This window comes from Saccopteryx bilineata, chromosome 3 (assembly GCF_036850765.1).
Source record: "Saccopteryx bilineata isolate mSacBil1 chromosome 3, mSacBil1_pri_phased_curated, whole genome shotgun sequence".
Taxonomy (NCBI): Eukaryota; Metazoa; Chordata; class Mammalia; order Chiroptera; family Emballonuridae; genus Saccopteryx; species Saccopteryx bilineata.
Genome location: NC_089492.1, coordinates 163,820,136 through 163,943,385, shown reverse-complemented (window position 1 = coordinate 163,943,385; position 123,250 = coordinate 163,820,136). Strand labels below are relative to the sequence as shown.

At 46.9% G+C, this 123,250-nt stretch overlaps 3 protein-coding genes, 2 long non-coding RNA genes and 2 other non-coding genes across 11 annotated transcripts; 4 read left to right on the top strand and 3 right to left on the bottom strand.

Annotated features, from left to right (window-relative positions):
- Positions 1–7,199: 7,199 nt before the first annotated feature.
- On the top strand, positions 7,200–26,175 carry REG4 (regenerating family member 4). 4 transcript variants are annotated; one of them, XM_066268134.1, is made up of 6 exons: positions 7,200–7,306; positions 9,658–9,832; positions 14,953–15,050; positions 19,081–19,218; positions 21,237–21,342; positions 25,769–26,175. In XM_066268134.1, the coding sequence occupies exons 2-6, from the start codon at positions 9,766–9,768 to the stop codon at positions 25,834–25,836; spliced, it is 477 nt and encodes a 158-aa protein (XP_066124231.1). In that variant the 5' UTR covers positions 7,200–7,306; positions 9,658–9,765; the 3' UTR covers positions 25,837–26,175. The 4 variants fall into 4 exon arrangements, with proteins under 4 accessions (XP_066124231.1, XP_066124230.1, XP_066124232.1 ...); XM_066268133.1 differs by having other exon boundaries at positions 7,219–7,322; XM_066268135.1 differs by having other exon boundaries at positions 7,248–7,306; positions 9,754–9,832.
- A 6,002-nt stretch (positions 26,176–32,177) lies between these two features.
- LOC136330785 (uncharacterized) lies at positions 32,178–44,371 on the bottom strand. 2 transcript variants are annotated; one of them, XR_010730376.1, is made up of 5 exons: positions 43,922–44,371; positions 42,286–42,381; positions 38,108–38,196; positions 34,908–34,994; positions 32,178–32,996 (listed from the first exon to the last, which is right to left on the bottom strand). It is a non-coding gene; the product is annotated as an uncharacterized lncRNA (long non-coding RNA). The 2 variants fall into 2 exon arrangements; XR_010730377.1 differs by having other exon boundaries at positions 38,108–38,193.
- LOC136330786 (uncharacterized) lies at positions 35,186–40,142 on the top strand. Its single transcript, XR_010730378.1, has 3 exons — positions 35,186–35,295; positions 35,688–35,760; positions 40,026–40,142. It is a non-coding gene; the product is annotated as an uncharacterized lncRNA (long non-coding RNA).
- HMGCS2 (3-hydroxy-3-methylglutaryl-CoA synthase 2) lies at positions 43,541–70,581 on the top strand. Its single transcript, XM_066268131.1, has 10 exons — positions 43,541–43,722; positions 49,265–49,719; positions 57,655–57,780; positions 58,756–58,920; positions 60,224–60,389; positions 62,827–62,997; positions 63,999–64,105; positions 65,359–65,484; positions 67,130–67,241; positions 70,118–70,581. Exons 1-9 carry the CDS (start codon positions 43,619–43,621, stop codon positions 67,234–67,236), a joined length of 1,527 nt encoding a protein of 508 aa, XP_066124228.1. The 5' UTR covers positions 43,541–43,618; the 3' UTR covers positions 67,237–67,241; positions 70,118–70,581.
- A 4,959-nt stretch (positions 70,582–75,540) lies between these two features.
- On the bottom strand, positions 75,541–112,958 carry PHGDH (phosphoglycerate dehydrogenase). Its single transcript, XM_066268130.1, has 12 exons — positions 112,709–112,958; positions 100,997–101,148; positions 98,091–98,156; positions 94,091–94,145; positions 93,902–94,000; positions 84,818–84,950; positions 84,204–84,352; positions 82,909–83,061; positions 78,904–79,036; positions 77,720–77,850; positions 76,562–76,799; positions 75,541–75,814 (listed from the first exon to the last, which is right to left on the bottom strand). The coding sequence occupies exons 1-12, from the start codon at positions 112,844–112,846 to the stop codon at positions 75,660–75,662; spliced, it is 1,602 nt and encodes a 533-aa protein (XP_066124227.1). The 5' UTR covers positions 112,847–112,958; the 3' UTR covers positions 75,541–75,659.
- On the top strand, positions 96,927–97,012 carry LOC136332801 (small nucleolar RNA SNORD62). The gene has a single exon (XR_010730938.1). It is a non-coding gene; the product is annotated as a small nucleolar RNA SNORD62 (small nucleolar RNA).
- On the bottom strand, positions 98,645–98,720 carry TRNAN-GUU (transfer RNA asparagine (anticodon GUU)). Its single transcript has one exon. It is a non-coding gene; the product is annotated as a tRNA-Asn (tRNA).
- Positions 112,959–123,250: the final 10,292 nt, after the last annotated feature.

Here is a 123,250-nt window from a genome sequence, read left to right as displayed (position 1 = left end):
GTGAGAGGAGGATAGGCATAGAGATAGATTCCTGCATGCACCCTGACTAAGATCCACCTAGCAAACCCACTAGGGCAGGGGTCTCAAACTTGAACAATTTCGTGCAGCCAGCAGACTAATCCACGAAGTTCAAAATATTTTGGATAAAATTAAGTAAGCCTAGGGGCCTACTTGTATTTTTCACTTCTCTAGCATCCTAGCTAGATATTAGCTTAGTTAACAGCAGTTGTGATGCGAACTACAGTTTCTGGTCGTTTTGTGACACTGAGTAAACTGCATGTACGATTGTGCTTGTTGTACTGATTTTTTTTTGTTTTCAACTGCAGTGAGAAAAGTGTTGCATAACAGTTGCCTTTTGTAGACCTAGTGTGGCCCGCCAAACGGCTGTGATCTTGCTCTGCGGCCCACATGCTGAGTTGAGTTTGAGACCCCTGCACTAGGGGGTGATGCTCTGCCATCTGGGGTCATTGCTTCACTGCTTAGCAATGGGGCCATTTTTTTTAGTGCGTGAGGCAGAGGCCACAGGACCATCCTCAGCACCTGAGGCCAACTTGCTCAAACCAATCAAACCATGGCTGTGGGAGGAGAAAAAGAGAGAGAGAGAAGTGGGAGGGGTGAAAAAGCAGATGGTTGCTTCTCCTGTGTTCCCTGACCAAGAATCGAACCCAAGACATCCACACGCCTGCCAGACACTCTACCACTGAGCCAACTGGCCAGAGCCAAGTTATTTATTTATTTATTTTTAAAATGTCTACTCAGATCCCTGGTCCATTTTTTTTTTAATTTTATTTATTTTTTACAGAGACAGAGAGTGAGTCAGAGAGAAGGATAGACAGGGACAGACAGACAGGAATGGAGAGAGATGAGAAGCATCAATCATTAGTTTTTCATCGCGCGTTGCAACACCTTAGTTGTTCATTGATTGCTTTCTCATATGTGCCTTGACTGCGGGCCTTCAGCAGACTGAAGTAACCCCTTGCTGGACCCAGCGACCTTGAGTTCAAGCTGGTGGGCTTTTTGCTCAAACCAGATGAGCCCGCGCTCAAGCTGGTGAGCTTGGGGTCTCGAACCTGGGTCCTCTGCATCCCAGTCCGATGCTCTATCCACTGCGCCACTGGCTGGTCAGGCAGAGTCAAGTTATTATTAATCTTAATCCATACATCATTATAATTACTTCTTACAGGCAACACATATTTCTTTATTATATCACATTCTTTTCTTCAGGAATCATTTTAATTTTTGCCAAAGGCTATGTTTGAGCTGTAATTTCAGTAAGAGTCTATGGACAATAACCTTTCTGAGTTTTTACAATTTTAACATGTTTTTATTTTATGCTTACCCTTAATGATTTGTTGTCTGGGTATAGAATTTAATGTTGAAAGCTGTTTACTTTCATAGTGCCTAAAAATATATACAAAACATCAATAAACATGAACAAAAGTGTGGCGGTTGGGGGGAGTTGGAAGGAGAGGGGAGGGGGGGGGCACAAAGAAAACCAGATAGAAGGTGACAGAAGACAATATGACACTGGGTGAAGGGAATGCAACATAATCAAATGTCAAAATAACCTGGAGATGTTTTCTCTGAACATATGTACTCTGATTTATCAATGTCACCCCACTAAAATTAATAATAATAAAAACAAAAAAAATCAAACAAAAAGCAATTTTTTTAAGATAAGCAAAATTGATAAATCTTTAACTAGACTTGTCAAGAAAAAAGAAGACCTAAATACATAAAATCAGAAATGAAAGAGGAGATATGACAACTGACACCACAGAAATAACAAAGGATTGTAAGAAAATACTTCAAACAATTATATACCAACAAATTGGACAACCTGGAAGAAATGAATAAATTTCTAGAAATATACAATCTCTCAAGACTGACTCAAGAAGAAACAAAATTGCAGCATTATTTACAGTGGTCAAGACATGGAAACAACCAAAGTGTCCCTCATTAGAGGATAGGATAAAGAAGATGTGGTACATATATACTATGGAATACTACTCAGCCATAAAAAATGATGATATATTGCCATTATGACAACATGGATGGACCTTGAGACCATTATGCTAAGTGAAATAAGTATAACAGAAAAAGCTAAGTGGCGATGGTCAGAGGCTCGGTGGATAGAGTGCCAGCCCAACATATGGATGCCCCAGGTTTGATTGCAGTTAGGGCACACAAGAGAAGTGACCATCTGCATCTCCCCTTTTTCTCTCCCCCTTCTCTCCCTCTTGCCCTCCTGCAGACAGTGACTCAATTGGTTTGAACGTGGCTCTGGGCACTGAGGATAGCTTCTTTGGAGCCATCAGTCTCAGGACCTAAAAATAGCACAGTACTCAAGCATCAGCCCCAGATGGGGTTGCTGGGTGGATCCCAGTCAGGGTGCATGCGGGAGTCTGCCTATGTTCCCTCCTCTCACCTAAAAAAAGAAAAAAAGAGTAAAGAACTATATTATTTCTATATATAAGTGGGATATAAAACTGAGACTCATGGATATGGCCAAAAGTGAAGTGGTTACCAGGGAAAGACAAATTGGGGGAGGGAAGTAGAGAAGGACAAATATACAGTGACAAAAAATTATTTGACTTTGGGTAATGAGCACACAACACAATCAACAGTTCAAATGCTATAGAGATGTTTACCTGAAATCTTTGTGTTCTTATGGATCAATGTCACCCCACTAAATTTAATTTCTAAAAATAAATAATTAAACAATGAGAACAAAACATCTGAACAGACCAATAACTGCTAACAAAATCAAATCAGTAATCAAAAAACTCCTAACAGAAGTCCTGAAAATAAAAGTTCTTTCTCTTTACATTTTAAAGATAATTTAAGGTTGCTTGATTTCCATTTTTATTTCTCCAGTGCGGTGCCATTCTGATCCTTGTTGTTTTGTAGGTAATTGTTGTTGATTTTTGATTTTAGGATTCTCTCTTTCTAAATTTCATGGATGGCATGTCTACAGGTAGAAAATATTTTAATAATTCTACTCAGTCTTCAGTGAGCCCTTTCAATCTAGATAGTTCCCTAGTTACCTACTGTTGGGCAAACCAGTTTGTACCAAGTGGTTTAAGGTTTGCTCCCTCGTATTGGGGCAGCGCCATGTGTGCATAGTTTATGGAAGGCTGTGGTGCTTGCCCTCAGGGCGGTAGATTGCAAATTGAGGATTGCCTTCCTGCTTGGGAGGGGCCATTGTTTGCTGGAGAAGGGTTTTTTCCCTCCCAGCAGGTTTTGAGTGGAGAGTGGAGGTGGGGGGAGAGAGAGATGGAGAGAGAGTGCTGAGGCTGGTGGAGGTCTATGAGTCTAGTAAATCTGGAGAATGAGTCCGGTGAGCCCAGAGGTCCAGAGTGCTGAGGGGCTTGGGAGCCCTGAGTGAGAGCGAAGCGGTCTTCCCTGCCTGTTTGCTCATCTGCCCTTAGGAGACTAATAAACAGAATGACTCACTGTTTCCTGGCTCCACAGTTCCTTTACCATCTGCCCAAATCCTGTGGGAACCTGCATGGCCATGGCAGTGGCCGCTGGCCTTACACCTATGGTCTTGAATCCCAAACTTTTATGGGGGTTCTATCAGCGCCCACCTTTGGACATAAGTAGTGGAGAGTCAGTGAAGAACACTTTAAAGCAGAGGTCCCCAAACTACGGCCCGTGGGCCCGCGGGTTGCATGCAGCCCCCTGAGGCCATTTATCTGGCCCCCTCTGCACTTCCGGAAGGGGCACCTCTTTCATTGGTGGTTAGTGAGAGGAGCACTATATGTGGCAGTGCCACAAAGCGCGGTGTTGCTCACGTACAGTACTACTTCTGGTGACGCCGGATGGATGCGTCAAGGCTCCGGAAGCACATCATATCACTTGTTACGGCTAGCAGTGACAAATATGGAACCGGACATTGACCATCTCGAATTAGCCAAAAGCAGGCCCATAGTTCTCATTGAAATACGGGTCAGTTTGTTGATTGAAATTTACTTGTTTTTTATTTTCAATATTGTATTTGTTCCCGTTTTATTTTTTTACTTTAAAATAAGATATGTGCAGTGTGCATAGGGATTTGTTCATAGTTTCTTTTATAGTCCGGCCCTCCAACAGTCTGAGGGACAGTGAACTGGCCCCCTGTGTAAAAAGTTTGGGGACCCCTGCTTTAAAGTCTCATGAGAACCTGCTTCTCTCATCTTCTCTTTCCTCTCTCATCTCAAGACTTAAAACCTTTAGATAGTGGCATGGAGATAGCAGGGTTAGAGGATGGGGAGGTTTATACATATTTTGTCAAACTTTTCTCTCTCTTATCTGGACCAGTGCTTTTGCACTGAAAAGACTTGGAGTTAATATCTTTGTTCTCTGCTGTGCCGTGGAGCAATGACCATTCCCATTCATTTCCCCAAAGGGGAAGGGGCTGTGTGTTAATAGATAGTGATAAAAATAAAACTCATCTGATAATATCAAACACACACAGCTAGGAAACTGAGGCTCAAAGAGGTTCAGGAACATCCCCAGTGTTGCACAGCGAGTGAGTAATAGAATTAGTACCCAAACTAAGATCCATTGGAAGCCAACCCTTGAGATCTGTCTGCAGAGTGTCATCAGAATGGCAGGTTCTCTCAACTATCCTTGTAAACCATGGAAATGTTCCTTTCTCCTGCTCTGCCATGAGTTTATATACAGTCTGGAAAGACCCAGTGACAAAGGCTGAGTAGTAAGGAAGCCCAGCTTCGGAAACCAGCTTCTAACTAGCTGTGTATTGAACCAGCCATGGTGCTTCTATGGGCTCAGGTTCCTTATCAGTATGGCAGGTGGGACTTGGTAAACAACACCATTATCCTTTCCAGACTTCAAGTTCTAGTCTGTTGAGGTTCTAGTCTAGATGAGGTTTGAATGGTCTCTGACACATACACAAAGTGAATTCTTGGCTATTTACATTAGAGAAGGAAATCTTATTACTTTTTACAAACAGGCTTAAAAAAATGAAAAACTAAAAAAGCAAACCAAAAAACCCGAAGGTTATGATTCTTCAAGAAGTAGAGCTAGGGTTAGAGTCCAGCTCCACTGCTGACCAGCATCATGATCCTGGGCAGGCTTCCTAACTCTCTTAACTTCAGGTTTCTTAGATGTTAAAGGGAGTGTATGCTCCACATCACTCCCAGGGTTTCCATTAAGTCTCATTTGATGACATAGGTGGAAACACTTTATTGTAAAATATTGTGTGGTCAAGTAAGACATTGCAGACATAATTACCCTGTGTTAGGATGAGATTCAGTGCCTTGTTCCTCAGGATCAAGGAGGAGGAACTCAACTAGAGATTTGAGGAACCAGATGAAGGCTGAGGGTGTGGGGTTGTCTTTAGAGAGAAAGTCTATACATATCCCTCAAGTTCACCACAGGTACATAGCCTATGTCCTGCCCCAATGGCACATCCTTCCTGCAAGGGTACAAATATCATGAGTCTCCAGAGTTGAAGCGGGGCACCTTTATAGAAAGGAAGGTGTAAAGCCAGGAGCCATGGCCAGGGCAACTATCACAGCAGCCCGGCCCATGCAGATTCGCATTGGATTCGGACAGTCGGTAAAGAAACAATGGAGCCAAAAACTGGTGGGCCATAGTCTTTAATCCTAGCTTGCACCCGGCGGGCAAGTAAAAACATACACTGGGCTCCAAAACCCAGTCACATTCAGTGCTCACAAAGCCACTGACTTATCCAAGTTTCCTAGAATCATAAAGGTTTCTAGCTCACCAGCCTTATTCTCCTCAGTTCCCCATCTCCTTCCTTATCCCAGATACAAACTCTGCACAAACTGGTTTCTCACTCAACACTCCGTGTAGAGCCAGAAGCCACGGCCACTATCACAGCTGCCCACCCCATGCAGGTTCGCATTGGATTCGGACAGTAGGTAAAGAAACAGCGGAGCCAAAAACTGGTGGGCCATAGTCTTTAATTCTAGCTTGCACCCGGCGGGCAAGTAAAAAACTACACACACTGGGCTCCAAAACCCAGTCACATTCAGTGCTCACAAAGCTACTGACTTATCCGAGTTTCCTAGAATCAAAGGTTTCTAGCTCACCAGACTTATTCACCTCTGTTCCCCATCTCCTTCCTTATCCCAAACACAAACTCTACACAAACTGACATCTCACTCAGCACTCCACCATCTTGGCTGCTTCTCCTGGCCTCCTCCACGTGGCCTTTCTCTGCTCTCCTCTGCTCTCTCTTCTAATGATAATCTCAGGAACCAAGAGGGCAAACTCTCGTTCTTCCCCCATTTTATATTGTAGCTTCACAACCTCTAATCCAATATACAAAATAGGGAAGTCTCTAATACAAAGTTACTTCTCTGAGGCATGATTGGATTGTACCACCCCACATCAAAAAGGGTAGGAAAGGCTTAATCCCAAAACCAAGCCCCAGCTACAAGGATTCTGCCTGCCTTTAGCCCACCCCAACACACATTAATATCACCTGGGCGACGGCCTCCTCGTGGGCAGTGTAATCTTTAACAAAGTGAGCATAATACATTTTATCTGCACAACACTCCGCCATCTTGGCTGCTTCTCCTGGCCACATGGCCTCTTTCTGCTCTCTGCTCTGCTCTTTCTGCTCTCTCATGCTAATCATCCCAGGAATCAAGAGAGCAAGCTCCTGTTCTGCCCCCATTTTATAGTGTAGATTCAAAACCTTTAATCCAATATACAAAATAGGGAAGTCTCTAATACAAAGTCACTTCTCTGAGGCATGATTGAATTGTACCGCCCCACATCAAAAAGGGTGGGACAGGCTTAATCCCAAAACCAAGCCCCAGGCTACAATGATCCTGCCTGCCCACAGAGACACACATTAATATCACCTGGGCAACGGCCTCCACGTGGGCAGCGCCACTTTAACAAAGTGAGCATAATATATTTTATCTGCCCAACAGAAGGAGAAATAAAGAAAATCAGCAAAGCAAAGGGATAAAAAGGAGACCAAAGAATAAGTGGAGAGGAAGATGAGGCCATAAGCGATTACAAGATAATGCCAGCTTTGCCAACCCGGTCTATAAAGAAGGTTGTGTGCAAACAGGGAGAGGCTCTCCTGCCCACTGAAAACATAATTTACATCCATTGTCAAGCCATCTCTCATACGGTCTGCTCTGACTGTAGATAAGACTTTTATGGATGGATTATTATTTGTAAACAATGTTATTGCTTTATGATTAAAACAGAAGTTGTATCATTCCTGAGGGAAGAAGATATAAGAAGTCCAGTAATTGCCTGTGGTCTCTCAGGAGGCTGAAGAAGGCAGGTCTTCTGAGCCTTGAATGCCAACCAGGTAATCCTCCCTGCAGGTGAGGGCAAAGGACTTTCTCTGAACATCTGCTTTTCTCTGCCAGCTAGTATGTGCCAGAAATGAACAATTTCAGCTCTAATGATGTTAGGGATGCTATTTGTTGCTGTTTTGTTTGATTTTAATGACTTGTTTTCTTTTTTCCCTGATTATAAAGAGCATTCATTGGCTTTGATGTCAAATGGTTCTGGGTGAAATCATGGCTCTGCCATCCATCCAGCAGCTGTGAAACTTTAGGAAAGTTACTTAATCTTAACAAAAGTCAGTGTCTTCATGTGTAAAATAAGTTAATGATACCTGCAATGCAGCCTAGTTATGAGAATTATACTGAGATGTGAGCATTTGGTGAATGTCAGTTCGTTTACATTCATACATAGATAACTCAAAAAGGTGCTGTCCCTCCCTCCCCGCAGGCAGTTGGCTTGACTGAGAGGTTCTTACTGTTTGTGTTTTAAAGGGGTTTCAGGATATTAAAAATACGACTGTGACTTTTGGAAGGGAAGTTTGTCAGAGGAGTGTGGAGTTAATGCAGTGATTCTAGGGGGGACTGGTCATCACTGCTCCCCACTCTTTTTTTTTTTTTTTTCTTTTTCATTTTTCTTAAGCTGGAAACAGGGAGAGACAGTCAGACAGACTCCCGCATGCGCCCGACCGGGATCCACCCGGCACGCCCACCATGGGGCGACGCTCTGCCCACCAGGGGGTGATGCTCTGCCCATCCTGGGCGTCGCCATGTTGCGACCAGAGCCACTCTAGCGCCTGAGGCAGAGGCCACAGAGCCATCCCCAGCGCCCGGGCCATCTTTGCTCCAATGGAGCCTCGGCTGTGGGAGGGGAAGAGAGAGACAGAGAGGAAAGCGCGGCGGAGGGGTGGAGAAGCAAATAGGTGCTTCTCCTGTGTGCCCTGGCCGGGAATCAAACCCGGGTCCTCCGCACGCTAGGCTGACGCTCCACCGCTGAGCCAACCGGCCAGGGCCCTGCTCCCCACTCTTCATCCTTCAGTTTCCTCTTCATAAACACCGTGTCCGAGTATTCACATGGACCCTCGTATGGAGCTCTTCTTTAGATTTTCCAGGAAAGTTTCCATTTCAAATATTAGGTTCTTAAGCAATCTATTATTTGGGAGTTAGAACATGTATCCTGATTTTTGGATCTTAAAACATGCTTAAATGAGAATTCAATGAATTGCCCATCTTACTAATTATTTGGAGAACAAATCTTGGGCCCAATCCCAGGCTTACACTCAAATAAATTCCAGATGGATGAAAATAGAGGAGAACATGGATGGATATGTGGATGGTGGTGGCCAGTTTTATTGGTATAAATTTCAAATGTTATAAAGGATAGATGTGACAATTTTTGAAATTTTCAGAATTGCAAAAAAAGAGAAAATACAAACTGGGAAAAATACTTAGTAACATACAAAAGACAATAACTGTTCAAAGAAAGGCTTCAAGGATTCCTGAGAAAAAAAAGGTAAACAATCAAAAAATGTGCAAAAAGTTGGCTCAGTGGTAGAGCGTCGGCCTGGCGTGCAGGTGTCCTGGGTTCGATTTTCGGCCAAGGCACACAGGAGAGGCACCCATCTGCTTCTCCACCCTTCCCCCTCTCCTTCCTCTCTGTCTCTCTCTTCCCCTCCCGCAGCTGAGGCTCCATTGGAGCAAAGATTGCCCGAGCGCTGAGGATGGCTCCGTGCCTCTGCCTCAGGCACTAGAATGGCTCTGGTTGCAACAGAGCGACACCCTAGATGGGCGCATGCAGGAGTCTGTCTGACTGCCTCCCAGTTTCCAACTTCAGAAAAATATAACAAAAAAAATGTGGTATCACCTAAATTAAAAGAGTTGAGCTGGGTCAGAAAATCTGGTTGTGGCTGTGCGACAATGAGCAAATGACTTCAAACCCATCAACCTCAGGTTTTCTCAGTTCACTTTTAAATCTAACATCAAACAGTTCACAGCTGGGACCAACTTGATTTTATTGACTTGGCTGTTGGAAGCCCATTACTGCCTCATCTGTGAAAAAGGGCTTGCCTGTGATGCCTTCTGCTGGCCCTTCTGAAAATAGCAGGGGCAGGCTCTTCACAATCTACCAAATGCCTCCATTTGGACTTGTAAATCATTCCTTCCAGTGTAGTTAGATGCCTGGTACTAGCCCAGAGAGAACTTGCAGGTGAGAACAACACCTCGTAACTTAACTTTTCCTAATCCCCTAAACATTTAGTTTGAGATTCTCTTCATTGTATCTTGGTTTAGCCAGAAAAAGAAATATATTTTTTGCTCAATATGTGATTTGGCATCTAAGTTGCTGGGTCAGTCTCCCCAATGCAAATGTGTTCAGATCACAGATCAAGGTGAACCCAAGAGCTTCAAGGAAACACTGGCGAGGGCTCTGAGATCCATACGGTAAAGGTTACCAGAGCACGTCTGTCTCCAGGGGAAGAGGAAGATGGTTTCGAAAAGCGTGTGGCTGCTCATACTGGTCAGCTGTGCAGCCAGCCCTGGAGTCCTGGGAGGTAAGTGTCCTTTTCAGCTGGAACTGAGCCCACAGCCCATGTTCCTGCAACTCACGTGGCACAGCCAGATGCACTCGCCCCCAAAAGTATTTAGGCACTTCAGAAAGTAGATGTGAACGACAAGAATGAAAGATAATGTGATGTAGTTAAAAAATTAATAACTAAATAAAAATAAAGTGCCAGGAATTTAGAATCAAACAAATCCTAACCTGTGTGATTGCGAGCCAGAGTTAAATCACCGACTCTCTGTAGATTATAATTATTTTACAGGTTTATTGTGAAGGGTAGAGATCATGCGTATAAAGGACCTGATACCTTGCCATCAATAAATGAGAGATATAATCAGAACTACCAATGTTCATGCATTGTTTTCCTACTTGAACTTACGGGGAATTTGGGTTAGAAAGATGGCTCCTACACAGGTGTGGACCCAGCATCAAGTATAAAGTGACATGCCACAAAGTGAGAAGCAGTGCCTTAGAATCACCCAGTGTGGAACACAGGAAGAAAACTGTGTGAGTGAGCTAAAAATAAGTACCACCGCATATCTGAGATGGAAGAAAATTAAATGCAGGCTTGTTTGGTGTAACATCAGTTGATGAGGAAAATGAGGCCCCAAGAAGGGTAGAGACATGCTCAAGTTCACTCAGTAAGATTATGGTGTTACTGGACAGGGACCTGGCCCTTCGGGTCTGCCTAGGGCCAGCCGGTAGTGCAGGGGTTCATGATTTCATGCAGGGAAGAATTCAAAGCACAAGTCCAGGTGATTCTTAGAGTAAGTTTATTAAAGCTGGGGACAGTGAAAAAATGAATGGTCTAGGATAGAAGAAGCAACAGGAGAAAGCCCAGGCGGGGCTGCCCTGGCTCTCCAAAAATGTCACAGGAAAGAAATGAGCCCAGGTGGGGCTGGTCTGGCTCACTGGGAAGTCAAAGCAAAGGGCCCTTGGAGACAGGGTTGGGGCTGTTAGCTGGGGACCAGCTGCCACTGCCCGCTGCTCCCCTGGGTGCAAGTCCTGTGGGGATCCTTGGAGTTTAGGAGCTGCTGCTGGAGAGGAAATAAGGGAGAGGGCCAGGTGCTGGTGTGCTCCCAGGAAGATGAGTGCACTGTAGCTGGGCCTTTGTTTTTTTTTTTTTTTTTTTTTTTTTTTTTTTTTTTTTTTTTTTTTTTTTTTTTTTTTTTTAAATTTTATTTATTTATTTATTCATTTTAGAGAGGAAAGGGAGAGACAGAGGGAGAGAGAGAGGAGAGATAGAGAGAAGGGGGGGAGGAGCTGGAAGCATCAACTCCCATATGTGCCTTGACCAGGCAAGCCCAGGGTTTCGAACCGGCGACCTCAGCATTTCCAGGTCGACGCTTTTATCCACTGTACCACCACAGGTCAGGCCTGGGCCTTTGTTTTGAGGGTCCTAACAGGCTGGGAGTTTAGGGGCGGTCTTAGGGGAGATCTCAATAGAATATCCACTTTTCCAGGTGTGCCCTTTTAGGGTGTGGCCTCCATTGATTGGTCAGCGCCAGGACAGGGAGTCATTAGTCATTGCAGCTGGTCTTGGTGTCACCCACCGGTTTTGCTGCTTTTCTGGGCCAGAAGCTGAAATGGAAGTGAGGCCTAGATGTTATATCTAAGGAGGTGACCTTCTGTATCTGGCTGTAAATTGCTCAGCCAGTTTGTTCAGCTGCCCCATTCCACTTGCCAAGGAATTTTCCTAGCTTCTTACTGTCCTGGCTCAAGGGGATGCCCTGGCCCCTGTCCTGGGTGCTTCTAAGGTCCCTGGCAGCCTTGCTGGGCATTGTACAAAGAGGGGTAAGTGAGGAAACCATGTCCAGGCAGTCTTCTGTTGAGAAGAGGGCCTCCCGAGGGCACCCAGTGCTGTATATTCCCTGGCACTTCTCCCAGAGGGCAATGCCGTGGCTGGGGAGGACCAATCAGAAGGAAATACAAAGAGAAGAGGCAGGGTTCTTCGGGCATCATGTTGGTGGCCATGGCTGAAGTCTGTGGTCCAGCCACCATCGTCTCAACCATCTGTGGCTGCTCAGGACCTTGGCAATCAGATACCTTCCCTGAACCGGTGCAAGAGTATGAAGGGCTCTGAGAGGCCCCTCCCAACAGGGCCGCCTCCTTGGCCGTCTCTAATCAACTAATTAGGTGCTTCCTGCTACTCTGGCTCTGGCTTCCCTAAGGCAGCCTGAAATTTGCCCAAGCTCTGTCCTGGGACAAACACTAGCCCCTTTCCCCGCTCTGGGGTGCTACTGAACTGCCGGCTTCAAAGCCAGAACACTCACTGCTGGTCCACCCATTACTTTTTTACAGATCTTCCAACTGTACAAAGACTTTTACTTATTCTTACTGTCTTGGGGAAACCTATCACGACACATTTTATGTATTATTATTTTTTTATTTTTTTAGTGAGAGGAGGGGAGGCAGACAGACTCCCGCATGCACCCTGATGGGGATCCACCCAGCAAGCCCACCAGGGGGCGATGCTCTGCCCATCTGGGGCCCATTGCTCTGTTGCTTGGCAACCAGAGCCATTCTTTAGCGCCTAAGGTGGAGGCTATGGAGCCATCCTCAGCCCCCGAGGCCAACTCATTTGAACTAATTGAGCCATGGCTGTGGGACAGGAAGAGAGAGAGAAGTGGGAGGAGTAGAGAAGCAGATAGTCACTTCTCCTGTGAGCCCTGACCAAGAATTGAACTGGGGATATCCACATACTGCTCTACCACTGAGGCAACCTGGCAGGGCCACATTTTATGTATTTTTGCATTATGGTTTATGGAAAAAGTCTAACCTTGCATTAAGGGGAGTGTGGGGAACTGAGAAGTGCATTTTCTCTCTCAGTGAGACTTGATGGTCAAGATCATCACCCTGTTGCCTCAGCAGTGATTTCTTTGTCCTGGTCCTTAGCTGTCCTGCACCCACCTGAAACAATTCACTGAGCGCATGGGGAGAGAAAAAGCAGCATGATTTGTGGACAGTGAAAGACTTCATCCACTGACTATTTTCAAAAATATTATTGTACATTGATTGTAATGATAATATGATTATTTTAATAGCTGCAATTGGTTAAGTAGTTACTTTTTTTTTTTTTTTTAACAGAGTCAGAGAGAGGGATAGATAGGGACACACAGACAGGAACAGAGAGAGATGAGAAGCATCAATCATCAGTTTTTCATGGTGACACCTTAGTTGTTCATTGATTGCTTTCTCATATGTGCCTTGACTGGGGGGGCTACAGCAGACCAAAGAACCCCTTGCTCAAGCCTGCAACCTTGGGTCCAAGCTGGTGAGCTTTTTGCTCAAACCAGATGAGCCTGCGCTCAAGCTGGCGACCTCGGGGTCTCGAACTTGGATCCTTCCGCATCCTAGTCTGAGGCTTTATCCACTGTGCCACCGCCTGGTCAGGCAAGTAGCTACTATTTATTGAACAATTACTGCACACCAGTTCTATGCTACTCAGTGTCCACACATTATCCCTTTAATCCAATGAGCCAGGTATACATATTGTCAGTCCATTGTGCAAATAGGAGAACTAAAGCTAAAAGAGGTTAAATAATGTTCCAAGGCTATGTCTAGAAGTGGTGGAGTAAACAGACTGTTAGCAGTTCAGGCAATATGCTGGCAGCTGAAGGCTCTTGACTCACACATGGTGGCAGGTGAGGGCAGGGTCCCGGGGCTGTCAGAGGAACATTAGCTCTCTCCCAGGTCTCACCTCACTCTCCAGCTAAGTGGAGAGTTAACAGGTTATTTCACCTCTTTGAGGAGCTCTTCTTATTTGTCCGATGGGGATGTACATCTCTATCTCTTGGGAAGGCTCTGGTAGTTAAGGCAAGCAGAATGAGTGGGTGGCATGGCCCATTCACCAGTCGCCAATCAGGAAGAGCCTCTTTGGCTCCTGCCTCCTCGGCTCCGGGCCCTGACTCTCCTTCGCTTTCCAATACACTTGCTGGACAAACGCCCGACATGTCAGGCAAACCAGCGCTGATTCTCTCTGGGCCCACCTTGCACGTTATTGCCTCTGTTCCTCCGCCCACTCACCCCCTGTACCCAGCGTGTGTCCCCCCCCCCCCCCCTTGCTACTGATTCACAGCCCACCTATTGTCAAGTTTCAACCAAGTTGCCATTTAACCTATCAGCTGTCTTCCTGGACAGAAAAGCCCTCCCTTCTTGTAAAGTCTGAAACTACTGTATGCCCCTCACCCACTGCTGAGATGCTCTGAGTTCTAGCTATTTGATCTCAGTGCCAGTGTGGGGTTCTGCCTGTTGCTGAAGATGTCTATTTGCTTATGCATTCAGTAACTGGGGGAATAAGAACAGGAGGGGTGTGGGGACCCACGGGGACCACTGTGAGATGAACCGAAGCCCAAACTCCACTGATCGCTTGACCTCCGTCCACCCCTCCTCTGACTGGTGGGCCACAATGACGTTCTGGTTCTCCTGGAATTAGTGTCCATTCAGAGCCAGCATCCAGTAACCCTCAAAGGGTCTGATATCGCCTCCCCCCAGCACACGGCCATGGGAAAGGCAGAGGTCCTTTGGGAGAGGCTGGGAGAAAGGCTCACGGCCATCTTTTTTTTTTTTTTTTTTTTCTTTTCTGAAGCTGGAAACAGGGAGATACAGACAGACTCCCGCATGCGCCCGACCGGGATCCACCCGGCACGCCCACCATGGGGCGACGCTCTGCCCACCAGGGGGCGATGCTCTGCCCATCCTGGGCGTCGCAGTGTTGTGACCAGAGCCACTCTAGCGCCTGGGGCAGAGGCCACAGAGCCATCCCCAGCGCCCGGGTCACGGCCATCTTTTCACAGAGGCACCCAGCTTCCCGCTTCCTCAGGGATTCCAGGTCTATAAACTGGAGCCTGTGTGGAAATGCATTGTTTCTGCCACCGTAACTTGTCATTGCCTTTTTTTTTTTTTAAACTTTTAAAGACTTTATTTATTCATTTTAGAGAAGGGAGAGAGAGGGAGAGAGAGAAGGGGGAGGAGCAGGAAGCATCAACTCCCATATGTGTCTTGACCAGGCAAGCCCAGGGTTTTGAACCGGCGACCTCAGCATTCCAGGTTGATACTTTATCCACTGCGCCACCACAGGTCAGGCTGTCATTGCCTTTTGTTTATGTGCAGACATAATCCTGAGGCCTAGCTGTGCTACTGGATGGTTTTACCACAAGTCCAATTGCTATGGATACTTCCGGAAGCTGAGGACCTGGTCTGATGCTGAGGTAAGAAGTGGAGCCACACTCGGACTGGCTTCTCTAGAGCAAGGGGCCCCCTGTGTTCCAGGTCTCATTCGAGAATCAAGGGGCCTTGCTTAGCACCTGGAGAGGTCACCTGGCTGGTGAAATGGCAGGAAGAGGGTTGGGTGTTCCACTCATTGAACACTGACAGAGCAGGTGCTCCGTCAGACCCTAGGTGGGCTGCAAAGACCTAAGAATGAACAAGAAACAGCCTCTACCCTCCAGGAGTTCATTGTCAGTAAGAAAGATAGAAGTACGCAGATCCAAGGAGGCTGAGACGCTGAGGAACTCACAGAAAGAATAAATGAATTGCAGTAGATTTACTGAGGGAGAGCCAGTGTGGGGCCAGGCCTGGGGCCCCAACAGAATGTGGGACAGAAAGATGGAGCATTTTGTTGCCTGCACAGCCCCACAAATGCATCAGTTTTTATCTCACTGAGTTTTGTCTGAGAGATGCCCAAAGAGCCAGTCAGTCTCAGTCATGTCCATGGGACATGGGGGTCCATGCCTCTGTCTCTCTGAACTGTGGTTGTTTAGTTGAAGTGACTGTGGGGGAGCCTCCCAGGGAAACTTGGGTGATTTGGGCCCAGGATTGTCTCAGAACCCCTGAGATAAGCAAGACAGCGCCTGAGACACAAGTCTTCTTTGGCCTTAAAAAATGCAGAATGAATACACAATTGTGACATTAACCAGGAAATTCCAGTGCAGTCAGTGTGGGCATAAGTGACTGTCTAAGATCCCCACGAGAGTAAGTAGCAAACCCAGGAAAGCCAGTCCTGAGGTAACACATTCCTGAGCTGATGCAAACGACAGTTTAAAAATAAAAAATAAAAAAGAACTAAACAAACAAGGGTCCCCAGACTATCACTGAAAGAAAAAGAACCCATGGAGAGTGAGGGACTCTCTCCTCAGTTCATGGGAAGCAGCTGGAGGAAAGCCCAGGAGGGCATTTGTGCGCCTGTCCTGGGGGAGTCCAGCACGAATTCTGCCAGAACAAGAAGTAAGCTGGCCAGGGACCTGGGGTACCACAGACCTGAGCTTAAGTCAGGACGCCGACGCTCATTACTCACAGATGGGCCTTACTTTATTGATTATCTTGCTGTTAAACAGGGATATCACTTTTACCCCCAGGGGTTGTCAGAAGGATTTATTAAAATAACCTGCCAAAAGCCTGTGGCACAAGGCAGATGCTCAATTCAGGTTTTCAAGGCAAAAAAAAAAGGTCCATAGGATTGGCACTGACAAAGTCAACCATGCAGAGCTGGAGGACACAGAAGGTTCTGGACACCATGGTCACTGCTGCTGCTTGACTCCTGGTCAGTGTTGGTGGCCAGTCTTAGTTCTCAAGACTCCTGGAAGCCAATCAAAGGAACAGGGAGGGCGATAGGTAGCTCCGATCTCAGACTTAAAAGGTGGAGGTCTGAGTTCTGTTCCAGCTTCGTCACTACCAGCTGTGTGAACTTTGAGGGAAACTATCATTTAAACAGTCTGAGCCCATTTCAGTTTCTGTTCTGGGAATTTCAGTGGCTGGCACACTCACTAAATGTTGACTGCTAATCTGGCTTCCAAGCCTCACATGTTTGAAAGTCCATTAAAATACCCAGTATAAAAGCATTTTGGAATTGTAAAGTGGGTGGCAAGTGTGAGAACTAAATTATTATTAAACAGTAACCACATCTATCTAAGGCCATACCACCCTGAATGCGCCTGATCTCGTTTATGTTGTATTGGAACAGCAAGATAAGATGTCCTGCCACACAATCAATCAGCCAAATGAAGAAATTAGGAGTCTTTAATTAGCCCACTACGCGGACCACATGGAGGCTGAAGCCCTTCAAATCAATGCAGCCCTGACTGCATTTTGGAGTCAGGTTTCATAGGGAGAATTACATACCAATTGAGGAATGGGGAGGAGAGAAAGCATAGCAGTAAAACAAAGCAGTGAAACAAGCTTTCTTACAGTGTTTATCTGTAGGGTTAATTCAGGGAGAAACACTCTGAGAATATCTGCTACTTCGTAAAGCTAGTCCAAGGCCACAGTCTGGGAGACCAGCCTCAAGGCCAATAGGGAGTAACTTACTTTCAGAAAAAGTAAGTTCTGCTAAAAGTCTTTTTGTTTTAGAGAAAGTAAGTTTGCCAAAAATTATTTATGTTCACAAGCCTTTCTTTTCTACACTTCAGTTTGATCTCGGGTCTGGTCAGTGCTTGGCTAGGAGACTGCCTGGAAATACCAGGTGCTGCAGGCTTGCCCTGGCTTGTTGGCTCCGTCAGTTACAGTGTTGTCCCAAAATGCCAAGATGTGGGTTCAATCTCTGGTCAGGGCACATGCGTGAAGCAACCAGTGAGTGCACAACTAAAGTGGAACAACAAATGATGATCCCTTCTTTCTCCCCCCCCCCCAATTCCTCTCTCTGTCTCTCTAAAATCAATCAATAGCCTGACCGATTGTGGCACAGTGCATAGAGCATTGACCCAGGATGCTGAGGGCCCTGGTTTGAAACCCAAAGGTTGCCAGTGTGAGATCATCGACATAATCCCGTGGTCACTGGCTTGAGCCCAAAGGTCGCTGGCTTGAGCAAGGGGTCACTGGCCCACCTAGAGCCCCTGCCCCCAGCCATGGCATATATGAAAAGCAATCAATAAAAAGCAACTAAAATGAAGCAGCTACAAGTTGATGCTTCTCGTCTCTCTCCTTCTCCCCTCTCTCTTTCTTCCTCTCTCTCTCTCTCTAAAAGTATAAACAAAATAAAATAAATCAATAAAAAAAATTTTTTAAAAATCACCAGTAACCACATCTAATTCCAAACAAGATCCTAAAAGCAAACATTGGAGTAACAACCACAGCCAACCCATGTTTTTATTAAAGTTTTGTTGCATAAGCAGTTTCTGTAATACAACCTTAAAGAGCATAAATATATACCTCTATCTATGAAATGCATATATATAAAATGTTTGCTCTGTTTCATTGGATAGTAAGTTTCACATTAGAGGATAGCACATGTCACAATCAGTGGTTTCTTTTTTTTTTTAATTTTTTATTCATTTTATTTTTATTTTTTTTTTTATTTTTTATTTTTTTATTTATTTTTATTCATTTTAGAAAGGGGGGGGTAGAGAGAGAGAGAGGAGAGAGAGAAGGGGGGAGGAGCAGGAAGCATCAACTCCCACATGTGCCTTGACCAGGCAAGCCCAGGGTTTCAAACCGGCGACTTCAGCATTTCCAGGTCGACGCTTTATCCACTGCGCCACCACAGGTCAGGCCTATTTATTCATTTTAGAGAGGAGAGGGAGAGACAGAGAGAGATAGAGAGAGAGAGAGAGGAGAGACAGAGAGAGAGAAGGGGGGGAGGACTCCCATATGTGCCTTGACCAGGCAAGCCCAGGGTTTCGAACCGGCGACCTCAGCATTTCCAGGTTGACGCTTTATCCACTGCGCCACCACAGGTCAGGCACAATCAGTGGTTTCTTAGATTTGTTTGAAATGCAGTATTATAATACATAACTATAACAAATGTACCTTCCTGACAACTCCCTGCGTGGCGGTGATTATTTTCTGCATTTACATATAATGAAACTGGCCTGAGAGGTGAAGTGACCTGTCAAGGTCACACACACACACTAATGAGAGGCAAGACCAGGACTCCAGGCACATCCATTGACTCTAAATCTCATGCCCTTGCCTGGAATTTCCTCTCCTCTGAGAGGTGAAGTGACCTGTCAAGGTCACACATACACACTAATGAGAGGCAAGACCAGGACTCCAGGCATATCCATTGACCTTAAATCTCATGCCCTTGCCTGGAATTGCCTCTTCCTCTGAGATCTGACACTTGTAACAGTATATTCTCTCCCTTGGGGACAGGAAGGACAGGAAGTCTTCTGTAGGGTTTAGATTACAACTCACTGAGGAGGTGGGCTCTGTGAGTCCATGCTGCCTGGCACTCTGGGGTTCTGAGATGAGGGCTGTGCTTTTAAACCTCAAGGCATCATTACTGCAACTTCTCCTTGCCCACAGCTCGAGTGTCAGTCCTTTGGAAATGGAGCCCACCTGGCGTCTGTACTGAATTCAAAGGAAGCCAGCGTCATAGCAGAGTACATAAGTGGCTATCAAAAAAATCTGCCCGTGTGGATCGGTCTGCATGACCCACAGAAGGTACTCAGACGTGGCCCACAGATGCCCTTTGGGAAGACCAGATAAGTAGCCTCTCTCTGGGAACTGGCTGCCAGGTCTCCTGACAAGGGGCACACATAGTGGTCTTCTTCAGTTGTATGCTTCTAACAGGCCAAGGCCTCAAGGTCAGAGTCCAGTGCTGACTCTCAGTGGAGAATACAATATCTGTGGCATCATTTTATAGACCATTTATCTAATTAAAGTCCTCTCGAATTTTAGAACACCAAATTACCACCTTTTCAGAGCCTTCAAAATAAATGTTTGTGTAGGTATATATGAGTACATACATATATAAACACACACACAGACCTGTAATGGGACCTGGTGTAATTAAATCTCCATTTGATTTTGGCTTAAAGTTGGAAACTTAGAGCTAAGTTTTTTCCTAGATGCTATTGTGTTTTTGATGTTACTGTTAACTTTTTGCACTAGACCTTCATTTTCCTCTCTGTCAATCCCTCATTGTGGGGAACGGCCGGGAGGTCTGTGGGCTGGTTGCTGGAGTCTCTGTGGGGTCTTCAGGGCACAGATTCTCTGTGGGGCTGCTATGGTAACCCACACAAACATCAGGAACACAGGAGGGAATCCCAGACTGTTTCTTGATAACACTTTGCCATGGATGTCACAAATATACTACTCACATATATGAGGGAGATTTCAAAATGAATATGAAGCAATAAAAGCATTTTATTTTTTTTTATTAAACAAGAAAATCAGAAAAGCAAAAAACAAGTCAGAGAAAGTTGTTCGATTATGCAAATGAGATGCAAATCACCTTTTATTTCATTGGTGAAAATGCACTATACAAAAGGCTGAAAGTACTGAAGTATCTGCACATTCCCTAATTCCCTAATTTTTATGAGCAGTGTTTTTTACAATTAATTTTCCATTTTGTATGTATTCACACTGCTATCAGCCAGAGTTCTCTCATTCAGAGAAAAATAAATACTTATATTTATTTCCTCTAGATAGTTTTTGTAATTTACTTTTTTTACATTTATGACTGAGCAAAATAAGTGGTAAATAAGTGTTCTAAAAAGTTTGTGATGTCTCTAGTTATCAAAGAAATGCAAATTAAAGTGACATTACTTCATTTATCATGTTATCAAACTTTTACTTTTTCTTTTTTAAAAATTATTCTTTTTCTTCTTTTCCAAGTGAAAGGAGGGGAGAAAGAGAGACAGACTCCCACATATGCCCTGACCGGGATCCACCTCACCTGGCAACCCCCATCTGAGGCTGATGCTCTGCTCATCTTGGGCTGATGCTCGCAACTGAACTATTTTTAGCGCCTGAGGTGGAGGCTCCATGGAGCCATCCTCAGCACCTGGGCCAATGTGCTTGAACCAACTGAGCCATGGCTGCAGAAGAAGGAAAGAGAGAGAGGGAGAGAGAGAGAGAGAGAGAGAGAGAGAGAGAGAGAAAGGGGAGGGGGAGGGTGGAAAAGCAGATGGTCACTTCTCCTGTGTGCCCTGACCAGGAATTGAACCTGGGACTTCCACACACCAGACTGACACTCTACCACTGAGCCAACCAGCCAGGGACTTACTTTGTCTTAATAAATAATATTTTGGGCCCTGGCCGGTTAGCTCAGTTGGTTAGAGCATTGTCCCAAAATACCAAGATTGCAGGTTTGACCCCCAGTCAGGGCACACATAGGAAGCTACCCTCTGCTTCTCTTCCCCACCTCTCCCCCTTCTCTCTTTCTTTCCCTCTCTGAGCCAGTGGCTTGCTTGGTTTCAGTGTCAGCCTCAGGTGCTAAAGATAGCTTGGTTGGTTCGAGCATCGGCCCCAGACAGGGTTTCTGAGTGGATGTGGGTTGGGGTGCATGTGGGAGTTTATCTCTCTATCTCTCCTCTTGTTTAAAACATACAAACAAACAAACAAACAAACAAATAGAAAAAAAACCACTACATTTTAAAGGGCCTGTGGGGAAGCACCTAGGCTGTGAGAGGGTGTGCAGCTGACTCCAGCTTGTCCTCTTCTCCTGTCATGCACAGAGGCAGCAGTGGCGGTGGATCGACGGGGCCATGTATATTTTCAAAATCTGGTCTGGCAGGTCCGTGGCTGCAAACAAGCACTGTGCAGAGATGAGCACCAACAACAGTAAGTTCTAAGGCATCACCCTTGCCTCTTCCCTGTACCAATTCAGAGCAGAGATGGACATCCCCCCATTTCACACCAGCGGCTCCCTCGTTCCACAGGACAGTGGCTTTGTCACAAACATTGTGTACCAACCTCCAGTCTTCGCTGAACATTTTACAATCTGCCATATCAATGTACCAACTGTTCAGTTATTAACATTTTCTTTCTATCTGCTCACTTTTTTCTAAAATGCATTTATTTTTAAATCCTATTTTGTACCATGAGGGGAGAATATGTCACATTTTGGGAAACCCAGACTACAGGCAGCACACGCGTGTGACTCTTTTTTGGCTTCTTTATGGTAAGGGTTCCCAGGAGCCCGGAAACCTCGTCTTTGCCTGCTTTCCCTCTTGCTTGTGCCCCGGGGCTCCCTCTTCCAGGCACAGTGCCCAGAACCACATCTGCAGCTGCACACTTCATTTGAGACCTTCATTTCCCTTGCCTGCCTTAGTTCTTTGCTTTTTATGTTAATGTCTTAGAGTTTTGGGGCTTTCTTTTTTTTGTTGTTGTTGTATATATTTTTTTTCTGAAGCTGGAAACGGGGAGAGACAGTCAGACAGACTCCCGCATGCGCCTGACCGGGATCCACCCGGCACACCCACCAGGGGCGAAGCTCTGCCCACCATGGGGCTATGCTCTACCCCTCCAGGGTGTCGCTCTGCCGCGACCAGAGCCACCTTAGCGCCTGGGGCAGAGGCCAAGGAGCCATCCCCAGTACCCGGGCCATCTTTGCTCCAATGGAGCCTTGGCTGCGGGAGGGGAAGAGAGAGACAGAGAGGAAGGAGGGGGGGGGTGGAGAAGCAAATGGGCACTTCTCCTATGTGCCCTGGCCGGGAATCGAACCTGGATCCCTCGCACGCCAGGCCGATGCTCTACCGCTGAGCCAACCGGCCAGGACCTGGGGTTTTCTTTTAACCTTGGTATTAATGACAGGTGGGTGCTAATAATATTTGCCTTATACATTGTAGACAGACCCTGAACTCTATTCAGTAGATGCCAGTAGCACCTCCACCCCCCCCCCACAGGTTGTTACAACCAAAAATGTCTCTAGACATTGCTAAATAATCCCCTATTTTGCAGAGCAAAATCACTCCCATTTGAGAATCACAGCTAATAAGTGATGTTGAACATCTCAGGTGCAAAACAAAACAGAGTAGCAAAGATGAAAACGACACTTGATGCCAGAGAGAACAGCCCAGTGGGTTCTGAGGCCACTGTGGTCTCAGCGGGGCTACCCTCCAAGGGGAGAAGCAGGCCTGGGACGCCTGGACTGAGGACGCTGGAACCAGGCTCTGGTGGACAGGGATGCAGAGCAGAAGTTACTGTTGGCTGAAGATCACAACTTATATGCACGGAAAAGAGCGGGGATGCTTTCTAACAGCAAAGGATGAATGGTGGACGTGCGGAGGCCCACGCTGAAGTGCAGTCCAGGGAGACCCTCAGACATAGAACACTTTGTCACAGAAGAAGGAAGAATTATCAGGCTCACAAAGACCACACAACTGCTGTTAAAGTCAGAAGAAAGGAACACAAAGCAAGACCAATAGGAGAAGCTACCAAAATGTGGGTTTTTTATCCAAACTAAGAAAAACAATTTTGAAAAATGAGCATTATTCAAAAATACAACGGGCTAACCCAGCACAAGTGAGCATTGTAGCTGGTCTTGTAGTCGCAGCCTCAGAAGTGTTAGCAGAGAGGCGTGATGGCATGTGAGACTCTAACTGGGGAACATTTAAAAAATACGAATTCCAGGGATCACCTTGTTGTTACAACATCAGAATCTGTAGGGCTGGAGGCCAGACCAGCTTGAGGGAAGCCACAGACCAGATGTCCCTGAAATCCCTCCCAGGAATCTGAGATTTCAACTGGACAAAGTTCTTGAACAAAATCTTTCCCATCAGTCCATGTTCATATTAGCTAAGTGCCTATGTGGGAACCAGAAGCCTAATGTCGTGCAGAGGACACCAAGTCTTCCCATCTAGATCCCTGCAGCTCAGCGCCTGGCTGTCGGATCACAGGCTCTGGAGACAGAAAAACACAAGGGATGAAACTAGCGTTAAAGAGAAACAAGGATTAGAAGGTAGAATTTCAAAAGACCTTACCCTCAGCCTCATCAATGTCCTTGTAAATTTGTATAACAGCCCCACCAACTCAGTGGCTAAATTGTTTCTTTAAGATTCAAAAGTATATATTAATCTCCCAAAACCCAGCCACACACACACCCTGACTAGTTCCTTTTTTATATCTATTGAGAAAGACCCTAAAAGGACATTTGATCCATTTGTCTTCCTCTCACGCTACCTGAGTCCACTTTTACATCACAATGTAACTTTTGTGACTCTGGAGAGTTGCCTTTCCCAGCACATCCTGACTCACCTACTGGTTCTGTTTGAGACATTTAATGATGATAACTAGGATTCTACAGTTTAAAAATAAGTTTCATATTCAATGTGGTTTCAGTCAAGACCATGGGCTCTGTATTCTGAATGACTGGGTGGGATTTCAGCTCCCCCACTTAGCTGTGTGACCTTGAGTATATTTCTTTCTTCTCTGTGCCTTAGACGCCTCTCTATAAAAAGGAAAAAATAGGCCCTGGCTGGTTTGCTCAGTGGATAGAGTGTCAGCCTGGCATGCAGATGTCCCAGGTTCAATTCCTGGTGAGGGCACACACGAGTAGCAACCATCTGCTTCTCTTCCCCTTCCTCTCCCCTTCTCACGCTTCTCCTCTAGTAGCCAGTGGCTCATTTGGTTTAAATGTCAGCCCCAGGTACTGAGAATAGTTTGGTTGGTCCAAGTGTTGGCCTCAGGTGCTCAAAATAGCTCAGTTGATTTCAAGTAATCAGCCCCAGACAGGGGTTGCTGGGTGAATCCTGGTCAGGGCACATGCAGGAGTCTGTCTCTCTATTTTCCCTCCTCTCACTTAAAAAGAAGAAGAAGAAGGAGGAGGAGAAGGAGAAGAAGAGGAAGAGGAAGAGGGAAAAAAATAATATTGATCTTCACAATATATGTGAAGTGCTTATTGCGCAACAGGCTCTGTTTGTGGCTCTGTGACTGGGAGAGGGTGGGAAATGGTCTCTCTCACACACTGCCTCTTGCACACATCCCTCTGGGGTTGGGGATGGGAGGAGGAGAGTGAAACAGACACCTCCCTAAGTTAGTGCCCATGGGAAGCTGACTGGGTGTTTGAAGCCTCGTGCCATGTTCTCTTTGTCCCAACCTGTGTCAGTGCCCAGAAACCTTGCAGTATCTATTTCAATTACACTCTGTGGTCCCAGTGCTGAGTGCCATGAATGTGGGCATGAGCAGGACCCATCCTCCATCACTCCTCAGAACTAGGGACAGGAGGGGCATGTCTCACTCCCTTGGCCTGGCTGTGCCACCATGCCCTCTCTCCTAGGGCTTTCATCTACCTACCCAACACATCCAGGCGCCCGGCTGAGACCTGCGCCTTAGAGCCCAGGCAGACATCTAACAACTCTGTGGCAGTCACCCCAGATGACAAGTGATTCTGGAAGGGAAATACTTGGACCTCTCAATAATACTTTAGTCCTTCAAAAGACCACTTTTCCAGGCTTTCAGTTCTTCGTATAAATAAGTGGCCTGTTGAGACATGGCTGGCTTCAACAACTTCCAATTATTGGAACTTCAAACAGGAGTTTCTTAGAGCCTCAGCGGTGGACCTTGGAGAAGATCACCCTCTGTTCCACACAACATCCTGTTTCAAACACGAAAGAGCACCCGTTTCTGGTGATTTATGTCAAGCTCTGTCTTCCCTCCAAAGCAGCACTGCCGTGGAGCCTGGTGCTGCCGCAAAGCTTTGGCACTTGTGGATGATGTTTAAATTATGTTCCTTTCTGTTGGCAAAGTTCATACCTGTCTGAATCAGAGAAGCAGAAGTAATAGAATGCATAGGGAATGAGATAGTGATTTATCCTATGGAATTGGCTTATACGAGTGTTAGGGCTGACAGATCTGAAATCCACAGGGCCAGTCAGCAGGCTGGAAGTCCCTGCCAGTGTTGATGTGCAGGCTTGAGTCCAAGGGCAGCCTGGGGGCAGAACTTCTTCCTTTTCCAGGGACCCTTAGTCTTTTCCTTTATGGCCTTTTCTGATTGGATCGTTACCTACATTAGGGCTGATTATCTGTTTTACTTAAAGTCTACTGATTTAAATGCTAAGCAAATTTTAAAAAAAACAAAAACCTTCACAGCAACATCTAGACTGGTATTTGAACAAATCACAGACACCATGTCCTAGCCAAGTGGACACACAAAATTCACCATCACTGTACCTTATCTATGGTTCCAAGCAAAACACCCAGGAAACACTGCTAAGCTCAATACCCTGTACCACCAGGTGCTTTTAAATGTCTGTTTATTCTCTTACAGATTTTTTAACTTGGAACAGCAATGATTGCAACAAGCGACAACACTTCCTGTGCAAGTACCGACCGTAGAACAAGAATCAAGATTTCTGCCAGCCCTTGCAGGAGCCTCTCCTTTTCTCGGCCATGCTGGCTACATATATGATCATTGTCTCTGAAAGTAAACATAGTAGCTATGGCTGGTGAGGTTCTTATTAGGCTTAGAGGCAGAGACATCAACATTGATAGAATAATGGCATCTAGCTCTAAATGTTCACCCCGATAGCTGTCCATTGTACTTTTTTTCTCCCTCCCACCTCCATTTGTCCAGGGCTAGGAGTACACATCTCCCACTGATTAAAGACCTGGGTGTTTGGACATCTGGGATACAGGTTTGAAGATGGGAAGAATAAACCAGGCATGAGCCTCTAACCTCTGGCTTCTGCACCCCTCCGCCCTCTCTCTCTTGTCCACATCCTCCTCTTCAGTTGCCTGCTCATTTGTCCATTGACCACGGGACCATCCACCAATATAGTCCCTGCCAGGCTGATGGGACCATAAAATTCCAGGGCCATCTTTTAACAGATAATTGCATGCATAGAAGGGTGCTTCGGTCCCACTCAGTTGTGATGGAAGAGAAAGGTGAAATGAGACTCAGAAACCACACCCAGGTTTTCTCACCTCCTTCCTCCTAGTCCTGCCTCTCATCTCTTCAGAACAGTGCCTGCCCCGGTGCAGCCCTGGTGTGATAGAGGAGAGAGTGAGGTGGCATGCCTGCCCGACCTCTGAGCAGGGCTGAGTGAGTGGGGGTGCTTAACTGTGTAGACTGAAGCCCCCGAGGGGAGATGACCCAGGCTTGGGTGCTTGTCTCTTCCCTGCTACTAACAACCTGGCTACTAACAACCTGTGTGGCCTTGCTCAAGTCTGTCTGCTGTGAGCTTTAAGATTCCTTATCAGAGGCGGTTGCAACAAGACTATGGAGGTAATGTTGCCTCATGAAGATCGTGACTCCCTAGGTCAGGGGTCTACTTGGCAATGTATGAAGAAAAATATGGACTTGAAGATTACAGAAAGTGTAGCTTTGGTATGATCACGTTTGCATTTCTTAGAGGGAAACACCAGCAGGGAAGAGAGGACATGTGACCGGGCCACATGTGAGTGGCCGCTTCACCCATATAGCACTGCCGACCAGCAAACACACACAGCCTCAAACCCTGACCCGAGATCATCCTGCTCACCTTAACAAGTGCTGGATGGGAGGAGGGTACAGTGCAGAGGGGAAAGGAAACAGACAGAGCTTTGGCCCTGCCCACACCCCCTCCTCTTCTCCTTTCCTGTCTTCTTCCTTCCTCCTGTCACACCCTGGTCACTCTTTGATTGTCCAAGAGGAATATATCAGAAATAATGTATTTCTCCTCACCAGCACTGAAAAGCTAGTTAACCCAAAGGAAACACTGTTCCTCCTGAGAGTTCAGACAAGGTGTCAGGCAGGTGGAAAGGGGTCAACCTTGTGAAGCGTCTGGGGTTACCTCAGCAGAAGCCATTGCTGGCTCCTAGGAGGTGCTGGGCAAGTAACTGTCAAGAGAAACCCACTGAAGTATCAGATTCCATGACAGAAATGGTAGATAAATGGTGAATACTAGGCTGCTATGAGCCAAAAAAAGACTCCTGTTGGATTAGTGCCAGATTCCGTGGTATTACCTGTAAGAACTAAAAAAAAAAGGTAAGGAAACTTGGATGAGAATATCCCCCAAGGGTAGAAATTCTCAAATTTTTTTCTGACTGTGATACATAAGAGAGAGAAAAGACATCTTGACCCACCTAATACATATACAATATCCAGAGGAAAAAAACCCTCATTATAACAAAGAAAGAGATGAATAAAATAAAAGTACAGCAAGTAACAAATAGCAGATATACCAAACACAAAGAAAATCAGTTGTTCTATAACTATATAAAAAATAATTAGAATATTTCTAACTTCAGAAAATACAAAAAAAATATATTTAAAACCAGTTCCAACTGAAAAGAATCACCAACTTAAAACAATGTTGGTGACATTACAGTGACTGAGCGCCCTCTGGAGACAATGTTGGTGACGTTACAGTGACTGAGCACCCTCCCCAGAGCCGCTGGAAGACCACGATCTGCATGTGGGCGCGCGAGTGAGCTTTGTGACACTCCTAAACAGGCACATGCTGATCGCAGTCCTCTAGAACAGCACTGATTTTTATCCACATGTATAAAATAATTTTTTTCTAAATTGATTATAATAATTCTTTTTTTCTAAGTTGATTTTTAGAGAGTAAAGGAGAGACAGATGGACACACAGAGAGAAGCATTTATTTATTGTTCCACTTAGTTGTATATTCATTGGTTGATTCATGTGTGTGCCCTGACTGGGGATCAAACCTGCAACCTTGCCCTTTCAGGACGATGCTCTGACTGAGCTAATCAGCCAGAGCCATTTTAGTAATTCGTAATAATCCACTGAAGAGGTATAGCATTCAACAAAATTATTGACTCCCTGCCTTGTGCTCAGAACTCATTTCAGGGACTAGGAATCCATCAATGAACAAAACATAAAATTCCTGGACATTAGAGAATATACACTTTAGCAAGGGTGAGGAAGGAAATTAGAAAAACAATGAAATAAGTGAAAAATGTAGTATGAAGAGGTGACAGGTTATAAGGAAAATATAAAGCCGGGAAGGGGGATGTATAGAATATTAGTGTGCTTTTGGTCACAACTGGCAGCCAGACTCTTTCAAGCAAAACAGAAAATTTATTGGTTTATGTTACCCTACAGTCCACAAGTAGATTTGGAGTTCAGGCATAATTTGACTAAGGGCTCAACAAAGTCCCCAGGATAGAGCTTTCTCTCTGTATTTTTTGTACCTTTTCTGCTGGGAATTAATTTTGTTATCCAGCCCCATCAGGTGGCAAGGTTGGCTCCAGCGGCTCTAGCGGCTCCAGCCTTACCTTGTTGGGAAAGGGAGCCACTCATTGGCCAATAGTCTCAAGTTGCATACTCACTCTAACCAATCTCTATGGCCAGGAGGACGGAATGTGATGGTTAACTTAGTTCAATTATATCACCTGTAACTCCCCTGGAGCCCAAAGAGTCTAGTTAGTTTCACTTAGAGGACAAGGCATCTGCTGCAGGTATGGCGCCTTTGTAGGAAGGTGCCTGTTGGTCAAATAAGTTTGTAAATATGATGTATATGTTTGCTCGCTTATAGTTTGCATTGGGTGTGGAAGAAGGCTGTAAGCTGGCAAAGTCGTTCTAGCCTAAGGCTTAGTTTTAAGACTAAGCTTTTCCCCACACCCTTGACTATTGCATGATGTGGGCTGGTGCACTCTTATGAGGAATCCCATTATGCCTCAGATAAGTGACTTTGTATCAGAGACTTTCTTGTTTGTATATTGGATTAAAGGTTTTGATTTCTACACTATAAAATGGGGCAGAGGAGCCCATGCTGGAAGAGAACAGAGAAAGGCCACGTGGAGGAGAGGAGAGTCAGCCAAGATGGTGGAGTACTGAAGGAGAAGCCAGCTTGTGCAGAGTTAGTGCAAAGAGAAGGAGATGGGGAACAGAGGTGAATAAGGCTGGTGAGGTAGAAAACTTTGATTCTAGGAAACTCAGATAAGACAGTGGCTTTCGGAACTCTGAATGGCAAGGAAAGTGTTTCCCACTGTGTGTATTTCTTGCCCGCCAGGTACAAGCTAGGATTAAAATTGATGGCCCACCAGTTCTTGGCTCTACTGTTTCATTACCGTCCATCCGAATCAAATGCAAACCTGCACGGGCCAGGCGGCTCTGATGGTGGCCATGGCTACTGGCTTTACAGTGCCCCTCTGGGAAGACACAGCCCCAGGAACCCACAGGACCAAAGCCTGCAGGACTTTGACCCAGCCCTGCCCCCTGAGCTGTGTACTTTTGGGCAGTGACATACTGCCCAGCCCTCCTCTGTGGCCCTGCTGACGCACATGGCTGGGGGTGGCTGAGGCGGTTCTCTTCCTGGGGCCAAGGGCCATCCTTTGGGGACTGGTTCCTAAGGCCCCACTGCAGGCAGGACTTTAGAATCAAGTGTCTGAACTCAGACTGGAGAATCATCTGATGCCAAAAAAGAGACAAATCAGGTAGATTTTGTTTCCCAAGATGTGCTCACGTATATAAAACTTCAGCCACAGCCTAAGGCGGTTTATGATGTTGGGCAGAGCAAAGGGGTTGGAATGAGGCCCTAAGGACTAAGTGCCTATGTGACATGGAGCCTAAGGGCTCTAAGCCTCCTTTGTCTTCTTTCTCAGGGATCTGTTTTCAGTTACTTAAAATAGGTAAAGAGGCCCTGGCCGGTTGGCTCAGCGGTAGAGCGTCGGCCTGGCGTGCGGGGGACCCGGGTTCGATTCCCGGCCAGGGCACATAGGAGAAGCGCCCATTTGCTTCTCCACCCCGCCCCCCTCCTTCCTCCCTGTCTCTCTCTTCCCCTTCCGCAGCCAAGGCTCCATTGGAGCAAAGATGGCCCGGGCGCTGGGGATGGCTCCTTGGCCTCTGCCCCAGGCGCTGGAGTGGCTCTGGTTGCGGCAGAGTGACGCCCCGGAGGGGCAGAGCATCGCCCCCTGGTGGGCAGAGCCTCGCCCCTGGTGGGCGTGCCGGGGGATCCCGGTCGGGCGCATGCGGGAGTCTGTCTGACTGTCTCTCCCCATCTCCAGCTTCAGAAAAATACAAAAAAAAAAAAAAAAGGATAGGTAAAGAGTTTGGAATGGGGCCTGGCATTAAGTGCCTAACAAATGTAGTTGTCCTCTATGAAGGTCACGTGGTGTAAAGCCAGTGTCCCCGGCCACCGTCACAGCCGCCTGGCCCGTGCAGGTTCACATTTGATTCAGATGGACGGTAATGAAACAATGGAGCCAGGGACTGGTGAGCCATTAGCTTTAATCCTAGTTCACACCCGGCGGGCAAGAAATACACACAGTGGGAAAACACTTCTCTTTTCATTCAGGGCTCCCAAAGCCACTGACTTATCTGAGTTTTCTAGAATCAAAGGTTTCTACTTCACCAGTCTCATTCACCTCTGTTCCTCATTTCCTTCTCTCTGCACAAACTGGCTTCTCCTTCAGCACTCCACCATCTTGGCTGCTTCTTCTCTCTTCCACGTGGCCTTTCTCTGCTCTCCCTCCATGGGCTCTTCCTAGAATGTAATCACTCTTCCCTAGAATAACGTGATCTCTCCTTTTAAAACCTTTTGGCGTGAAAGCCCTCCCCCAACACACATTAATATAATCACGCCCATTCCAAGCAAGAAAGACAACTAATATTATCACCTGGGCAACAGGCCTCCATGTGGGCAGCGCCATCTTTAACAAAGTGAGCATAATATTGTAAAGCCAGTATCCACGGCCACCATCACAGCCGCCTGGCCCATGCAGGTTCACACTGGATTCGGACATACGGTAATGAAACAACGGAGCCAAAAACTGGTGGGCCATCATCTTTAATCCTAGCTTACACCCAGTGGGCAAGTAAAAACACACACTGGGCTCCAAAACCCACTCACATTCAGTGCTCACAAAGCTACTGACTTATCCGAGTTTCCTAGAATCAAAGGTTTCTAGTTCACCAGACTTATTCACCTCTGTTCCCCATCTCCTTCCTTCTCCCTGCACAAACCCTGCATAAACTGGCTTTTCCTTCAGCACTCCACCATCTCGGCTGCTTCTCCTGGCCTCCTCCACATGGCCTTTCTCTGCTCTCCTCTCTAATGCTAATCTCAGAAATCGAGAGAGCAAGCTCCCGGCCTGCCCCACTTTATAGTGTAGAAATCAAAACCTTTAATCCGATATACAAACAAGAAAGCCTCTGATGCAAAGTCACTTATCTGAGACATAATGGGATTCCTCATAAGAGTGCACCACCCCACATCATGCAATCAGTCAAGGGTGTGGGAAAAAGCTTAGTCTTAAAACTAAACCCCAGGTATAACAACTCGGCTCGTTTACAGCCTGTCCCCCACACACAATGCAAACTATAAGTGTGAAAACATATATATCAATTTACAAATTTATTTGACCAATAAATATATTTTATCTGCCCAACACGTGGGCTGTCATAATTAGCTGCTTACATCTGTGACACAAGCTGACACTCTCTGCCAGGCCTCAAGGACAGCATCAAAGGAGACAACCTGGATTCCAGAAAACTTTATGTGTCTATCTGGCCTGTGCACGAGCACATCGGAAGTTGACACTTTATCCACTGAACCACCCTGCCAGGGCCCAAAAAGTTCTTTTCTAGTCCTAGTTTGCTAACTTTTCATCAAAGATAGGAGGTGAATTTTGTCAAAAATTTTTTTCTACAAAAAGACCTTTCTTTTGTCTTTAGCTGAAGATGGTATTTAAAGTTGTGGCTTGGGCCATTTTAGAGAGTTTTACTCAGTTTTCCTGGGATCTCCCATGTATTCAGAAGTTTATTAAACTTACTGATTTTCTCTTGGAGGCCTCAGGCTGTAAGGAATCACCCATCTAACCTTGATCCCTCGATGACTTAGATTGGAGAACTTTAGTTAAAAGCCCTGAGCACTGTAAATGTCTCTTGGTCAAACACCAAGAAGCTGTGTGAGTGACCTTTGTGCAGACACAAAGGAATGCATGTGAACAGCTTTTAGAAAATTAGACTAGAGATTCTAGATTGCCCCTCCCTTTGTGCTTGTTAATTAGCAAAATAAATAAATAAGTAAATAAGTAAATAAATAAATAAATATTGTACTGACCCAAATTAGCCCTTTCTCCATGTCAGCAAAATGACCATTAATCATTCCTTCCCCATATCACCTGGCCTCCCTCCCCTGTAATCCTGTTACCTGTTCTGCTTCTGATCAATAAAAGCTGAGGGAGAAAGAAATCCAGGTCTTCTCTGCCTCTCTTGGCAGGCCTCCCCCTCTTCCTCTTTTTTTTTTTTAATTTTTATTTTATTTTATTTATTCATTTTTAGAGAGGAGAGAGACAGAGAGGGAGAGAGAGGAGAGAGAGAAGGGGGGAGGAGCTGGAAGCATCAACTCCCATATGTGCCTTGACCAGGCAAGCCCAGAGTTTTGAACCGGCGACCTCAGCATTTCCAGGTCGACGCTTTATCCACTGCACCACCACAGGTCAGGCCCCCTCTTCCTCTTGACATCAGTTTGTGTCTTGAATAGGTTTTTTCCATGTGACACTGGTAGTTCCCAGTGGGCTGGAGTACTACATCATCCAAGAACCTAGAGGGGTAAAAGGAAAATCATTTTTCCTCTCCTACAGTTTCTACAGTCTTACAGTACGGAATTTTTTTTTTTTCAGCAAAAGAGAGACAGAGAGAAAGAGAGCGAGAGACAGAGATCAGGAAGGGAGGGAGATGAGAAGCATCAACTTGTAGTTGCCACACTTTAGTTGTTTATTGATTGCTTCTCATAAGTGCCTTAATCAGGGGGCTCCAGTCAAACCAGTGACTCCTTGCTCAAACTAGTGACCTTGGGGTTCAAGCCAGCCAGCATACTTTGGGCTCAAGCCAGTGACCATGGGATCATGGCGATGATCCCACACTCATCTAGAGACCCTGCACTCAAGCTGGTGAACCTGCACTCAAGCCAGCAACCTCGGGGTTTTGAACCTGGGACCTCAGCATCTCAGGTTAACGCTCTATACACTGTACCACCACCAGTCAGGCACTTCCTTTCCTTTTTTTTTTTTTTTTTCTTTTTAGGTGAGAGGAGGGGAAATAGCGAGGCAGTCTCCTACATGCGCCCTGACGCCCTAGTAACCTCGTCTGGTGCCGATGCTCAAATAAAACAAGCTATCTTCAGTGCCCAGCACCACACTTGAACCTATCGCACTGGTGGCTGAGGAAGGGAAAGAGGGAGAAAGGGGGGGAGGGAGGAGAGGAAGAAGCAGATGGTTCTTCTCCTGTGTGCCCTGACCGGGAATCAAACCCAGCACGTCCATAAGTCAGGCTGATGCTCTATCCACTGATCAACTGGCTAGGGCCTTCTGTTCCTTTCTTACGCACACAGATGGTTATTTTAAATGCTTGGTCTATTTCCAAATATTTTGTTTCAGATGGTATGTGTTATTCAGAGTACTTTTTCTTTTATAGTCTTCAGAGTATTGTTATTTTGGTGTGTGCATTCATGTACCCTGAGTGTACTGGCTACTCTCTGGTGCTGTGTTTTGGGGAAGCACTGAAGGCCTGGCCCTACTATGTGTATATTTCAAGTGAGGGTTGGGGACAAGTCCTCAGGGGAGAGCCCCAGAAATTGCATAACGCTGTTGACCATTCCTCTTTGCTTCCACTCACAAGGAGACACCCCTGACCAAGTTCACAATTAACTTCTAGGGAACAATGATATCAGGAGAAAATATCGCTGGGCTGTCTGTTTCGGGTTTGAGAATGGGGTTTGTTACAGGTATCATCAGTATGATTGGTTAATCCGCAAGTCTTTGTATGACCTGATAGCAGGATAGATTTTACAATGTTCCTCCTTCGACCGCCCCCCTCCAGCCATCCTCTACTCCAGGCTCCAGCCCCCTTTCCAACCTTGTCTCTCCCTGTGCCCTCACCCCCATCTAAGAGATCCTTCAGACTCCTCAGGGATTTCTCACAGCTTTTTTAAAAAGTTGTTCCTCCAATTCATGCTTTATTCATTTTTCTTGTGTGTTCTGGGTTGATTTGGAAAGAAGCATTCTATAGCTATATTGCCAAGTAGAAATAGTTTTGACATGATAATATACAGTATGCAAATATACAGTATACTGTTAGGGTTAAATTAGCCCCTATAGGCCTGACCAGGCGGTGGCGCAGTGGATAGAGCATCAAACTGGGATGCGGAAGACTGAGGTTCGAGACCCTGAGGTCTCCAGCTTGAGCCCAGCTCATCTGGTTTGAGCAAAAGCTCACCAGCTTGGACCCAAGGTCGCTGGCTCAAGCAAGGGGTCACTCGGTCTGCTGAAGGCCCGCGGTCAAGGCACTTATGAGAAAGCAATCAATGAACAACTAAGGTGTTGCAATGAAAAACTGATGATTGATGCTTCTCATCTCTCTCTATCTGTCTGTCCCTCTCTATCCCTCTCTCTCACTCTATCTCTGTCCCTGTATAAAGCAAAACAAAACAAAACAAAAATGTAAATGAACTCACATTTTTATATTTCTTAGGTGAAAACAGACATTTTTAGTTTTGCTTTGAAGTCTCAGGGCCTTCAACTCCTGGGTTGCAGCTCTTCAGCTGAATGTTGATGAAAGAGTATTGATTAATTAAAAAATGTGTGTCAGGTGCTGGATAAACATTAAGAATCAGAGAAATTGATTATCAGGGGATAAAATGTTTAGACAACCAGAATGAAGTCTTACAAAAACAGTGTTTGATTTTTAAGCAATTCTGTCAAGAGAGCTGGTTGAGGAGAGTCAAGTTATAAACAAGGTCCCAGGCACAGGGTTTACCTTGTGTAGCCACGTCTGCCTGTCTCCCATCTCAGAGACTCACAGTCCTTGTTTCAACAAACACCCTGAAAATGCGTTTCTCCCAGGTAGGTGCCCAGGACCGACGACAGCCCCTCCCGGGCAGATCTATGCTTTATATTGCAGCCTTAAGCTTTCAGAACTCCAGGTGTTGAGAAGTGGGCGGAAAGTTATTTTTCTGCAGTCCAGACCCAAGGACTGGTCTTTATGTTTTTGATTATGAGCCCTGTTTATTTCACAATACAAATATGATACAGCACACCTGGTGCTTTATCCGTTTTGAAGTGGCTTCACACACATGTCAATATTGGTTTAACCCACTCTTGGTCTAGCTGTGCCTGTATCTGAGCAGCTAGCCCTCTAAACCTCTCACTACATTCACACATGCATTCTGCTGTGGAGGGGAAGAGCGCTGCTCCTGTGATTTGGCTACTCAGTTAACCTATGTCTTCCTTGGCAGGTCTTGCTGTCTGTAGTTGCCTGGGACAATACTCAGATCTGAGTTTTATGAGGAAGAATACTGAGGCTTATAGGTAATGTGAATAGATTTTTATCTAATTAGGTGAGAGGTCCTGAGAAAGGTAGGGGAAAGGGTGTGGAGTCTGATGGAATTTCTCAGAAGAAAAACATTGAGCAACTGGTATTTTGTTGTTTCTGTTTTTTTTTTGTTTGTTTGTTTGTTTTGTATTTTTCTGAAGCTGGAAATGGGGAGAGACAGTCAGACAGACTCCCGCATGCGCCCGACCGGGATCCACCCGGCACGCCCACCAGGGGCGATGCTCTGCCCACCAAGGGGCGATGCTCTGCCCCTCCGGGGCATCGCTCTGCCACGACCAGAGCCACTCTAGCGCCTGGGGCAGAGGCCAAGGAGCCATCCCCAGCGCCCGGGCCATCTTTGCTCCAATGGAGCCTCGGCTGCAGGAGGGGAAGAGAGAGACAGAGAGAAAGGAGAGGGGGAGGGGTGGAGAAGCAGATGGGCGCTTCTCCTGTGTGCCCTGGCCGGGAGTCGAACCCGGGACCTCTGCACGCCAGGCCAACACTCTACCACTGAGCCAGCCGGCCAGGGCCGATTTTGTTGTTTCTGAATTTTCACCACCCAGGTATGCTGTTATGTCTATGATACACCCAGGGAGCAAAGCTAGCAAGGTGCCGTGTGACTCAGTGCAAAGATCCAATATCAACACAGCATAGTAGTGCTCCAGTTGCCCAGGATGCTCTGTGAGTGGACTCTGGGATCATCTGTCCTCTCTTCCCTGGCTTTTATCATCAACTTTCACCTTCACAGACATTTAAGCAGTTTGAAAAAAATTACATGCTCACAGGCATTTTATGTCCATAATAAGTAATATGTCACAAAGTAACCAATTTACCTAAGTGATCTCCTTTGCTTTTTTTTTAAGTCTCAGAATTTTGTTGATACATAATTTTCAAATATTTGTCTTAATTGGTATATGAAAGGTAGAAACCCCCAGATGAACCAAAAACAGGAGGCTGGTATGTTCCAAAAGGAAAGTTTATTTTAAAATTGCTTGGGGGCAAGTGGACTAAGACCAAAGGGTGTTAGCCCCAAGCTGCGAGAGCAAGCCTTAGATATAGAGGTTGTTGCAAGCATTTGCTGGCATGGGTTGAGTGCACCTGGGTAAGCTCAGAATAGCATATTGGGAGTTTGAGGCCTTGATCACTGGCTTGACAATGAGCAGGAGGAGGGGAAATCCTGCTGCTGAGACAAGTTCTTTGATGTAGCACTAGCTAGGTGTCCTTGGTAAATTCTAAAGACAGCCAAGAGGTCAGTCTCCCAGGAATAGCTGGGGGCCAGAGTCTGTTACTTTGCTTAGTCCATATGCCAGGCTGATGCTCTCTCTAAGTCTGTGACTTAGGATTTTACCAACAATTATTGTGATTTAGACTCCCTTAAAATGGTCAGGTCCCTCCCCAAGGCAAGCTTTCCTAGATATTCCCACTGAAGGTAAAATTTTGCTACATTTCGAAGTGAAGGCCATGCAGCTATCAGGAGGGAGAATAGCAAGCAATTTAACTCTAACCTTATAGAATATTTGGGTGGGGGGAATATGAGTTTTACAGGGGCTAATATTTTTTTTTTATAGAGACAGAGTCAGAGAGAGGGATAGACAGGGACAGATAGACAGGAACGGAGAGATGAGAAGCATCAATCATTAGTTTTTCATTGCGCATTGCAACACCTTAGTTGTTCATTGATTGCTTTCTCATATGTGCCTTGACTGCGGGCCTTCAGCAGACCAAGTGACCCCTTGCTTGAGCCAGCGACCTTGGGTCTAAGCTGGTGAGCTTTTGCTCAAACCAGATGAGCCCACGCTCAAGCTAGTGACCTTGGGATCTCAAACCTGGGTCCTTCCGCATCCCAGTCCGACACTTTATCCACTGTGCCACCGCCTGGTCAGGCCATTTTACAAGTTTGAGAGGCACCTTCTTTAAACATAACAACCAGATATTTAATCTATTTCCTTCAACACCTTGGGCAATTAATAGAAAAACTAATTACTTGATTGTAGTTGAGTACTACAGTACTTGACTAAGTCAACTAAATGCCATTTGCTATGCAAAGCTCCCAAATGATGGTGTTTTGCTATTGTTTCCCCCATTTATACTTTATATTCCTGGTACAGCCACAATCCACAAGTTATTCCAAAGGGACAACTTAACATTAGGTTGAACCACATGGAATTGCCACTTTTTCAGGTCAAAGATGGCTAAAGATTATCTCAGATGATATGTAGAGCCAGAGAGTACAGATTCAAAGTTCATTTCAGCCTTTACATGATCTAAAACCACTGAAAGTTATATGATTTTCCTAAACCTCAGTTTTCTCATCTGTAAAACAGATTTATTAATATTACTTACCTCAGATAGTTGTGAAAATTAAATGAGATAATGCACCAAGAGTACTCAGCACAGTACCTGGCCACCAGAAACCACTTAGCGCATGGCTGCTTAAAAGAGAGAAAGGAACAGTCAATCCTCTGTCTGTATTCCTTGTACTTATAGCATGGTGCCTAATTTGTTATATGTACTAAATAAAGTTTATATTAGATTGATTTTGGTCTTCAATTTTATCAAAATGAACTGTTATGTGTCTATAGTCCTGTGGAATATTTGTATATTTTGGTCTAAGAGCCTAATAATCTTATTCAGTGGCATCTGTTTTCCTAGTGGAATAGGGACCTCTCCGGAGCACTCTGACAGTTGGAGGGCAGACAGGGAAGGGGCAGCAGTGAGGAGCGGCCAGCGGTGTGAGGAGAACCGGGGTATTGTCTGGGAGCTAAATGAAAAAGTGGGGGGACTTTAAGAAGAGAAGGTGGAAACCCTCGCCGTGTGCACCTGAGGGTCTAGGAGCAGAAAGCTCAGGGCCAGCCTTCGGATTTGGCAATAAGGAGTCACAGACAACCTTAACAAAAGAATTTCAATGGGATTCTAGAAACAAAAGCCTAAATGGATCCATTAAAGATGGAATGAGGTAAGGATGCGAACCACTGAGAACAGACAGTGGTTTTTTTTGTTGTTGTTGTTTTTTGTATTTTTCTGAAGCTGGAAACGGGGATGCAGTCAGACAGACTCCTGCATGCACCCGACTTGGATCCACCCGGCACGCCCACCAGGGGGCGATGCTCTGCCCATTCGGGGCGTCGCTCTGTCGAGACCAGAGACACTCTAGCACCTGGGGCAGAGGCCAAGGAGCCATCCTCAGCGCCCAGGCCATCTTTTGCTCCAATGGAGCCTCAGCTGCAGGAGGGGAAGAGAGAGACAGAGAGGAAGGAGAAGGGGAGGGGTGGAGAAGCAGATGGGCGCCTCTCCTGTGTGCCCTGGCCGGGAATCGAACCCAGGACTCCCGCACGCCAGACCGATGCTCTACCACTAAGTCAACTGGCCAGGGCCCAGACAGTGTTTTTAATGGCTCTTTCTACAAAGGGGAGCACAGACCTGGTGGCACACGTAGTAGAACAGGTCAAGAGAGAGGTTTTGTTGTTTTTTTAAAGAGAGAGAGAGAAAGAATCATCAACTTGTTGCTCCACTTAGTTGTGCATTGATTGCTTCTTATATGTGCCTTGACCAGAGATCAAACTGGTGATCTCAGGCTCAAGACAGTGACCTTGGGGTTGTGTCAGTGACCTTGGGGTCATGTTGGCGACTCCAGGGTCAAGCAGCAATCTTGTGCTCAAGCTGGCAACCTGTGTTCAAGCAGGTGACCTTGGGTTTTGAACCTTTGACCTTGACATTCTGGGTCAATGCTCTCTACTGAGCCACCACCTGTCAGGTCCAGAAAGACTTTTTTTTTGTCTGTTTTTTAAAGATTTTATCTAGTGATTAGAGAGAGAGAGAGTGTGTGTGTGTGAGATTGTATTTGCTTCACTTTAAGTTGTTCATTTATTGCTTCTCGTATGTGCCTTGACCAGGTAAGCTAGGGTTTCGAACTGGCAACCTCAGCATTCCAGGCTGATGGTCTATCTACTGCACCACCACAGATCAGGCAAGTCTAGAGGGAGTTTTATAGATAGATTGGACATTGATAAGAACAACCTAGTAGAAAGGAAAATTGATCATAAAAAAGAGAGAGAAAACTGCAGTACCACAGCTTCTCTGTGAGCAGAGGCAATAACAATCTGCATCCATGTGACATTGGTCTTAAAGTCGAGCAGGACTCTCCTTTAGAGAAGAACAGTGGGGGTGGGAAGGCAGAGTGTGGAGTGTAAAGGCAGGGAATTTGCTGACTTTGCTAATGAAAGCTGTAGTAATTCTCTTCTGATTGTTTCTATGTTCTCAGTGAAACCAGAATCAAAGAACCTGACCTGTGGTGGTACAGTGGATAAAGCGTCCACCTGGAATGCTGAGGTCACTGGCTCAAAACCCTGGGCTTGCCTGGTCAGGGCACATGCAAGAAGTAAGTTGATGCCTCCTCGCTCCTCCCCCACCCCGTTTCTCTCCTCTCTCTAAAAAAAAAATAATAATAATAAAAAATCAATAAATAAAATCTTTAAGCCTGACCAGGCAGTGGCACAGTGGACTGGGATGCGGAAGGACCCAGGTTCAAGACCCTGAGGTCGCTAGCTTGAGTGCGGGCTCATCTGGTTTGAGCAAAAGCTCACCAGCTTAGACCCAAGGTGGCTGGCTCAAGCAAGGGGTCACTCGATCTGCTGAAGGCCCGCAGTCAAGGCACATATGAGAAAGCAATCAATGAACAACTAAGGTGTCGCAATGAAAAACTAATGATTGATGCTTCTCATCTCTCCGTCCCTATCTATCCCTCTCTCTGACTCTCTCTGTCCCTGTAAAAAAAAAAAAAAAGTTAAAAAAAAAATCTTTAAAAACAAAGTCAAAGTGCTTGTTTCCGCAGCACATATACTAAAAACAAAGTCAAAGAAATCAGCTGAGAATGAGCCGAGAAGAGGACCTGAAGGCAGAAGAGAAGGTGTGACGAGCTCTCTTGGGACTGGGAGAAGAATAGACTAGGAAAATGCAGGGAATAGAAAGGCTGTGCTAAGGGTCCACTTGAGGTGTGTGGTTGTAAAGTAAAGTGAGTCAGTCAGCACAGTGGTGTGTTTTCCTTCAGCCATGTTTGGCTGCTCAGACACAAGCAGAGTGTAGGGTGGGTTTAGCCAACACTGAAGGCTTGTTTGGCTAGTCCGGCAGAGTTCCTGGCCAGGTGTGTGTGAAAGATTTTCGATGGTAATGCACTAGGAGTAATCTGAACTAAGTAAAGAATGATGTCCTGGGTATGAGAAATGGTAAACAAGTGGCAAAGTCACTGGAGTCCTAGTGGGAGAAAAAGGTGGGGCATTTTGAAAGTGAGCTGGGAATATAGAGGTTGTTAGAAAACGGACTGATATTAAAATTTTGGAGGTGGTAAAGATACTGTAATGATAAGGTTGAGAGAACAACTGTGGAGTGGGAGGCTGAGATCATGCGGACAGATCATGGAAGTAGGGACATAAGTGAGGGGCCGGGGGTGGGGAGTGAATTACCTAGGTGGAAACTCACACCTCCAAGAATGTTGAGAGGGTTGATGGTGGAGAGGAAGGCAGCGGTCCATATGCTTCAACCTTAGGAACGAGGGGAGTGGAGCAAGAGTGTTGGTTGACTGATAGAGCGAGGGGCATAGGATGGCCCAAACTGAATTGTTGCATGAGCTTGAAAAGAGGGGGCTTTTGAGAAGAGGGAGACAAAAAATACAGAAGTATTTTTGTACAATGCAAAGCAAGTATCCATGCAGAGCAGAGGACCTATGCCTTGTGCTGAGCTGAAGAACTTGGGTGCCCAGCGGGTGAATACTGTGGGGGAGGTGAAGAGCCCAACCACTATCTGAAGGCTACAGTTTGAGACAGAGCATTTTTATTTTTTATTTTTTATTTATTTATTTATCTTTTTTTTCTGAAGTTGGAAACGGGAAGGCAGTCAGACAGACTCCCATATGTGCCCGACTGGGATCTACCCGGCACGCCCACCAGGGGGCGATGCTCTGCCCATCTGGGGTGTCACTCTGCCGCAATCAAAACCATTCTAGCGCCTGAGGCAGAGGCCACAGAGCCATCCTCAGCGCCCGGGCCAACTTTGCTCCAATGGAGCCTTGGCTGCGGGAGAGGAAGAGAGAGACAGAGAGGAAGGAGAAGGGGAGGGGTGGAGAAGCAGATGGGTGCCTCTCCTGTGTGCCCTGGCCGGGAATCGAACCCGGGACGCTGCACACCAGGCCAACGCTCTACCATGGAGCCAACTGGCCAGGGCCCATCTTTATTTTTTTAGAGAAGGGATTGGAAATAAAGAAATAAAGTTTGGGATAGCAAAATTTTGCAAAAGGCTCAGTGAAAGAGCATGGGGTAACAGCATGGTGGGAGACTGGGTAGGAGCAGTGAGGCATAGGATGGATGGAAGGGAGACTCAAAAGACGGTGGCGACCCTAGGAGACTTGGACTTCTGGGGGCACCTAGTTTTCTGTCTTAAGGAAAACATAGTCACTGCTGTCTCCCCTTCGACAAGAATTGCTCGGACTCTTCTCCCTGCCCTCTACGGGTTATATTAGATGAGCTTACCTGAGAGACTTTTATGAGTACAAGACCCTCATAAAAGACAGAAGTGCCGTGCAAGAGGCTGGAGAGAGAATCACTGGAAACTCAGATGACGGGAACCTTTTTATTGAGAAAAGTGGAAAGATTGGAAACTGGAGTCAAAAGACACAGCTACATCCCCAGCCTCCACTCACGGTACAGGTTTCAGGTGCACAGTTTTACAGCCATCTCCTTACTCCGTATGGTGGCTCACACCTCCAAGGCAAGTCTCCATCCATCAACGTTATACCCCTCCCCCACCCCACCCCTCTCCTACTTCCCTGAAATCAATTGTATTGTCGCAATTACTGTGTTCCACTTGGAAATTGTGTAGAGCTAGACAACCATAAAGGTTGTCAAGACAGGAGAAATACAGCAGGCTCCATACCCTTTCTGATCTGCCTCTGCCAATTACCACTCCCAACTACTTAAAGGGCTACTATTAAAAGATTCATTCCTTTGGGTTTTGAAATATTTTTCTTATTATGCTTAATACATTAAAATAATAACAGCCAGGCCCTGGCCGGTTGGCTCAGCGGTAGAGCGTCGGCCTGGTGTGCAGGAGTCCCGGGTTCGATTCCCGGCCAGGGCACACAGGAGAGGCGCCCATTTGCTTCTCCACCCCTCCCCCTCTCCTTCCTCTCTGTCTCTCTCTTCCCCTCCCGCAGCCGAGGCTCCATTGGAGCAAGGATGGCCCGGGCGCTGAGGATGGCTCTGTGGCCTCTGCCTCAGGCGCTAGAATGGCTCTGGACGCAACAGAGCGACGCCCCAGAGGGGCAAAGCATTGCCCCCTGGTGGGCATGACGGGTGGATCCCGGTCGGGCGCATGCGGGAGTCTGTCTGACTGCCACCCCATTTCCAGCGTCGGAAAATTTTTTAAAAAAATAAAAAAAAAATAATAATAACAGCCAGCTCCACAGAGAGCACTCTGGACCACCAAGTGAGAGTAGCTCAGAGGAGGGGCTGGGGTCCGAGACAGGCCAGGCAATCATCATAGGATGTGTTACCAGGAACATCGCAGCCTCCTGAGGTAGTCTGGCGTGCACAGGCTGCCACAGGGGCCCGAGAAGGAGGAGTCAGAGCCACCCATTCTTGCACATGCCCAGGAGCAGGACGACTATGTACATGTTGGAGAGATGTTTTTTCTTTGACTCGCCTATGTTCTGAGCAAAACCTTTGCCCCAGTTTAAGCCTTAGTAAGCAGGGGCGTGGCCTCCTGGGGCAGGAATCTGGGGGCTGTATAAAGCCCGACTGGGCGCTGCAGGGCCTCTCCCAAGGACTGCCTATAAGCTTCTGGCTTTCTACTTGTCCTCAGAAAATGCAGCGTCTGCTGACCCTTGCAAAACAGGCCCTGCAAGTGAGGAGAGTGATGGAGGAAGTGCTTGTCACACCTGCTCGCCTTCCATCAGCAGCCCACCAAAGGTGAGTCACTTTGCTCCCAGGGACTGCGCAGGCCACTCTTAGAGAAGTGCCACAGAATCAGGAAAGGACAGGCAGAGGGCCTGCCACCCAAGTTAGCAGTTGGCAAGGCTTCGTTAAGCGAGCTCACCTCTCGGGGTCTGAGTTATGTCATCTCTAAGTGGACTGCCCCTCCCAACTCCAGAGCCCCAGGGTCTCAAACCTCTGACACTTGCTGTTTGGAAATGAGGACACCTTTTTCTCCCTGAGCTGCACGAAGCAGAGGAAACATCTCCTTTCCACCAGCAGCCTTGCCTTTGCTCCCAACCTCCACCAGGACCTTCTGGGTTCTGCGGTAAAACCGGCTGATTCAGGTCCCTGCAGCAAGATTCAAAAAGGACTAGGTAGGGATAAGCAGTGCCTCTCTCTGTCCTCTGATTTCATGAAAAGGTAAAACAAGATGCAAAGAAGTGTGTGTGTGCTCTCCTTGTCTTTGTAAACGCTTCCCCAGTCCGCCCCTCCCCTGTCCTTGCAGTCGCCCCACACGGATGGTAACAGCCTCAGGGGGTCCCTCAGGACCCTCAGCCATCACTGTGCTCTAGAACTAGCCCCTTCCTCCTGTCGTTTCTACCCTGCATTCCATGAATGCTTAGAAAAATGAATTTGATCTCGTGTCTTCCCTTGCCTGGGACCCGAGGAACCTGGTTGTATGGATGTGTGGGATAGGTGACACTCTTCAGCCTTCTTATTTTCTTTATGACTTTTCTCCCTCATTCACACTCTCCCCAACCCGCAGTACACAGATCAAATGTTCCAGCTTAGAATTTCACCTGCTTTTGTGTTTGTGAGGAAGGGACTGATGTGGGTTTGCTTGTTTCAATAAACAATAGTTGGCTGCTCGCCAGAAAACAAACTTCAGTCCTTACCAAACCGCCCTCCTTCTGATGCTCTTGGTTCAAGCTCTTGAAATCTTCATCCCCACTTCCCTTGTTGGTGTATTCACAGCTAATCCCACTTCCTGGGGCCTAAATAACTATGGAGAATCTTCTTTCTGGGTCTCTTTTTCTCTATTTGTCCCCCTCTAATCCACCCCACATCAGCTCTAAAGCCAACTGAAGAGCTTTTCCCATCTCAGAACGGGTTTCACTGCCTTTAACATGAAGAACCGTGCCCTCCATGTTGTGGTCCCCGCCTGCTTTTCTCATGCGTCGCCTCCTCCTCCCTTCGTCTCCAGTCCAGCTGGCCTCATCTGTTCAGTGGCTACTGCCTCTTCAAGCCCCCTCTGATTCTTCATCAGCAGAAGCTCCACTTCTCCGCCAAGGTCGATCTCAAGTGTAACCTCTTCCATGAAGCCTCTCCTGAGCCCCCCAGCCCCAAGGAACCTGCTTCCCATGAGCTCACGCGGTGTTTTGCCCATATCCCTCTTGTGGCCCTTATCACGTTCTGACTCGGGGTAGGTTATGTGTGTATGTGCCTAGCCCTGGCTCTGTCTGTCAAGAGGGTCCATAGAACCCTGGCCCCCTCTTTTCCTTGCCCACCCCCTTCACCCCACAGTCTCTCTAGCATAGTGCCTGGCATCTAATAACTAACTTTGAAACATAAGGGAAGGAGATGAGATAAAGTAGAGACACAAAAGCTTGTGGCATGTTCTTGACCCTAGTAATGTCAAAACCAAACTAGTTCTATTGCGGACTCACTCTGCGGCAGAGGCATTCCAGGGAGCTGTGAGTAACTGGCCCCGTGGGGTGATGCACATGACTGGGACACAACGCAAAAAAAAAAAAAAAAAGATTTTAAGATAAAATGATTGTGCCATAGAGCAAGTACAAGATGTGAAGGATGCTCTGAGCTGCAGCGGTCTGAGATTTCCAGAAATCTCTACACATTGTCTTTTCTTCAAGGCTCTGGAATCCACCTCCAGAAGTAGGCACCTACCCAGAGAGTTACAAAAGTTACCAGGTGACTGATTCGATGCACCTCTCAGGCTTAGATTTCTAACCGGGAAGCAGAAGGGAGGGAGCTCAGAGAAGGCAGCGTGAAAAGGAGGCTGAGGGAAGAGCCAGCCATATTCAGTACCAATGCTGGCTGACCATTAGCTCCTAGGTCCAGGGGGAGCTACCCCACAAATTTTTGGGAGTACAAGCTCCAACTGTTGGGGGCTACCAAGTAAGTAGGGGGGATAACTAAACTGCAAACCCTCCTGTCAGATATGGGTGAACATCTATCACTTTGCCCACTATCTTGTGATCAGAGGATCCACCTTGCTTCACAGTTGCCTTAAAATAACCCTACTGGTGGAGAAGTGGGGTCACCAGAGCCCAGAATCCTCAGGAAGATTGACAGACTCATTCAATCAGAGCTGCAGTTCTTGTGGCACAGAGCTAAATGTGTAAGTCTGTAGAGACTCACTGTTCCTCTTCCATGGGCAGAAAGGCTGCGGACAACCTGACCAGTGGTGGCGCACTGGGTCAAGTGATAACCTGGAACGCCGACATCACCAGGGCGAAACCCCACGGTTGCTGGCTCTGAGCATGAGCTTGTCAGTGCAGGATTGCTGGCTTCCGTGGTGGATTGTCCACACAATCCCAAATTCACCTGCTTAAACACAAAGGTCACTAGCATGAAAAGCTCAAGGTTGCTGTTTTGAGCAAGGGGACATGAACTCGCCCAGGTCAAGGCATGTATGAAAAACAATCAATGCACAACTATACTGAAAGCAACAGTGAGTTAATGCTTTGCACCCTCTCTCTCCCTTCCTGTCTCTCTCTCTCTCTCTCTCTCTCTCTCTCTCTCTCACACACACACACACACACACACTCTCTCGAAAAAAAAATAAAATAAAGTCTGTAGCTAGATACAAGTCAAAGGAACTTGGTGTCACTCATGAGTAAAGCACACACTGGTCAGTGAAAGGACAGAAGACTTCTAACACATGACAAACTGTGAAGTTACCTGAGCTCATCATTTCACCAGTGTGTGCCTTGATGTCATCATCTGTAAAATGAAGGATATCACTAGAGTGACCAGAGTTCAGGTACTCTTCATGTGGGAGCAGGTAGGAGGTGGACTTGGTGAGCTCTGGACTTGTAGATGGAAAAAGAAACTCCAGCCCCGGCTGCTGGCACAGTGGATAGAGTGCCATTCGGGAACACCAAGGTCACTGATCCCAGGGTTGCTGATCCCTGGAACGACAGCTGGTTCCTGAGGTCACTGGTTCCAGTCCTGGTCAGGGCACATATGAGAAGCAATCAATGGGAACACAACTAAGTGAAGCACAAGTTGTTCTCTCTCTCGCTTCCTCCTTTAAAATCAATTATAATAAAAAAAAAGATTGTCTCTTTCTTCTTCCACTAACACTTTCCCCATTTTCTCCCTGCTGCCACTTAGAACTGCCCTCTGCCCTCTGTGCGATCACAGCTTTTGCTTGTTTCACCATGTGTTTAGCTGTGAAAATATCTGCCTCTTCCATTACACTGTGCCCTCTTGGTGGCACAAAGACTGTCTTATTCACTACTGTACCTCGGGAACCAGCACTGTGTTGAGTGTGTGCAGTAAATACTGGGAGGCCCAATCAAGAAAAGCAGAGAGGATGAAGTCAAGCAGAACATTTCCTTTAAAAATCAGAAAACCAGTAGGTATGTTCCTTTTTTTCTTATTTTTTGTGACCAACAGAGAGAAGGACCGACAGACCAGAAAGGAGAGAAATGAGAAGCATCAGTTCTTCGTTGCGGCACCTTAGTTGTTCATTGATTGCTTTCTCATATGTGCCTTTGTCCCAGCAGACCGAGTGACCCCTTGCTCGAGCCAGCGACCTTGGGCTCAAGCTGGTGAGCTTTGCTCAAACCAGATGAACCCGCTCAAGCTGGCGACCTTGGGGTTTTGAACCTAAGTCCTCTGCATCCCAGTCCAATGCTCTATCCATTGTGCCACTGCCTGTTCAGGCTATATGTTCTTGTGTAGAAAAAAAGAAAGGAAAGGAAAAAGGGGATTAATAAGAGCAGTACTTTAAACACTGGATGAAAGGAGGTGAAGGGATTAGCCAAAAACCATATATTCATAACATATAGACACAGACAACAGGGTGGTGACAGCTGAGGGAAAAGGGGATGGGGGCAAAGAAGGGTGGAAATGGGGATAAAAGAAACTTTGAGGCAGAGGGCACAAGATAAGGTGTGCAGATGGTGCTACATCGAAACCTGTATGGTTCTGCAAACCAATGTCATCCTAATAAATTTAGGAAAAAAATGAATGAATTTTTAAAAATTATGTCCTATGAGGTTTATAACGTGTAACAGTAAACTATATGACAATAATGGCTCAAAGGATGGAAAGATCAAATAAAGTTAAATTAAAGTAAGTTTTTGCACTGTTCAGAAAGTGGTAGAAGTATTTACGTTATATTATAAGCCATGTATGTACATTGTGATCACTAAGATTATTACTAAAAGAAAAAGAGATAACATGAAGTAATAAATACTTATTCAATCCAAAAGAATATAGAAAAAGAGAAATATAGAACATATGAGGCAAATAGAAACAAACAGTGATATGGTAACTTTAATCCCAATTGTATCAGTAATTATAATAAATATAATTGGATTAATTACTCCAATTAAAGCACCAATACTGTAAGACTTGTCAAAAAAAAATTATTTATTTTTTTTTGAGAGAGGCAGGAAGAGAGAGAGAGACAGGAACATGGAGCTGCTCATGTATGTGCCTGACTAGGGAATCCAATCAGCAACCTCTGGCTCCAGGTGGACACTCCAACTGACAGAGCTAGCTGGCCAGGGCTTAATTTATGTTTTATTTTCAGAGGCAGAGAGAAGAAGGGAGAGGAAAGGAGGGGAAGGGAAGCATTCATGTGTTGTTCCACTCAGTCGTGCATTCATTGGCTGCTTCCCACGCATTCCCTGACTGGGCATTGAACCCATAACCTTGTTGTTTCAGGATGACGCTCTTAACCAACTGAGCTAAACAGCCAGGGATGACTTGTTAAAATTTTAAAAAGACCCAACAATATGTTGTTTAGAATAGATTCATGTGAAATATAAAGACCCTAAGAGGTTAAAATTATAAAAGGACAGAAAAAAGGAGGGGGAGGGGAAGGGGGAAGGGCACAAAGAAAACTAGATAGAAGGTGACAGAGGACAATCTGACTTTGGGTGATGGGTATGCAACATAATTGAATGACAAGATAACCTGGACATATTTTCTTTGAACATATGTACCCTGATTTATTGATGTCACCCCATTAAAATTAATAAAAAATTTTAAAAAAGGACAGAAAAAGATATACGAGGCAAACAAAAATAAAAATACTAATACAGCTTTATTAACATCAGGAAAAGTAGACATTATGGCAAGATTACCACACAAAGAAGAACATTTAATAAAGAATAGTCAATGCAAAAGAAATATACAACAATCCCAAATTTGTGTTCTTCTGATAACATAGCTTCAAAATATATTTTAAAAATGGATGAAATTATTGCTCGTTTTTTTGTTTTTGGAGGAAACTGGCTAGAGTCCATTAGTGGGGTTCTGATTGTTATTTCCACTACAGGTTTTCTACAGCCTCTGCTGTCCCCTTGGCCAAAACAGATCCTTGGCCAAAGGATGTGGGCATCCTTGACCTGGAGGTCTACTTCCCAGCCCAATATGTGGACCAAACAGACCTAGAGAAGTACTACCACGTGGAAGCAGGGAAGTTCACCACGGGGTTGGGTCAAACCCACATGGGCTTCTGCTCAGTCAAGGAGGACATCAACTCCCTGTGCCTGACAGTAGTACAGAAGCTGATGGAGCGCACAAAGCTCCCGTGGGACTCTGTGGGCCGGCTGGAAGTGGGCACTGAGACCATCATCGACAAGTCTAAGGCTGTCAAAACTGTGCTGATGGAGCTCTTCCAGGATTCCGGCAACACTGACATTGAGGGCATAGACACCACCAATGCCTGCTACGGAGGCACAGCCTCCCTCTTCAATGCTGCCAACTGGATGGAGTCCAGCTCCTGGGACGGTATGTGCAGCCAGAGGGCTTAGATATGAAAGGAGCTGGGGCTGGAGACTGGACCTCAGCTTTGCTTCTCTGTTCCCCAGGTGGTTTTACCCAGGGAGGGAAGGACAGCTTATTCACACAACTACTCCATCACACAGTTATCATCCAACAACCACCATGATAATAACTGCTCAGACTTGTATAGCTTTACACAGTTAATTGAGTAGCATGCTCACATAGTCACTCGTCTATCCTTACCCCATCCTGCTTCTGAGATGAGAAAATGGAAGCTCTGACATCTTACATATTGTGTGTGGCAAGAGCAATACCCAACCAAACCCAATATATTTCCCATTTCACTGTGCCTGTTTCTCTAAAGCTTCTCTTAAGTGTCGGAGTGCTAAGAGATTGGTGACGTTGAAAGATTTAAACAAATTAGGTGCTAAGAGGAAAACACCTTGGTAAGAATAGGTCCAAAGAATCATAGGACAGACTATTACAGAATATTTCTACTCTTTCTCCCTTGCCTGGTTCCTTCAAATTTGTTTTTGCACATTAACATGACCCTGTATCTTACTGTCTTCCTTCAATTGCAAGGAAGAATCCCCCGTTTGACAGCATGAAAAGGGAAATAGTACAAGTTGAAAGTTAAAAACCTAGCTCCATCAACAATTGCTGACAAGTTCCCTAACCTCCTTGACCTCATAGTTTTGTTTTGTTTTTGTTTTGAGGAGAGAGAAATAGACAGGAAGGGAGGGAAGTGAGAAGCATCAACTTGTAGTTGTGACACTTTAGTGGTTCATTGATAATTTTGCATCCATGCCTTGCTTGGGTGGGGTGGGGGGGCTCCAGCTGAGCCAGTGATTCCTTGCTCAAGCCAACAGCCTTGGGCTTTAAGTCAGAGACAGCTCAAGCCAGCAACCATGGGATCATGTCTATGATCTCACACTCAAGAGCTGGCAACCTCATGCTCAAGCTGGTGAGCCTGCGCTCAAGCCAGCAACCTTGGCGTTTTGAACCGGGAACCTCAGGATCCCAGGTTGACACTCTATCCATTGCGCCACCACCAGTCAGGCAAACCTCATAGTTCTTAATTGCCTACCAAGATATCCATGGAGGTGAAAGAACAGTACCTTGGGCAGTCAAGGCAATCCATATTTACTAAATTAGAAACTAGAATTGAAACCTTAGAAATCACAATGAACATTAATTATAAAATTAATTATGAAATCTCAACCCTGGCCAGTTTGCTCAGTGGATAGAGTGTCAGCCCGGTGTGCAGACATCCCAGGTTGGATCCCTGGTCAGGGCACACATGAGAAGTGACCATTTGCTTCTCTTCCCCTCCCTCTCCTCTTTCTCTCTCTCTTTCCCTCCTGCGACCAGTTCCCTTACTGGTCCGAGCATTGATCTCAGGTGCTGAGGATAGCTCTGTTGGGGTGTCAGCCTCAGGTGTTGAGAGTAGCTCTGTTGATTCGAGCATCAGCCCCAGATGGGGGTTGCTGGGTGTATCCTGGTCTAGGCACATACAAAGTCTGTCTCTCTATCTCCTCCTCTCCTCTCACTTAAAAAAAAAAGTTAATTATGAAGTCATAATGTTGGCAGGAACCTTAGAGATCATCTAACCTAACCAATAGTCTTTATTTTAAAAAGAGGCCAAGAAGAGTTGAATGGTTTGTTTATGTTCACACAGCAAGCAGTGCAGTTCCACACAGCCATTCGGTGTTCTTTCAATTGTCCTGCATAGCCCCGCCATCAGCGCTTTCATTGATTTGGTATGCTCCAGTCTCTACTTCATCAAATCTGTTCTTACAGTGCTTTTCCTACTTGGCATTTGTATTATTACCTCTCCAGCACTCCCTGTTACCTTCACCGCCAATACTATGTGCAACCAAGCATTTATTTGGAGAGTAGAAATAAAAGGCAAGGGACACTTACCAGCCTTTAAGCAAAAGTCAGCCTGACCAGGCAGTGGTGCAGTGGATAGAGCATCAGACTGGGATGCGGAAGACCCAGGTTCGAGACCCCAAGGACGCCAGCTTGAGCGTGGGCTGATCTGGTTTGAGCAAAAATTCACCAGCTTGGCTCAAGCAAGGGGTTACTTGGTCTGCTGAAGGCCCATGGTCAAGGCACATATGAGAAAGCAATCAATGAACAACTAAGGTGTCACAATGTACAACAAAAAACTAATGATTGATGCTTCTCATCTCTCTGTTCCTGTCTGTCCCTGTCTATCCTTCACTCTGACTCTCTCTCTGTCTCTGTAAAAAAATTAAAAAAAAAAAGTCAGAGCCTAGATTTAGGAACATTATCAGCTTTAAGCATGTCATTTCAAGTAAGTAGATTCTGCTGAGTGCCTGGGTATTTCACAAGAGAAGGCTGCAAATGAGTCCTTCTTGGTGGGGGAAAAAATTAAAGACAACTTTTGAGATATGAATTGTTTGTATATAAACAAAAAAGAATATATAAGCTTGAGCTTAATGGCAACTGCCAAGATTAGAGCAGACCAATGTGGATGGGAGAGATCTCTGTTTCTGACCTTGTCAGCCATCCAGGGGCCTTCGGGTGGGAAGAGGTGGTTCTGGAACTCACCAGGAAGTTCTGAATTGCTCCTGAGAAACAGCAGGATACAAGTAGTTCTGGTTCAGATGGCCTAGGAGACCTCCTGTTTCCTTGTCGTGTGTGTGTGTGTGTTTGTGTGTGTGTGACAGAAACAGAGAGAGGGACAGAAAGGGACAGACAGACAGGAAGGGAGAGAGATGAGAAGCATTAATTCTTCATTGTGACACCTTAGTTGTTCATTGACTGCTTTCTCATATGTGCCATGACTGGGGGCTACAGCAGAGTGAGTGACCCCTTGCTCAAGCCAGTGACCTTGGGCTCAAGTCAGTGTCCTTTGGGCTTCAAGCCAGTGACCTTTGGGCTCAAGCCAGCCACTTTGGGGTCATGTCTATGATCCCACACTCAAACCGACAACACAGCGTTCAAGCTGGCAAACTTGGAGGTTTCAAACCTGGGTCCTCTGTGTCCCAGTCTGATGCTCTGTCCACTGTGCCACTGCCTGGTCAGGCTCCTTGTCTTTTTTTATATGAAGTAAGTGAAATTCATACTTAAAAAAATGTACACATATACATACACAAAAGGGTGTAAAGTGAAGAAAAATCCCCCCCCCTTTTTTTTGTATCTTTCTGAAGCTAGAAACGGGGAGAGACAGTCAGACAGACTCCCGCATGCGCCCGACCGGGATCCACCCGGCACGCCCACCAGGGGCGACGCTCTGCCCACCAGGGGGCGATGCTCTGCCCCTCCGGGGCATCGCTTTGCCGTGACCAGAGCCACTCTAGCGCCTGGGGCAGAGGCCAAGGAGCCATCCCCAGCGCCCGGGCCATCTTTGCTCCAATGGAGCCTTGGCTGCGGGAGGGGAAGAGAGAGACAGAGAGGAAGGAGGAGGTGGGGATGGAGAAGCAAATGGGCGCTTCTCCTATGTGCCCTGGCCGGGAATCGAACCCGGGACTTCTGCACGCCAGGCCGACGCTCTACCGCTGAGCCAACCAGCCAGGGCAAAATTTCCCTTTTGACAACTTATTACCACTTTCCAGAATTTAACACTAACAGTTTCTATGTATTCTTCCAGATGTTTTTCATGTGCCTGCAAACATACACATATCTGTCCAAGTTTAGTTTTTAATACTGTACATATTATTCCTCATCTCTGTTATGTCTTAGAGGTAATTCTATATCAATATTCACAAGGTCTACTTTGTTGTTTTAAAAACTACATAATACTCTATTCATTGATATGTCAGACTTTACTTAATCAGCCCCATATTGATGAATTTAGATTGTTGTAAGTTTTTTTGCAATTATAAATAATGTTTTAATGAACATTGTACAAGCTTTGCATGCTTGTGATAAAGTATTGTATAAACAGATTTCTAGAAGTGGAATTGCAGGGTATGTTGTGTTGGTTTAAAAGTTTGATAAAATGTCCCCAATTTTTCAAAATATTCCACTAAAAGTATATTTCTACAATACATATTATCAAACTTTCTACTCTTTATCAACTTTATAAGTAAAATAATAGTCACTAATTTACCTTTTTTTCATTATAAGAGAACTTCAATATTTTATTGGCCATTTTTCTATTACACACTTTGTCTTTTCATGAGACTTTTATAAAAGAAGGAAAATAGCTTTTTATTGGTTATAAGTATTGCAAATAGTCCTTCAGTTTGTCTTTTGAGATTCATTCAGATAGGTTTTAATTAATTAATTTTTTTAATCAAGTGAGAGTCAGGAAGGTGAAGAGACAGACTCAGGATCCACTCAGCAACCCTTGTCTGGGGCTAATGTTCTGCCCATCTGAGGCCACTGCTCCATTGCTTGGCAACCGAGCTATTTTAGTGCCTGAGGTGAGGCCATGGAGCCATCCTCAGTGCTAGGGCCAACTTTGCCCCAATGGAGCCTTGGCTCTGGGAGGGGAAGAGAGAGAGAGAGAGAGAGAGAGAAAAGAAAGAGGGAAGGGTGGAGAAGCAGATGGGTGCTTCTCCTGCACTTCTCCTGTGTGTCCTGGCCAGGAATCGAACTCAGGACTTCCACAGGCCACGCTGACACTCTACTGCTGAGCCAACTGGCCAGGGCCTAGGTTTTAATTTTTAAGTAGTCAACTTTACTGATTTTTTTCCTGCATAGCTTCTAAATACATACATACATACATACATACATATAAATAGATACATGGACATAAACAAAGATATATATATATATGAAAAAATACATTTTTGTTGGAGTTGGAGTTGGTGTTGTTATACTTCTTAGAGACGGCTCTTGGGTCTCAGTGAAAGTGGGTTGGCACCTAATTGAACCCTTATTGTACCAGCTATTAGCTGTGTGGCTCTGGACAAGTGACTTAAGTTCTTCGGGCCTCAATTTCTTTGTCTATAAAAAGGGGAAAATTATGGCTCTGGCTGGTTGGCTCAGTGGTAGAGCATCGGCCTGGAGTGCAGGGGTCCTGGGTTTGATTCCTGACCAGAGCACACAGGAGAAACGCCCATCTGCTTCTCCACCCCTCCCCCTCTCCTTCCTCTCTGTCTCTCTCTTCCCCTCCCGCAGCCAGGGCTCCATTGGAGCAAAGTTGGCCCGGGTGCTGAGGATGGCTCCGTGGCCTCTGCCTCAGGCGCTAGAATGGCTCTGGTTGCAACAGAGCAACGCCCCAGATGGGCAGAGCATCACCCCCTGGTGGGCATACCGGGTGGATCCCAGTCGGGTGCATGTGGGAGTCTGACTGCCTCCCCGTTTCCAACTTCAGAAAAGTACAAAAAAAGGGGGGTATAATTATATCTGATATATAAGCTTATCATGAGGATAAATTATATACAAATATGGCTCCCAACATAGCACTGGAATAAATCCTAAGGGCTTCCTACAGGTCAGACAGAATACTAAACTCACTGTCATGTCTCTCCCAGAAGCTCAAGTGCGGGGATTTTTTGGGGGGTGGGAGGGCAGTTTTATCAGATGAAAGTGAAACAAATAATAGTCAAGACAGCAATTATTTATTGAATAATAGTGTGACTATTACAGAGGTAATAACTGCAAATCATCTACATTAAATGTGATGACTCAACATAAACCCTTTTCTCAGTGAAAATACTGTGAAGTTGTTCGAAGCACATAGTTTAGGATTCAGTCAGAACTGGGTTTGTATATTAAATTCCACATTCACTACGTTACTTAATCTCTCTGAAAGACAGTGTCTCCCTCTGTAAATGTGGATGCTATCTGCCGCATTGGATGAGGATAACTAGGGTCTAGTCTAGCTAGTTTTTCAAATGTTAGTTTCCCTCTTTAGCTTTTGGCCTTCTATGAGAAGGACTTTGAGCCACAGAGTGCTAAAGGTGATGGGTACAAACCTAAATTACTTCCAAAAGTGCCAATTGATAAATTGTTCATTGAATTCAGGTACGAAATTCTGAATAAATGTGTATTTTACATCTAGAGTATAACAGAATTCTGAGTTTTGTGTTTGTTTGTTTGTTTGTTTTAAGTAAAAGAAGGGAGATAATGAGACAGACTCCCGCATGTACCATGATCAGAATCCACCCACCAACCCCTGTCTGAGGCCAATGCTCGAATTAACCAAGCTATTTGTAGCACCTGAGGCTGATATGCTCAGACTAACCATGCTATACTCAGTGCCTGGGGCCAACGCTCTAACCCAGTGGTTCTCAAACTTTTTGAAGTCGGGGAGCATTTAAAATCCTACAAATAATTGTAGGTGCACTATATACAAATTTCTGAGAAATATGTTATAATAATTAAGTCAAATATTAAAGAAAAAATACATAAAGTCCAAGCATGCTTTTATGGAAATTAAATGAAATAAATACAAAATTAAATTTATTCTGACATTAAAAAACATTTTTATGTTACATTTTTTCAGTTATGCTTTTTAGAGTTTGTAAAAAAGAGGGGTTAAAAAATAAGAAAATGACAAAAAAGTTATCTTTTTTTATATATAGATACAGTCTTAGTAAGATTTTGTAAATTCGGCAGGTCCCAGTGCGAATGTGTCTAGTTTTTTCATTCTTGTGTTAATGAGAAACATGAGCCAGATGTGTCCTAGCAATTTCTTCAATCTTTGGGCATATATTTGAAAGGCAAACTCTCATTTCCTCATCAATAGATTGAATAATTCCTCTCTTTTTACTCTTAATTGTGTTGAGGGTAGAAAATCCTAATTCATTTAAATAGGATGTTGAAAATTGTAGTAAAATGCTCAAAGCTTTTTTAGATATTGCCACATATTTTTCTTTTATAGACATCCAAAAGGCTTCAAGAGACAATTCTTTTTTTTTTTTTTTTGTATTTTTCTGAAGTTGGAAACGGGAAGGCAGTCAGACAGACTCCCCCATGCGCTGACCAGGGTCTACCTGGCACGCCCACCAGGGGGCGTCACTCTGTTGCAACCAGAGCCATTCTAGCACCTGAGGCAGAGGCCACAGAGCCATCCTCAGCGCCCGGGCCAACTTTTTGCTCCAGTGGAGCCTTGGCTGTGGGAGGGGAAGAGAGAGACAGAGAGGAAGGAGAGGGGGAGGGGTGGAGAAGCAGATGGGCACTTCTCCTGTGTGCCCTGGCTGGAAATTGAACCTGGGACTCCTGCACGCCAGGCCGATGCTCTATTCACTGAGCTAACTGGCCAGGGCCCCAAGAGACAATTCTTTATGTTTAATCATCAATCCAAAACCCCCACCATACATATCATCTTAACTTTACACTAAACAAAGGATAGAAGAAACTTGCCCCCAGTCTTTTCCGGGAACATGGGGGGTAGTGTAAACAATCCAGCACCACAGCTTAACAGCCTTTTGCAACCTAATCAGGCAAGTGAGGTGGGGGGTTGGGCAGACTGTCAGCTTACAGCCAATTCCCCATCCTCTGTCCCCCCAAAATCTAAACTCCAAAAACCCTGTTGGTTTTTTGGTCCCCAACAGGCACATATTTCTCTGGAATACCATAGGGTGCACCTGGAAATCTTCTAGGGTACTCCAGTGCGTCCTGGTGCACACTATGAGAATCACTGCTCTAACCAATCAAGCCACCACTGACTATAGGAGGGGAAGAGGGAGAAAAGGGAGAGAAGGAAGGAAATAGAAGTAGGTGGTCGTTTCTCTTCTGTGCCCTGACCAGGAATAGAACCCAGGACACCCATATGCCAGGCCAACCCTTTATCCACTGAGCCAACCAGCCAGGGCTAGGACACTGAGTTTTGAGTTTGTATTTCAAATGTGCCATGATGAGATTCACTGGAATGTGAGCTCCATGGGACAGGGATTTTACCTGTCTATCTTTTACCAGTCTATCTTTTACACCTAAAATTGTGCCTGGCACAGAGGAGGCACTCAGTCTACTTGAGATTTGATAAGGGTGATAATTACTTCTTGTCTTCTGTTATAGGTCGATATGCAATGGTGGTCTGTGGAGACATCGCTGTGTATGCCAGTGGTAATGCTCGCCCCACAGGGGGCGCTGGAGCTGTGGCAATGCTGATTGGACCCAAGGCTCCTCTGGTCCTTGAGAGAGGTTTGTAGTAACCTGCAGACACACAGTACCAGGAGACTGTTCATGGCATGGCCAAATGCATAGCTCCTGATCCCAAATTGACATATCCACTATGTAGGGCTGAAGAAGGGATTTCAGGATATCATTTGCTTTCAAAAGGTGGGACTGGGGAGCAGAGGGCAGAGAAAAAGGGAAGAGAGAGATTGGAGAGGTTCCCTCTTCTGCAGCATCACATGATAATGATGCATAGAATAAATGTTGTTGATGCTGCTAACAAGGACCTTAAGGAGCTGAACTGGCAATTGAAAATGAAAGATGGGCCCTGGCTGGTTGGCTCAGTGGTAGAGCATCGGTCTGGCGTGCGGGAGTCCCGGGTTCGATTCCCAGCCAGGGCACACAGGAGAAGTAACCATCTGCTTCTCCACCCCTCCCCCTCTCCTTCCTCTCTGTCTCTCTCTTCCCCTCCCGCAGCCAAGGCTCCATTGGAGCAAAGTTTGCCCGGGCACTGAGGATGGCTCTGTGGCCTCTGCCTCAGGCACTAGGATGGCTCTGGATGCAACAGAGCGATGCCCCGGATGGGCAGAGCATCGCCCCCTGGTGGGCATGCCGAGTGGATCCTGGTCGGGTGCATGCGGGAGTCTGTCTGACTGCCTCCCCGTTTCCAGCTTCAGAAAAATGCAAAAAAAAAAAAAAAAAAAAAAAAGAAAGAAAGAAAATGAAAGATGATAATTGGGTATAAAGAAAAAGCCTTTTCTTTGAGAATTTTGGCATCCATTCTAGATTTTGTTGAGCCCATATAGGTGTGGAAAGGGATATATAAATCTTATTTATGCGAGAGCAGCAATCTGTTCAACTGCTTTTGAACATATGAGGATGGTGTGTGGGCTCAGGCTTGGACACGAGAGAAAGACCAGGAAGCTGTGCCTAGTTCTCCCTCCTCTCTGCTCTACGTGGCTGCTCTGTGCAGTCCCTGAATCCCAATGTGTGCCTTGCCAGGACTTCGGGGAACCCACATGGAGAACGTATATGATTTCTACAAGCCAGACGGGACAACAGAATACCCAATTGTGGATGGCAAGCTCTCCATCCAGTGCTACTTACGGGCCCTGGACAGATGTTACGCAGTATACCGTCAAAAAATCCAGACCCAGTGGAAGCAAGGTACGGGGCTCAGAGGCAGGACTCTGTGTACATGGGGCCACACATTTGTCCTAAAAGCTTAAGGACAAGGTCTCTCCTCCCTTCTGAAAATGATCTCGTTTCCTTCTTACACCCTTCCCTGGGTCTGTACCCACGTCCATTTGGAAGTCACCTAAAATCAAGTATGAAATTGCCTCTAACTCGAGCTAAATCAAGTCATCAATCTAGGTCAAAGCCATCAGTATGAAACCCGTGGGTGTCAGCTACCTGGGAGGTACCACAGGGAGTCAGAGTACCCCCATCTGACTGGGCCTAGCATTTGTTTCTGCTGAAGTCAGGAATGGCTTGATTCTTGGTTTGTAGTTTGCCTGGTTGATGTTGAAAAATCTTGCCTGTACTTGCAGTATACTGTTATCAGGGATTTTTCTCTGGATGGTAGTGTTCCAAGTTGATTTTATTTTCACTTTCAGTTTCTAAAATTTCCTGTCAACAATATGCCCTGCTTTCATAAGCAGGAAAGAAATAAATTTTATTTGAAAAATACAGAGAAACCTATTTTTACAAAATAAAAAGTGTTCTCAGTTGCTTAGCCACGCCCTGGTGGTCACCTGCAAAAGGCCAGTGCCAGTGTAGGAAAGGGTGAGGCTGAAGCGCCTGAACACAGATGCGGTGGGGGTGCACGAGGCGCCACACCTACCCCTCTCCACGGCAGTGGGTGAAATGCCAGCACCAGTGCCCCCAGGGGAGAGGAGTAGACCTGGACCTCTCTGTCTCTGCCCTTCCAATGTAAAACTCCTATTGGCTAATTGCTTTCGCCTCCTCTAAATCCTTCTGACACTCTAATTTTACTCCCTGTTCTCACATGGAATTTGAATGATGCTCCTTGGAGTCAGCACTAAATTGAAACTTCCCTCCTAAGGGCAGAGGTTGCATTGCCCTTCTTCCTCTTCGAAGTAAAAGAAACAGACCGAACTATGAAGTCAGAGACAATAGAACCTGAATCTGAAGTTTGCCATTTTTCAAGCTGGCTGTAGACACTGTTTCCTCCTCTGGACAAAAAAGGAAACTATAGATCACAAGTTTGATTGGGAGCAATTATTTGTCATTGAGTTTGGCAATCATAGATAGGAAGAATTTTTTGTTTCTTTCCTTTCTTTCTTTGTAAGTAGGGTCCTTAGTGAAATGCTTGTATGATGAATGAGCAACCCTTATGTGTGCTTGCTGGAGGCAGGGCCCCGTGCCCCTCAGCACAGTTAAATCTTGAAGCAAAGTGGCTTATCTATTGATCATGCCACACCTTTTTTTTCCACACTTCCTCCTTCAGCTGGCATCGACCGACCTTTTACTCTCGATGACTTACAATTCATGATCTTCCACACACCCTTCTGCAAGTTGACTCAGAAATCCTTGGCTCGCATGGTGTTCAATGACTTCCTGTCCGCCAGCAGTGAGATACAGGCCAGCTGCTACAAGGGGCTGGAGGCCTTCAGGTGAGTCTTCTTTGTGGGGAGCCTAGAGGCTCCTGAGGGGTGAAGAAGGAGGAGGCTTCCTCATGCCTTGAGTCTGGACCACCAGCCACTCCTGTGGGGAAAAAAGACACTCCTCCAACACAGTAGAAATGACTCCAAGTCTTAAATGGGTTATTGGGTTATTGTGTACATCTAGTCCTTCATCTTTTTTTCAGGGAGCAGAGGGGATTGCCAATACCTCTGGATCAAGTGACTGTATAAAGCTTCAGAGAATAGCCTGACCACTGGTGGTGCATTGGATAGAGCATCAGTCTGGGATATTGAGGACCAGGGTTCAAAACCCCAAAGTCAACAACTGGAGTGCATGCTCATTCAGCTTGAGTGCGGGCACACCAGCTTGAGCAAGGGGTCACTGGCTTATCTGGAGCCCCTTGCTCAAAGCATGTATGAGAAGCAATCAGTGAGCAACTAAAGTGCTGCATCTATGAGTTGATGCATCTCATCTCTCTCTCTTCCTGTCTCTCTCTCTCTCAAAATAAATCAAATAAATAAAATTTTTTAAAACTTCAGAGAATAGGAAAAAGGGGAAAGAGAATGTGACTATATCATTCAGTCAGTAAACAATTGATGAACATCAGCTATGTGTCGGGCATCATACTAGACTCTAGGGACACAAAAACAATGTGACTCCATGTTCTCTGGCTAGAAGCTCTCACAGTGTATATGGACAGAACCACCTAGAAACAACTAATCTCTGAACAGGAAGGCAAGTCGGGAGTGTCCGGTCTCATTCTCACTCACCACTGACTTCATTAATGTCTTGCTTGTTGCCTCAATTTCCCCATCTATGTAATTGAGATAGTCCAGCTCACCGTCTTAGAGGTCAATAAAGCAGGAAAAATGCCAGTTAGTGATGTATTACTCCAAGATATTTAGAAAAGAAAAATTTTCAATACAGAGAGTTCCCACTAGGAGAAGCTCCCTTTCTTCTTAGTAACTGTTCATTTCCAGTTTTGTAACATGCTACCAACATCTGACTCCACTACGAACTACTACTACTAGCCCTGCCATTGACTGAAACACCAAAATGAGCACAAGCACTGCGTATGAGACCTGCTCTGTGAAAAAAAATTTTAACATACAGGTGTACCAAAAATAATGCCTAATATCTTTAATATGTGAAAATCTCATCAATAATAAGACAAACACTTTAGCAGAAAACTGAGAAAAGGATATGGATAAGAAATTTCCTCAAAAAAATGCACATAATCATATTTTAACTTTTATTTTTAGAGAGAGAAACATCGACCTATTGTTCCACTTATTTATGCATTCATTGGTTGACTCTCATATGTGCCCTGACTGAGGACCACACCCGCAATCTTGGCATATGGGGATGATGCTCTAACCAACTGAGCTACCAGGCCAGGGCAATAGCCATATTTTTAAATGTGTGTGCTTATTAGTAACAAAGTTAAACAAGTTAGCATGTTCTTTACATGGCCTTAGCAGATAAATAAATCGATACAAGGGTGTTGAGCAATAAACAGGAAAAGGTAATTTAAAGATGTGCATACCTTTGACTCAGTAATTTCACATATCTAAAAGAACAGGTAGCTTTTTTTTTTCTTTTTGGTAATATATATATATATATTTTGTATTTTTCTGAAGCTGGAAACGGGGAGAGACAGTCAGACAGACTCCCGCATGCGCCCGACCGGGATCCACCTGGCACGCCCACCAGGGGCAATGCTCTGCCCACCAGGGGGCGATGCTCTGCCCCTCCGGGGCATCGCTCTGCCACGACCAGAGCCACTCTAGCGCCTGGGACAGAGGCCAAGGAGCCATCCCAAGCGCCCGGGCCATCTTTGCTCCAATGGAGCCTTGGCTGCGGGAGGGGAAGAAAGGGACAGAGAGGAAGGAGGGAGGGGTGGAGAAGCAAATGGGCACTTCTCCTATGTGCCCTGGCCAGGAATCGAACCCAGGTCCCCCCCATGCCAGGCCGATGCTCTACCGCTGAGCCAACCGGCCAGGGCCCCCTTTTTGGTAATATTTTTAACTAGTGAGAACAGGAATGGTAAGCTGGGCCACAGTATGGTCAGTCCTATCATAGCCCATCCTAGCAGCCTTTAAAAATAGTGTTGTAGAAGGTAATTTCATGTCCCGGAGAAAAAGGGCTAAGGAAGTATGCTAAACAGAATGTAAGCATGATTCTCTTTCCCTATAAGCTGTGTGAAAGCAGGAATGGATTCCACACAAAAAAAATATGACCTAAGAGCTCTCTCTGAATGTAGGACTATTAGTGACATTTTTTCCGTTGCACTTTTCTGTAATTTTAAATAGTCTGTAGTAAAAACATGTGTCCAGAAGTCTTCTCTCCAGAGCATTAGGTCTCCCCTTGCTGCCGCCCTGCCCTCCGGTGGCCTCTCACTGGCCTGTTGCTCTGGCTGCCTCACAGGGGGCTAAAGCTGGAAGACACCTATGCCAACAAGGACGTGGAGAAAGCCTTTCAGAAGGCCTCCCTGGACACGTTCAACAAGAAAACCAAAGCGTCCCTTTACCTCTCCACGTACAACGGGAATACATACACCTCCTCCCTGTATGGGTGCCTGGCCTCGCTTCTGTCCCAGTAAGTACTGTGACTGGCCCCACCTCCTACCCTCAGCCATGGTCTGAAGTGTCACCAAGTTTGGTTCTTCTTCTGGTTCAGACTTTTTTTTAAATGGAAGGAAGAAAGAAAAGAAGGGAAGGAAGGAAGGAAGGAAGGAGGGATGGAGGTGAAAAAAATCCTTGTTTTAAAGGTATGTATAGGAAGGAGGCTTACTATCAGTACTAAACAATCATCTCCCAAGTGAAGTTCATGTGTTATGTAAAGATCTACTTGATGCAGCAAGAAAATAGAAGCACTTTTATGCATATTTTTATTTCATCTTTTTAAAATCTCTATACTTAGCAAAGCACAGTGGTTAAGAGAGCCCACAACCTAGGTTCAATCTCTTTACCACTTACTAGCTTTGACCTTGGGAAAATATGTAACCTCTGTGTGCCTCACTTTCCCCATCTATAAAATACATACGACACTTCTGGGGTTTTGAGGAGTGTTATGTGTCTAAAGCAGCCAGAACTGTAATGCTCAGTAGATGCTCTAATGTTAACTGTTATTTCTATTGACAATCTATTTTGTGGGTTTTAGAAGGAAATACTTGCATTATAGTACATGAATGTAATATAGGAGATACATAGATATGTAAAACCTTGATGAAATGATTACTGAGGGAACGGTAAGAGTTACAAGTGCTGAAGCATTCCCAGTTGACACGAAAACTGGAAGCTGAGTCCAGCGTCTGACTTCCCTCAGATGCTTTCAAAGTTCACTTAATTCACGTGGTCCACATGGGTGGGGAGAAGCTCCTTGTATACTTCTTTTGTATCTTGGATTTTAGCTGTTTCTCCTCTGAGCTTATCCCCAGGGTCCAGAAGTTCCTCTTTATGTAAGTACTGGGAATGCATTTCTGGTTGCAAGAGGTGAATTAGATCGGGATGATAGGTTGTTTGTTTTTTTATTAAAAGCATAGGATATGATGCCCCTGTGTTTCCTACGCTTTGATTTTTTTTTTTTTCCCCCTGCAGGCACTCTGCCCAGGAACTGGCTGGCTCCAGGATTGGCGCCTTCTCCTATGGCTCAGGGTTGGCAGCAAGTTTCTTTTCATTTCGGGTGTCCCAGGATGCTTCTCCAGGTGAGTGCCCTCTTCCCATCAGGCACCTCTGGCAAGGTTAAAAGAAACAATTCTAGCCACCACTGAGGCTCCCACCGTAACAAAATAATGGGCTTAAGAGCAAAGGAAATCCCTAGAGGGAGTTAAGCAATGGAGTAAGTCTGTCAAACTTATGTATTTGAAGCACATCCCTGGCTACTGCTTATAGCAGTGGTCCTCAACCCCCGGGCCGCGGACTGGTACCGGTCCGTGGGCCATTTGGTACCGGTCTGCAGAGAAAGAATAAATAACTTACATTATTTCCGTTTTATTTATATTTAAGTCTGAACGATGTTTTATTTTTAAAAAATGACCAGATTCCCTCTGTTACATCCGTCTAAGACTCACTCTTTTTTTTTTTTTTTTTAATTTTTCTGAAGCTGGAAACGGGGAGAGACAGTCAGACAGACTCCCGCATGCGCCCGACCGGGATCCACCCGGCACGCCCACCAGGGGCGACGCTCTGCCCACCAGGGGGCGATGCTCTGCCCCTCCAGGGTGTCGCTCTGCCGCGACCAGAGCCACTCTAGCACCTGGGGCAGAGGCCAAGGAGCCATCCCCAGCGCCCGGGCCATCTTTGCTCCAATGGAGCCTTGGCTGAGGGAGGGGAAGAGAGAGACAGAGAGGAAGGAGGGGGTGGGGGTGGAGAAGCAGATGGGCGCTTCTCCTATGTGCCCTGGCCGGGAATCAAACCCAGGTCCCCCACACGCCAGGCCGACGCTCTACCGCTGAGCCAACTGGCCAGGGCTTAAGACTCACTCTTGATGCTGTCTCAGTCATGTAATACATTTATCTGTCCCAAAAGGCTGGTCCGTGAAAATATTTTCTGACATTAAACCGGTCCGTGGCCCAAAAAAGTTTCGGGACCACTGGCTTAGAGGACTAGCTTGAAGAGGAACAGAGGTAGGTGTGGGAAAACCAGTCAAGCTGTCCCAGCAAACAGGCCATCTGGTTAAGGAGAAGTTGATGAATTTGAGATGTCCAGTAAATAATTATTGGTTATTTTATGAGGAATGTAATAAAAATTATGCATCTAAGCACACGTGAGTGTGTCTGCCCCTATGTTTAGCTGACATCACAGGTGCTGACCTTTATCATTTCTTGACATTTTAAGCCACACAGCACGTTCCCCCAAGGTTCGCACTCCCAGGAAGCCTGGCTCTCTACTGCACTGGTGACTGTGGCAGTGATAATGACAACGAAGCAAGTTTCTCAATCGTGCTTTTCCTCTCCAGGCTCCCCCCTGGAGAAGCTGGTATCTAGCATTTCAGACCTTCCAAAACGCCTTGCCTCCCGGAAGCGCATGTCTCCTGAGCAGTTCACAGAGATAATGGAACAAAGAGAACACTTCTTCAAGAAGGGTAAGAAAAAGGCAGGAAGAGAGAAGGAGAAGCCCATTTTTCTCAGATTCTTTGCCAGTTGCTGAGAGCCAGGGATTTGTCAGAAGTCTAGAATATAGCGGGCTAAGGTGAAGATGTCTCTACGATATGATCGGGAGGAAAGCTGTTAGGCGCTCAGGGCCAAGAACTGGGTAAGAAAACAAGACAGAGTTGGGAAGAGGTAACCAGCAACATGTGGTTTCTCAGTACAGCAGGAGCTAACCACCTGAAACAGTCCCACGGAAGCCAGATGTACGGTCTTTGAAAGTGCCATCTATGCAACAGTTGAAAGACCCCAGACTTGAAGCTAGATATTTAAATCTAAACTGACCTGTGACTCTCACTAGCTCTTAATCTTTGGGGAAATTATTGAACTTTTCTCAGTTGTCTCATTTCCAAAATCATACCAACTTTGCAGGATTGCCAAACACATTAAATAAATGAATGTATTAAAATAACTTATGAACAAATTGGACTTTCTCCACCCAACTGCCCTCTTTCCTTATCAAACATGAAAACAAAATTTTGCCCAAAAAAAGCAACAAAAGAGAAGTCAGCTGAAGCTGAAGTTATGATTGGAGAGATCAGATGGTGATTTTAAAATCATTGTATGTTACGGTTTGGACTTGCAAGGAATAAGACACATCAGATGAAAGTAGTATAAGCAGAGGCTGAAACTCAGAAGCAGAATCAGCCCAGAGAAACTGTGCCACTGCTTATTTATTGAGTTTAAAAGCCACAGCTCAGCAGATAAAACTAGAAAGCTATAAAAGCCTTTATTCCCGACCATCCCATCCCCAATCCTGCACGTCTACTGTTTCCTTTGTGATCAAGGACTCAAGAAGAGTCATAGTCTCAGTTTATCCATCATAAAGGACATCTGGTTCTTGGAGGCATTCCTCCAAGAATCCTGTGTACTTGCATTCAAGTAACCCAGGCCAGTCTCCTGGTATGGCTAATACACTCCAAGATCTCTTGTCTCCAAGTAACCCATGCTCTGCTGTTAACTGCCGTTTATATTTGTGCAGGGTCTTTCCCTTCAATTGTAACTGTCTTTTCAAAAGCAAATCTTGAGACACATGCTTTGCAGTGTGATCTGAAAAGGGGACAGAACATATGAAATTGGTAATGTTCCAGAAAACCTGGATGTAGTATTGATTTTATCTGGAACATGGGACACATTTGAGAAAGAAGAAAACAATAAAAATGAAAATAAGACCACTGAAATGAACATTAATGGACAAAATACTAAAATACTACAATAAATTAGAGCCAGAGAACTTAGGACATGGAAGGAAGTGTCTATCGGAAAGCAGGAAGCTCTGAAGTACACCTCCAGCCAAGTACCACAGACAGAAGGACATGCTGAAGAATTTGATGGAGAAAGGGCATGTTGTACTCCTCTAATAAAATCGCTGATAGCCAAGCCTTAAGAACTGGATCCCAGATAGCTAGTCCTGGACTTTCTGCTGGTCCAGTGCTGTTAGGCACATAATAGATGACCTCACGGCCCCTTACAGTGCAGCCAGGAGAGTCTCACCACGAAGCTATAGGTGTCCGTATTTACTAGTTCCTCTTCCCCAACCACATAGAGCTCTTTTGAGTATTGCCTCTTCTCATTTCACAGTGAATTACTCACCCCCTGGTGACACAGAAAGCCTCTTCCCAGGTACTTGGTACCTGGACAGAGTGGATGAGCTACATCGCCGGAAGTATGCCCGGTGTCCGGTCTAAAGGTGGTGAGTGAAATTTTTCAGGGTTGGCTGCATAAAGATTTTCCTCTGGGAAACAGATGCAGTTCTGATTGTGTAACTAGGCCCAAGAGGGTTTGTAGCCCCTGAAATGATAAGAGGTGGGGAGTTTGTACCATGAACACCAGGTAAAACACTTAGAGCTCTTTTCCCTGGAAAGCCAATAGCAGGAGAGGAAGCATGTTCTTAAATCTTGAATGTGAATAAAAGAACCAACTTATTTATCTGATCTGTTCATGATAGGAAGCTCTCCTAGGAGCTTGATAAAACAAACTTAGCACCCATAAGGGGAAGCAGGCTGTGACCTTGAACCTATGGAACTCATTACCCCAAAGGGGTGAGATCAATAATAAAAATAAATAACTTCAGAAAATATGCACAGCAGTCTGGTGGGGACAGACTGATAAAGAAACAGGATCTTAAAGAGAGGAGAGTTTAATGGAAGAGGATTGGGGCCCAAGGAGAAACAGGAGAATTCTTTAAGATACCTTTTTTTGAAGGTGAAAGGAGGGGAGACAGTGAGGCAGACTCCCACATGCACCCCGACTGGGATCTGCCTGGAAACCTGGGGCCGAGCTATCTTTAGCACCTGAGGCCAAAGAGCTCCAACAGAGCTATCCTCAGCACCTGGGGCCACACTCAAACCAAATGAGCTGTGGTGGGATTCAGCCTGTTTGCACCAGTTCAGCAGAACCCATACCTAATTTATTGTTGAATTTGCAAACCAGTTAAAATGGCACTGTAATCAGGGTTCTCTCTAGGGTGGGCTCCTAGACAGCTGCCCAATGTGGAGATCACAAATTTACATTCCTTACTCTTTTTTTATGTTCATCTGCACAACAACATATCCTACGTACCCGTAGTAATGTTCATCCCATCCATAGGTGAAAAAAGTTCAATAGAACTATGTAATATTTATTTATTCACTTCATAAAACTCATTATATACCCGTGATAAAATACTCCATTTTAATTCGCTCGCGTTTGCTACTTCAGTAGGAAGTGAGGATGCCAATCAAGAAGCAATATGGAAATATAACAGTTCCATTGTTTTTTGTCAGATATCATTTAATATTTTTCATTAATATTTTAAAACTCTTATAACATAATCTAGTTTTGTGTACCTCTTTTGTTATTTAAGTATTAAATGTATGAAATAATAAACTACCTTTCAGTATATCATTTTTTATACTGAAAATGGTCATTAGGGCAGAGAACTGGTTGTTAAATTATTTGAATCCCACCACTACAATTGAACCACTGGCTGCAGGAGGGGAAGAGGGTAGGAAAGAGAAGCAGATGTTCGTTTCTTCTATGTGCCTTGAACAGGAATCAAATGTGGGATGTTCATACGCCTGGCCAACGCTCTATCAACTGAGCCACCGGCCAGGGCCTAAGATACTTTTTTGTTTTTGTTTTTACAGACAAAGAGAAAGAGTCAGAGAGAGGGATAAACAGGGACAGACAGACAGGAACGGAGAGATGAGAAGCATTAATCAGTTTTTCAATGCACACGCATTGCGACACTTTGGTTGTTCATTGATTGCTTTCTCATATGTGCCTTGACCGTGGGCCTTCAGCAGACCGAGTAATCCCTTGCTTGAGCCAGAGACCTTGGGTCCAAGCTAGTGAGCTTTGCTCAAACCAGATGAGCCCGCGCTGAAGCTGACGACCTCGGGGTCTTGAACCTGGGTCCTCGGCATCCCAGTCCGACGCTCTATTCACTGTGCCACCGCCTGGTCAGGCCTAAGATACTTTTTAAAGGAGAATTAAGTATTTGGAATTAGAATCTTATAGTTCATGGACCCAGATATCTGCTTTCAGTTTATATCTAAGTTATTAAGATAAGCAGAAGAGTGAGAAGCAATTCCTTTTACAACCCATACATCTCAGTAAATAGTCTCATGTCCAAATAATTCCTTTGTATTTTTCTGGGTTTTTTGTTTCTTTTCCTTTGGTAGATGAAGGGGTAAGACTAAAAAAGGTTTGCCACAGACAGGGTGTGGGGCAGGAGGGAGAAGTCCACGGATGAAGGGGATGCTGAAATAAAGCAGGAAAACCATAGGCTGGAGGGTGGGTGGGGCTCAGTTCACTCCCAGCCAGTCAGGTACTGGGCTGCTGACCAACTGGATGTCAGGGGCCAGGTGCTACAGGTGTGGTTGAGAAGGCAGGCTCAGTAAGCAGGTGCACCAGACTCAGATACAACCAAGAGTTGTTTATTTGTTTGAAATATGGTTCCTAAGATAAAGTCAGTAGCAAAGAGGGTGCTATTAAATGTGTAAAGCTAGTTTAAGTCATCAGGAGGAGGGGCAGGGGAGGGAGGGAGAACGGGAGAAATTTGGGCTTTTCAAGGTATGTGGCAGAGAGAGAGAGGATGAATTTTGGAGTTTCAGTGTCCAGACCCTCCTGCTCTTGGCCAACAAGCTCCTAGCAGCGCTGAGGCAGCATTGTATCTGTGCAGGGAGAAGCTGGGCTCCCGGACTGGTCTAAAGCCCAGAACTCACGTGGGAATGAACCTGCACTGAGATTTTAGCTGAAATAGGGACTTTAGGTCAGTGCAGCGCTCTGCTGCACTCTACAGGTCTCTGCACTGCCTGGCCTTCCCGACCTGCTCCCCTCCAAGGCTGTCCTGGGGACTCAGCTAGTGTCCCAGCCTTGGCTCCCCTGGCATCGGGCATAGGTCCCTCAGATGTCAGGGCTTGGAGCTGGGTGAGGGGACAGTGGAGTACCCCAGACTTCAGGGTGCAGTTAGAAGAGCCCCTGTGCACAGCCCTGCCTCAGGTGAGAAGCAGTTACTGGGGGAGGGGATGCCCAGAGTGAGACTCCTGATTGACTGTCCTTTCATTGTTTCTTTAAATTCTACAGCTCCATGGAGTGCTTCCTGGGAACACTAGCAGAGCTATTGCCCACGAATCATATTAAAAAGACAACCAACAGCCCACTCTTAGCTGGTATATAGATTGGATTGGACACACTAGCCCCATACGCCCTGTTCTGTAGCGTGACGGCCACCCTCAGTGGGTCCTTCATGCTTTTTCCTGCTGCAGTTGCTGTTGTGAGCTTGAGACATTGTGGGCCAGGGGCCCTTTGTGAAAAAAAGAGAGGCGGAGAGAAGGCCTGCTCCTGACTTCCAGAAATGTGGCAGATCAGTTGTCTACAAGATCCAGATAACTTGTCTATCATTTGTTATAGCTTTGTTTTTATTGTTATTGTTAAATTTCTGTGCTGTTACATGTTTACTCTTTCTTTAGGTTTTCTGTGAATTTCTAAATGTATACCTGGTACTAAGCTAATATAACACCATTAAAAAGATAGAGAAGGGGGGTCAATTTATGGCACTGGATAATAATTAGACTTTGGGGGGGGGTGATGACTTTGTAGATGTCAAATTATAATGCTGTACACAAGAAATACACACACACACACACACCTCTCAAAGTAAAAGGCAAGAGAGGCAACCAGGCCCCAGTTGTGCACTTAAAACAAAAATCACAAATAAGAAAATAAAATTAAATGCTCAAAAAAGAAAAGGAAGAAACAATTCCTCCAGAACATGAAAAATGCACCAGCTGCCCTGCAGAGAACTGGCCAAACCTCTTGGCTCCCCCTGGCTTCTGGCTCTGAGTCCCCCCGCCCCAACATGACCAGGCACCCACCCCCACGACAATACAGCTGCTGAATGCTCCCCTCAATCGCCTCCAGAGTTGGAGGAGGGGCAAACAGAGGCGGTCACACAGCTTTGGCGCCCTGATCTAAAGACGCCCCACAGAGGACAGCTAGCAGAGAGGGCCCAGAGATGACAGAGAGGACTTGTAGATCAAAGCTCCCTGGTCTTTGCCAGTGTCATCTGAACAAATAAACACAGGGCAGAGGTTAATAGGTTACAGGTTACATTCTTGGCTTCTCCAGCCAGAAAAACACTTTTGATACCTAGCAGGACATTTTTCCATTAAAGGGTTGTTTGTCCCCTTGGGTTAGGGCACTGCTTTCTCCAAGATCCTCTTATAAACTAGCAATGGTTCAGGGGGGTGGGGACTGGGAGGACACGGAGTTGTCATTCATTTCCTTTGAGAAAGTTTCTTCAGCCACCCCAATGTAAAGGGGCACTTAGGAGGAGAGAATGTATCCATTGGTGGGGAGCAGGGCTGGCTGGAGGTGGGGGCTGGTGATAATGGGGCATTGGACATGTGGGAATGAGATGGTGGGTCCGCCCACTTTGCTCTTTGTCCAGGGCTGTCCATGTCCCAACAGACAAGCAGAAAATCAGACTTAAACCCCAATCTGAGCAGCTGATCCAGCATCAGCCCACTCCCTGCCCAGGCCCTCCCCAGCTGCTGGCTCAATTACACCAACTGTGGCTGCCCCTTAACAGCCCCTCTGTGCTACCCCTGCGACCCTTCGGCAAGCTGTGCAGCCCTCAGTCTAGCTGGCCTCTCTGGCAGTACAATACATGCCTTTCCGGAGATCTCCTAAGTGTCTGCAGTCACGGGAGAAAAGCCCATGTTCACCTGAGTTCTTAAGCTTAGACTCCGGAACTTGCCTGCTGTTCAGTTTACTGGGAGCTCTGTATGCTACAACTGCGTCCTTGGGCCTCAGCAACCAGGACCTTCCATAGCACGTGATATCTCCACTTAGTCATTTGGACAAAACACAAGGATGATGTTAAAGATATTTAATAATGAGGATATCAGGGTGCTGATCAGTTGACTGGATGCTGCCCATACGCCTGTACACCTGCTGAGAAGCAGCCCTGGTTCAACTCAGGGCACTCAGGATGGTGCTGGTCATTGCCACCATTACAGAGAGAGGATCTCACCCATTCAACTGCCCTTATCCACTGACTTTGACAGTCAGCCCTAGGCCTTCATCTGGTAGCTCTGGGATCCACCTCATTAAAACTAACTCCTGGGGCTGGGGCTGGCTGGCTCAGTGGTAGAGTGTGGGCCCAGCATGTGGATGTCCCAGGTTCGATTCCTAATCAGAGCACACAGGAGAAGCACCCATCTGCTTCTCCACTCCTTTCCCTCTCACTTCTCTCTCTCTCTCTCTCTTCTCCCCTCCTGCAGCCACGGCTCAATTGGAGTGAGTTTGCCCCAGGCACTGAGGATGGCTCCATAGCCTCCACCTCATGTGCTAAAAAATGGCTCCTTGCAACAGAGCAAGAACATTGCCCCCTAGTGGGCTTGCCAGGTAGATCCTGGTTGGGGAGCATATGGGAGTCTGTCTCTGCCTCCCCTCCTCTCATTAAACAAACAAATACATAAATAAGGTGGAAAAAAGACTGACTCCTGGACCTAGCCAAGTGGCTCAGTGGATCGAGTGCTGTCCCAGTGCACCAAGGTTGTGGGTTTGATCCCTAGTCAGGGCACAGATGAGAAGCAACTGTAAAGCCAGTAGCCACAGCCACCATCACAGCCGCCTGGCCCGTGCAGGTTCGCATTTGATTCGGACAGACAATGAAATAACAGAATCAAGAATTGGTGAGCCATCACCTTTAATCTTAGCTTGCACTCAGCGGGTAAGAAATACACACAGTGGAAAAACACTTCCTTTTTGATTCAGGGCTCCCAAAGCACTGACTCATCTGAGTTTCCTATAATCTGAGGTTTCTAGCTCACCAGTCTTATTCACCTCTGTTCTCCATCTCCTTCTCTCTGCACAAACTGGCTTCTCCTTCAGCACTTGCCATCTTGGCTGCTTCTCCTCTCCTCCATGTGGTTTTACTCTGCTCTCCTACAGCATGGGCTCCTCCTAGAATGTACTCACTTTTCTCCTGAAACAACGTGATCTCTTTTTAAAACCTTTTGGCGCAAAAGCCCTCCCCCAACACATATTAACATAATCATGCCCATCCCAAGCAAGAAGGGCAACTATTATTATTACATGGGCGATGGGCTTCCACGTGGGCAGAACTATCTTTAACAAAGTGAGCATAATATATTTTATCTGCCCAACAGCAACCAATGAGTGTACAACTAATAAGAACAACTAAGTGGAAAAACAAGGTGATGCTTCTTTCTCTCAAATCAGCGGGAAAATTTATAATAGTAATAACAGACTCCTGCTGGATCTGAACTAAGCCCTCTCCCTATAAAAGGTCAACATATGAGGAAATGATCTTCCAATTGCCCTCTCACCGTATCACACTAAGGACTGCCTGTATTCTGGGCAAAAAGTCACCCAGGGTGACTCAGAGCAAGAAAGATGAAGTGACTACTAGAATAGGACATTGAGCCATGCTATATTCATCTCAAGCAAAAGTTCAACATGCTTTGGTAAAACAGATGTGAAGAATGGTCCATCCAGCCCACTGACCATGAGAAAACATCAGGTCTCTAGGGGGCATGTGTGTGCACACACACGTTTCTAAATCTGAGTTCCAGGATCTTCCCTGCCAAGGTCAAGATACACAAGAATGAATTCCACTCTAGTTAGGCAGGGCAGATGCCATAAACTAGAGGACACAAAGGAGTACCATCTGGGGAGCACCATCTGTGTTTTAAAAGTAATCTTGCCTTTTTAAATTTGGGAGTTTACATAGACAGTCATGAAACAGGGCAATGTGATAAAATTGCCTCATGCTTTGACATGCCACCTTCATATAGAAAGATAATTGTGATGCTCAAGTAATTTTGGTTCCAGAATTGTTCTGGCCACCTTAACGCACAGAATCTGCTTTGTCTAAAGATCTCTGGGGGAAGACGCTGCCTGTTTTTCTAGCATTTAGTAGGCTTGAGTGATCCCCCTTCCAGATGCCACATGACACGTAAGTCTCTTTCCAGTAGGAGGGGATGGGTTATCTGGTAGTCAGGACACCCCATCCAGATCTGGCTGAGTATTATCACACTGTCAAGATCAAGAGGCAGGTTCTGTAGTGCAAGGGCTTCTATTAAGAGACTGCTGTGGACCAGTGCAACTATCTGGAGGCTGATAGCTAGCCAGAGCAAAGCAAAACCCAAAACCCACCGTTTGCTTTATTATATAGTGCAGAGCCGTATGCAAATGAGGAAGTTTCCGAAGTCACACATCTGAGGTATAAACAGGAATTCCCCCACTAGGCAGAACTGAAATCAATCAACAGCAGAACAAACAAAGGGTGAGAGGAAGGGCATGTAAATTAACTCTAGCAACTTAATCAGAGGTAGTGGGAAAGAGTTTAGCCTTTAGCAATTTAAGCAAGTGAGCTGGGGGGATGGGCAGCAAGGACCCTGTCAGCTTACAGCCAGTCCCCTACACCTGTCTCCCCCAAATCTAAACTGCAAGGGCCCTGTCAGCTTGCAGTCTCCCACAAGAGACTGAGATGTCTACTCAAAGGCATGGGAATGAAAAATAAAAGGTTTACCATCTGCTTCAGGTACTTCCCATAAACACTGCATTGAGTCACAGCTGCTTAAAGCCAACCTTGCTGTTCCCGTTGGCCTATCCTCGTCCACATCTGCTGCAAGGTGACAACACAACAGACCTGAGCTCACTGCAGAAGCTAGCACAGTAGTGAAGTTCCTGGTGACACTCCCACCAACCTCCAGCTCAACCACACGGAGGCTCCAGTGGTGGGCTCGCTCCTGTCAGTGCCAATCAGGTGCCCTGTGCCAGGCAGGCTTCAGCCCTGGCAAAAGTCTAAAAACAGAAGCTACTGGGCACAAGGTAGAGATGCAGCCTTCTCTACTAACGGAAAACCCTCAACAGGTAACACCCTTAGGGTCAGGAAGTGCCATTGTCATATTTCATGAAAATCATCTTTAAAAAAAAAATTAATATACTACCCAGCCTGTACTGAGCTGGGTTCGTAAAGTTGCCTAATATCCCCACGGGCGATGTCTCACTCGCACTTTCTTGCCCACATGAAATCCTCCCAAACATCTCAGAGATACCACCTTCAGGTGAACTGCTTACCCCCCTGGACTACACAGAATTCACACAGACCTGCGGTGGCTGGCCCTCCCACCACATGGAGAGACTTCTATGGGAGAAGTCTGGGTTTTAATGCCTCCCTTAGGCAATCACCTAGCCCAGTGGCTGGTATATATGATGTTTGTTGAATATTTATTAATGTGTCTATATAGTTCCAGGTGGAAGGGACCAGAAATACCAAGCTTTGCTCCTGTAAAAAAGCCTCTGAATAGCCTGAAAGACAGGAGGGCTACCATCTTTGGAGCACCCACATCCAGTCATGCTGTTTGCCTATCCTTATCCTCCTCCACACACCTAGCCTCCTGCAGCCAAAGCCAACCCCATGGCTGCCTGTGGCGCCCTCTGGTGACTCCTGCCAGTAATGACAACAGGAAGACTAGGAGCTTGGGGGTGGGTTTTATTAGGTGGTTATTGCTGTGCTACAGGGTTAGACCACATAAGTAGTGCCAGCCCCAGGTCTCTCCCCATTGATCACAAAGTCCCCGGAGCCCCAACGTTAGAAGTGAAACTGGAAGGCCTCGGTCACGTGTTGCTTCCAGGTGTCCAGGCTGGGCAGGGGGGAGGTGATGCTCATGACATGCCAGGTCTCTCCATCTGACACCACTGAAGTCTGATAGGACAGCAGCTGCACGCTGGCCTCTGCCAAGAGCCCTGGGAAGAAGAAACCTCTGGTTGGCACAGAGCACAGGGAAGGAGGGAGAGCTGGAAGTCTCGGACTGCTGTCTGTGATCAAAGCTGCAACAGGAGTGATGGTCTCAGAATCAAGAAAGAGCGAGAGAGGGAACAGCCTCCCAGCTCCCCTTGCTGTTCCAGACTTTAGGAACAGCCGGCCCATCAGGCAAGGCAGGGAAGGGAAGATGAGCCATAAAGCTGGAGCTGTCACCTGACTCGCTGGCTGCCAGCTTTATCTGAACCAACAGCAAGAAAGTTCCCCTGGATGGGGAAACTAGGCCCTTTGAGGATACACGCTGCCACAAAGTGTTCCCAAACTCCCAGCGGCCTGGCGCCAGGGAAAGGCAGCAGGTTCAGATGCCCGTGGTGCCGGAGGGGATGCCCGACAGGCTTGGCTGCAGTCAGAAGCTCTGAGATCCCGGCTCTGCACACAGGTCCACACTGTGCATCACATGGTCAGCAGCCTAGTTACAGGGCTCCGGGATCCAACCTCGACCACGCTGCCCTGCAGCCTCAGACAAGGAACTTCCCTCTGAACTCCGCCTCTACTTCCCAAGGTTCTGAAACTGGCATGGCAGCCGGTCTGCGGACTCAGACATGCCCTGAGGCTGGGAAGGAGCTGAGGGAGGGACAGGTCTGTGGAACCCAATCCCAGGACAGGACACCCCCTTCGCCAACTGGCCAACCCACCCTGGACCCCAGTCAGCCTTCCAGGCCCCTCCTCACCAATCACAGTAGGCAGCATCGCAGGGTTGGAGCGCTGAGCCCGAAACAGGAGCAGGGGCAGGCCCCTGCGGAGGGGCACCTCTGGTCTGAAGACAGCTCCGTTGAGCGCCTGCAGCACAGGTGTGGTGCCCTGGACCGAGCCCACAACCTGGTAGGGGGCACCCACCAGGGCCACGGTCAGGAGGCATTCCCCACAGCCTTGCTCTCCTAACATAGCAGGGTTATGGGAGGTGGTCACCTGCAGAGAGAAGGCAGGGCCGTTACCCCTTCTGCCTGCCTCGTGCCTACCCTCCCCCAAGGCCCCAGAGTAGACTGGCAAGGCTTCTTCTTGGCTACCTGGGGAGCAGTTCAGGGCCAGGGAGAGGGCCAGTGAGCTGAGCCTTGAGCCTCTGAACAGTAGCTTCCCAGGACAGGCCAGTCAGTGGCCCACAGGGAAGGATAAACCTGCCAGGTACAGGTAGGGCTTGGAGGGGAGGAGTGGGGACGAGGGAGGCAGGGAGGCAGGGCTGAGGACCAGGTTAGCAGGTCTGCCCGGAGGCTGACCCAGTCTGCCCTCCTGCTTACTGCTTCCTGCACAGAACCAGTGGCCTGACTGGGATGCACGGGTAGAGAGGGGAGAAGAGGGGGGTCACAGGAGACCTACTTCCCGTTGCTTCTGCAGCTCCCACTGGCTGAGACACATAGACTTTGATCTACAAAGGGAACCAGAGGGACAGACGCCACAGAAAAGTTGCAAGGGCAGCCGAGGGTAAGATGTGCTGCTAGCTCCCAGGAGTCAGCAGGCTGAGCACGGCTCCGGGTCCTGTGGTGACTGGCGCACTGGATCAAGTCAGAGGCCGAGCATGCTGGGCTGACTCCCAGCCTTAGCAGATACAGCCTGGCTCCCTGGCTTTCCAGGCTGTGAAATGGGGTGCTATCACGGAATACGCACGCACAGCACTTTCACGCATATGAATTCACACCTAGCAATGCTCAGAGGAAGGCAGTATCCCCGCTTTGCAGATGAAGACGTAATTTAGGCTACCTCTCATGGGCAGTGTCAATGGCAGGATTGCACTTGGGGTTCCCACTCACTAACAGGGCTGTGAGCGTGTTCTGAAAAGGTAGGGGGGCTGAGACGGGCAGTGCCAATGGGGCGGGGAGGGCAGGGGCACCCACATTGAGGCCAGCCTCCGTCACCAGCAGCTTGGCATTCACCAAGTTCACATCTGCCCCACTGGAAGCATCTTTCAGGAGGCCGACGATGACTGCCGGGCTTAAGCAGTTCCCAGCATTCTTCAAAGATGTTCCTGGGGACCGAAAGAAGCCACCATAAGGTCACTGTGCTGGGGACCCCGGTGCAAGCCTGCCCCAGAAGTCTTGCTTTCCTTGGGGGGCGAGGACAAGCTGGGTCAGCAGGCCTGTCCTAGCCTGGGTCAGGACCCTCAGGACACTGTCTACCAGTCTAAGAAACCCCTCACCAAAATTCAGACAAATCCAGTGCCCCAATACACCTGGCCTGGCCTGGCCTGGCTGTCACCCTCTAAGGGGACACCTGAAAGACTTATGGCTCCCCTCTGCAGCACTCGCACACTTACTGGCCTCAGTAAATGTCAGATGGAGTGAGTTAACTGAGGCAATCGTGGTCCAGTTCCGTCTTGCTGCCTCCGGGGCTTGCTTGGGGAATATCCACCCCCCACCCAATCTCTCCCCAAGAGAGTCAGCACCCAACAGTCATTGGGACAGATAAGCCTCTGCAAGATAGAGGAGACTGGAGCCCTCCCTGGTCCTCCAAGTACATCTGCAGAGTCTGCAGAGGGCTGGACCCACGACAAAGGTAGCCTGAGTCTGCTCAGTCACCGAGGGGCAGACAGAGGGCACATCACACCACAACTGGACTTTCAGGTCCCCAGGGTCCATCTGAGTCTGTCACAGAGCACAGAATGTCCCCACCACCTCCACCTCGTCTGGCACACCCACGCTGACTCTCACTTCCCACATGATGAATCCACGATGAGAGGGTCAAAACCAGAAAACAAACGTCCTGCAACTTGACCCAGGACTCCCACCACCATCCCTAGCACCTCTCACGTGACACTCTCTTGTGGTTTCTCTTGCACCCCTAACATGCACATCTTTAAAACACTGCACAAACAAGACTTGTGAAAATTAAGTCTATTTCTGAGTGACACTTTTTGCCTCTCCCTCTTTTGTCTCCACTTAGTCGCACATGAGCCATACTCAGAACATGGGACAGAGTCCCAAGACCAGGGTCACCTCTGACTCCTTCATTGTCTGACCTCAGCAGACACCCTATGGCTGCAGAGTTCACACCCCCCACTTCCGCAGCAACCCCAACTCACCCTGCGTTACCACCTGGATGGTCCCTTTGGGAGAACCAGCCCAGGCTTGCATCAGTGTCCCCAGAGCTTCCGCCAGACCAATCCAAGGCTTGGTGTGCGGAGAGAAGGCACTGGTCAGGGCCTGGGCATTTACCTGCAGAAACAGGGAGGAAGGCCGAGGTTAGGAAGAGGCAGGACAGGGCACACTTGTCCAAACAGGTCTCGTTGCTGAGCTTCAGCTTCTCGCGCAGAGCAGAAGGCACAGGCCACCCTGGCTTTTGAAAGTTTCCATTAGCCACCACCAAGATCCCCACTTGTTCCCATGGTTGAGGAAAGCTGTAAAGCCAAAAGGGCACAAAAGGCTAAGACCACTCCAAATTGCCAGAAAGGGGCTTAGGGAGGCATTTCCCCCTCCTTGAATTGAGCCAGCCCCACCCCCTCCACAGGAGACCTCCCCTGTGTTGGGGAAGGGTCTGCACATAAAACATCTGGGGAGTCACAGGCCACTTGGATATGGGGTGGAGGTCTCTCTGGATGGCATTCCTAATATGCCTTCCTCTTTTCTACTTAATAAAAAAAAAAGTGTTTACATTATCATTTAACACTTAGACCAAATAACACAATTTATAAAGCTGGATGGATTTCATCTATTTAGACAATCCTATCACTCTTCAAACACTGACCCCCGAGAAGCCCACCACAGGCATGTTGGGCAGTTGAAGAAGGTGGAAGCCACATATCCTTCTAAAGTTGTAAGTCCGGGGTCTGGCCAGTGGGACCCCCACCAGCAGTTTGATAACAAAGCCAGCTTATCCAGGATCAAATTTTCTATTTCATTTTATGTTTTGAGAAACTCTGGCTCTAAGTTAATCACTGGCCACTTTTGAGGCAACCTGTGGAAAGAACCATCTAAGAAGGATTTAATTAGAAACCTGGGTTTGACAGAAATCAAACAGGCTGCTACAAGATGTATGGAACAAAAAAGCTGGATTGTTGTATTCCCGTTGTCATAGAGACATAACTGGCAGAGAATCAAAAGAGCATCATGATGTCAGAGATGACCAAGGAGGCGGTCTTCCCAGCAGACTCGTCTATGTGAGCCAGCCTCGAGACTCCTTGCACAGGGCTCCCCTTGCTCCTCTCCAAGGGGACACAGCAAAGAGCAGCAGGGAGCCGGGGGTGGGGTGTGTGTGGGGGAGATAAGAGAAGGCCAGCTGCTGGGAGCAGAGCCTAAGTGTCACGAAACAGGTGGGTGGGCAGGGAGCTTTTGGCAGGTGGAGAAAAAGCACACAAGCTTCCAGAAGCAGGCCCCCACATGGCCTGTCCTCTGTGCAGCACTCGCACAGCCCAGTCCCATCACAGGTCTGCCCACTAAAAACAGCTCTCAGTCTTAAGGCAAGCAAGAGCCCCTACCGTTAGTCAGTGGCTCACTGTCTAAGCTGGGACAGAACTGAACTGAAGAAGATGCAATGAAAAATTTGGGAGACACACAGTTCCTGCATGACAAAAATATCCTTATTCTTAAATGCCTACTCTAAGACCACCAGCTGCTTTGGTTTACTTAGTTGAATTTGCCCAATTTTAACTATTTTGTCCAATGGATTTTACTTCTTAAGTAAAATGGAGACATTTAGTGGTTCCATTTGATGGAGCTGGTATTAAGGAGTCCCCTTCACAAAAAGCCTAGAATGCCACTGCTACCCAATGACAACGTGACTGACTCTCAAGGGCTGCCACAGCGAGGGCAGAGGCCTGCCTGTTCAAGAGCAAAGGAGACAAGCCAATGTCAGACTGGCTCGCAATGGCCATGACCCAAACCTCAGCCTGGGTTCTGATCCACACCCTGTGGGAGGAGTGAAGCTGCTCAGAAGCCTTGGCTATGCAGAAGTGAGGAAGTGTACCCCATGCTGCAGAGCTGTGCTGAAGGGTCCTCCTGTAGGGCAGCAGCTGGGTCCCTTCCTCTCTCAGGACGCGAAAGGCAGCGTGGCCCTGAGAGCTGGAGGAGTGAGCCGAGCAGCCTGTATCTCTCCTGACACAGTTCTGTTGAAGCAGTGAAAATCCCTGCACGGAGGGTCAGCCGGGAAGGTCAGGGGCCACTCTAGCCCCCCACTCCCATTCACATCTTAAGTGTATTGATTGAATGCTCTGGGCAGAGCCATGTCAGCTGAAGAGAAGCTTAGTTCCTTTTTTGGTCTTCATAGAACTTAGGATTTAGTTAAAATGACCCTGGCCAGTTGGCTCAGTGGTAGAGCATTGGCCCAGTATGTGGATGTTCCAGGTTTAATTCCTGAACAGGGCACACAGGAGAAGCGCCCATCTGCTTCTCCACCCCTTTCCCTTTTGCTTTACTTCTCTCTCTTTCTCTTTCCCTCTCATAGCCATGGCTCAATTAAAGCAAGTTGGCCCTGGGTGCTGAGGATGGCTTCATGGCCTCTGCCTCAGGTGCTAATAAGAGCTCAGTTGCTGAGCAACAGAGCAACATCCCAGATGGGCAGAGTATCACCCCAAAGGGCTTGCTAGGTGGATCCAGTTCTGGCACATGTGGGAGGCTGTCTCTGCCTCCTCTCCTCTAACTGAATAAAAAGAAAAATAAAAAAGTAAAAAATAAAAAAAAAGAATTCAGTTAAAGAGAAAAATATAAACTCATGAAACTTTAAAAACAAGAGGATGTGGTTCATTGCTAAAGGACTGAGCTGGAGAGCAAGAAAGGCCAAGCAAGTCTTTGTGAAGGGGCAGTGAGCCCCTGAAGGACAGCTGCATCTTCCTTATGCATCTCTGTGTCCCAAAGGGTTATGACAGTATCTGAGACCCACTTGAACTTTAGGGACATGTGAAGACTGGATGAGATGGGACTAGTGGAATAAGCCAGGTTAGGCTTGGAGGAAAAACATAAGCTAGGAAGGGCCCAGTGGGAACAAAGACATGTGGGGATATTAAGACATGATTTTGGGACCAGCTGGTGTGGACGGTTCCTCATGGGACAAAGCGGGCAGGTTGCTGGGGCAGGTGAGTCCTGGCCCGGCATCCTAAGATAGACACAATGAAAGCAGTGCTCAGGGCTGCAAGGTGGGAGTACTCTCACGGGCTTTCTCCCAAATCATTCCTCGCCCCACACCCTCGGCATCCAGCCCTCACCACAGCCACACTCCCCTCACTCACAAGGCATGCTGAGAACAAAAAGCCTTTCTTCAGGCGCTGGGCTCTGGGAATAACTCCGATCTCTGCCCAAGGCTATAATGCAGGGGTCCCCAAACTGCAGCCCCCTGAGGCCATTTATCCGGCCCCCGCCACACTTCCGGAAGGGGCACCTCTGTCATTGGTGGTCAGTGAGAGGAGCACAGGACGTTGGAGAGGAGGAAGGCAAAAGGGATGTCGCCTTCTCCTTTTATTTTGTCAGGGTGCTCACTGGACTCATAGCGGCTTTCTCCTGGACGTCTCACCGCAGCACAGCTGTGGCGTCTCCCTCTTTATAAAGCCCCGGATGCATCCTGTGCTCCTGGAGTCCTGTATGTGGTGGCGCCATAAAGTGCAGCGTCGCTCACGTACAGTACTACTTCCGGTGACACGGCATGCACGCATCACACCACTTGTTCCAGCTAGCAGTGACAAATATGGAACTGGACATTGACCATCTCATTAGCCAAAAATTTGTTCCCATTTTGTTTTTTTACTTTAAAATAAGGTATGTGCAGTATGCATAGGGATTTATTCAGTTTTTTTTTATAGTCCAGCCCTCCAACAGTCTGAGGGACAGTGAACTGGCCCCCTATGTAAAAATTTGGGGACCCCTGCTATAATGTATCAGGGCAGAGCTGGGCCCCCTGATACTAGGACTGGGCCATTAAGGGGAAAGACAGGCCAGCTCCAGCCCCCACCCAGAGGCTGACTGAGGTGGAACCCTGTATCTTCAGCTCCCAGAGCTGAATTTGGCCACACCCGGGCTCAGCTTACTGTCACCACTCCCCTCACCAAGACTCCTGCTCCTCCCTGTGACTTCCAGGCTCCACCCTACATGGAGATACTTACAACCCCTGCTAGGGACTTCCCCTTCACCATGTCCACAAACTGGACAGCGATTTCCTCGCCGCAGCGGCTCTGGGCCTCCTTAGTGCTGGCTCCCAGGTGGGGGCAACTGATGACATTCTCATGATCCACCAAGGCTCGGTCCCGCGGTGGCTCCTGCCCAGAAAGAGACACCTCTGCTTGGTTGCCATGGACTGCCAGGGGCGTGCAGGACATTGGAGAGGAAGAAGGCAAAAGGGATGTCGCCTTCTCCTTTTATTTTGTCAGGGTGCTCACTGGACTCAGCGGCTTTCTCCTGGACGTCTCACCACAGCACAGCTGTGGCGTCTCCCTCTCTATAAAGCCCTGCTCCCCTGCACCCTTAGGACGCTCATGGCCATGCTCTACAATGGTTCTCACCAGGACAGACGGCCCACCTGAGCACCTCTACCCTCCCTCCAGTGTCTACCTCTTCCACTCAAGGGCACAGAGCACTGCCCTTGGCAATGTTACATAGGCCTCTACTCTTCAGGTCTTTCTCCGCAGGGCTCGGAGAGCCCCCAGATCACCCATGAGTCCCAGCGCTGTGGCAGTAAGTGCTCTAAGGGGGACGGGACAGCAGGGGAAGGTGCTGTGCTGGGGGACAAACAGGGAGGGGCCAGGCACATCTGTCAGAGGCCTTACGATCTAGCTAAGAAATGTTATCAGGAACACAAAACTGATGCATGGTGCACCCTGGGCAAGGAGCAGACAGGGAGTGTATGGGGGTTCGGAGAGGGCGGGGGGCTTGCCAAGGCCACACAGCTCTCGTCCAGCCAGCAAACGCCCGCTGCCCCATCCGAAGTCCGTACCTCTTCCCTGGATCTCTGACATTTTAAGAGAGGTGATGGCACTCAAGTGGAAATACAACCTTCACCACTGGGACTGGTGTGAGGGCAGGGTGGGGGAATGCGTGATGGAGACCTACGGAGAGCAGCCCCCCAGGACCTGGGGGTACCTAACCACCATCCTTGGGCTTCCTTCCCTTGTGGGAGAAGGTGGGGAAGGAGAGCCAGTGGACTCGGATGGACGTGGCACGGATTCACTTCATCAGGGATCTGTCTGTATTGATTCATGAAGCCGTATCTCCCTGCCCAGTCCTCGCCCCTGGAACTGACGGGCCGCTGTCCTCTCTGAAGTTACCGCCACAGCAGATCTGGAACTGGGTCTTATTTAAAACTCAAGTTCCGCAGAAGACAACTCAGCTGCCTCCCACCACACTGTGCAGGGCTCTGCAAGGGTGCTCTTTTTGTCTCTCCCTTGCCCCGCCCCGCACTGACCTCCGTGAACACGTCCAGCGCTGCGCCAGCGCACTGACCGGCCTGCAGCGCCCGCAGCAGGGCGCCCTCGTCCACAATACCCCCGCGGGCGCAGTTCACCACGCGCACGCCCCTCTTGCACTGGGCAAAGGTGCTGTCGTTCAGCAGGCCTGGAAGGGAGGGAACAGCTCTCTAGCAGCGATGCTGCCTGGATCCCGTGCGCTTGACTCCGGCTGCCCCCTCAGCGCCCAGCTCTTCCTCACAGGCCTGCCTTTGGGACCATGGCCTCTCTGGCCTCACCTCTCCCTTCTCAGATGATCTGGGCCACTCAGTGGAGAAACATTCTAGAGTCCCTGAGATACCACTGCTTCAAGTGGGTCTGGAACCAGAACGGCCTGCAGAGTATCTGTGGCGCACTGGTCCACCAGCTCACCAGACACTAAGTATCTCTTACTGGTTCACCCCTCCCCTCTGGTACGGGGCATTTTCCAAAACACCCCCATGCTGATGCTGGCAGACCTAGGGGTCCCTCCCCAGAGCTAGTCACTAATGTCTGTGGAAGCCCCTGGTTGGGGACCCACCCTTATCTGGTCTGTGGCCTCTGTGGCTAAACCACAAGGTAGGGACCCACTTACCTGTGGTGGAGGGGAGCAGAGGGGTGTGCACAGTGATGAAATCACAGAGAGGCCAGATCTCCTCCAGGGGCAGCTGCTGAACCCCGAAGGAGGCCGAGACTTCTGGTGAAATAATGGGGTCATACCCTACAGTCTGGTTATAAAAGAGACAGAGAGAGAAAGAGAAAGGGGGGAGTGTCATCATTAATTCTTAGGATTTGTATTAATGATGGCGACCATTGAGCATTTACCACATACCAAGCACGTGCTAATAAGCCTTTTGCAGACACCCGTTTACTTCTCACAACAGCACAACAGGGTTGGCACTATTCCTATTCCCACTTCAGAGCTGGAGGACTGGGGCTTATACACTAGGAGGGGGCAGGGCCAGAGGCGAAAGGGAGGTGTGTTTGCCTGGATGCTCCTAACCACAAAGGCAAGAGCAGCTTGTATGTGGACAAGGTGGAGCTTGGAAGCCCTTAGAAATCAGGGGGCCCACATGAGGGAGGACGGTCACATGGGGAGCAGTGTGGAGTACAACCAGAAAGGGAGGAGAGAGACTGGCTGTCGCTGCCGGAGGACCCACAGGGCCAGGAAACAGGCAGGGGCGCTGGCTACTTGAACAGAGTGTGGAAGAGGGTGGGAGGGCGGTGCTGGCGCAGAACAGGGTTAGAGGCAAGGACCTGTCACCAGGGAAGGGGTGAAGTACCAACAGGGAGGGATGGGCCCCTCTCCTGAAGTTACTTTTAGTAAGGCTTAATATGCATTCATCTAGTGCAACTAGTCTTGGAAGGCAAAATGTGGTGACTAATCACAGGAAGGTATAAATGACAAAGGACAGATGCTTTCCACAAGGCAGGCTGATGGGGGTGGGGAATGAGGACATAAGATGAGGAAAGTGAGACATCAAGGCACCATGAGTGGGGAAGGGCCCAGAATGAACCTTGGTCTGGGAAGCAGGCAAGCCCCCAAAGAAGAGGGGCCTCCCTGAGGTTACTGAGAAGGAAGAAAGGTTGACTCTGGGGAGGTGAGGGCAGGCAGGAAACTTGGGGTATACGCTTCAAACTCATGCAGTTGGCCAAAGGTCACTGCATATTAGTGATGGGAAGAAGCCAAGATGGAGAAGGCAAAGCTCAGAGAAAGGAAGACAGGACATGCAATCACAGCTAATGAGGCAAACATGGATGTGGCATCTACTCTGCGTCAGGTGCCTCCATCTAACTCATACTTGATGGATCAGGTACTAACAATTCCCCTGCTGACAGATGAAGAAGCCAAGACAGAGAGGTTAATGATTCAGCCAAGTCACACAAACAGCAAGAGGTAGAGCTGGGACACAAACTAACATTGATTCAGAGCCTGGATTCCTAGTGCCCACCAGCTAATCCAGAGTGGAGTGGGAGGCCCACAGCCCCACCCAGGAAAACAAAGGAGAGGGAGATGCCAGACATGCATCCTCCAGCAAGGGCAATGCTTTAAAGGTCACCAAGCCAGCACAGCGGCTGGGAAGCTCCTTCAACCAGGTGAGAAGCATCTACCTTTTGCAATAGCAAGAACTACCCAGGCAGCCTCCCAGAGCTCTCTCCATGAACTTGGCCCAGGTCAGCAATACTGACTCGCCGGGAAAAGGTGTTGGAGCCCTAAGAATCTCAAAGGCATCCATGTCCTTCAGAGGGCAGGGCAGCTACCGACCTGAGCAAGACATGGACTGTGAACCAGAACAGCTGGACCTGGGTTGCCTCACAGTCACTGTCAAGTATGCCCAGGCTCACGTCAGTGCTCTCTGGACCTGGGTCCTCAATCTTAAGTAAAGAAGCTGGGTCCCTGGCCAGATAGCTCAGTTGTTAGAGCGCCAGGCCAACATGCCAGGGTTGTAGGTTCAATCCCCAGTCAATGCACATATAAGGAGCAACCAATAAATACATAAATAAGTGGAACAACAAACTGATGTTTTTCTCGCTCTCTCTAAAAAAAAAAAAAAAAAATCAATAAGTCTTTAAAAAAAAGAAAAAAAAGAAGCTGGGTGGATGGTTTCAATGTTACTCCCTGCTCTAACTTTTAATATTGATAGTTCCAGAGTCCTTGAAAAGCGTTCCCTGAACCCTGCGAGAACATTCAAAGCTGGCACAGGATTAAGCAAAAACAACCAGAAAGAACAGAAAGCAGGGTAACACTTCAACCCTGGTTATCTTTGGGCAGTGGAATTAATTTTCTTCTCCTCTGTGCTTTCCTGTTTAACTCTTCCCTACTAATTATGAAATTCTTTTGGAATTATAGAAATACAGAGATTTTAGGAAATAATAGCAAAGACCATGGCTGTAATCTAACCCGGTGCTTCTGGAGAAGAAAGCAAGAATGGCTGTGGGTGAAGTGTAGCTTTTGGATCACATTTTCCATCACCCTGTGGAAGGAGGAAAGCCAGGTGGGCTCCACCCCAACCCCGGTGGATGTGTTGGGGAAGGAGGATGCCTCCCATGCCCTGTAGGATCACCAGCAGGTGACCTCGATAGGTCCACATGGTCATCCCTTCAGCGCGAGCCTACTGTCTCTCTTGGTGAGAGTGAAGTGTGCAAGGGAGGGAGGATCCCGCCCTTATCTCACAAGTCGTCTTTGTGCGATGGCTCTGAGGCTGGCTGGAACAATGGTCCCTTCATCTCTAACCCAGATGTACTTTTGCAGGTGGGTAGAGGACTGGGCACCAACAGAGGCCACAGAGCCAAGCCCTGAAGGAGTGGTTCGCACGACTCTATGGACCCTGGGCTCTAAGAAATCAAGAATGGGGCAGGGGTGGGGAGCTGTCTGGAGGAAGGGTCTGCAGGCTGAGATTGGGCCAGTGCCCCTGCCCAAGGCACCAGGGCTAAAGGAAAGGGCTGGGGACAGGAAGAGATAACCATCTCCCACACCCTCCCAGGCTGACTCAGCATTCCTTCACAGGGAGACACTATCTGGTTCATCAGCTGTAGGCAAAGAATTTGAAAGAAGACCCCTGTCTGTTTTTCACTAGAAACACCCAGGGCAGACGGGAGCTGAGCTCAGCTAAGACCTGGGGTCCTTACACCAGAAGACCATGCTGGGGGGAGTCAAAAGGGTGATATCGGGCCCAAGGACCAAGACCCTCAGTGGGGTCCTGACATGTCTTGGAAATGGTCAGATGTCCGCATGCGCTGATGCTGGGGCAATTTTGGGTACATACCATCGGAGACTTCCTAGAGAGGAGCCTTGGGGAGATGCAGAGGGAACGCCCCAACTCAATCCCAGCCGCAGGATGCCTGCTCTGTGCTGCCTGGCTCAGCAGGGGGTGGAGGGGAGCAAGGTTGCCCTCCAGAGAAAGGGGCTCCAATGAAGGAGCCAACAGCCACACCCACTTTCTACCCTGGAGCCAGTTTTCGGTTAACCTTGGAACTCTTCCACCCACAATGAAATCTTAAACAAAAGCCTAACATAAAACCAGATCAATTCAAAGTGCAGAGGGGAAGGTCCAGAGCCCCACCAGACCCCTCCCCATGTCTCTGAGGCACCTTCCTAGAACCCGAGGCTCTGGGAAGAATATGAGTATCACTGCTTTAGGGTAGGAGGAATTCCAGCTGCCAGGGTGAGATAGCAGAGCTTCTGTCCTAGAAGAACTCCGGGAAGGGACTGTCTAAAAGGGGTCAGGAGTGAAGACAGCAGAGGTGGTACAGGGCTAAGAGCACCAGGTTAGAGGTCAGGAGACCCACAGTCCGAACGGGATTCCACCACTTTCTAGTCTTCTTTTCTTGAGCATATCACAGAACCACCCTGGGCCTCATTTTCCTTATCTGCAATTGGGACAATATTGACTCCACAAGGTCACTGCAGCACACTATCTGACACAGCAGACCTCAGTACGCATTAGCTGCACTCGAGAGAATCAGTGACTGGTACGTCAAGTTCAACGTCCATCCCTCCGGGCTGAGTCAAACCCATCACAACACTGGCCACAAAGAAACATAAGCGACATGAGAGACGCTGGTCTGCGCCTCACAGAAAACCTTGATAAGAAAGTGCAAGGCTCAGCGCCTGCCTGACATGGGTCTTTTAACACATTCTAGAGGACAGCATGGGTGAGTTAAGTCTCCAAAGTTATTACCTGTGATTTAGCAACACTACTGAGAAAAAGTTTCAAGCAGAAAATGTTACAGAGTGAGGCCAGATGGTTCAGACCATCAGCAGGCTGCGCTGCCAGAATCATCCTGAAACCCACCTTTGTGCCATGAGGCTCAGAGCGAGTCAGCAGCTGCTATACGGTGGCCATGGCCGGTCAAGGCTCTTAGGCGTGTGTCTGGTGGGGGCAGCAGTGTAGGTGGGCTCTCCCTCCCAACCACAACACACACACCTGGTGGTATTGGGAAGATACCTGGCGAAGCTCCCCCCAGAGCTAAAGTCTAGGGTCCCCCATCTCTGAGTGACCAGATAGTCACAAAGAAAGAAGGGGAAAGGAGACAGTCCCTCCCCAACCTGTGAGCACAAGACGGTCCCTCCCTAACTCCTGTGATATGAAGGGGCCAACGTTTAAATCATGATACCCTGAAAGGAGTCAGAGATTAGTAGTGATTTAACAGACTGGGTGACAGATCAGGGCACAGGACACGACCCCATGTGTCAGGGAGAGAAATGATGATAAAATAACCATACTTTGCAGTTCTGCCTGAGCCAGCTCAACTAGAATGATTCAAAGTGTCCCTGATGCCTCCTGGTCCCGTCTTTGTCTTCAAGTCACAGTGTTCTTCGAAGTTACTGTAGCAAATCACAGTCCTTAATAATTTTTTATCACTTTTTAGGACCACACAATGAACTCACCGCTAAAGGACCATTTCACAGGGTGCAAGATGCTCATAGATGTCAGGGCTTTAAAGGGTATCTGCTTCTACCTCCCTACCAATGCTCACATCCCCTTCTCACACGCTGGCCCAGCAGTTACCCAGCCTTGTGTTTGTGTGTGCATCTGCCGTGGTGGGAGACTCTCAAGACCACCCATGCCACTTGGGGCCAGCTCTGACTAGCTCTGTTCTCTCTGCCTTACACCTATCATTCCTGTCAGGAGTCACTCTTTAAAGAGCAAGACTCTCCCACGGGGTGCCCTTTAGCTATTTGAAGAGCCTCCATTATGACTCCCAAGTCTTGTCTAGGCTCAATGACCCCAGTGCCTTCAGCCTTTCCTCAGGAAATACAGACATGAGCCCCTCACCATCTCCTCCATCTCCAGAGCTTTCAATCTTTCAAGCATGGGGCCCTGGTTGCTCATAATACTCACAGATCTAACAAGTACAGAACATGAGGAATGTCACCTCCCTTGCTCTGAAAGCCATACTTCTTATAATGTTGCCAGAAGTCACATTACATTCTTTATCAGCCAAGCTATTGTTAACCACACTGCATTTCTGTCAATCAAAAGCTTCCTTCTCTAGAAAAGATTTCTATAAACATCTCCACATCCAACACTTGTATACATGGGGCCCATATGTAGGGCACTGATATGTATTTTAGCTAAGTTTTCTGCTAGGGTGCCATTCTAGCTTTCCTATGTCTTTATGGACCTGAGTCTACACTCTTAAGTATTAACTACTTCTTCTCTCAGCTTCCTGTCATCCACAAATGACATCATACAGGCTGCTGATGAGAAAGGCAGACAAAGCAGAACCCTGCACCATCCTGCACAATCGCCCTCCATCCTTTTACCAGTCAGTAACCCTTTAGCAACAAGCTCAGCTTCCAACTTAACCCCAAGGGAATCTTGAAAGACCTGACCAATGTCTTGTTAAAATCCACATTTTCAAACACTCTAAATGTCCATCTTTAAGGGAAGACTGAATACAAAAGCAATTTATCCATACAACAGAATTCCACACAGCAGTTTAAAACTATGGTAAATCTATGCACAATATTCTCTTCTCTCTAGAAAATGTATGCATTTTATGCAAATGCACAGAAAAAGGTCTGAGAGGACCCTGGCCACGCTGATGTTATGGGAGGAGACTGGAATTGGAATGGTAATCAAGGAGATCCTTACCTACATTTCAGTTTTTATGAGAAAGCCTTCACTTACTGCATGATTAAAACATAATTTTAAATAGCCCTGGTAAGTGATATCTAGGGACTTCCAAGACCTACCACTTTCGTGTCAGTGCAAAGACAGAACAAGGCCAATTTAAAATAATTTGTGTTGTTTCTTTGAGAAAACACCAAACAGCCAATAATGCAGGTGCTGTGGGAGAGTTAGGAGGGCCCAGAATGGAGGCTGCTGCAGCATCTGTGGGGGATTTGGCAGGGACAAAAGAGTGGATCCCCGTTATCAAGCTAGGCAGCTTGGTCAAGGACAAGAAGATCAAGTCCCTGGAGGGGATCTATCCCTTCTGCACTGCCCACCAATGAGTCTGAGATCACTTTTTCCTGGGGGAGTCTCTCAGGACGAGGTTTTGAAGATTATGCCAGAGCAAAAGCAGACCCACGCTGGCCAGAAGACCAGGTTTAAGGCATCTGTCACCACTGGGGACCACAATGAACATGCTGCTCTGGCATCTATGAGGCCAAGCTCTCTCCTGTCTCAGTAGCAAAGCTGCTGGGGGAACAAGATCACAAGCCCCACTGTTCCTTGCAAGGTGACTGGCCGCTGTGGCTCTGTGCTGCTGAGCCTCGTCCCCGCCCCCAAGGGCACTGGCATCGCCTCAGCCCCTGTGCCCAAAACGCTGCTGTTGATGGCCGGTGTTGGTGACTGCTGCCCCTCGTCCAGGGGCTGCACTGCCACTCTGGGCATCTTCACTGCAGCCACATCTGATGTCACCTTCAAGAACCTATAGCTCTCTCACCCTGGGGCCTCTGGAAGGTGACTGTGGTCACCAAGTCTGACTATCTTATAAAGACTCATACCAGAGTTTCTGTGCAGAGGACCCAGGCTCCAGCTGTGGCCACCACATAATTTTATAGCCCATTAAATAAGTAAATAAAATAATGTGTTTAGCAAACACTGACCATTGTTTCTTACTGGAAGATGATGACATCTAAGAATCTTCCTTCCCTGCCCTGAAAGAAATCTCCCTCAGCACACCAGTGAGGCTTAAAGGATGTTTAAAACTATGGTAAATCTATGCACAATATTCTCTTCTCTCTAGAAAATGTATGCATTTTATGCAAATGCACAGAAAAAGGTCTGAGACAACCCTGGCCACGCTGATGTTATGGGAGTAATCTCTCTGCCCTGAGACAAAAGCCATCCAGACCCCCAATGTGTTAGGGGCCTCAGGCAAAGTGAGCAGCAGAAAGGGAAGAGAGGCCATCTGAGTCACTCCACAATGACCAAGGCCAAGCAGCTCTTGAGGGGTTGAAGTTAGGGACACAATCCAGGGCGTGCTTCAGGGGTTTACAAACAGCATGTCTCACGGGGATTTACAAACAGCATGTCTCAGAAGCAAGACATCTCAGCAGCACCTCTGAAAGTGAAGCACCCACACCTTCACTGCCATGCTGGGAATAAAACATGTGGGCACATGGTTCAGGCTGTGCCCAGAAACACAGATTAACATGGAGCAAGTTCTAGACATCTCTTTGAATCCAACACACGTCTGAGGGGTCAAGTCACTTCCACTGTTGATGCTCAGGGTCCCACCTCCCCCCTCGGCCTCCCAGAGCAGCTCCGCAGGAGTTGAACAGCCAAGTGTTGCCGGGTGAACAGATAGGCTTACTGATCACATCAATTGTTCAAGAAACGAGGAGAGGCTTTCTGTCTGGGTTAAGTCACTGCTAAAGTCTCAAGCACTGGACAACAGATGTCCCTGAGTTATGGAGTGAAAGGAACAGAATAACCTTCAGGCATGGAACCTGCTCTGAAGTTACTGTAATACCAATGAAACAAGTGCCCGCCAGTTTGGCAATGTGTACTTGGGAGTTTGCCGAACCCTTGACCTCTGCTTCTAGATGATCAGAATTCCCTGTGAGCTAAACCTTCACCTTGATCCCTCACAAGAGGCAGGAGGAAAAGTGCTCTTTGCAGCTTCTCAGGGTTCGTTTGTTTTCACAATTGATGGATCCTGCCAGGCCACACCCACTGCTCTCAGAGATCCTAGGGAAGCTGTTTGGCTGACTTCAACGTGGTGGGGAGTGCAGGCAGAAGGCAGAGGAAACTGCTCAACACGGTCTAATGGCACCCACGTGAGCTCTTGTCTGTCATCCATTCACCGTGAGCTCTTAGCAAAAATTTACAAACTCCATATAAAAAATTAAGTGTTCATCTATTAAGGTCCCTGTAACTCTATACAGGTGGAAGGGCAAACAGAAAGAGAGGGAGCACGGGCAAAGAAGGAAATCCTGTGACAGTACTATGTAAATTTTTTTAGACCTTAAACGATCTGATTTTCAAAGCTACTTTCTTTAATGTTGAACTAAAGCCTCCCTGGCTGTGATGTGAACCCACAATCCCCTCACAACCACTGTAGAAAGGGAGGGCCATTGGTCTAGCAGCCCTCCCCAGTGCCCGTCACTCCGGCCTGTCTGCATACCCTCTCTCTCGGCTGAGAGTCCGGCCCTCTGCAGTGTCTGGCACTCTCCCTCAACTGCACGCCTCCCACAATAAGATGAGGCAGGGGCCAGGGATGAATTCTGAGAAGTGAGTGGGGTCTTCAGCCACCACTGGCTCTGTGGCCATCTCAGTGTACAGACAAGCACCTTTCAATCTCTTCTGAACTGTGGGCAGGGCTGGAAGATGGGTGGACAACTGCTCTGTTGTAAGGCTATGAATGTGCTCGTGTTTTCTGAATTATTACAGATGACAGACGCAGCAAACAAAGAGGCCCTCAGAGCAGGGGAGCAAAGGTCGGCAGGATGCAGGACCTCTGTCTGCTCCACTGGGACTCAGGGACACTACTCACCCCGAGCTGGAGGACCTCCACCAAGAATTCCAGATTTTGAGTTCAAGTGTCCATACCAGCAGGAAATGCTCTCTCCTCCCTGGCTGAACTGCCTGTTTAAGTCAGGGACTCTAAAAGGAGGCTGAGGGTCTGGCCCTCCGAAGACAAAGCCTTCAGTTTCTCTCAAACAAACTCAAACAAAGCTGCTTCTTCCAAACTTTCTACAGGAAGCCGACCGACCCCTTACCTTCATCCCAAAGGACTGCATCCGGGTGGCCACTTCTCTTCCAATTCTGCCCAGGCCAAGAATTCCCAGGGTCTTTCCATTCAACTCGGTTCCCATGAACTATAACCAAAGAGGCAAAGAAGTCAAAGTCAGCATCAAGTGTGAACCTCAGGCACAGAGCTAGATGGGAGAGGCAAAGCTGCTGCTCACCTTCTTCCGTTCCCATTTACCATTCTTCATCGAAGCCGTTGCCTGGGGAATCTGCCTGCAAGGACAGACAGACACAGGATTAGTTGGCCCACGCAGACCCCCACCAGCTCAAGGAGGAGGCGTGACATGCCACCTGCACAGCCACCATCTCTGCTGGTCATGCACCAAGCTCAGCCTGGGTCTGGGGGCTCAGGTCAGGAACACCAGAGGAAGGCTCAGGTGGCGCAGCAAGAAGACCCTTGGCAAGACTTGAAGTCCTGGGACTTTTGTCCAGCTAGGCGTCTGGGAAGAGGTTCTGATTCCACATCAGCCACTGTGGGGAGAGAGTGGCTCCTCGCTATTGCAAAATACAACAGCCAATCCTCCGGGGTTTGTAGGAATGAGGAAGTGTGGTGCTGACGGACTCGGTGGCATCAAGTGCTCCAGAAATTCAAGGGTTTTCATTCTCCTTCCACTCCGGGCCACAACCTACAGCATCCACTGTGTCAGGGACAGCTGGTTATTTATTCTTCCTCAGGGGTTTCTTAAGCCCTAGCAGCCTCAGGTCAGCTTTTGGTGGGTGGGTGCCACAGTCGACATTTGTAACCTCCTGTCTCACCACTCACGCACGTGCACACGTGCACACCACACCCTCCACGGCTCTCTCCTCCTATTAGCTAACATGGAAGTCTGCATCTCCCTGTGTTTTCTGGAGGACACAAAGGAAGTTAGGACAAAGAGGTTCCAGGGTAAGATATGTCATGTGGAACAAGGTCATCCAGGCTTCTCTGGAAGCAAAAAAGGAAGAGACAAAATAATACTTAGAATTTTTAAGGAGTATCTTCTGTATTTTAGACACTCTTAAAGGAAATGTTCAGACACACATTGTATTAGCTCAAGTAATGCTTAACAACTGCACAGTGGGGGGGGTAAACACCTCCTCCCTTCACCCAGCTGAACTGATTCAAAGCCAAGGCAGACCTCCCACCAGGAGGCCTCCTAAGTATTTAAATGCAGACTTTCCCGCCAGCCCCCAAATTCAGTGGTGTTTGTGTGTATGTGTGTTTGTGCGTGCACACGAGTGCATGCACGCAAAAAAAGAGCTACCAAAACATCGTTCCTATGGTTTGTACTTCACTGACTTCTTTAATTTATTATTATTATTTTTTTTTGTATTTTTCTGAAGCTGGAAATGGGGAGGCAGTCAGGCAGACTCCCGCATGTACTCGACCGGGATCCACCCGGCACACCCACCAGGGGGCAATGCTCTGCCCATCCGGGGCATTGCTCTGTTGCGACCAGAGCCACTCTAGTGCCTGGGGCAGAGGCCAAGGAGCCATCCCCAGCGCCCGGGCCAACTTTGCTCCAATGGAGCTTCGGCTGCGGGAGGGGAAGAGAGAGACAAAGAGGAAGGAGAGGGGGAGGGGTGGAGAAGCAGATGGGCGCCTCTCCTGTGTGCCCTGGCCAGGAATCGAACCCGGGACTTCCGCACGCCAGGCTGATGCTCTACCACTGAGCCAACCGGCCAGGGCCTTCACTGACTTCTTATAGGAAGTTCTTTCATGTCTCCAGGTTATCCGCCTGAGGATACAGGACTTCTGCCTGAGGCAGGGCTTTCTCCTGTGTGAGAGTTCCATGGGCTCATGAGTAAACTCAGCCAAGTGCAAAGAACAAGCTTTGGGTGAGGAGCTCCATCTCCCTGCTCTGGCCCATCACGTCGCATTTCCCATTTCCGGAGAGAAATTACAGAAAGCGCCTTGCCTTGAGTAAGTGCTCTCTTAGCAAAGCCTGCCAGACAAGTCCCTCACCCAGTGTGATGAGCTCCTACCCCAACACCCCCACGGCCTCCTCACAGTTCCCTCACTTCCTGATCTCTCCCACCTGACCCCATGGTGCAGTCTCAGATGTACACATGGCACCATGAGGCATGAGGAGTCCCCAGACCCTCCCTTTAGCTGCTGTACCCACTGGGTCATAGAGCCCCCTGAGCCAGACTTGGGGGACCATGATGTAGGCGAGGGGTCCCCCGAGTGGCCTCACAAGAGAAAGCAGAGTGGACAAAACGGGAAGTTGCATCTGTTGTGGTCTCCTTTCTTTCCTTCTGTGTCATGGTCCCTCTCCTGCCATCTGTTCCCAGTCCCTTGCAGTGAGGCGCACTCCGGGCCTCTGCACCCACGTGGTCCAGGGCCCTCAACTTTCCTGCCTGCCTCTGCTGGCTCCCAACCCACCTCTGCTGCCCTGCTCGGAGCGCAGTCTGGTTAAACATACAAGTTATGAGAGATGGCAATTCCTTCTTAAAGGGTACTTATTTCTTAGTTTCGATGCATTTTGATGAGGGACTGAGACTGGGGTGCTTGCTTTAAGTCATTGCACTTTACCGACATTTTAAAATGAAGCTGGTCCTGGAATAGGGGGAAATTATTCCTAGCTCCCAAGCCTTTCCACCACCTACAGTCACATACACACACACCCCCACTGAATTTAATAGCATTAGTGACATCAGCACATCAGACTTCCACACCTGTCCAGGGAAGATATGTGCAGCCCAGACGGTCTGGGAGACACAGACAGCCAACTCAAGGACCCCTTGCAGGCTGGGTCCCTTCTGCTGTGGAAGCTGTCCCTGTTCCTCTTTCCCTAACCTCCTTTTCTCTTTACTATACGAATACCTAAGATCTCAGGTGTAAATCTGAGGGAAGAGTTAGAACAAAGGTGAACCCCTGCAGATCATCCCCAGCAGGAGGAAGGACTGGTCTGGAGAAAAGGAAACAGTCATTTCTCAGCCCCATAAGACTGCAGGCCTGAGTAGAGAAGTAAAGAGTCCCAGCTGCCTGGCTGCCGGTTTAAGAATCCAAGGTCACAGTGATGCAATTCCAAAAGATGCTTCTGACCCTCCACTGTGGACAGATACCAATACTGGCTTTGTATTTTCATGCAGAGGGACCTCCAACAGAGAAACACACCTAGCTTCCTACCCAAACTCCCTTCTCCCAGGCAGAGAAGTGTCTCCTTCAACTGAGAGAGATGTGTGTGGCTCAGCCTTTGTCTGTCTCCTCTCATTTCCTGATCTATCTGCCTCCAGAAAGCACAAGTCCCCCATGGCTCCACGCCATTAATGAAGAGGAAAGTGACTGAGAGATTAAGAAAAAGAAGAAAAAAAAAAGATCCAAGGTTCTACAAGGGGCCTAGACATCTTCCTGCCCTGTCCCTGGCTCCATGCCCTTCCCCTTGACCATAGAAATGCTAGAATTTTCTGTTCAACACAATCATTTTACTATCCAACAATAAGACTCACACATATTATGTCACATCTACTGGCTCTGAGGCTGTCCCCTCTACTCAAGAAGTCCCTACCCTCAGAATTCTGGCTAAAAGAGCAACAGATATGACCCCTTGCATATCTGAACGCAGAAGTAGGCATGACGTCTTGGGTGGCGTTTTATTCTGTTCCGTTACAACACAGATCTGTGAGGACAGAGACAGAGAGGTAAGCCCCGTCACCAGGACCAGGGGGATCAATCAGTGAGGGACACCACTCAGCTGAGGAACCCAGGCACAGACAGCTTCTTGGAGGTGTTAACACTAGAGCTTAATCTTGAAGAGTAGGAAGAGTTACCTAGACGAAGATGATGTGGGACAGTGCTCAAGGTGGTGGAAAGAGCATCTGCAAGACTTAAAAGGTTAGAAGTTCGTGTGTGGAAACCAAGAGAGGCACAAAGGATGGATGAGGCAGTAGAAGGTTAGTAAGGAGAAATGCAAGGTCATGGACAATTCCTCTCTCCACAGTCCTGCTCCTAGGTCATGGGCAGTACTTGGGTAGCCATCCTTCCCATTTGCAAGCACTTGGAACCTGAGCACAGGGCTCCAGAACCAGTGTGCTGAGTGTTCAGCAGAGGACCGACAGCCTTGAAGGTTCTGAGCAGTCTGCACGTCGCCAAGTTTCTGTGAATCACTTCGCTTGGGGAGTCGTTCTAACTGACATACCAGAGGGACTGACTCTGCTGAGAAGTCAGTGACTTACCTGGCCAGACACATGATCATCCCACAGGTGAGCTCCGCAGCACTGAGGCTGTTCCCACTGGGGGTGCTACAGAGCAAAGAAAAAAGGGGGCATCATGAGATGAGTCTTAGTTACCTCCATCAAAGTTATCACTATCTCAAAATACCTTTTTTATCCATTTCTGCTTTTTAAAGTTATAGTAACTGTTAGATTTATTACTAGAAATTGTTCCTTAATGTTTTAGTAAAGAAACAGTTAATTGCTATATATTAAGCATATGTTGGTTTTGGCTTTTTTTGTATTTTTCCGAAGCTGGAAACGGCGATAGACAGATTCCCAAATGCGCCTGACAGGGATCCACCTGGCATGCCCACCAGGGGGCGATGCTCTGCCACTCCGGGGCGTCGCTCTGTCGTGACCAGAGCCACTCTAGCGCCTGGGGCAGAGGCCAAGGAGCCATGCCCAGTGCCTGGACCATCTTTGCTCCAATGGAGCCCCGCTGCGGGAAGGGAAAAGAGAGACAGAGAGGAAGGAGAGGGGGAGGGGTGGAGAAGCAGATGGGCGCTTCTCCTGTGTGCCCTGGCCGGGAATTGAACCTGGGACTTCTGCACAACAGGCCGACGCTCTACCACTGAGCCAACCGGCCAGAGCTATTAAGCATATGTTTTAATGTTTTGCCAACTGCCTTTCAATGTAATTGACATGCGTTGTAATTTTAAGTATTTCTTGTATGCGTGTAAAAACATTATTCTGAATAAAGAACCATAGACTTAAAAAAGGGGGGGGACATCAGTGGGCCCAGACCCCGTACTCCCACTCCTGTCCCGATAGACATACACTCTCCTGCTCCATGAGCTTACCTGCTCTCTATACAAACCCCACGCCACTGTGCCTGTTTGTCCCTGTTTCTCCTATGTACTGCTGCCCACATCCTTCCCCAGCTGGGACGGAATACTGGCTTTGTATTTTCATGCAGAAGGACCTCTACAGAGAAACACACCTAGCCTCTCTACCCAAACTCCCTTTTCCCCAGGCAGAGAAGTGTCTCATTTGACTAAGAGAGATGTGTGTGGCTCAGCCTTTGTCTGTCTCCTCTCATTTCCTGATCTGCCTCCAGAAAGCTCAAGTCCCCCATGGCTCCATGCCATTAATCTGACTGAGGCTGAGCCCATGATGGGTGGTGCATCAATCAGAGGCAGAGGTCAGGCCCTGGCCGGTTGGCTCAGAGGTAGACTGTCATCAGCACAGCACGTGGATCTCCCAGGTTCAATTCCCAGTCAGGGCACACAAGAGAAGCTTCCATCTACTTCTCCACCCTTCCCCTTCTCGCTTCTCTGCTTCTCTCTCTCTCTCTCTCTCTCTCTTCTCCTACTGCAGCCATGGCTCAATTGGAGTAAGTTGGCCCTGGGCGCTGAAGATGGCTCCATGGCCTCCTCCTTAGGTGCTAAGAAGCGCTAGGTTGCTGAGCAACAGAGCAATGCCCCAGAAGGGCAGAGCATTGCCCCTAATGGGCATGCTGGGTGGATCTCGGTCACGGTGCATTGCGGAAGTCTGTCTCTGCCTCCCTCCTCTCACTGAATAATAATAATAATAATAATAATAATTAAAAAAAAAAAAAAGAGGCAGAGGTCAGCCCATTGCCCACTGACCTTCACCAAGATGCCCAACAAACCTGGCTTTTATTAGTAATAAAGCGATTATTTTTATCTCCACCTGTGTGGCTTCTCTTCCTATCCTTCAGTAAGTTCTGAACTGAGAAAGCTGCCTCACACCTTCATACTCAGAGCAATGCTGACTCTGCACACTTTACAGAAAAAGGACAGATGGCAACCAATGAAACTATTTTTCTTAAAGGCATTTTGTTTGTTTTTGAAAGAATTTAACATACATGTTCCCCCTCCTTCTTCACCTATGGGGTCTTTTCATCTCTGGGAATTAAGGTTATGAGGTGATAAAAGGTCAAAAGATTCTATATTTCATTTATTTTTCTTATATTGATTTTAGAGAGGATAGAGAAAGAGGAAGGGGCGGAGGTAGGAACAGACAGCATCAATTTGTAATAGTTGCTTCTCATATGTGCTTTGACTGGGCAAGCCTGGGGTCTCAGACCAGTGACCTCAGCATTCCAGGAATACACTTTATCCACTGCTCTGGATCAGGCCACCGGGGGCTACTGCCTCTGGGTCCTGGGCAAGAGTGTCCATGGGAGTTTAACATTTCTACTGTGGGCCAATTCACCCCTACCCTGTAAGGAGGAGTGGAGGGAAAGGACTTGAAGACAATGACATTCCCCAGGGAAGAGAAAAGGACTCCAAGGGACAGAGAAGTGGACCAGGGATAGTGTTGCCTCACCAAGTGCCATACAGGAGCCAGAAATGAGCGTCCCCTTGCACTAGCATGCTGACATGACCTTTCCCCTGGGTTTCTGCAAAAACCACTCCAATGGGGACCTTTTTCCAACTGGCCTATGAAATAGAAACTGAGGTCCTGGCCCCAAGGGGGTCCTGAACAGTGAGGAAGACAAAGCATGTAGAGTCACTCTAGTAGCAAAGCTTGTGCATTTGCATACAGAGTAAGAATAGAACTAACACACCTGACTCCAGGCAGGACAATGGGAGTGGGTGGGGAGGGGACAGAGCTAGAGCAGAGAAGACAGATAAATTCATTTTCCTCTGACTCCCAAGCTAGGTTGAAGATGTACAAACATCTGTGGGGTGGGTTTGTGAAGCACTGAGTTTTCAAAGAGAGTCTCAATGTCAAACCCTTGGGCAGCACTAAGCTGTAAGCATGGACCACCTATCTGGACTCGGTCTAGACCAGGCCTCCTCCTGGAAGACTTCTAACTCTGACCTGACTTTCTCTAAAAGAAGTTATTTCCCCCTCCCCAAGGCCCATCTCCACACCCACCCCCGGCCTCCACGACTCACTTCATGACCAGGATGCCCTTCCTGGTTGCAGCCTCCAGATCCACGTTGTCCACGCCTGTGCCAGCCCTGCCCACCACCTGGAGCTTTTCGGCTGCATTGATGACATCAGCGGTCACCTTGGTGGCCGAGCGGACAATAAGGCCTTCACAGTCCTGAGGCAGAAGAGGAAACAGCTGGGTCCACAGAATTGACCTGGAAGACCTCCTAGAGCTTCTTTGCCCAAAGCGGGGGCTCCCAAATGCTGGCTGACTTTGGACACTCAAGGCAAGAGCAGTGCATCTGTGTACCGTTTATATACCCCACAGTGAGGTCTGGGTTCAAATCCAAGCTCATCCTTTATGACTATGTATCTGGGCCTCAGCCTCCTCAACTGGGTAAGAGGAGGCAACGATATGGGACAGGTGCGGCACTTGGCACAGTAGCTGGCGCTGCTCAAGGGACATCACCGCCTCCAATGACCCTGAGCAACTATAGGAGAGGTGGAATCTAATTCTACCTTGAAGGCCCCATGCTGGTACTTGGAAGGCACTCAATAAATGCTGATTGGCTGAATGAATAAATTAAGTGAATGAAAGACAAAAATTTTGAAGAAAAAGGTTTCCTAAAATAGAGACCAAAGTAAGGCAAGAAGAACAATTAAACTGGTCCATAATTGCTCAGAAACCTGGGCAATAGGAGACTGAAAATAATACCTATGTGAAAAATAAGACCTTCGAAAGTCATCATAGCCCTGTAGGCTAAGCCAGACCCCAAGACAGTCTTCCTAAGTTCATGTAGAATCCCAGGCCATCTTCCCAGAACAAGGACGTTGTTGCCCAAACACTCAATGAGAATCCCCAGGAGATGGAGCAGGTGGACAAGCACATGCTGTGCCCAAATTGGCTGCCCGGGTGGGGAAGGAGGGAGCAAGCATTGTCACACAGCAGCAAGCTTAAGAGTTGAGTCAGGCGGCTGGGTTTCTAGACCTAGGTCGGTCATGTCACCCCCAGGCTGGTCTCCATCTGTATAATAAGAGGGTTGGGACAGATGGCCTGTCGGTTCCCACTCACATCTGGTCTGATTCCCATGAGTGGAAGTCTGCATTTTCCTCAATAGAGCTCTTGGCTGGATCCCACAAGAACACTCTTTCTTTCCCACATCAGTTCTGGAAACAAAAAGGCCAATGGGCATCTGGTTCAAGAGCAAGGGACCCATTATATTAACTGTGCACAGCCCAGAGCCCAGGGACGAATCTGGACAAGTTACACAGAGAAAGAAGAGAAATGACATGTACACTACAGCGACTGTTCAGGAGAGTTGGTTGGGGCCGTGCTTGACAGTAGAGAGCTTGATGCAAGACCTCTCACAAGCACCCCAAACCCATTTATTTATCTATAATTTTTTTTTTAACGAGAGAAAGGGGAGGGAATGGAGGGAGGGAGGAGGACAGATAGGAAAGGAGAGAGAAGAAAAGCAACAACTCATAGTTGTGGCATCTTAGTTATTCATTGATTGCTTTCTCATACATGTCTTGACTACAGGGCTCCAGCTGAGCCAGTGACCCCTTGCTCAAGCCAGCGACCTTTGGGCTCAAGCCAGCAACTATAGGGTTGATCCCATACTCAAGCCAGCGACCCGGCACTCAAGATGGCGACCTAAGGGTTTCAAACCTGGGTCCTCAGTGTCCCAGGTGTTGATATTCTATTCACTGAACCACTGCCTGGTCAGGCTTATCTGTGATTCTGAAATTAAACTGCAAAATGTGACACTGAGAGAAACATTTACAAGCATCTGGTCTCAACAAAATTAGGGCTGCTAATGTCCCTTCCTTCCTCTCGTCATTTCTTCCCTCCATCTACGGGTGCCTGGTACTGACCCTGTCAACACAAGGTAAGTCACAGCCCCAGTCCTCAAGGAACTCACAGTGACAGACACACCAGAACTCACCATCACACATGTGTGGTGTGACCTTGGCATGTAAAAGGCATGGGGAGAATTAGAGAAACAGAAGGGATCACCCCATCTGGTCTGAGCCAGACCTGGGACTCTGAATGCCTCCCTAGTTGACCATCAGCCAATGCCTGGGCAGAAAGGGGACACTGCTGTTTGTCCCCCATTCAAGTCCACTGCACTTGGCTCCAAAGAAAGGACCCCTTGGGTGGCCATATATCACCAGCTTTTCAAGGAACAATCAACTTCCCTTCCATGAAATCTTTGCAAACAACCCTGGACTCCACCACTACGCCTCCCCATTTCAGCATCTGTTTCACACTCGATGTCCTCTCTCTGACCCAGAGTTTGCTTTCCTCATCTATATTTTACATCTCAAAGCAAAGATTGCTTTAATAGCTGATACTCAGTAAATCACTCCACAGAATAAATGAATCCAGTGATTAGAGAGGCCCTCACCATCCTCCCCACCCCAACCATCCTCCCCCAAATATTTGAACAAGTCACATGATTAAAAATCAGGCACCAATGCGGACTTTTCCTGGATGTGGACTTTTCCTGGACTCCTGCTCCCTGTGACAGCTCCTAACAGACTGAACTGTGGTTGGGTTGCATTTTTCAGGGATTGGCATGGTGATGGGGCCAACTTGGACTTGGTGAACATGTTAAGGACACTACTCTTTTATGGATTCTTGCTGTATTGGCCAAGAGTTTGCTTAAGGCTTTTAATCACTGTAAAAAAAATAGAAGACTGGATAAAGAAGATGGGGCACATATACACCATGGTATACTACTCAGCTAGAAGAAATGATGACATCAGATCACTTACAGCAGAACGGTGGAATCTTGATAACATTAGGCGGAGTGAAATAAGTGAATCAGAAAAAAACAAGAACTGCAGGATTCCATCATATATTGGTGGGACATAAAAGCGAGACTAAGAGACATGGACAGGAGTGTGGTGGCTAGGGGGGGGAGGGAAGGAGGGGGGGAGGGAAGGAGGGAGAGGGAGAGGGGGAGAGGGAGGGGGAGGGGGAGGAGTACAAAGAAAACTGGATAGAAGGTGACGGAGGACGATTTCTCTTTGGGTGATGGGTATGCAACAGAACTAAATGACAAGATAACCTGGAAATGTTTTCTTCGAATATATGTACCCTGATTTATTGATGTCACCCCATTAAAATAAAAATTTATTTATAAAAAAAAAATCAGGCAACAGAAATCCCTTCTCTTAACTGTCACAAAGGGATTAAAATCTACATATGTGAGCACGCAAGAGTTTCCTCAAAGGGGAAAACAGGTTGCAAGGGAGCCAGGAGAAAAAACGGTTCAGAAATTGCCAAATTGATCAATAGGACCAAATAGTCACTAGACAAGCAGTATGTGTGGGGCTTTTGAAAATAATAAAGGCAGAATTCAAATGGATGGGGTAAAAAGACCTATGTATCATAATAAATGGCATTAGGAAAATGTAAGGAGCAAAATATTTCATTCCTGCCTCACTACAGATTTTTAAAGATCCGGATGAATTAAAGAAGTTTTTTAAATATAAGCATTAGAAGAAAATGTAAGGGAATATTTTTACGATCTCAAGATGGGAAAGTTTTATAAGCAAGGCACAAATCCCAGAAACCATAGAAGAAAATACAAATTAGATCACATTTGATATTTAAAATTCTATATGGAAGAGATCCCATAAACAGTTAAACGCAAGTAAGTGACAGATGTGACAGGGGAGAAACTCCTTCAACATACATAATAAAGATCCTTCAAAGAAAATGGTCAAGACTTTCTACACATCAATTTATTTATTTTTTTTTGGGGGGGGGGGAGAAAGGCAGACAGGGACAGACAGACCAGAAGCATCAACTCATAGTTGTGGCACCTTAGTTGTTCATTGATTGCTTTCTCATATGTCCCTTGACCAGGGGGCTCCAGCTGAGCCAGTGACCCCTTGGCTCAAGTCAGCAACCTTTGGGCTCAAGCCAGTGACCATGGAATCATGATCCATGCTCAAGCTGCCGACTCTGCACTCAAGCTGGTAAGCCTGTACTCAAGCCAGCTTGAGTCCATGCTCAAGCTGGTGACCTTGGGGTTTTGAATCTGGGTCCTCAGCATCCCAGGCCGACACTTCCATCCACTGTGCCACCACCTGGTCAGGCTACAATTCTTTTTTTTTTTTTCAAACAAGTGAGAGGCAGGGAAGCAGAGAGACAGACTCCCGCATGCGCTGAGAAGTGATCCACCAGGCAACCCGTCTGGGGCTGATGCTCTGCCCATCTGAGGCTGCTGTTCCATTGCTTGACAACAAACCTATTCTAGCACCTGAGGCGTGGCCATAGAGACATCCTCAGCGCCCCAGAGCCAACTTGCTCATTCGAGCCATAAGCCATGAGCTATGAGCCATGGCTGTGGAAGGGGAAGAAGGGGATGGAGGTGTGGAGAAGCAGCCGGTTGCTACTCCTTTGTGTCCTGACCAGGAATCAAACCTGGGACTTCCATACACCTGGCTGATGCTCTAATGCTGAGCCAACTGGCCATGGCCAAAATTCAGTTCTTTAAATGATAAAAAAAAAAAACCCAGTTAAAAAACCTAGCAAAGATATAATAAGTAAGCAGTTTATAGAAGAACTAACAAAGTGATCATCAGTAATTTACAAAAACTCAAACACCAGATACCAAAAAAAAGTGCAAATTTTAAAACGTTTGTGGTATTTTCATAGTTATAAAACAGTCACAGGGGTGTAAAGTGCAGCATAGGGAATATAGTCAATGTCTAATTGTTATGCTGTACACCTGAAACTAATATAATATTGAATATCAATTGTAATTGAAAAAAATAAAGAAGCTAACTTGTCAATAATAGTTTAATATATCTTTCTTAGTTTACCTGGTTTTCTTTTCTTTTTTTTCTTAAGTGAGAAGAGGGGAGATAGAGAGACAGACTCCTGCATGCGCCCCAACTGGGATTCACCCTGCAACGCCCACATGGGGCCAATGCTTGAACCAATAGAGCCATTGGCTGCAAGAGGGAAAGAGAGAGAGAAGGAGGAGAGGGAGAGAGAGAAGCAGATGGGCGCTTCTCCTGTGTGCCCTGACCAAGAACTGAACTCAGGATATCCATATGCCAGGCCGATGCTCTATTCACTGAGCAAGCCTGCTAGGGCCAGTTTACCTTGTTCTCAAATCAGAGTGTTACCCTGTTTAACATTTTCTCATTATGTACACATAATTTTAAATTTACTTTCAGATTACTAATATGTTCTTTGCCAGGCATCTCTGTGAACTGATTTTTAGAAAGTCATATCAAATCAGGGAACTTCTTAAATTGCCATGGGATTGTAGTAAAACAAATTCATGTGTTAGGTTCAAAAGATCAAAACACAATGCTTTTAAAAAAAATTTAGGCCCTGGCCAGTTGGCTCAGTGGATAGAGCGTCAACCTGGCATATAGACTTCCTGGGTTTGACCTCAGTCGGGGCACACATGAGAAGCAACCATCTGCTTCTCGTCCCCTCCCTCTTAACCCCTCTCTCCCTCTTCCTCTCCCATAGCCAGTGGCTGGAGCACTGCCCTGGGTGCTGAGGATGGCTGGGTTGGTCTGCGTGTCAGCCTTAGGTGCTAAAAGTGGCTTGGTTGATTTGAGCATCAGTTCCAGACTAGGGTTGCTGGGAGAATTCCAGTTAGGGCATGTGTGGGGTCTGTCTCACTATCTTCCCTCCTCTCACTTAAACAAAAAACAAAAATTTATTGGGGGGGCAGAATGTGGTATTTTCAGGTATCATATTGGCAAAAATAAACTTGATAATACTCAGTGTTGGTGAAAGCATAGGGAAATTGGAGTGTAAACTGCATAACCTTTATGGAGACAAATCGCAGTTGTGGGAGCGCATTTTTCAAGTGCTTTCATTTACCACCAGCAATGGCACTTCAGGTTATTGGCAACACACTATAGAACCTCCTGTGAAAGTGATCAGCCTCGGACCAAAGGTCAAAGTTCAACTAGTAAGAAGGGGGAAGGGACCACCAAAAAAGTCATCATCTCATCACCCTGCCTCTGATACCAAGCTCTGGGCCCACATCTCAGGCCCCGTCCCACTCCCCACACTCTACCTATCATCCTTTTGGGTCCCAAAGGGATGATAGGTAGAATGCTCTCTCTCTAAAGCTGCCCCACCCTCCCCAAACCATGGGTATCTACCTCCCACTGAAGAGACCGGCTGTGGGGGAGGATGCAGGCTCCCCTGCCATCACCCCCTTGTTATTTGGTGTTTTTTTCTTAATAGCACTAGTGTTTTGTTTTCATTATTAATTTTAGAGAGAGAAGGGAGAGACACAGGAACATCAGACTGTTCCTGTGTGTGCCCTGATCAGGTTTTGGAACTGGCATCCTCTGTGCTTCAGGCTCTAACCCACCAAGCTATCCACGGGGGCAAACAGCACTAGTTTTTAACCAGCTTAGCCTCTTCCTATGGAAGAATCATCACCTTAGGGCAATGGTTCTCAAATTTTTTGAAGTTGGGGTGCATTTAAAATCCTACAAATAATTGCAGGCACACTATATACAAATTCTGAGAAATATGTTATAATAATTAAGTCAAATATTAAAGAAAAAAATATAAAGTCCAAGCGTGTTTTTATGGTAATTAAATGAAATAAATATGACAAAATTAAATTTATTCTGACATTAAAAAACATTTTGTTATATTTTTTGAGTGATGCTTTTTAGAATTCACAAAAGAGGGGTTAAAAATAAGAAAATGATTAAAAAGTTATCTTTTTATATATATATAGATACATTCTTAGTAAGATTTAGTATATTCAGCAGGTCTCAGCGCAAATGTGTTTTTTCATTCTTGTGTTTATGAGAAACATGAGCCTGATGTGTCCTAGCGATTTCTTCAATGTTTGAGAATATATTTGAAGGGCAAACTCTCATTTCCTTGTCAATACATTGAAGAATTCCTCTCTTTTTACTTTTAATTGTGTTGAGTGCAGGAAACCCCCACCATACATATCATCTCAACTTTACACCAAACAAAGGATAGAAAAAACTTGCCTCCAGTCTTTTCCGGGAACATGGGGGGTAGTGTAAACAATCCAGCACCACAGCTTAACAGCCTTTTGCAACCTAATCAGGCAAGTGAGGTGGGGGGTTGGGCAGACTGTCAGCTTACAGCCAATTCCCCATCCTCTGTCCCCCCAAAATCTAAACTCCAAAAACCCTGTTGGTTTTTTGGTCCCCAACAGGCACATATTTCTCTGGAATACCATAGGGTGCACCTGGAAATCTTCTAGGGCACACCAGTGCACCCTGGCACACACTATGAGAATCACTGATCAAGCCACCACTGACTATAGGACGGGAAGAGGGAGAAAAGGGAGAGCAGGAAGGGAATAGAAGTAGGTGGTCATTTCTCTTCTGTGCCCTGACCAAGAATAGAACCCAGGACACCCATATGCCGGGCCAACCCTTTATCCACTGAGCCAACCAGCCAGGGCTAGGACACTGAGTTTTGAGTTTGTATTTCAAATGTGCCATGATGAGGTTCACTGGAATGTGAGCTCCATGGGACAGGGATTTTGGTTTAGTTTACCAGTCTATATTTTACACCTAAAATTGTGCCTGGCACAGAGGAGGCACTCAGTCTACTTGAGATTTGATAAGGGTGATAATTACTTCTTGTCTTCTGTTATAGGTCGTAGGCACACCTGGAAATCTTCTAGGGCGCACCAGTGCACCCTGGCACACACTTTGAGAACCACTGCCTTAGGGAGATACACCCTGCAGCCTCCACTTTTCCCTCAAGGACGGTGTCCCTCAAACCAGCTTTCTTTGAAGCCAGAAGCCTAAAGCGTCTCCAGTCAACCCAGTATGGATGGATGTGTACCAAGAGGACAACCTGCCCTTGGAGACTCCCAGGCTGCAGACCTTGGTACCACCCCATGTGGCCAGATTTCACTAGCTTCCAAGGCCTCTGACACCTTCCACAACCCCTGCTTCATTCAATTGCATCACTTCCTGATCAATCAGCACATTTTTTTCCTAGGTGAGAGGAGGGGAGATAGTGAGGCAGATGTCTAGCATGCACACTGATGGGGATCCACTGAGCTATTTTTAGCACCTGAGACTGATGTGCTCCAACAGAGCTATCCTCAGCACCCAGGGTCACACTCAACCAACGGAGCCACTGGCTGTGGGAGGGGAAGGAAAGAAGGGGGAGAGTAGGAGAAGCAGATTGTTGCTCTGTGTGCCCTGACTGGGGATTGAACCCAGGATGTCCATATACCAGCCAGCGCTCTATCCATTGAGCCACCGGCAGGACCATTCAGCACATATTTAATGAGAGATGACGTGTCAACCAATCTCCTGCAGATCCCTCAAAATACCGGCACTCCCAGGCACCATCCTCTTCTAAGGCCACATGTCATTCCTCCAAGATTTGGCTTCAAGCTGCCCACTCCTCTCCTCTACTCATGTAGCAAACTACAGCCTTTCGCACACCCTCTGTAATGAGATTCATTCTCCGTGTGCTGTGACTCTGACTTCTTTATCCTGCATCCCCAGGTCCTCTTTGGCACTCCCAGGGGCACTGTCAACTGCCGAGTGCCTATACTAGCACCAGCTGGAACAGGCACACCTCCTCCCAGTCCCATCGCTCAGCCGCCTCTGAGCTGGAAAACAGCAGGCCACTGTTCTGCTGGATTTATGGCTGTTCCAGACAAATTGCTAACTCAGCACTGGAAACCCATTCCCAGTCCTCAAGTTCACACATGCTTCCTTTTCCAACAAGGGCAGGCTTGGCCTTGGAGGCGATTCTAGCATTGCTCATGCCTCTGACTTTAATTCTAGAGAAAGTCAAAGACACTTCCAGGTCATGTTCTGCAGCCACACAGGATACAGGTAGGCACTGTTCTGCACAATATGTGTGATCCTAGTTAAGTAGGAGATTATTTCACTTTTGCAAACTAAATCCTGGTGGCACAGGCTAGAAGTGCCTATTTTAAAGGAGCCTTTCAAAAGACTCATGCATGGAAATTTATTCCCTTATCTTTCTTAAAATTCTGAGATAAAGGTGTAAATATGTTTCAATAAGTTAAATGCATTACTAACATGAACATGTGGTCTAATGGACTCTGCAGCATTGCTATTGAATGAAACAAATAAGTGAACGCATCACATATAATAAAGGTATTACTTCAGGAAACATGAGTTTGTGTGTATACACACATGTATGTGTATTCTGAATTCTGATATAAAATTAACTTCTGATTGTTGGTTAGAGTATAAAAGCCACTGATCCATGGTAAGATTTGCATGTTTCTGCATATTAAAGATGTGGCACCTGCTGACAGAGAAGGGGTATACAGTCTGAGTTTTGTGAGTTCCAAACAAGATGCTTTATTATTCCAGCCAATGTTTTTCAAACTGTTTTGACTAAGGCTCACAGTTAAGAAACACATGATTAAGTTGTGATTTTAAACTCACATACCTCCTACACACCCCACAACTATACACTTAATTGAAACAAATTTCATGGCATAATATTAGCCTTACTATCTGCACTATTCTCTGGTATTTCTCATTTTGTTTTTTTAAAATGCGAATCATGACTCATTAAACTGACTTCATTACCCAGTAATGGACTAGCTGTGACTTGCTTCAAGTCTGAAAAGGACTATTCTGGGGAAGTGAGAGAGAGAGCAAACTGCCTGCCCAGAATACCAAGGAGTGAGAATGGGCAGGTAGTCAGGCCTGGTTCAGGCAACGTGTTGGAGCTTTCTTCAATACTACAAAGATTTAAATGGGGGAGGGCAGGGACCCTAACTCAGACAGCTCTCCATGCAGAAGAAAAAGGCACAGAGCAGACTGGAGGGACCCTCCAGTGGGCTCCCAAGGAGACTACCCAGCATTCCCAACTGAATGTTTTACAAAAACAGACAGGAAGGCTGAGCGCTTCCCAACAGCCCAACCATGCTTAGTGGTTAGCCAAGAAAGCCCTCCTGGCCCACCAGTTCGCAGTGCCTTTAAAAGGGCCTCACCATTTCAGCTCAGTTCCCAGCACCCAGCTGGCTGATTTCCCAGCTTCACCCAACCCAGAGGAGGGCTCCTGTTCTCAATTCGCACTCACCCTGGCCCTCTCCCCCTCACCCCCCAGGGATATAGGATCTCTAATTTCCATAAAAAAGTTACAGAGCCCCAAAAGAGGGCCATTCTTTTCACTCTAGTGATCTGGTGGAGGTGAGGGTCAGAAGCTGAGCTAGAGGCCACTCCAATGCCTTCTGGCCATTGCCCAAAGCCAAGGTTATTGATACCATCCATCCAACAGAAGAGGTGAGTGTTAGGCCTGCCTTCCATCTAGACCTACCCTGCTTCTAGGGATCAGGTCCTGAGCCCTTGCCCCCTATCCTGTCCAGGTTGATCACCCCTTCTCTCCACTTCAGCAGTGGAGTAGTCAGAGGCCGACTGCTAGATGGCCTCCTTTACCACTCAGCTGATCAATGGCCTCAGTTGAGTTGCCCCTTGGCCAGGCTCCCTAATTAGCTTACGAGGGTCCTGAAGGCAGGAGACAGGCCAGAAACTACCGAGTATAGGGCAGGGTGAAAACCAGGACAGATGACGTAGGGGAGAAGGGTGAAGGAAGGTCTATGGTGAATCACAGCAGCAGATACAACACCAGAGAAGGGGGTACAGGCAGCTGTTGAGTACCACGCGGTTGCGGCACCGTGAATATAACAGCAGCCGCCTCCGTGGTTTGATTTAAGGGTCCCCAGAGGAGCGATGGGTGGAGGGGACTGAGGCTGGTTGAGATTAGTAGGAGGCTACACTGGGAATTGGGGTTGGGGTAGATACTGGGGTGCTGGTGCTGTAAGAAGTGCAGGACCTGGAGTGAAGAGTTCACAAAATAGCTGACATTCACTGCACGAGGCCACCAAACTTCCCAGGACACTTACAACTAAGGTAGATTAAGATTCGAAGTAGACTGAACTAATTATCACAACTAACCGAGATACACGCCTGAGAAGGACTTGGTAGGAAATATCAATTGCCTAGGTGCACCTGAGATCAATTCTAGTCCAACCTGGTCATTCCTGACCAGCGATGAGGCCAAGGTGAGGCCACCCGCCGGGGCCACGTGGAAAGACTAAGCCTGAATCCCCACCACGGAGGCCGCGTGGGCGGCGCGGGACTCTCGGGCGCCCCCCGCCCACCCCCACTTCCTCCGAGCTCCTAGGAGGCGGAGGGACGGTGAAAACTCGCAGCAGTCTTGCGTCAGACGAAAGGCGGGTACATTTGCTGCCTTCCCCGCAGCTTTTCCAGCTGCCACGAGACATGGTGGGACTCAGCCAGCGCCTCCCCGGGAAGGCAGGACACGGCCGGACCAGCCAGGGCGTAGTCGGGGGAGGATCGCGGGACCTGCGCAGGGACCCCACTTTGGCGCGTCTCCTCCCCCGGTGCCCCACGCGGCACCCGGCTGCCAGGGTCACTGCGCGCCAAGGCGCTAGGAGCCGCGCTGGCATCCGCGGGCAGCCTGAGGGACCTGCTGGAGCAGCCTACACATTGCACTGCTCGTCGGTGGCCAGCCAACGTGAAACGCGCGGTTGCAAACTGAACGGAAAGTTTACTGCAGCTCGCCGCCGTTTGTTCCTCTCCCCCCAACCCCCAGCCTCCAAATCAGGAGGCCCGAGGACAGACTGATAACCGGCACAGGGGTGGGGGTGGGGCGCCCCGTTTCCGCAGAGGATGCCACCGAGCGCTTGCCTTTCTCCCGCTCGCATTACCTGCAGCTCGGCTATCAGCTCCTCCTTGCTCAGGTTCTGCTTCTCCACCACCTGCAGCCCTCCATCTTGCAGGATCTTCCGGCAGCAGGGGTCCAGGCTATCGCTGATAAGCACTTTCCGTAGATTTGCAAAGGCCATTGCTGAGCCGGCCCCTGAATCCACCGCTCTCCCTGGGCAGAAACACCCAAGCAGAGAAGCTGCTGCTGCTTGGCCGGCCGGGTTCGTGTAACTGGGCAGGATTCACGATCTCGCGCTCCCCCTATATCTCCCCCTCCGGCTCCCCCCCGGCTCCTTTTGATTGGACCGAAATGCTCCAACTCTCGATGACTCCGCCTCCTTCTCGAGGTTCTGAGCCTTCAGTTCCCCTCTCACTCCCACTTTATTATTCTCTGGCATTGAATTTCTCAATCTCAGCCAAAACCCTCCCCTGCACCTGGTGAGCACTTAGAAGCACAGTTTATGCCGATTTGCTGATTTATATCTGAAATAAACTGAGAAAGATCCGTTCTCATCGAGAGAGCAATATTCTTTCCTCTTAAAGACTCATTCATGAATTCCTCAGCAGCATTTATAGAACACACACCTATTATGTGCAAGGCCCTTTGCTGGATGCTGAAGAGGGCATCAAAAAGACATAGTCCCTTTCCTTTGGTGGCCCAACATCTGAGGGTACCAAAGACACCGACACAGAAAGTTAAATAAGGAAAAGCAATAGGAAACTACACAAAGCAGTGATTAGTTCCAAATGAATGCTGCAGTAAGAATCCTAACTTTAAAAGAAGATCAAAGACCTGGTGCGTTTAAACAGAATGTTTGTTCTAGTTCAGTATGCTCCTCTACCTCCCCGTCCTCTCTGATAATGAAAATGAAGAAGAGGAAAATAAGGTCTCAGTCTAGACTAATTTATATGCTATGTTTAAACCCCGCAACAAACACGCTCTCCCATGTACCACTTTATAGAAATATTGGAAAATCCCATTTTGGATTATTTCTTTTTATCATTAATTTTTTTTCATTATAATTCACAAATAGTATTAGATCCGTTTCAGGTGTACAACACAGTGATTCAACATTTATATACCTTGCAAAGGTATATCAATTTATTGATCACTACAATGAGTCTGGGTACCATCTATCACCATAATTATTATGATGTTATTGGTTCAATTTCCTATGGTGTATATTACATCCCTACAGTTATTTTATAACTGGATGTTTGTACCTCTAAATCCCCTTCCCCTGTCCTACCCCTCTCCTTTGGGGCCCATCAATTTGTTCAGTTTTGGATTACAGATGGCCAGCTAGGATGAGAAGCAGAATCAGGGGTGTTCATAGAGGGCTGGGTCAGTTAAACCATCATGGGCCATTCATTGTCCTGCACCATTCAAATGATTCAAGTGCTAGATCTAGAACTATGCAAATATCAATACTATAAAGGAATAAAAAATTTGGACTGACAGTTTCTAGGCACAAATCAGATTTTAGACCAGATGATCCCAAAGGGAAAGAAGATCATTTGAGAAAGAGAGATGAAGAGAGAGAGATGAGAAGCATCAACTCGTAGTTGTGGCACTTTAGTTGTTCATTGCTTGCTTCTCGTATGTGTGTGCCTCGACCGGAGGGCTCAAGTCAGGTCAGTGGCTCCTTGCTCAAGCCAGTGACCTTGGGCTCAAGCCACTGATGGGCTTCAAGCCAGCAACATTTGGGCTCAAGCCAGCAACCATAGGTTCATGTCGATGATCCCACACTCAGCTGGAGACCCCACGGTCAAGCTGGTGAGCCTGTGCTTGAGCCACATGAGCTCGTGCTCAAGCCAGTGACCTTGGGGTTTCAAACCTGGGACCTCAGCATCCCAGGTTGACGCTCTGTCCACTGTGCCATCACTGGTCAAGCATTGGATGATTTCTTGTTTTTACATTCCAGCACTGAGTATTCTATTGATATTTCTCTTCCTTTCAGGAGATACCCAGTGGCCCTGGTGCCCTAGGGAAAAATAGTAGAACGAAGCCCAGAGAGTATTGAAGGGATTTGGGAAGCACCCATTTTTGTTACCACTTTCATTCAACCCCTTCCAGGACTCACCCCCTGCTTCCATTCAAGGTAGAATCTAAGCCCAGCTCTCTCTAAAGTATAACCTTAAACCATTGCCCTAAGTCCTACTTCTTGGATACTGTCTGAAGTCACAACCCAGAGGCCCTTCCACCCTGGGCATTATGTTCCTTCTTTATCATTTATACTCCCCATACTTTCAAATGGGATCCAAGCCACACAATAAAAGGCACTGCTAAACCTATTAAGAAAAATAGTTAACAGATAAGAGTCAATTTTCAGGTAGAAAGGACAGCACGTGATAATTTTTACCACCAATAAGTCAGAAATGTCCCCCTTAAATTTCTATTGCATTAGCTTAACTTTATCTCACAGTGTCTTGTATGACATATGTGTGAATGTCTTGTGTCTCATGATGATCAGAGACACAGCTTTGTAACCCTCTAATACTGTCCAGCACGTTGCTCTCCATGTTGTGGAGACTCAGAAGAGATTTCACTCAAAAATCAATTTATTGAGCATCAACTATGTGCAAGGTATTCTAGCTTAATACTGGGGATGTGGTGATGCGTAACATACATCTCCTTCCTCAGAAAGAAAGAAAAACAACATTTGAAGTATAACATTAGAACTATAAATAGGGATGTAGTTTGGGAGGGAGAAGGAGAACCCTTCCCCCACAGCTTGGGGACACCAGACAGGCTTCTGGCAAGGTTGTCTTTGAGCTCTTTGAAGACAATCACACTGAGAGGCTGGTGGATATGGAGATAAGTAAAACTTACTCTGCCTTCCAACCACTCTTCAAATTGCCTGACTTTGACAGCTGAAGAGGAAGTAGCCAAGTAGAGAAGAAATGATGTTTACAAAGGCCCAGAGATGTGAAGAATTACCAGCTAGATGCCAGGGGAGCAGCTGAGGCTGCTCAGGGGGCAGCAGCTGCTCATGAAGGGCCTTGCCCTGAGGTGTTTAAGCTTGACTCTAAAGGTAGTAGAGAGGGGCTGAGTAATTTTTTAGAAGTGACATGATAAATTAGCTGGCTGAGTTGAACCCTGATATTACTAATGTAGATAATATCCCTCCAGCCCTGGCAGGTTAGTTCAGTGGTAGAGCATCGGCCCTGTGTGTGGATGTCCTGGGTTCAATTCCTGGTCACTGCACACAGGAGAAGCAATCATCTGCTTCTCTACCCTCACCCTCCCCTTCTTTTTCTCTCTTCCCCTCCCGCAGCTAGGGCTCAATTGGTTTGAGCACATTGGCCCCAGATGCTGAGGATGGCCCTATGGAGCCTCTGCCTTAGGAATTAAAAATGGCTGGTTGTGAGCATAGCCCCAGATAGGGGTCACCAGGTAGATCCTGGTCAGAATGCATGTGGGAGTCTATCTCTCTATCTTCCCTCTTCTCACCTGGAAAAGAAGAGGAAAGAAGAAGGAGAAGAAGAAAAAGAAGAAGAAGAGAGGAGAAGGAAGAGGAAGAAGAAAAAGAGGAGGAAGAAGAAGAAAAAGAAGAAGAAGAAGGAGGAGGAGGAGGAGAGGAGGAGGAGAAGGAGGAGGAGGAGGGGGAAGAAGAAGAAGAAGAAGAAGAAGAAGAAGAAGAAGAAGAAGAAGAAGAAGAAGAAGAAGAAGAAGGAGGAGGAGGAGGAGGAGGAGGAGGAGGAGGAGGAGGAGGAGGAGGAGGAGGGGGAGGAGGGGGAGGAGGAGGAGGAGGAGGAAAGGAGGAGGAGGAGGAGGAAGAAGGAGGAGGAGGAAGAAGAGAAAGGCAGGAAGGCAGGAAGGCAGGAAGGCAGGAAGGCAGGAAGGAAGGAAGGAAGGAAGGAAGGAAGGAAGGAAGGAAGGAAGGAAGGAAAGAAGGAAGGAAAGAAAGAAGGAAGGAAGGAAGGAAGGAAGGGGAAGTAAGAAGAAGAAGCAGGAGTGTGGGAAACGGGCTGTGGGTTGGCGGGGTCGTTGTAGCCTAAGGCTTGGTTTTGGACTGAGCCTTTCCCACTCTCTTAATACTAAGATCTTTGTGTGTTTTTTTGCCACTAGCAACAAATTATTCTTTTAATACTTTTTATTTATTCATTTTAGAGAGAGAGGAAGAGAGAGAGAAATGAAGGGAGGAGCAGGAAGCATCAACTCCCATATGTGCCTTGACCAGGCAAACCCAGGGTTCCAAACCGGCGACCTCAGCATTTCCAGGTCGACGCTTTATCCACTGTGCCACCACAGTCCTTTCAACACTAAGCTTTTCTCCACACCCTTGACTGTTGCATGATGTGGGGTGGTGCACTCTTATGAGGAATCCAATTTATGCCTCAGATGAGTGGCTTTGTATCAGAGACTTCCCTATTTCTATATTGGATTAAAGGCTTTAATTGTCTATGCTACATAATAAAACAAAGACTGGGGGCTCTCTCTCTCTCTCTCTCTCTCTCTCTCTCTCTCTGATATTGCCATCAGCATCGAAGAGGCCTCCCGATCCCATCCTCTTTTCTTGGTGAGTCTATTTTCTTAATTCCACACCGTTCTCCCTCAGGACCTGGAATTACTAGCTGCGCTGGTCCGCAGCAAGTGGCACCCAACGTGGGGCCTGGGTACAAGAAAACTAAACAAAAGGCAGGTGATGGAACTCCCCAAGTGTGCACAGTGAGTAAAGAAAGTTTTTGGGGAGAGTATAGTCAGGAGTAATAAATTATGGGACAGCTAGGATCAAAATAAGGGACCTTTTTTTAGAAATGTTTCCATATGAGGATGAAGCGTTGTCTGAAGTATCATGGTGAGCTGGAAACAGAGGGATGTGAATATGAGAACAACTTGGAGTCTGAGGATTACTCAGAGGATAAAAATTTCATGGCTATGGCTGCCTTAGCTGCGGGGCCTTCGCTTCCCTCGGCTCCTTCCTACATTCAACCCTCTGCTCCTCTGTACCCTTATTGGGCTGACTCCAGAGTCTATAACTCAAACTCTGGGAAATCCTCACTCCAACAATCTATAGACCAGACTTGAAATATAGGGGAAACAATAAATGGCCTTACCTGTTTTCCTGTTGTAGAAAGACAGGACGATAAGGGGAAACTAATGCAAGAGCATGAAGCCTTTTAAAACTCTGAAAGAACTTAAACTTGCTTATGCTCAATAAAGGCCTACTGCCCCTTTTATACTTGGTTTATTAGATACTATTAGTGCAAAGGCTCTTCCCCCAAATGACTGGAAGGAGATTGCTTGTGCTTGTCTCTCTGGGGGTGATTATTTGCTGTGGAAGTCAGACTTTCATGAAAAGGCCATGGAGCAGGATGAGAAAAATCAGCAAGAGGAGGTTGCTGTTACTATAGATTGTTAACTGGAGAAGGACAATATGCCCATGTGGCAACTCAATTAGAGTATCAACTAACTACTTATAATATAATTAATCAGATAGCCACACAGGCATAAAAATGCCTGCCTACTCCAGGGGCCAAAATGGAAGAATTTTGTAAAATTAGACAAGGCACAGACGAGCAATTTCAAGAATTTGTTTCATGGCTAATTCAAACAGTCGAAAGAATAGTAGAGGATAAAAAGTAGGAAAGATTTTAATAAAGCAATTAGTGTATGAAAATGCTAATTTGGCTTGTCAGGCTGCACTTTGGCCTCACCGCAAGAAGGGAGAGTTAGAGGACTACATCAGAATATGCGCCGATGTTGGGCCTTCATACATGCAAAGTCTTGCTTTTACCACAGACGTTAAGGCGAGATTTCCAGGATGATACTTTGATAAAAGGCAGAACAAGCAAAAGAAGGAAGGTCAGGGAAGTACTTCTGCCTGTGGATCTTGTTTCCAATGTGGGGTTTGGGGCATTTTGTTAGAAACTGCCCTGCTTCCCCCGGATATCAGTCTCGGCCTCTCCCTCAAGGACAGCCAGCCCTTAAGACTCCGGACCTCTGCCCACGTTGTAGGAGAGGGAAACACTGGGCAAATGAGTGTAAGTCTAAATATACCACCAAAGGGCAGGTAATTCAGGGAAACAGACAATGGGGCCCTCCCCGGCCCCTTCAAACAATAGGGGCGATGTCAGTGTTTCCTCAGCAAATTATGATTCCAGCAGGCCAAACATTGCCCAACTATCCCAGGCAACAACAGACAGTGCAGGACTGGACCTCAGTCCCACCTCCCAATTCGTATTAACTCCAGAGATGCGACCTCGAGCTATACCCACTGGAATTTTTGGGCCACTTCCCAGTAACACAGTAGGACTCTTATTAGGCAGAAGTAGTTTAACCATGAGAGAATTTTTTGTTCTCCCTGGAGTAATAGACTTGGATTATACAGGGGAAATTAAAGTAATGGCCCACACTCAGAAATATAGTCACTATCTCCCCTGACATGAAAATTGCTCAATTAATCCTTTTACCTCTTTTAAGACAAGGCCAAATCCTGCAAAAGGGACCCCGAGAGAATCGAGGATTTGGTTCCACTGAAGCTGCCTATTGGGTTCAAAAAATGGGTCAGGAATGCCCTGAAATGGAACTAAAATTACAAGGACGTAAATTTAAAGGACTTTTAGATACTGGAGCTGATATATCTGTTATTCCAAGCTACATTGGCCTCCTTCCTGGCCCACTCATGCAGCAGCCACAGAATTATAAGGTATAGGGCAGAGCAAATACCCTCAACAAAGCTCTAGTTTTTTACAAAAGGAAGATAAAGAAGGTCATACTGGACTTTTTCAGCCTTATGTACTCCCTGGATTACTAGTTAATTTGTGGGGTAGAGATGTTTTTAAAAATACGAGAGCATTGCTTGTCAGTCCTAATAATTTAGTCAGTACTCAAATGCTTGATCAGGGATTTTTGCCCACTAAGGGAGTAGAGAAACAGCAGGGAATTCTCACCCCCATTGAAGCGGCACCTAATACCAGAAGGCGTGGATTAGGGTATCAAAATTTAGCATAGGGGCCTTGGTAGCTCCTGCTATCCCAATAATGCACTGTGCAGATCCAATTACTTGGAAATCAGATAATCCTGTATGGGTAGACCAATGGCCCCTTTCTCAGGAGAAACTTAAGGCAGCTGCTTGATTGGTACAAGAGCAGTTATAGCTTGGGCACATTGAACCTTCTAATAGCCCATGGAATATACCTATATTTGTTATTAAAAAGAAATCAGGAAACTGGAGGCTATTACAAGATTTGAGAGCAATAAATAAGACTATGGAAATTATGGGTCCTCTCCAGCCAGGACTTCCTTCTCCTACTGCCATTCCATGAGATTTTCACCTTGTAGTTGTTGACTTGAAGGATTGCTTTTTTAGTATTCCTTTAAGCCCTCATGATTGCAAGTGTTTTGCATTCAGTGTTCCTTCACTTAATTTCCAGGCTCCAATGGAGCTATACCAGTGGAGAGTTTTGCCTCAAGGTATGGCTAATAGTCCTACCTCGTGCCAAAAATATGTTGCTCAAGCTGTCTCTCCAGTACAAGGCAGCATTCTAAGGCCTACATAATCCATTATATGGATGATATTCTTATTGCTCATCCAGATAAAGGCACCGTACTGACCATTTTGCAACAACTAGAATATTCTTTGAAAGAATAAGGACTTTATATAGCTCCTGAAAAGGTACAGCAATCTTTACCTTTCTCTTATTTAGGATAAATTATTGAGGGACAATAGATTTGTTAACAAAAATTAGAAATCAGGACAGATCATTTGCAAACTTTAAACAGTTTCCAGAAATTATTAGGAGATATTAATTGGCTTAGACCTTCCTTGAAATTAACTATGGGGGAACTGAAGCCACTTTTTGATATTCTTAGAGGCTCGGCTGAACCAGCTTCTCCTCGGCTACTTACAGCTGTGGGACAGCAAGCTTTAAAGCTTGTAGAAAAAGCCTTGCAAGAAGCACAACTAAAATGCATAAATCCTGAAGAATCAATTGCCTTACTAATTTGTCCTTTGAGTTACACTCCAACGGGACTATTGTGGCAAGCTTCAGGTCCTATTGAATGGATTCAGTTAGCTGTTACTCCTAAGAAAGTTTTATCTCCGTATTTTGATCTTGTTGCCTCCTTGATTACCAAAGGGCGTAGGTGACTTACAGCTTATAGGTTTGAGCCTCAAATTATTGTTGTTCCTTTTTCAAAGGATCAACAACAATGGGTCTGGGAAACTTACACAAAATGGCAAATTGCTTTTGAAAATTTTACAGGCAAAATTGATTCTAACTACCAGCTGATAAAATAGTTCAATTTTCATTAGTTACTACATTTGTCTTTTCTAAGACAATTGTTAATTAGCCCATTCCTGAAGTGCCTACAGTCTTTAGTGATGGGTCTAGCTCAGGAATAGTAGGCTTAAATATCAAAGAACAAGTTTATACTGAAATAGTCACTTTGAAATCAGCTCAAAGAATAGAATTACATGCCATTATCATGGCTTTTCAGCATTTGCCATGTTCCTCCTTTATACAGACAGCAGATATTTACTTATGGTTGTTTCCACTATAGAGACTGTTGTCTTAGGGACAATTGCTGATGAGGAACTTATTTCAGCAGTTTCTCCTTCTTCAAAGACTTGTATGTCAACATACAGCTCCATGTTTTATAGGAAATATTTGAGCTCACTTCATGTTCCCTGGAGCTTTAGCACAAGGGAATGCCCTTGTTGATCAAGCTACCCAAAATAAAATTATTGGACCAACCATGACAGAGCAAGCAATCCAGTCTCCTACTATTCATCACCAGAACACTGCAGCCCTGTGTAAACAGTTTCAACTTTCTTGGGAGGAAGCATGGCAGATTGTTAAATCCTGTTCCAAGGTGTCCTATACTACAGTAGTCCCCAACCCCCGGGCCGCGGACCAGTACCGGTCTGTGGGCCATTTGGTACTGTATTTCTCCACAGAGAAAGAATAAATAACTTATATTGTTTCTGTTTTATTTATATTTAAGTCTAAATGATGTTTTATTTTTTAAAAATGACCAGATTCCCTCTGTTACATCTGTCTAAGACTCACTCTTGACACTTGTCTCGGTCACGTGATATATTTATCCATCCCACCCTAAAGTCTGGTCCGTGAAAATATTTTCTGACATTAAACCGGTCTGTGGCCCAGAAAAGGTGGGGACCGCTGCTATACTACACTCTGTCCCTTCGTTTGGAGTTAACCCTCGAGGACTCCTACCAGGACATCTTTGGCAAATGGATGTTACTCATATACCTTCATTTAGCAAACAGTCCTTTGTCCACGTTATAGTGGATACTTATTCTAGATTTATAGTAGCCTCTGCCAGAACAGGTGAGGCTGCTAAGCATGTTATAGCTCATTGCTTGTATGCATTTTCTATTATTGGACTTCCTAAACTGATTAAAACTGACAATATTTCTGCATATGTAGGAAAAGCATTTACTATATTTTATCAAACCTTTTGAATTACGGGTATTTCTTACAATCTTTAAAGTCAAGGTATTATTAAAGTGTACCCAGCAAATATTTAAGGTCAATTTAAAAAAATATAAAAGGGGGAGTCATATCCTGGAACTCCCACAAATCTACCTTATCATGCTTTTTACTTTAAAAACTTTCTTTTGAATGCTAATGTACAGGAGATGCCAAACAACTTTCTCCTGCAAACTTCTGCCCTCTTTTATTTGATCCAGCTAATAACTCTGTTTTCCCTTTTTCTAAAAAGCTCCAGATATATGGAAAAAGTTTATATAGGCAGATGAGGACCCTCAACCCGCTCAGCGAGATCTACTGAGCATGGCTTTTAAGGTCTATAATGACCAAGAGGTAGACAAAGCCCAAAAGAGATCAGGTAAAATACTAGCTCTTGGCATATGCCCTTAAAGGCTCCAACGCCTTGAAGGGGTCTCATAGGACTCCATCAGGGCCCTGCTTCAAGAGTGGAAAGGAAGGTCATTGAGCTAAAGCCTGCCAGGCTTCTCGGCCCCCACCAGAGACATGCCTTTGCTGTGGGGAAAAAAGGACAGTGGAAGGTAAGCTGTCCCCTCGCTCCTCTAAGGGAGGGTTCAGTCTCTTCCAGCCCTGCTCCAGCCACCTGTGACCTGACCTTGCCCAGCCTGCTAGGACTTGCCACTGAAAGTTAAAGGTACCCAGCGTCATTGGCCCCATCTCACATCACTGTGGACGAGCCTAGGGTATTTCTTCCAAGTAGCAGGTAAATTGATCTCATTTCTTATGGACACAAGGGCCACTTACTATGCTTTGCCTGAATATTCAAGTTTTTATTCATCCCTCGAAGATCTCTGTTGTGAGTGTTGATAGTCTTATTTTCTGCTGTTTTGTTTAATATATAGTGTCTCCTTTATTCCTCTTGCCTCAATGCCCCAAGCCTATTTTAGGCTGGGAACTGCTCCTAATTTAGACAAATTTACCTCTGCCACCCAGCATAGTGTATCCCAAGTTTCTCCTCACCACCTCCACGGCTGCAAAACTCCAGGAAAATGCCCCCTGGTCTCCTAGGCTGAAGAGAACAGGGACTCCATCTCCATACATGCCTGCAGATGGCATTTCCAGTC

Coding starts and splice junctions, on each gene's coding strand:
- REG4 (XM_066268134.1), top strand. CDS start 9,766: ATGGTTTCGAAAAGCGTGTGGCTGCTCATACTGGTCAGCTGTGCAGCC. Junction 19,219..21,236: donor GTCTGCATGACCCACAGAAG/GTACTCAGACGT, acceptor TGTCATGCACAG/AGGCAGCAGTGGCGGTGGAT. Junction 21,343..25,768: donor AGAGATGAGCACCAACAACA/GTAAGTTCTAAG, acceptor ATTCTCTTACAG/ATTTTTTAACTTGGAACAGC.
- HMGCS2 (XM_066268131.1), top strand. CDS start 43,619: ATGCAGCGTCTGCTGACCCTTGCAAAACAGGCCCTGCAAGTGAGGAGA. Junction 58,921..60,223: donor CCAGACCCAGTGGAAGCAAG/GTACGGGGCTCA, acceptor TTCCTCCTTCAG/CTGGCATCGACCGACCTTTT. Junction 60,390..62,826: donor AAGGGGCTGGAGGCCTTCAG/GTGAGTCTTCTT, acceptor GCTGCCTCACAG/GGGGCTAAAGCTGGAAGACA.
- PHGDH (XM_066268130.1), bottom strand. CDS start 112,846: ATGGCCTTTGCAAATCTACGGAAAGTGCTTATCAGCGATAGCCTGGAC. Junction 76,800..77,719: donor TGACGGAGGCTGGCCTCAAT/GTGGGTGCCCCT, acceptor TTCTCTCTGCAG/GTGACCACCTCCCATAACCC. Junction 75,815..76,561: donor GATGCTGCCTACTGTGATTG/GTGAGGAGGGGC, acceptor TCTTCTTCCCAG/GGCTCTTGGCAGAGGCCAGC.